General features: G+C 44.3%; 3 protein-coding genes across 4 annotated transcripts in view; 1 reads left to right on the top strand and 2 right to left on the bottom strand.

Moving 5' to 3' along the window:
- TRNP1 (TMF1 regulated nuclear protein 1) overlaps positions 1–1,261 on the top strand; it is an 8,025-nt gene extending 6,764 nt beyond the window's left edge. Inside the window, exon 2 of the mRNA XM_074218001.1 lies at positions 1–1,261. This exon is cut by the window's left edge and continues 4,075 nt beyond it. The gene's annotated coding sequence lies outside the window, so the exon portion shown is untranslated.
- Positions 1,262–15,358: 14,097 nt separating this feature from the next.
- On the bottom strand, positions 15,359–24,086 carry TENT5B (terminal nucleotidyltransferase 5B). The gene is made up of 2 exons (XM_074216708.1): positions 23,691–24,086; positions 15,359–16,799 (listed from the first exon to the last, which is right to left on the bottom strand). The coding sequence occupies exons 1-2, from the start codon at positions 24,084–24,086 to the stop codon at positions 15,765–15,767; spliced, it is 1,431 nt and encodes a 476-aa protein (XP_074072809.1). The 3' UTR covers positions 15,359–15,764.
- Positions 24,087–60,985: 36,899 nt separating this feature from the next.
- SLC9A1 (solute carrier family 9 member A1) lies at positions 60,986–133,105 on the bottom strand. 2 transcript variants are annotated; one of them, XM_074217999.1, is made up of 12 exons: positions 132,549–133,105; positions 75,360–75,820; positions 71,251–71,501; positions 68,922–69,139; positions 67,981–68,183; positions 66,341–66,430; positions 65,856–65,926; positions 65,592–65,765; positions 65,158–65,275; positions 64,800–64,901; positions 64,218–64,290; positions 60,986–63,323 (listed from the first exon to the last, which is right to left on the bottom strand). In XM_074217999.1, the coding sequence occupies exons 1-12, from the start codon at positions 132,892–132,894 to the stop codon at positions 63,004–63,006; spliced, it is 2,427 nt and encodes an 808-aa protein (XP_074074100.1). In that variant the 5' UTR covers positions 132,895–133,105; the 3' UTR covers positions 60,986–63,003. The 2 variants fall into 2 exon arrangements, with proteins under 2 accessions (XP_074074100.1, XP_074074101.1); XM_074218000.1 differs by lacking the exons at positions 60,986–63,323; positions 64,218–64,290 and adding an exon at positions 64,297–64,462.
- Positions 133,106–144,179: the final 11,074 nt, after the last annotated feature.

Here is a 144,179-nt window from a genome sequence, read left to right as displayed (position 1 = left end):
GCCCCCAGGGCGGCTGATTCAGGCTGAGTCAGGCTACTTGGCATCTTTAATCCTAGGATCTCTAAGCACTTTGCCCACATTTGGAAATGCCCCCAAGGGATTTGAACCCCAAGCCAGGGTCAGAAGCCAGGCTCATCAGACCTTGAGTGATCCCTCCCCATGTGTTGCAAGTGGGAGGAGGAGGCTGCTCTGTTCCTGAGCAATGCCCCCTCAAACTCTTTTCTCATTCTTAGGTCCTGGGTTATACCCCAGCACTGGCTGAGAGTCAAAACCAGAGGAAGAGGCAAGTGTGAGAGGGAGGACCTCAGGCTCTTGGCTGGCATAGCCAGGTCCCCCCATAGCATCACCATAAGAGGAGTAGTTTTAAGCAGTATCCCCTCCCCCAGCCCACAAGCCAGTAAGGGGAGGGGGGAGGGGAGACCCAACTTCCATCCTCGGAACATTCCATTCTGACTGTTCAGGGACAGATATAGTCAGCCTGGCATGTACAGAGTGGAAATGGGAGGAAATCTGGGCAAGGGACATCATCCCTCCCCATTGCTCCTAGAAGACATCCCCCTATATAAGGAGCAACTCTCTCCTTCATGGCCTCCTACGTGAGACCCCACCCCACCCCATACCCAATTCTAAGGAGGAAGGGGAGAGCTCAAGATGGGAACAATTCAGACCTAGAAATATGAGAACCCTGGATAACTTGTGATGACTCTCCCTGCCCCCCATCCAAGCCCTTTCCACCAGCAAGCTGAGCTGGGCCAAAAAAACACAGAAAATGAGGGGAGGGCTCCCAGAGGAGTCTGGGGTGGGGGGAGCAGAGGACTTATTCACCAACTGGATGGGCCAAATATGACTTCTCTTCCTCCTGTCTCTGCAGCCCTTGGCTAGGGAGATGCCAAGGATATGAGTGGGGTGTGGAGCTCACTGAATGTCAGCGATAATTAGGGGTTCATAGATGATTTTTTCTAGCCAGGGCTGGGCAGTGCCATCATCTCCTCAGTGCCATCATCTCCTCAGTCTGGGAATCATTCCTGCCATCTGGGCAGTGGCTGCCTCCCCAGAATGCCTTTGCCAGGAAGTCTTCCCTGAGTATCCCCACCCAACTGGGAGCATTCCTTTCCCTTGAATTCCAGTTCTGGTGGGCTCAGTGGCTGGGCTGCTAAAGGTGTCCCTTGATCTACAAAACAGTGGCAGTGTTCCTATTGAGTTACCTGTGAAATGAGTTTATTTTAATTTATTTAATTTAATTATTTAATTTATCTTAATTCTTTTTCCCTGTCTATTTTTTTTAATTTTACTGTTTATTGAGTCCTATTTACCCTTGACTTAAGTTGGAGCTCTACTCCCATGGGAAAGAAGTTGTTTGTGTGATGTAAGCTAGGGACTTATGGTTGTTTCCAGCTTCTGAAAAATGTATATGTCAAGGGCAATTATAAACTTTTTAGAATATATTAAAAAAAAATTTCCCCATCAGGTTATATGGTATGATAAGTGAACAAGACACACCCACCCCCACAATCCCCCCAAGTTCCTGCAGGAAAGTCTGCCTGCTTTCTCTACACAAGCCTTAGAAATCACCACTTAGTCAAGCCCAAGCTTCAGCAGGGAGACAAAACTCTCCTAAATCTAAGAGTTGTCGGGTATAAGTAAATGAGTAGGGTTTTAGGAAAGAAGGTGAGAGATATGTTCTCTCTAATGATTAGGTAAACTGACTTATCAGATAATGTACATGGAATCATTTCCCCAATTTGTCAATTCTATAAGGGCAAATATTAGCCAATGGGTGCCATCCTGTATATCATGGTGGTTAGTCTTTCTCAATTATTTCCTGGCATGGGGAAGGGGGTCCATTCTTTCTCTTGCAGTTTCATCAGCTGCCTCCCAAAATATGGGTTCTAAGAGTCCATTCAAGATCATTCAACAAGTTTTTCAGCACTCACTACATGTCATGATGCTAGGTCCTGGGAAAAAAAATAAGCCTCAACAAGTTCTGTCCATCATCAGTCAATTTTATTAAATGCTTGGGCAGCTAAGGTGGCACAGGGGATAGGACACCAGACCTGGAGTCAGAAAGACTCGCCTTCCTGAGTTTAAATCTAATCTCAAACATTTACTAGTTGTGTGACCCTGGACAAGTCACTGCTTGCCTCAGTTTCCTCATCTTCAAAATGAGCTGGAGAACAAAATGGGAAACCACTCCAAGTATTTCTGCCAAGAGACCCCCAGATAAATTGGGGGCAAATTCAATAAAAGACACCAGGATTAAGGGGGATTGGGATTAACTGGAATCTGAATGAAGTGAGGGGAAACCAGGAAGCAGAGGTGAAAAGGAGAGCTTTCTGAAAATGGTAGATCTGTCTCAAACTGGGAAAACCATTAGTATACAGAAGCCCTCTCTTTCCTCTAGTGCCCATTCAGGTTCTTCTCATGGGGAAGAAACCACTTAATCCTTGGGCAGATACTGACCAATCACCATGATAAGGCCAAGGGGTAGAGCAACATCTACACAAAAAACTTGACTCCTGACATTGTCTAGGATGCGACTTGGTAGATGACAGTCAATTATCAATTGCTCTTGTTTATATACTGAGATTTTGACATGTATAGCTATATATTGTTATTTTTTGTCCTTCATTCTCAAAGTGGATGTTGGCATCAGGGAGTGGTGTGTAGAGGTATATGGGAAAAGCATGAGAAGTCTGAGCTATGTATAAATGTGTATATAGGGTTGGATGCTTGTGTGAATGTTTGTGTATGAATGTGTAAGAGAGAACCATAATCATAGACTTTCAAAGTTAGGAGGAACCTCAAAGACTAACTAGTCCCAGAGTTTATGGTCTCTTTTTTTTTTCCAGTGTGTGTTTTGGATACCTTTGACAGTGAAGTCTTTGAAACTCTTCTAAAAATAAGATTTTCAAATAGTTGAAGGAAATGCTAAATTTCATTTAGAGGTTAATAAAAATAATGATGTAATTTTTTTCCATAGGAAAGAGACCACCTAAACTTTGGGCAGATGCTGACCCAACCACCATGGTAGGGGCAAAGGGTAGGAACAATATCTACGCAGAAAAGTTGACCCCTGACAGTTTGACCTGGACCATCCCCTTTGACAGGTGAAGAAACAGAGGCTCAGATTTGCCCAAGTCACAAGCTAATTATTAGCAAAGTTGAGAGAATTACCCAGGTCTATTGATTCCAAGATGAAGATTTTTGTTCTGCTCTACCTTCTCTTTAGAATGGGTATAAGAGAATGACTTTGTGTGCTGTTTGTGAATGGTGGGACTAACCTATGAATGAAGTTAATTAGACTCCCCATGTGTGACCTGGACAATGCCTTCACTGGACTGTCCTTTCCCTCCCCACTGATGCCCATTCCCATACACACCTAACTGAAGGACTGGGTTCTAGTCTGGGAAAGGGATGGCTCAGGCCTGTCCCTTCCTGGCTAGGTTAGTGGCAGTAGTTCTTACTCACCCCTGGGCTATGTGGAGAATGCGGGGTGCCAGCTTTGGCTCTGCCTGGCTGAAGGGGAGGGGGAGAAGGGAAGCACCACTAGGGAGGCTGGTTTGGGAGGAGAAACTCCTAAGAGTTTTGTAATTTCTCTAGCCTTAGTTCTGCTACTAACTAGTTGTGCAACTTTGGTCAAGAGCTTTCTCCCCTCAGCCTCTTTTTGTTTCTGTAAAAGGAGTTTGATCTCTAAGGAGGCCCCTCCCAGCCCTGACATTTTGTATTCTAAGGCCTCTCCCAGCCTTGATATTTTATGTTCTAAGGCCTCTGCCAGGGCCTACATTCTGGATTCTAAGACCCCTCCCAGCCCTCATAGGCTCTGTTCTAAGTCACTTCTCAGCAACATTCAATGTTCCCAGGTCTCTCCTTGCTCTGATAGTCTATGTTCTAAAATCTGTCAATGAGCCTGTTTTTAATAGGATTTTTTAAAATTAATTTTTAAAAATTAATTTAGTCTTCCTTTAAGACCCACCCACCCCCACTTCCACCTCATTGAGTATTTTTTAAAAATAGACCTTTATGCACAACTGTATCAGGAGAAACAGATTCTACCTTGGTCATGTCCAAATGTAGGTTGCTTTCTGAATCTTAAGCTAAGAGTCTCTCTATCTAAAACCGAATAATGTATGTTTCCTCTTCATTCTTTTAGACTAGTGGCTAACATTGTACTGCATTATATTGCATTTCATTACACTGCAGAATTCTAAAGCCTTTCACAATTGTTTTTCTCTATAATTTTTTTTAATCATTGTACAAATTGTTCTGCTTCCCTCACTCTGCAATCAGTTCATAGATCCTTTCTGAGTTTTTTCTAAAATTGTCCATTTTGGGCGGCTGGGTGGCACAGTGGCCCTGGAGTCAGGAGTACCTCAGACACTTAATAATTACCTAGCTGTGTGGCCTTGGGCAAGCCACTTAATCCCATTGACTTGCAAAAACTAAAAATTATAAAACTAAAAACTAAAAATTAAAAAAATAAAATTGTTCATTTCATCATTTCTTAGCATAGGATAATATTCTATTATATTCATGTATCACAATTTGATCCCTCACCCTCTTAATTTCCAATTTTTACTTTCCATGAGAAGAGCTTCTGTAAATACATTTGTACATAAAGATCCTTTTATTCTCTCTTTAGGGTAAAGGACTAACAGTGATGTAACTAGGTCAAAGGGTATGCAGAGTTTGGTAATTTTCTGGCATAGTTCTCAATTGTTTTATAAAATGATGGGGCCAAGTGTGACTGTTTTCCCACAGTCCTTCCAACATTTGTCATTTTCTTCTTCCATCATCTTTGCCAGTCTGATGGGGCTGAGTGGAGCTTCAGAATTATTTAATTTGTCTTTCTCTAATTATTAGTGATTTAGAGCATTTTTTTTCATATGGTTGTGGATACTTTGATGCCTTCCTTTGAAAAATGCCTGTTCACATTTTTTGACCATTTATCCATTAGGGAATGTCTCTTAGTCATTATTTTGAATCAGTTCCTTATATATCTTTTATAAGACTTTAGGCAGAGAAACTTATTTCAAATATTTCCCCCCTTACCTAAATAAGTATGAAATGTTTACTATGTGCTAAGGCTGGAATACATATATAAATAATTTTAATGTGTTTTTGAAACTCTTGAGTTCCAAATTCTCTCTCTTCCTCCCTGCTTCCCTCCCACCCCATTGCTAAGGCAAGTATGGGCTATATATAATAGTCATGCAGAAAATATTTTCATATTAGTCATATTATGAAAGAAAACATAGACCAAAAAGGAAAACTCTCAAGAACATAAAGAAAGTAAAAAAAAAAGTTTGCTTCAATCTGGATTCATCATCATTAGTTCTTTCTCTGGGGATGGATAGCATTTTTCATTGTAAAGTCCACCAGAGTTGCCCTGGACCATTGAGATATAGCTAAGGTTGGGGTAAAAGGAAGGACAAAAAGAGTTCCTACCCTCAAAAGTCTGACACTCTATTGGAGAGACTAGGTACAAATTAGATCCCTATAGACTAGATGAAAGGGAATCTGATGGATTGTAAAAGGTATAGAGAGGAATAAAAGTAAAACTGGGTTGTAGAATGGGTAGACAAAAATAAAAGCAAGAAATTGAAAAAGGGAGAGACAATGTTGAGACTTTAAATGTGAAATGGAGAATTTTATATTTGATCTCATGGTTATAGGGGCTACTAGAGATTATTAAATAGGGGTGAAGCAGGAAGGGTGATGTGATCAAACTTAGACTTTTAGAAAATCCCTTTAGCAGCTGGGTAGAGGATGGATTAGAATGAAAAGATTTGTGTCAAGGAGTCCAATTAGAAGGCTGATACAATAATACAAACAAAAATCAAAGAGGGCCAGAACTATATGTCTATTGGAAAGAATGAGACATGTTATTTATGACATGGTGTCATTTTTCGATTGTGTCTGACTCTTTATGGCCCTATTTGGAGTTTTCTTGGCAATGATACTAAAGTAGTTTGTCATTTCCTTCTCTAATTCATTTTACAGATGAGGAAACTGAGGCAAACAGGGTGAAGTGACTTGCTCAGGATCAAACAGCTAGTAAGTGAATGAAGCTGGATTTGAACTCAGATCCTTCTGATTCTAGGGCTGATTTTCTATTGTCTGTAACCCCTAGCTACCCCAAGAATGAGGCATGGAAGAGATGTTATGAAGGTAGAAATGATAAGATTTGGGAAGAGATTAGATATTGGGGAAGAAACTTTGAGGAGTAAAGGACAATAAGACTATGGGCCTGGGTATTAGAAATGGTAGTGCTGGGGTGGATAGGTGGCATAGTGGATAAAGCACTGGCTCTGGAGTCAGGAGTACCTGGGTTCAAATCTGGTCTCAGACACTTAATAATCTGTGTGGCCTTGGGCAAGCCACTTAACCCCATTTGCCTTGCGATTTGGGAAGAGATTAGATATTGGGGAAGAAACTTTGAGGAGTAAAGGACAATAAGACTATGGGCCTGGGTATTAGAAATGGTAGTGCTGGGGTGGATAGGTGGCATAGTGGATAAAGCACTGGCTCTGGAGTCAGGAGTACCTGGGTTCAAATCTGGTCTCAGACACTTAATAATCTGTGTGGCCTTGGGCAAGCCACTTAACCCCATTTGCCTTGCAAAAACCTAAAAAAAACAAAAAGAAAAGAAATGGTAATGCCCTAGTCTATAATAGGAGAGTTTGGAGAGAGGAGAGTTTAGGGGAATAAAATATTCCCAACTCTGACATTCTGTATTCTAAGGACCCTCCCAGCTCTGACCTTCTGTCTTCTAATGGGCCTCCCAGCTCTGACATACTGTGTTCTAGGGACCTTCCCAGCTCTGACGTGCTAAGGTTCATTCTGGTTTTGATATTAATGATCTTTCCTAGATGTCAGTCCTCAGCTTCCATCTAAGTGTACTGAACCAGCCTAGTTCAGCTACTGAACCCAACTTGGCTCGATTATAAAGACACCCAGATTCTCCTCCACCACCTTCCTCTTTGTCCCAGAAAGGCCACAACCAACTATCTTCAATCTTTCATTTTTCTTGTCTCTGGTCTACCAAGCTGGGAAGGTCTTCCTTGGGTGTAACCACAAATATTCCTTTTGTTTGTCCTAAGTATGTGAAGATAAAATCAGTCATTCTATTGATAAGAAAATTCCTTAGTGACCTTCCCGTGGAATCAGGAGGGGCTGGAGAGCAAGTTTTTCTTTTCTGTGTAGGGCCCTCAGGACCCTGGGGCTGCTGCTTCTGCTATCCTCTGCTCTCCCATATGAGCTACAGATAGCAACTATTTCTGCCCACCATTCCTAAGAGCTCCCTTCCCTTCACCCAGATAAAGTAGAGACTCTGAGGGCAGGGCTCTGTCCCTTTTGAAAATGGAACCTCCCTGAAGGCAGGAGCTATTTTCTCTTTCTGCCTTAAGACCCATGGATTTAGAGCCTGGAGACCTGCATTTTTACTCTGACTCTATTGTCTCCAGTGGGAGACCTTGAACTAGTCCCTTCCCTGCTCTAGGTCTGGGTTTCCCCCCTCTGTAAAATAAAAATTGTTAGACTAGATGATCCAACTTTGAATCCCATTTTAAACCATCTCTTCAAAACATTCAAGGTCTTTTCCCACAATGTGCCCAGAAATCATACAATAGACCATAAAGGAAAATGGGAAATAGCAAAGAAAACTTTCCAGATTAAATACCTGGAGTCAACTATAGATGAACAACAATACAAAGATAAACCACTTTATAGATCTAAGTCTCAGCAAGCTTTTTTCTCTTTTCCCAAAATAAATCTGTGAAGTTGGTAGTGTATCATTTTCTCCACTTTATAGTTCGCTAAAGCTCAGAAGTATAGGTCACTTGCCAAGGGTCACCCAGCTAAGGAGAGCACAGGCCACCTTGGATAGGTGAAGAGCTCAGGTCCCTTAGAGAAAAAGGAGATGAAGTACTTGGTTGAGAGGGATGAGGGTGGGGGCTGCCACTTTGGGGACTGGCACAGAGTTTCGAATTGACCCACCTCCAAATGGGTTCCTGTTCTTCTACTTTAATGTGTGTGTGAGGGAATGAGATGGGGATCCTCAGTTGGGGACTTCTGGAAGATCCTGACTGGGTTGAAATGGAGGTAAAGGTGCAAGATTTAGGGAGAGTAAGCCAAAACCTGTAAAGCTGAAGCACCATACAAATAAGGGCCAACTGGGAATGAGACTCTTTGATAGGGGCAGGGAGAGGCAGAGGCTGAGCTCTCTCCTCAGTTTAAGGCATCCAGGAGCTATGAAAATTAACTAGTGGTTGCCTGTCTCTTGTCCATGCTCTTGGAGTGTGGACCTCTGGAACTCTGATCCTGCTGTGCATAGCATCATCTCCATCTTCATTGTATTCTAAAGACCCAAGACCTCAATTCACAATTCATGTACTATCTCAGAGCTAGAAAGGGACTCAGAGATCATTTACTGCTCTCTTATATTGTATAGAAATTTGTTTCCATATAACTTCATTCATTTATCAGTACATTCAGTAAATATCTGTTAAATGTCTTCCATGCCTGGCAGATGCATCATCTTGGCTTTGGAGATACAAAGATTGAGCTGAAACTGCCCCGACTCTGCCTCTGAGGGGTTGTGGGTGTTTGTCCTTCCTGAGGAGAACCAGGAGGTAACTGAAAATGTTGTTTGTTCTGTTTTTGAAGAGGACCAATGACATCATGGGCTGACATCTTGACTCGTATGTAAACTGAAGTGAGGCAGTTGCACTAAGTCATCCACCCCACTTTCTCTCCCAGAGTCTTTGGAAGTTCAGTGACAGAACAAAATCAGGGATGACTGGTGATGGCCTGAGATGATCTTGGTGATTTCCATGTCTGACCAAGCTCTCAGCATTCCACAGAGTCTGCCTACTTCAACTGCTTTCATAGTCATTGGAACAAATTGTTTTCATCTACCCATTCTGCCAAGGGAAGTCTTCATATGATTGGGGTAGGCATTTCTCTAACCCACTGATGGGGTCTTTTGGTTTCCCTTAACCTGGTTTAGTCTATTTGCTAAGATGGTTTACCAGGGTGTGGCCATCTTGCACACCTAGCTTCTTGGGAATCAGGGCAAAGCCTCCTTCTTTTATTCCCCATTGTAATCAAGCAAAAAAGCCCCTTCAAAGATTTAAATATTAGGAAGCCACTTCCATGTAAGATAGACACTGAGATATACAGAGAGGCAGAAGCCAATATCTCAAAAGAGAGTGAGTGGGAGAGATCACTGCCATCTCTGCCTCTTTGGTCCATGATGGCACATTCACTGGAAGAAGAGAAGTGGGCATGATGGTGAACTCTCTATTAAGTCCTAAAGGTCCAGGAGGTATTTAACATACATGGATTCCATGGTCATAGATACAGGACCAACCACATGAATGAATGAAAAGCACTTATTTTGTGATATTAAAGATTAAAATAGAAGAGAGACCTGGGGAACCCTGGAACTGGAAGAGGATAAGGGTGTAGCTTGAATGCCCATCTAGCCTAGGTTCCAGGGACTTCTCTTGAGGGAGTTCTAGGCTCAGTTCATCCCCATTCATCTACCTCCAAACTCCCCTAGCACTCTGGGGAACTAAACAGCATGGCAGAAAGGCCTCTGTGGCCTGAAATCAGGACTCATTAGCCAAGCTGCTGATGCCAACAGTGACAGATCGACTTGGGCTCCGGGCCTGGGAGCCGAGTCAGAGTTGGGCTTCCTGTAAGGGCTGTTTTCTAAATATAGTGGCCAGTGAAGGATGCTGGAACTGCTCAGAGCAGAAAAAGACAGGACTAGAGGGGAGTTTGTTTTGTATATTGGGCATACTATGCCTTACAGATGGGCATGCTCCCATGCCCCCTCACCCCAGGGACACAGTTTTCTTCTTCTAAAGTTTTCATAAATCTTTTTGTGTCTACCACAGTACTTGATCCAGTAGTCAGTATTTAATATTGAATGAATGAATGAATGTCACATGTATATCTTCAAGGTCATATATGAATAAATGGAAACACTGTGTCAGTCACTGTGCTAAGCTCTAGGGTTTAAACATAGAAGAATAGTCCCTGCCTTCAAGAAGCTTATATTCTAATAGGAATAGGGGAATAGTATTTTTATTAATGTATTTTTATTAAATCACCTACCAAGTGCCTGAGCAGTGTCTAAGCCTCTAGCAAATTGTACTTCATTTGACTCTCACAACAACCCTGAGAAGGAGGTGCCACTATGTCTATTTGAGAATTGAAGCCATTCTTCTGGTTTTTCCCTTTTTGTTCTGATTCCTCTTTACAGCGTGACTAATATGGAACTATGTATAACATGACTGTGTGTAACCTATATCAGATTACTTGCTTTCCTAGGGTGGAGAAGGAGAAACCTTGATGAAAATGAATGTTGAAAATCAACTTTACATACAACTGGGAAAATAAATATTTATTATTGAGCAAACTGAGGTAGATAGAGGTGAAGTGACTTGTCCAGGCTAGTAAGTGTCAGAAGCTGGATTTGAACTCAGATCTTTCTGACTCCATCTAATGTGCTACATAGCTGCTTCTAAGACAGGAATATCTGCCTTTCCTTTTGGGGCAAACTCTCAATATTTTTTTTATAATACCACGATTTAGTTAGCAGTTAGGTGGTACAGTGGATAGAATGCTGAGTTTGGAGTGATGAATACTGAGTTCAAATCTCGCCTTCAACACTAGCTAGCTGTGTGATGCTGAGCAAGTCGTTTCAACTCAGTTTGCCTCAGTTTCCTCAACTGTGAAATAGAGATAATAATAATAACACCTTTCTCTCAGGGGCATTGTGAGGATCAAATGAGATATTGTAAAGTGTTTAGGAGAGTGCTTGCTATACAATAGGTACTTGATAAATACCTGATTTCTTCCTCCTAGGTCCCACATTCTATGGTCAAGCCTCCTTCAGGTCTGACCTTTGATTTTTTTTTTTAACAAGGCAATGGGGTTAAGTGACTTGCCCAAGTTCACACAACTGGGTAATAAGGCAGGATTTGAATTCAGGTCCTCCCGAATCCAGGGCCCGTGCTCTATCCACTGTGCCATCTAGCTGCCCCACCTTTGATGTTTTAAAGAATCCTTTTAGCTCTGACATTTAGCCAATTGGCACCAACTGGCAGGGCCAGTTCTATACTGTTAGAGACCTTGTCACCCATAGAAATAATGACTTTGATGTTATCTGTAGCTCAACACAGTTTTAACACAATTTGAGGCTACTGCCCTCATCCACTTATTTGTACATGGCACAGACACATACAAACAAACCCTTGTGTTCACACACTGGTCCTTGCACTCAAATGCCCTTCCCGGGCTGCATGATCACCCCACTCACAGAGGATTATGCTCCCCTGAGAAGAGGCATTCATTGACACACACACATACACCCACATGTAGATGTGTCTGGATATACACACAATCACACACACACAATTCATACTTATTATGTATGTATAAGATCTTTTACTAGGCTGTGGAATAAAAAGAAACAGTTCTTGCTTTCAAAGAAGGTATATCTATTAGAACATGGACAATGGAGAAGGAATGTTGTTTTCTTTGGGGGAGAGGGGGCTAGGCAATTGGGGTTATGTGAATTGCCCAGGATCACACAGCTAATAAGTGTTTCAGGCTGGATTTTAACTCAGATCCTCTTGACTCCAGGGCCTGTGTTCTATCCACTCAGCCATCCAGATGCTAGATGGGTAGTGCACCAGCCATGGAGTCAGTAGGACCTGAGTTCAAAATAGACCTCAGACACTTCCTATGTGACCTTGGGCAAGTCACTTAACCCTGATTGCCTTGCATCCGGGGCCATCTCCAGTCATCCTGATCCATGTCTGGCCACTGGACCCAGATGGCTCTGGAGGAGAAAGTGAGGCTGGTGACTTAGCCCAGTCCTCCACCCCACCCCCCACTCAAATCCAATTCACACACATGTCATGGCATCACCTCCCCTGATGTCGTGATCTTCAACAAACAAAATAAAACATCATTCTATTAGAAGCTATGCCAAGTAAACAATGCAAGGTCAAGGATAAAGGGTGATGAGGCAGAGAGAAGTAAAGCGCTCTAGGGAAATTTGAGGTTGGAGAGAGCATTCTGGGGCCATCAGGGAATCTTCATGGAGAAGGTGGCATTTCACTTGGCTCTTGAAGGATGGCTATGAGTTGCTTAGCCAGAAGAGGTGGAGTACAAGAGGACATTTCCTGAGTAAAAAGTCCAGGCAAAGTGTAGGCACTGCCAGTGTTGGGGACAGCCAGGGAGTAATAGCAGATGAGATGGGAGAGGCTGGTGATGACAGACTGGAGTACCTTAGTTTTTTGTCCTGTTGGTAGTTGGGAGCCAGTGAAGATTCTTGAGCAAAGAATTCAGAACTGCACTTCAGAAGGACTCACAAGGACCAATGGGAAAGGAAAGGACTTGAGACAGGGAGACTGGCTGGAAAGGAAATTCCAAGCTTTATCCCATCATTTATATTAAGAAGTCCCATTAATGAACTTGGTTCAGTTAGTTCTCTAAGCCATCTAAAGAAAGCAGGAAAGGAAGAAAGGTAGATTTTGTGAAGTTTCTTTTGGATTAGACCCGGGACAGGTAGAGTGCCAAGACTCCTGTGTCCTGACTCACCCTGCTCACTACTTTTTTTACATCAAACTCACCACTTCACAGGCCCCTAATGAAGGTGAATAAGGGCTTTGAGATCTCAGGATGAAAGGGACTTTGGTAAACAGCTGCAGGTATCATCATGGTGACAGGGTCAACAGTGCCTCAGGGTGATGACCTCTCCCTTCCAGAACCCTCAGAGGCCAGAGTTGCCACTCACCCGTCATTAAGCACCTTTGGATGGAGTGGATATTAGGTCTAAAGATACCCGAGTTCTGCTGACAGGGATGGAGGGATGTCCCATCCCAGAGATCGAGGGTTCCTTCCCATTCCTGGGCAGTGACCCAGAGTCAGGAATTGCCTAATCCCTATCCTTTACCCACGGTCCTATGTCAGCCCTGACGTAAGTAGGCCTAGTGCCAATGTCCAAGGGAGATAGCCTCCAAGAAAAGTTTGGATGCCCATTTCCCAGGAGGCAAAGGTCTCTTGTATTGACATTACCCTTCCACTCCACCCCCAACCCCTCCCAGGCAAAATTCAACTCAAGAGAACAGAATGAGAACAATGACAATCCCTAAGAAAAACTGGGTGACTGGCTCATTTCTACAAATGGGTTGGGGAGGGCAGTGCAGAAGCAAAATTGTTTATACAGGGAATTTGGGTTCAAAAGCTCACTGGGCTTTGTGACCTTTGAACTAATCTCTTAATCTTCTTCAACCTAGAAACTCCCAAGGCAGATTTAGACATCACTTATGGGGGGAACCTAATAGCTAGAGCCATCTAAAAGGTCCTCCCTGGGAAGGCGATCTGTTCCCTGGAGGTTCCAGGCCCAGCTGGTCACTTGTTTGGGTTATTATGAGTATGTGTGGTATTTAGCCAGAGGTTGAACTTAGATGATCATGAAGACTTCTTCTGTCTTGGGTCCAAGAAAGCCTATGGAGCCTCCATCATTAATTAGGCCAAGGCCTCTGGGGAATGCTCCTTAGACCAGAATTGGCCCCGTTTATATCAGGGATGGGATAACCTTGGCTAGATCCCCTTTGCATCCCCTCCGCTAGGAAATTCCTAGAGAATCTTTTTACTCCCCACCTGCCATGACCAGCTCTGGTTCAGTTCCACAATCCTTAAGCAGCTGGTTTAGCCTATACAATCCCCAGAATGTCCCTCCCCTGCCCCCCCCAGTTCCCCACCAAGGGGGCTGAGGGTAGGCCCCAGAAAGCTCTCCTCCCTGCTTCACCCCAAGACAGAACATACAGACTCAAAATAGAGAAAATAGAAACTTTATTTTATTTAATGAGAGGTTCTGGGGTTCAGTAGTCGTAGCCCTCCTGCAGCTGAGACCCACTGGGTCCCTTCCTCCATTCAGTCAGTTCTGTTTTACTCTCACCCAGCTTGGACTCAGGCTCTCTCCCTCAAAATCCCGTAGCACCTATGGGTGAGGAGCTGGGCTCCTGAGGGCAGGAAGAGGTATACCCAGAGTAACCAGCACCTTCCCACCCCCAGGGTGTAATTGGCCACTTACCTGGCCCCCACCCTCCTCTTTTCAGTGTGGTGAGTGCTTGAGTCTCTAAGAAATAAAAAGGGTCTTGATAGTCCCTCCCTCTATTTTAAGGAAAATCTCAGGCCTGGGAATCCTTGGAGAAAACAAATCTTGGGGGAGGGTAGGAGAGAAAGACCACTTTTAGGCCCAAGTCACCCATAAGAAAGTACCACCCCCTTATAATACACCCAGGCAACAACAAACTAATTCCTCATCGGAGGAGGAAGGTTTGGCTTCCCAGAGAGAAATCTTTAAATTATGTAACACTGGAGTACACAAGGAGAACTATGGAGGGATAAGGTGAGGCAAGCCTGGCTCTTTATCCTCAAGGACCCTCATGTCCCCCCCCACCCCACTTCTTCCTTGTCAAGAAGTAGAATCAAAAAAGGTTCAGACTTAGGAAGCCAGGTGGTCGCAGCCCCCCCCCAAGAAGGGGTAGTGCCAGGAGGGCAGGAGCACTACACAGAGACAGACTGTATCTCTCCAGCTGTCCTCCCGTTTGTTCTCAGGATATTCCACCCTCTGTGATCTTATTGGCGAAGGGATTGGAGGGCGTTGCTATTCCCTCCTTCAGCCCATTTTACAGATGAGGAATGGAGGCAAAGATGGTGAAGTGACTTGCCAAGTGTCACAGTTAGTGAGTGAACTTCGGTCCTCCTGACTCCAGATCTGGTGCTATGCCCTGCTCTTTCTCTTCCTTCGGTTGGGATCTCTATCCAGTGTCTTGAGGTCCGGTCTTTCTTGAAGGAAGCGTTTGAGGAGGAGGAAATCCAGGCCGCTTGTGCAGGGTAATCTTTGGCATTGGTCGAGGCCCAGAACTAAGCTTGCCCAGGCTGGGCTGACATCATGCCCTGAGTGTCCTCAGCTGCCATGCCTAAACAAGTTCAAGAAAACCAAGATGGCAAATCTCTTCACTGCATATCCAGATAGCCTCACTGTCCCCCCAAATGTCTTCAAGTTCCTTCCTTTCCAGGGCCAATCTTGGCCCAATTGACATACTCACAGGCAGGCCCTCATCAAGGCCATCCAACATAGTGACCCAGGGGAGGTCATACAGAAATTTCCCCATTTATCATTGTTCAAACATGGCCAGGTTCCTGCGTAGGAAATTTCTCTCCCTCTCCCCCCACCATAGTCACCCCCTTGTTCTGGCCACACACACACAATCTCACACACACATACCAGTTTCACGTCTGCTGCCCCCCACCCCCCCACCCCCCCTTATTTCTCAGATTTGGCTCTAAACAGTCTCTAGCTGTCTCCCCCCTTCAAAGCACATGTATGGGGGGAGATAACCTTTTCAGAGCCTGCAGGAAGCCTGGTGAGTAGGGGTCTTAAGCCAAAGCTGGAAGAATGGGGTCCTGACAAGACTGTTAAAACAACTGACCCCATGCTGTGAACTACCCTTCCTAAACCTGTGGCTCCCATTGTCTCTTCTAGGCTGGGCCTGATCAGCACCAACCCCTTAGACATCCCAGACCACATCCCCACCCTCAACTCAACAGCAAATAGGTAAGAATCTTATCAGCGCTAGAGCCCAATGCAGTTGGGGATATCCACTTTGCCCTGAGCTGGCTCAGGTCCCAGGGCGAGGATGGGGAACCCCACTCACTTCCCCATCCACCTCAGCTCAGCTACAAGGCAGCCAGGTTGGGTAGGAGGAGTGGCCACAGGCCAGCAGTGGCTGTATGGGGGTCACGTAGTAGTTGAGGGTAGGGGTGGCCCCATCACTGCCAGGGTAGGAAGTAGGTTGGTAGTGCCATGCCAAGGCAGTGCCACCCACAAGGCCCTGCCCAGCCAGTGCCCTCAAGGCCAATGTGGCAATGAGGTCCAGCGTCTGGCGTCGCTCATGGCCCATGAGGCAGACAGTACTTTCATTAACCACCCGGTGTAGGGTCACCAGGCAGGCATAGCAGGCCGGGCCAGTGCCCCCACCAAAGTGGGCCTGCAGGTATCGCTCCAGCTTGCATCTCTGCTCATCTAAGTCTGGGAAGTCGATGAAGAAGCGCGAGCACATGTAGCGCTGGAGGGCCTGGGTGTCTGTGCCAGGACAGGGCCGGAAGCCACGCACAAGGAGATGGCAGTATTTGAGCAGACCTCCGCCTCGGATCTCCTCAGGGTTATGGGTGGCGATCAGCCGGTGCCTCAGATGCTCCAGGGCCTCATTGAAGTCCCCATACAGACTCTCACCCATCACAGTAGGGTGGAAGGCCTGAGACATGGGGGTAGACGAACACTGACCATACAAAAGCATAGAGTCTAGGAGAATCTGGAAGGAGTCCACGCTGAACTCAAACTGGCGTCGCAGGCAGTCCACAAACTTAAGTTCCACGTTCTTGCCACTGTTGTTGGACAGGGAGATGAGGCTCCAGCGGTCCGTGTCTGTGCACACTTTGACCAGTTTTTGCACGTAGGCCTCCGTCAGGGTCTGGGGTGTGATCTTGGTCCGGTTCACGCCAGCTGGAAGGAGGTCCAGGAGGCAGGTCAGAACTGCATCTCGCACCAGCTGGAAGGCAGTCTCATCCTGGAGATCCACACGGAAGATGAGATCCACGTCCTTGTAGCCCAGGCCATTGTCTTGGTGGAGGACGTGGCTTGCAGCAGACCCGTTGAGGCGGACGCTGTGGACGGGGACCCTCAGCTGCTCCAGGCGGTCGCGGACCACCTAAAGAAAAGAAAAGGGAGTGAGACCAGATGAAAGAGGCCGGGGTGAAGGATCCCCAAGGCCTTTCCTGGTGAAGGATAGAGAATGATGGAGAGATGGGGGAAGAAGATGATATCTCAGGTACCAGCTATTTATGGGACATTAAACTTGGCAGAGGCAGAGGAAGGCTGGAGAATAAATGCAAATAATGTGGTATAGCAGACCTGGCTTGGGAAAGAGCCAAGAGATTGAAGTTCCTGTCCTAACTTTGTCACTGACTCACTTTGGACAAATCACTTCTGTCCTTTGAGATGCAGAAAGAGTAATAATCTCCCTTTTGTGATACTCTAGTGCCCATAAAAGCTACTAGACCAAACTTAGTGCCCTGGATACTGCTGGGAGGTGTCCAGGGGGATAAATTGGTATCTTGCCTCACAGCCATAGTACCTCAAGGTAATAATTTCTTTTTCTTCTCTTATTGCTAAAGCTAACATTTTTTTTCTTTTTTTGTTTTTAAGGCAATGGGTTTAAGTGACTTGCCGAAGGTCACACATCTAGGCAATTATTAAGCTAGACTGTTTAGAGCCAAGTCTGAAGCCGATTTGAACTCAGGGTTGGTGCTCTATTTACTGTGCTACTTAGCTGCCCCCAACCTGAAGGAAGACTGAGCAAAACACTGATGATTGAGGCTCAGTTTCCTTTTCTGAAAAATGGGGACAAGAATCCCTTTTCCACAAACCCTTTCAAGACCAGTTATCCTTAGCTATATCAAAGGCTTTCTTCACAAAACCTTGGAATGTAAGGAATGCAAATATACCCATTGTGCAGATGAAGGTAGGTGCCCAGGGTAATAGTCACTAAGTGGCAGGACTCAAAGTTCCTGGTTCCAAGTCTGGGATTCTTTGGCTTCTGGCATCATATCCTATCCAGTCTCTTTTACACTATTTTCAGTACATAGAAGAATCCAAGGCATTTCTGAGTCAGAAAGTCCTAGACCAGCCAGACGTCATTGAGTTGGTCTATCCCCAAGAGCATACCAGAGAAAGAAGTCCCCTACCTTTGGCTCTGAAGCACTCCATGGAGAAGAAACCCTCTGCCTCCTGGTACCATGTTTCTTTAAGAGAACTGTCAGAAAGTCTCAATTTGCTACTGCTTCTCCTAGTTCTGCTGAGGCTAAACAGAAGTCTTAGTCACCTTCCCTCATGACAGTTCCTCAGACACGACCCTGAGCCTTCTCTTCAGCAAGCTAGGCAGTCCAAGTTCTTTGGTTCAAACCCAATATACCTCACTATGTTCTACACTGATGACCTCTCCTAACAGTATAATTAAGAATATATTAAAAGGGGTTGTCTCCCTTTGGAAGACCTGCCTGGTCCTAGGGAGCATGATCCCCCAAATAATGCCTTTATTTGAATTGGGGGGAAAAAAGAATATATTAAAAGGGTTTTGCAAAACTCTGTATAGATGTGAGTTGTTATGAGAGTCAAGGTGCTCTGGAATCCATCTTCATTTTCCGAGTTAAAATTCGACCTCAGACACTTACTAGTTTGTGACCTTGGGCAAGTCACTTCACCCTGTCTGTCTCAGTTTCATCTATAAAATGAGCTGAAGAAAGAAATGGCAAACCACTTAAATGGGGTGATGAAAAGTTAGAGAGGGCTTTAAAAAAAATGACTGGACAACAAAGCACCTACTATGTACCAGAAACCAAGTTAAGCAAATATCAGATACTTCAAAAGTGTGTTTTACAAGCATAATGAATAACTGTATTCCCACTCTAGCAAGAAGCAGATCAGGATGAGAGATTCAGGAAGATCCAAGTTCAAATTCAGCCTTAGACACTTACTAGCTATGGGAACCTGGGCAAGACACTTCACCACTGTCTGCCTTAGTTTCCTCATTTGTAAGATACAGAAAATAATGGCATCAACCTCATAAGTGGAAGAGGATCAAATGAGAGAATATTTTGTACAGGGCTTTGCAAACTTCGGAGCATTATATCAATGCTACCAATTGGCATCTATCTTTAGGACAGAGATTAGAGATTCAGAGGTATATGAAATTCTCGTTACCAATGCAGGCTGGTACCTCCTCAGCAACTTAAGAGTCTTAGAAAGTTGCCAAGGGCCCTTGAGAAGTTAAGCATAGACCAGAGAGAAGAGGGAGAACCTAGACCTTGCCAGTGGTGTGGAAAGACTGGCTACTTCCTCGCTTATCACAGCACTGACTGATCATCAGTTGCTTAGAGGAATCTGGGACCACTGAGGTCTTCTCCCCTCTACATGGTCAAAACTTCCCAACAGGTGTTTCTCTGGGCAAAGCCCAGGCAAAAAGAGGTCTGGCCCCATGAGGAATTTGGTTAAGGAGTCTCTGGGTAAGAGTTTGGAGCAGCCTGAAAGAACTGAGCTGGTTAGGAGTGGTCCTTCAGTAGCAATAATGCTCAAAGGTGCTAATGCTTCCAAATTTGCAATTGTTTTGCAACTCTAGTTTAGTTGAAGTCAGCCCATCCTGAGTGGCTTCCCTTCTTAATTCTGAGCTGGTGGAGATAAAGTATATAAATTCCTAGGAGAGAGACATGAAGTAATCAAACAATAAGCTGGGTGGAGTCAGTCAAGGAAGACTTACGGGAAAGGGGAAGGGATAGAGGTCAGAGATGGGTTTGGAAAAAGGGTGAGACAGATAATCCTGGAGGAGGGGAAGACTCAGGACTACCTGAAGGGGGAAGCATGGAACCATGGATTTAGAACTGGTAGGAAATGTACTTAGAAGGTCGCCTAGCCCAACCTTGCCATTTTACAGATGGTTAAGTCATTTGTTCAGTCATATAGTTAGTAAGTGGCAGAGACAGGATTCGAGGTCTAGTGTTCTGATTCTGGGTGTCATTATCTTCCCTCCCTAAGCCACACATTGTTTCCCTAAAAAGTTGGGGTTGGATGAAGAATTGGAGCTTAATTGTTCTCCTATGGACAAGACCCCTCTTGCTAAGGAAGGAAACTTGCCCCACCTTACCCATTGGAGGTTTCCCCGACCCCTACCCCAGTCACCATCATGTTGACAGCACCCATTCAGAAGTCTACAAAACAAAGACCACATCCATCCTGAGGTCTCTAATTCTTTGGTATCATCACTAGTGATGTGTAGGGATAAAAATATATAAAGCACTTCATAATAGAGAAAAGAAGTTTAGGGGCAGCTAGGTGACAGGGTGAATAGAGCGCCCACCATGGAGTCAGGAGGGCCTGAGTTCAAATCTGGCCTCAGACACTTATTACCTAGCTGTGTGACCTTGGGCAAGTCACTTAACCCCTTGCCTTAAGTAAATAAAAAATTTTTAAAAAGTCTATTCATCTGAAAGGGAGATGACAATCCATGCATTGCAGGCTGTGGTCAGCTACTACATCTGAACTGTCAATGAAGACTAGGAAGCCATTTGAGCAAAGGCTTGTTCTCTTCCTTCTACAACTGAGGGGGTAAAGATAACAAGCCCAAGGTAATGCAGTGGATAGAGCACCTGCCCTGGAGTCAGGAGGACCTGAGTTCAAATTTGACCTCAGGCACATAATACTTCCATAGCTTTATGACCTTGGGCAAGTCACTTAACCTCACTGTCTTGAAAAAATAGACTCTTTCCAATAGACAGATCTACCTTCTTTAGATTGCTTCTGGGAAGCTGCTGCTGGTGGTGGTGGGGCAGTTCTCACACTATCCTTTTTCTTTTCATGGAAGACAACCAAAACCACCTATAGGCAAGCACCCAAACTGACTAGTCCCAGACATTGATGCCAATCTGTCTTCCCCCCCCCCCCCAGCATCTGGCTGGGTGAGGAGGTGGTTGTACTCTTGTTAAATCCTCCAGCGTCAGGGCTTGGGGCCCGCTGTGTCAGCTGGCCTAGAGCTGTTGTCTCCCAGGTGTGACACTGCAGATACTGACACACCCAAGGGTGCCTCTGAGGAGCTTAGCTCTGCCCCAGTTTGAGACTTTGCAGCCATGAGGGGGGGAACCCTATTTGCTTGATGACAGACAGGGTCTCTCTTTCCTCTGTAGGGAACTGAGGTGGCCCAGTTGGAGGAAGTGGGGTGATGAGATATGGTCTCCCCAGTGAGCACAAGCTATCTTGGCATTCATTGCTCCTACTGCACTACATTTGTAGAATACTTTTCTTGCTAAAAGCCTTCAAGGGACCTCAGAGATCTTTTAAGTCCACCCCTATTTGATCATGGACATCCCAAAAACACTCCCAAGTGATCACATCTTGTCTGTTGGAGGGGGAACCTACTGCCTCGATCCTAAGGGCCGGGCCCATTTCCCTTGGAGAGATCACCTAGCACGCAATAGATCTGAATCAAGGTTTGTTGATTGATTTTTTAAGGAGTGCTTTTATATGAGCTCAGATCTGTCTCTGTCTCACCACTTTAACCATTCATAACTTGTTTTGCCCCTTGGAATCAAACTGAGAATCTAATCCTTATTCCACATGAGGATCAGACTTCTGCCTATTGGAAAGGAGCTCTGGCATCCTTCTAAGACTTTTCTTCTCTAAACATCCTCAGTTCCTTCAGGCTATCCTTATATGGTATAGTCTCCAATCCCTTCATCATTCCCCAAGTTGCCATACTTGGTCACAACCTGCCTGGGTTTCATCTGAAGTTTGGATGTTGCTATCAGAGCTTACCTGTCAGATGTGACCAGTATAGCCCCATGCCCCTGAGAACTGGCAAGTAGGAAGATTAACCACCTAAGGTGATGGGCATGAATCCAGTTCCAAAGTCTGGGGTAGGTGAGTATCTTGAATACTCAGGGGTAAGGCAGGAGTACCTAGCTGAAGCTAAAGGCATCTGGTCTGACTCTGCAAGAGTCTGGGAAGAAGGAAAATAAAGGAAGGTCCCTCGAGCCTCTTTCATATGTAGCTGCTAAAGTTATACCCCAGCCCTCAAGGTCCCCTTTCTCTCCTTCATCCCCCAAGTAGTGACTGGCCTCTAAACTCATAGAGAAGTAGGGACTTTGGGAAGATAAAGTGAAAAAAAAATCATAGTAAAGAAAAACTACAGGAAAATATTCCAGAATTCTGATTACTGCAGTGACCAAGCAAAAAGACTTCAGAAGATGAAGGTGCAGCCTGTTTTTCAGAAGAGGTGGAGGACTACTGGGACAGAATTAGGCATACCTTTTCAGAATATGTCAACATGTTGATTAATTTTCCTTGATTCTCCAGATGTTACAAGGTGGGGTATAGGGGGAAGAAGGGGAAGAGTGACAGGATGTATAAAAAAAGAGAGGAAGGAACAGCAATAAAACATCTAAAAAAAGTAAAGGAAGGGAAAGTAAATTTTGAATTTAGAATCAGAAAGTCTAAGAAATGTAACCACATTTCTTAGCTCTGAGATCTTGGATAAGTCACTTCCCCTTGAATTTCTTGTTTTCCCACCTGTGAAGTCAAGAGGCTATAAAGATGTTAACTTTAAGAGTTGTCAGCTGTTAGGTCAAATGGTCATAGATCTTGGACAGCATTCTAAGATATTCTAGTTTGACTTCCCACAACCCCGGACAAATGAGGAAACTATGCCTCCCTTTCTATAGAAATGAAAAGAGAGCAGAGGACTCTCCCAAGGTCACACAGTGATTTGTGGCTGGAGCCAGGACTATTCTCTTGCAGCCTAAGGGTCTGATTTCCTGCCTCTCTGTAGCTATTTATATCCTCCTCTTGACCTGGATAGAACCTAGGGGTCTGGCTCTAGACATGAAATCTCCAGAATCCCAGGTATTGTGAGACAAGAAGGACTGGACTGAATCCTGGATGGAACGGGGGAGTGAGCGTAGGGACCCATTGGGGGACTCATCAGTCTGGCTCTGGGCTACCCTTCTGGCATCTATCCCCAAAGCAACAAGTTAGTGTCTCATGGTCTTGAGAAGGGGCACACCCTGGGCAACTGAAGCCAGGGAGTGGCCTGGCTCACCTGGCCAGATGGCTGTTCCCGGGGCAGCTCTAGCTCGGAGATGACAGGAGGAATCCAGGCTGGATTTTCCTGTTTCTTTAGGATGGGGATTTTCCCCTCAGCTCTAGAAGCCCAGGCTGAGACGCTGGGGTGGAAAGGGAATCATGGCTGCTATGGGCTGTCCCACTCTAACCAATCAAGGCCCTGAGACCAATCAGAAGCAGCCTCCTGCCAAGGCATGGGGTGGGGAAGTGAGGCAGAAGAGAAGGAAAGGAGAGAAAGGAATTGGCTAAGGCCCTGCAGGGGCCTTGGGGCAATCTCTGGGAGGCTGCAGGCTCGCCCATTCCCTCCCTCCCCCTTCCCCTTCCCACCCCCCATACCATGCTGCCGGCTGGGCGTGTGTGGCTCCTGGCTCCGGGCCAGCCCGGTTTCACCGGCTCAGCACATATCTCAGTCAGTGGATTCCAGCCCCCAGTCGGGTTAGCCAGACTGAGCAAAGGGCAGAGAAAGGACCTCCAGTTCAGGGTGGGGGTGGGAGGGAACTAGCCGTGAATTTCTGGTCTGGATGGGCGCTCACCCTGTTACGAGGGGCTGGGGTGGGGGGGAGCTTAGGCACACCCATCACTGACCTTCCCCACCTGCAGGTCTGTTTCTAGGACCCTGGTTGACTTTGAATAGCTTTTTCAGGGCCAGTTAGTTACCTTCCTACAAGCCACAGCAGCTCCAAAGGGCCAGGCCGGGCCAGGGAGCCCACACCCCATTTCTTCCCAGGTGTCCAAATACAGGGTGCAGACGTTGGGGGGGAGGGGCCCACTTTCCTCAGGGGCAAAACTAAGCTAAACTAGGTAAGTTTTAAGGGCGAACATTCCCCCCCCCCCCCAGGCTGGCCTAACTGGCCCCGCTCCGGGGTCCTTCCCGGCTGGGCACTGCGCCACGTTTCCTGACAGCTCGGTTCGGGGGGCCCGGGCCGGGACTCACCTGCACGATCTGGCGCGGCTGGACGGTCAGCGTGGGGAAGTTGCCCCGCCCGTGGATGGGCACCTCCTGGCCCAGCAGGGCGTCCAGCCTCTGCACCTGCGGCCAGCCCAGGCGGCTGAAGCGCCGTCGCGGGGCTCCGGGGGCGGGCTCCGCGCCCAGGCCGCCTCGCCTCGGGCCGGGGCCGGCCGGGGCCGGGGCCGGGCTCGCAGCCCCGCGCTCCGACGGCATCGCTGACCAGACGCCGGAGCCTCGACGGCGCGCGCGGGAGCGCAGGGCAGCGCAGGGCAGGGGAGGCTGGGGGCGGCGGCTCCGCGGGCTCCGGCCCCGACGTTCCCGGACTCGGCCGACGGGGAGGCCCGGACGGAAAGCCGGGCACGGGGCGCCGGGCCGGCTCATATAGGCCGCCCCCGGCCTGCCCATTGGTCCGCAGGGCTGTCGTTCACCCGTCCTCGCACCCCGCCCCCCGCCCTTCGGGCTGTCATTGGGCGGAGCGGCTTCGCCTGTGCGTCACTCACGGCTCGCCCGGGGCGGCCCGAGACTGGCGGCGGAGCCCCCCGGATCCCCAACTCTCTTTTGGGCCGGCCGAGGGAGTCCACGCTCGGATAGGTCGGGGCTGGGCAGCTCCAGGAGTTAAAGGGGCCGCCGGGGCCGCGGACGGGCGGAGGGACGGCCTCTGGGGGCCGGGCCGGCCGGGATCTGAGGACAGAGGGGCTGGCAGCACTTGGGGGGCTGGTCCAAGCCCCTGGGCTGACCGAGGAGGGAACCCAGCTGCCTCTTTAGCCTCCTGTTTTATTCCAAACCTTATTATCCTTTGATTCTGTCCCAAAGCACTTTATTTTATTTTGCTTTTTTTGTAAGGCAATAGGTTAGACTTGTCCAAGGCCGCACAGCTAGGTAATTATTAAGTGTCTGAGGTCGGATTTGAACTCAGGTCCTCCTACCTCCAAGGCCAGGGCTCTATCCACTGCACCACCTAGCTGCCCCCCAATGACTTGGTTTTTTAAAATTTTTTTGTAAGGCAATGGGGTGAATTAATTGCCTTGCCCAAGGTCACACAGCTAAGTAACTATTGTCTGAGGTGGGATTTGAACTCAAGTCCTCCTGATTTCAGGACTGGCTCTGCCTCTGGAGTCCCAGGACCTGGCTCTGCCCCCATCTCTGGGTGACCTTGGACCAGTCTGATCATCAGGTGAACCTCGCCTTCCTCCTCTGGGAATGAAGGAGCGAGGCTCTTGAAAGTCCTAAACCGCTCCGATGAGGTCTAAGAGGGGAAAGCGGTCCAGACAACGCGGAGAAGGAGCAGCAGTTAGAGGGGGCGGGGGTCTTCCCAGACTCCAGAGTCCTCCCCAGCGCCTGAGATCTGAGATGTGGGCGACTCGCCCCGTCTCCTCCCTCGAAATCTGTGGGCCAGCTGAAGAGTGTCATCCCCCTCCCCTTCCCCTCTTTTCCTTTCTCCTTCTCTTTCCTCTTCCCTCCCGATCCTGTCCTCTAAACCTTCGCCCCAGCGGGAGAGAAGGGAGGGAAGGGCTTGCTCAGAGTCAAGACTGAAGACCCTAGGTGTGGTGAAAGCACATTTTTGGATCAGCTGTAAATGAAAGTCATGTTTCCCAGGACCATAACCGCTGATAATCGTGAGCTGGCTGGCTTGGGAGCACCACCTCCGCATGCTCTAGTCCTGTCTGCCCTTCCTCCTTCCAGGTTTGAAGGCTTTCTCCTTAAAGGAGGGCAAAGTTCTCCGTTCCTTCTCCTTCCCCAGAGAGGCCCCGGGACCTTCCACGTGTGAAGCCATTTCTCCACTCGGGTTGCTGTCTCCCAAACACTGCCCACTCTCTCCTTTCACTCTCCCCGGCCATCAGACCTGTTCCTAGAGAAGCCTGGACCCTCCTTTGTCCTTGCCCCACTTTAACCACTCAAGCAGTTAAATTTCCCACAGCTTCACCTCCAATCTTTCTTCTTCCCCCTCAGAAGGTGGAAAGTTCTCCCTCGGGCTTGGTCTTTTGTCCAAAGATTTTCTTAACTAAATACTGCTCGGTGAAACCTGGAGCTGTTCTTTGTTTTTTACCTTTCAAATTCAATTGCATTTGATTACGACCTGGGTGGTGGAGCTAAGCAGAACCATCCTTCCTGTAAGGCGATCCTCTGATTGTTAGGTGTACTTGGACAAGTCAATGCTCTCTGTCCCTTATCCAGACTAAATGGCAGAACATTGAATATTCCATAGTTGTAGTGTCACTCCCAAAATGCCTAACAAATTGAAACCTCAGAAATCACTAAACAGGGGATGCACAAAGATGATTTTTTTAAATTAAAAAAAAATTTTCATGAACAACAATCAGTTTTCTCTCTCCCATTTCCCCCCAACATTGAAAGAGAAAACTGAAAAAAAAAGTAACAAACAATTTCATTGACAAGGGGGGAAATATGGAAAAGCCTCAGAGAGGTGGCAGGTGAGTTAAATCACCCAATTAGTATTTATTAAGCACCTACTGTGATACCTGGGTTAAGTATTTGAAATTCCCAGGGAGTCCATGAAGTAGAGGTAAAAAGAGAGTCCCTTGGGGGAACGGCATGTACAAAGGTATGGAGGTGAAAAAGGAAATATGTAAAAGAAAGGACAAGTCAGATAATTGGCTGGAACTCGTGTGAAGGAGGTGAGAAATGTAAAATTAGCCTGGAAAGATAGGCTTTCAACAGATTTATTATTTTTGTCATTTTTGGTAAATTTTTTAATTCATTTTTAAACAAATACAGAATGAGAAAAAAAAGAACATTTCCATGTATACAGCAGAACATAGAAAGGATTCACTATAAAACAATAAATTTCATTTCAAGAAAACATTTAATGAATACCATAAATTGTATTCAAAGTTATACAGCTTTTCTTTGCTTCCTTCTAGGTTTTCTTTTGTTCTCTGCTATTCTAGCTGGTGGAACTTTCTATACCAAATAGAGCAGTTTGTATTTTATCTTAGAGGCCATAGGGCGGTGGGTGGAGGTGATATGAAGGGTGGGCATTGCTGGTACTGGCTGAGGCTATTTCTGCACCCATTCATTTTGGAACCCTGACCACTAGTATGTGTCAGAGTGAGTAGTTTATGACTTTAGACTCACTCTACATTGAGAAGTGCCTTATTTACTGCTCCCCAGAGCCTATCCCCTGACTTAAACTCTAACACAAATGCTGCCTCCTCCATGAAGTTTTTCAAGATTCCTTTAGATCTCAAGCTTTTTGATTTAAGGCTTCTTTTACACTCTATTTTCATTTTCTTGAGGCAATTGGGGTTAAGTGACTTGCTCAGGGTGGCAGCTAATAAGTGTCTGAGGTCAAATTTGAATTCAAGTCAGGTCCTCCTGACTCCAGGGCCAATGCTCTATCCACTTCACCACCTAGTTGCCCCTGATTCATTTACATCTTAAAAATTATGGAAGACCCCAAAGAGCTTTTGTTTACTTAGGTTATTTATTTATATTTACCATAACAATTTAAAACTGATCAATTTAAAAATAATTATTAATTCATTTAAAAATAAACTCATTTCATATTAATTTAAATAATATTTTTATGAAAAAAATCTTTTCCAAAGCAAAAAACAATAGTGAAAAGACTAGAATTGTTTTCCTATTTTTATTAGAAGGTATTTGGATTCTCATATCTACTTCTACAGATAGGGCAGCTACGTGGTGTAGATAGATAGTATGTAGTAGATAGAATAACAGGCCTGGCGTCCGAAAGACTCTTCATGAGTTCAAAACTAGCCTCAGATGATTGCTAGCTGTATGACCCTGGGCAAGTTATTTAACCTGTTTGCCTCAGTTTCCTCATCTGTAAAATGAGGCAAAAATAAGAAACCACTCTGGTATTTTTGCCAAGAAAGCTCCAAAAGGAGTCACAGAGAATAGAAAATTATTAAACAACAAAATCTACTTCTGCGTTCAATTTGTTGCTATATGTAGTTTTGGTTGAAAAACATGAAGAAAAGGGGTGGCTAGGTGGTGCAGTGGATAGAGCACCGGCCCTGGAGTCAGGAGTACCTGAGTTCAGATCCGACCTCAGACACTTAATAATTAACTGGCTGTGTGGCCTTGGGCAAGCCACTTAACCCCATTTGCCTTGCAAAAACCTACAAAAAAAAAACCATGAAGAAAATTGTCCTTGTACGGATACCTACTTGGAAAGGGTGGGGGGGAATATTTTAATAAGTAAATATCTTAATATTATTATGACAAGGCTTTTCACTCCTTTGACTCCATGGAAGGATCTCTAGAATCCTCCACACACACAGACACACACATCCCCCCTGGAGCCTCACACTAGGTGCTATATAAATTGTTATGATCAGTAGTTTTCATTTGTATCTGACTCTTCAGGACATCTTTTGGAGTTTTCTTGGTAAGGATACTGGCCTGCTTTGCCATTTCCTTCTCATCTTAAAGATGAGGAAACTGATCCAATCAGAACACATTAGTACCTCTTGTTTTTAGTTATGAGCCAAGGGCATATAATTTCCTTTCACTAATTCTCAGTTTCCTCATATATAAAATGAGAGGCTAGACTAGATAACTTCTAAGCTTCCTTCTAATAAAGAGGTGGCACTGTGGATAGAGATAGGGACTTGGAGTTGAGTTCAAATCTAACTTCAGATCCTTGCTAGCTCTGAAACCTTGCCTGAGTTTCTTCACCTATAAGAAAGGGATAATAATAACGCCTACCTGTCAGGGTTGTTGTGAGGATCAAATGAGATGATATTTGTAAAGTGCTCAGCACCGTTTCTGTGTCACAGGAGGTGCTATATAAATGTTTATTCTAAGTCCACAGTTTGTTATTGTTCAGTAGTTTTCATTTGTATCTGACTCTTCAGGACATCTTTTGGGGTTTTCTTGATAAAGATACTGACCTGCTTTGTCATATCCTTCTCATCTTAAAGATGAGGAAACTGAGGCAAATGGTAAAGACTTGCTCAGGGTCACATAGCTAGCAAGTGTCTGAGGTTGGTTATGAACTCATGAAGATGAATCTTCCTGATTCTAAACCAAAGGATCTCTCTCTGCTGTACTACAAGCTGTCTACAATTTAGATTACAATTATTAAATTGATTATAACTTTTTTTTAAGGTTTTTTTGCAAGGCAAACGGGGTTAAGTGGCTTGCCCAAGGCCACACAGCTAGGAAATTATTAAGTGTCTGAGGTCGGATTTGAACTCAGGTACTCCTGACTCCAGGCCCGGTGCTCTATCCACTGTACCACCTAGCCACCCCGATTATAACGTCTAAATCTGCAATTCGACCCTTAGAATTTGTTCAGAAAATCATTAAGTATTTTTTTTTTCAGCTGGAATACATCATGGATTCTCAGATTTCGATTGGGGGTTCCCCATGTTTTTCTATCCCTTATGCCTTTACTTTCAGTTAACCTTTTACATATGTTCAATATGAAAGGAAATAAAATGCTGGTCTGATCATGTCACTGCTCTACTCAATAACTTCCAGTGGTTTCCTATTGCCTCCAGGATTATACAATTATAAATTTAATTGTAAGATCCTCTGTTTAGCTTTCAAAGCCCTTCCTGGGTTGGCCTCTTCCTGCCATTCCAATCTAATTACCCTTTATTCTCAACACTTATTCTGCGATCTAGGGACACTGGGCTCCTTGCAATTCCTCAAACAAGTCACTTTTCTCTTTGCAGTTCTCCTGGTTGTCTGCCATGTCTCCAATTTCCTTCTTTATCTGTATCTCCTGTTTTCCTCAACTTAAAGTCTCAACTAAAAATCCACTTACCGCAAGAAACCTTCCCCATCCTCCTTAATGTTGGTGCCTTACCTCAAGGATGACTTTCTTCTTACCCTGGCTGGGTCTTGTTGGTACATCATCATTTATATACATTGTTTACAAGGACTTTCATTGGAATGTGAGGTCCCTGATGAAAACCCTCTTTTTTGCCTCTCTTTGTAGACCTGGTGCTTAGTACGGTGCCCAGCTCATGGTAGATACTTAATAAATTTTTGTTGATTTGATTTCTAACAAAACTTTATTGGATACATAAAGACATTTTTGACATCAAAGAGTTGTCTTTGGTTGTTATTCAGTCATGTCCAATTTTTCATGACCCCATCTGGGGTTTTCTTGGCAAAGACACTGGAGTGGTTTGCCATTTCCTTCTCTAGTTTTCAATGGACAAATTAGGAAACTGAGGCAAATGGGGTGAAATGACTTGCCTAGGATTACACAGCTAATATTTGAAGCCAGATTTGAACTCATGAAGATGAGTCTTTCTGGCACTTTTATCTACTTCACCACCTAGCCATAAATTGTTGTTTTACTTACACACACACACACACACAAATCTTAGAATAATCAAATAAATGAGACTTTTTATGTCAAGTTCAGTTTTATCTTCTGTAGTGGTCTGTTTCCCAATTGTTTTTTGTTTTGGATTTGATTGAGAAGAGGGCTGAGAATCTTGATTCACAGAGAATCAAAGCCTCAGTGAGTAAAGATGGGATGTACTTCCTCAAGGGTATACTGAACATTGGAACTGTATTAAATGGAAATTGGTTGGGAGTTTCTCAATCTCATGAAGATCAGTTAAGATTTCATAGTCAGACTAAATGTGCTTGGTCTGTAGGAAAGAATTCATTTGTCTCATTCACCCTTTTCAGACCACCCTTTTCCCTCTCTCTCCCCCTCTCCCTCCAATTCCCATTCTCCTTCCACTCCTTCCTCCCTCCCTCCTTCTTTGCCTTCTCCTACTCCTCTCTCTCTCTCTCTCTCTCTCTCTCTCTCTCATGCACACACACATCATTCTGTCTTCAATCCAAAAATATTTTCACTAACAAGACAACTTTTAGAATATTTCACTAGGATGATATAGTGATTTACTAAATGTCCTCTACCCCCTTGACAAGTTTCTCAGATTTAGAGTTTTAGAGATTATCTAGTCTAACTGTCTAACTCCCTCATTATAAAGATCGAGATTTAAAGCCCAAAGAGTGGTAAATGATGATCTCAAGTTCATAGATATAGAGCTAGAGGGAAATTCAGGAGCCATCTAGTCTGATTTCCTCATTTTACAGACAAGAAAATTGAGGTACAGAGAAATGACTTGTCCAAGGTCATACCAGAGGAGGGATCTGAACCCATGTCTTCTGATTTCAGAGCCACCATTGTTCCTAATGTATCACATTGCCTCCTTTGTGCAGTGTGAATTAGAGAAGGGAGGGAAGAAGAGGAGGGAAGGAAGTCAGTTAAATCATATATTATTATGTGTAATACAACTGGAAGAAAGAGCCAGTCCCTGCCCTCAAGGGGTTTACAGTCTTTATTGGGCCAGCCTGCCTTTGGACTACACCTATAGACAAACAGTGACTGGGGAAGGGAACTGAGCAAGGGTAAAAAAAAAAAAATGTTGAGCACAATAATAGAGGAGTCCCTGGGTGGGCCGGCCACTTCCAGAGGCAGTGATAGTGCTAGAGGAGCTGATCAAATCTGTACCTAATTTCTATTGGCTAGCTGGTCCATTGGGCACAAAGCTGGCAGTGGCTTCGCCCCTCCCAGTCTGGTCTCTGGGGGTGGGGGTTGGTTTGCAGACTGAACTGGTAACAGGTGGATTCTAGGGTTTCATTTAGAATCCACTGACCAGGTTTGTTGTCCTCTGTGAATTTGGCCTATTCTATTTTGTGCTTCTTTGTAGTGGAAAGAGCCCTGGATGGAAGTCAGGAGACCTGAGTTCAGGTTCCAGCTCTTCTTCCCTGATAGCTGGGAGACATTGGGAAAGTCACTTGATGTCCCTGAGTGCTGTGTTTTTCATTTGTTTGTTCAAAATAGGAAGAATCTGTAATTATATATGTATAATAATTTGTATCTATGCAGGTTTGGGAGCTGTTTACCTAAACAAATCAGCAGATTAAGGCAGATTAGAACCTGTTTTAGTCCTAATCTGTAGGCTCTAGGAAGTGCCTGAGGCATTCTGACCCTGCTGTTTATTATCTGTAAGACCTTGGGTAAATCATTTAACCTCTCTGAGTCTCAGTTTCCTCAACTACAAAATGGTGTCTGGGGGTAGGGGACTAGATGGCCCCAGGTCCCTTCTAGCCCCACATCTCGATCTAATGATTTTCAAGGTCTTTCCATCACCAAAACTGTGATCTCATGACAGTGACATGTTGGTTTAGTGATCTGCCCAGGATAAGACACCTAATCCATAGTGGGATTTGAATCAGCTACTCTATCACAGTGCCTCTGGAATCTCAGAGGAATGATAAAATGTCAAATGGAGATAATGTTTGCCCTACCTATGTCAAATGAGGGGACCCTGTTCATAGCATAAACAACAAAGTGATAACGTTGACTATAATATTGCTACTGCTAGACTGGGGTCACGGACCCTATCTTACTGTCTGAGAACAGGACCCCTGCTCTAACAAGAAATTTAGAGAGGGTTTGTTGATTCTGTCTTAAAATAGAGGGAGATGAAAACTTTTTTCTTTTTTCCTTCCATCTAGGCAAGGAAGAGCAATTAGCAACCTCCTGGGTCTGAATCATCCTTGTGTTTATATTCTCATTTCCAAAGCTAATTGTTTTGTTGTTTGTCTGAATCTCAGGGGTCAGACCTAGGTGGAAATGGGGGGGGGGGTGGCAGTGAGGAGGGGAGGCTGAAAAGAGTGAGTCTAAAGTGGAATTATTAATGATCTTTAATTGCAGGAGACTTTTGATTTCCTAAATTAATCATTGAAGGGAAATAATGGCCCCAATTCTGGATAATCAAAACATATTGTAGCTTTGGGGATGTAATATTTTTTTGATATTGAATGAGTTTCTATGCCCAGTTCATTAAAGAGAGAGGGTTGCAGTGAAGAGTACTCAACTTGGAGTGGAAAGAATTGTGATTACTAGGTTAGTTACTACTCATTAGCTAGCTGAGTGACTTTGAGCGAGTCATTTCAATTTAGCTGCTATGTTTTGTGCTTAGTCCCAGGGATAAGGGGATCTATTGAGCAAACAATGGTGGAGAAATAAGATAAAAACAGGCTAAATTGGAGATAAACAAAAAAGAAGGTACTCGCATTAATGCAGGATCAGTTAGGACTTGGGGCCTGGAGTCAGAAAGACCTGAATTCAAATCCAGATGCAGATACTGACTAGATGTGTGAGCCTGGGCAAGTTTCCTCATCTGTAAAATAATTCAGAGAAGGAAAAGAAAAACCATTTCAATATCTCTGCCAAGAAAACTCCAAACGGGTCATGAACAGTCAGATGCAACTTAAATAACTGTACCATAACAAAGGAAAGGCTTCAGGTTAAAGGTGAGATTTTTTTTTTTTTTTAGGTTTTTGCAAGGCAAATAGGGTTAAGTAACTTGCCCAAGGCCACACAGCTAGGTGATTATTAAGTGTCTGAGACTGGGACTTGAACTCAGGTACTCCTGACTCCAGGGCTGGTGCTTTATCCACTGAGCCACCTAGCCTCCCCTGAAGGTGAGATTTTAACTGGAACTTGAAGGGAGTCAGGAAGGTCAGGAGGTAGAGATGAAGGAAAGAGTTCCAGGCATGGGGAACAGCAAGCAAAAATTCCTAGAAAGAAGAGTTAGGAGTTTGCAGTGGGAAGAAGGGGGCCATGGTAATTGGATTGCAGAGTATGAGGACACAGAGGGGAAGAGTTAACTTATAAGGAATAAGCCTGGAAGGTAGGCAGAAGCCAGTTTATAAAAGACTTTAAAAGCCCCAAATTGGAATTTATAGTTGACCTTGGAGGTAATGGGGAGCCATTGGAGTTTATTGGAGGAGGGTGGCGGGATGGCTTGGAGGGGGAGAAAAGGACTAGCAGCCATTGCAATAATTCAGGGGTGAGGCTTGATGGGATGAGGGTGTGGGCAGTGTCAGAGGAGAGAAGGGGGAATGTAGGAGAGAGGTTATGTAGGGAGAAATATAAACAGATCCAGAGGTTGGCTGGGGGTAGAGAAATCCTAGGGACAGCTGTGATTGTTTTAAGTGAGGAAATCACAGAGGCTTTCTGATTCAGGAGGGTAAGAAAAACTATAAATTTTGATTCACAGCTTATGCAAAGAGTTACAAGTTAATTCAGAGTTTAGCAAGGTAAAGAAAATGAGTGTTTTTTTTTTAAAAGAAGATAGTACATTTAAGCAAAGAAGAAATAGCCACAAGCTGGGTTGGTGAGAACATAAAAGACAGCTAAGTGTGGGGAAAAGGGTAGAGTAGAAGAAGAGAAATATAGTTGTAAATAAACAGGCTGATTAGCTAAATTCAGCAAAGGGATTAGACAGCTAGTGAAGAGGGTGTGAACCTGGGGAATGTGATGATGGTACCCTGCTCGATAATCACAGAATTAGAAAGAAGGGAGGGTTTGGGGGGAAGCTTATGAGTTTGTGTCCATGTTGAGTTTGAGAAGTCCACGAGATATCTCGATTGATATCTCAGTTTCCATATCTGTAAGATGAAGTTGGGCTAGATGCTGTCCACGGTGCCTTCCTGCTCCAGGACTAATTAGATGCAGCTGTATCAGACTAAAGAGGCAACCATCTTTTCAGTACTGGATTTGGACGCAGAAGCTTTTGGTTTCAGGACCCAATTCAGTTATGTGACCTTCAGCAAGGTGCCTTAATCTTCTTATCTGACAAATGGGGTCATATTCTAGCATACATTGCCAAAGCTAGTTCGTTGTTTGGGAGCTTCGGAAAGAATGGTGGGAGAGGAGAGGTATTAGGGTGCCTACCAAATTGACGGTCTACAGAGCCATTGTGTTGACCTCATTGTTGTATGCCTGTGAAATCTGGACTGTCCACCAGTACCAACCACTTCCATCTGAGTTGTCTTTGGAAGAGTCTGAATATCACCTGGCAGGTAAGGTACTGGACTCTGAGTCCTTTCTCAAGTTGAATGGCCAAGCACTCAGACTCTACTGCAGAGAGATTAGAGAGGCTGGCCTCGTCACTCAAATGCCAAATTCACATTTGCCTAAAAGACTATTTTATGAAGAACTCATACAAGGTAAGTTCTCACAAGGAGACCAGGTACAAGGACATTCTCAAGGTCTCTCTGAAGAACTGGTATTGATTGTGAGACATGGGAGACACTGGCACAGGACATCACATGGCATACCCTCATCAAAGATGGTTCTGTTTACAAAGCATGATTGCAGTAACGTAAAGGAAACATGAGACACACAAATTTAGGGATATCTCCCTCCCAAATGGTCATGTAGATCATTTGTGCTCAACCTGTGGTAGAGCCTTCTGAGCTCATATTGGTCTGATCACCCCAACGTGGTGATGTCATTTGGTCTCTTTGAGAATGCAGGACAAACAACCACAACCTTCTCAGGGCTGAGAAGCTCACATGAGTTTATGATTTTAAGATTTGGGACCTTAAGTAGGAAGGCATCTTAAATATCATCCTATTCAACTTCCTTGTCCTAAGTGTTCTTCACTCATCTTCTCTAAAAAGTATTCTGATTGGGGCAGCCAGGGGGAGCAGTGGATAAAATCCCAGCCCTGGAGTCAGGAGGACCTGAGTGCAGATCCAACCTCAGACACTTAATAATTGCCTAGCTGTGTGGCCTTGGGCAAGCCACTTAACCTTATTGTCTTAAATTTTAAAAAAATTAAAAAAATTAAAGTCCCCTGATTTTCATCATCTGAATTAGAGTCCCAATTAGTGCTGGCAACATGACTTTGGGCAAGTTACAGAAGCTTTCTTTCTTGAACCTCAATGGCCATACCTGTAAAATGGAATTAATAATCTTTCCCCTTACCTACTTCAAAGGGCTATTGTAAGGAAATCATTTTATTGAGTGCTTGTGGACATGGGAGCTAGGATACAATTCACCAAACATATATTGTGCCAAATTCTATGCCAGGCTAGATGTTAGAGAGATAAAATCAAGATCAGAAAAGTCTCTGCCCTCAAGGAGCTTACGTCCAATTGGAGGAAAACAAGTACACACACACACATACAAATAAGGAATATCCTGGGCAAACACAAGGAGGTGGGAAATGAAACACTGACTAATGGAATCAGCTAGATGGTTTTTTTGAAGGTAGATATCATACTTGGAGTTAGGAAGACTCCAACCCAAATCCTGCCTTGGACACTTACTACCTCTGTAATTGGGGGCAAATAATGTAACCAATTTGTGCCTCAGTTTCCACATCTGTAAAATGAGAAAATTGTGACATTCAGTGAACTTCATGCTCCCTTCCAGTTCTAAATCCATAATCCTGTGAAGTAGGTCAGCTTGGTTGGAACATAGAGTAAATAATGCAGCAATGGGAGTTTCTCTGTTCTTGTCAATAAGTCTTCCTCTTTTCCTTCTTTCCTTTCCTCTTTTCTCTTTCTTTTCCTCTTCCTTCCTTTTTCTTTTTTCTCTTTTCACTCTTTGTTTTCTTTTTCCTCCCTTCCTCCTTTCCTTTCTTCCTTTTTTCTTTTTCTTTTTTCTCTTTCTTTTTCTTTTTTGTTCATTTATTTGTTCATTTGTTTGTTTGTTCCTTCCTTTTTTTACTTTCCCATATTTCAACTCTGACTTTCCTTAGGGAAATCTTCTAGGAGGAGTTATGGAGAAACTTGGGAGAGTGTGAGGAGAGATTTTGAAGAGGGGGAACAGAGAGAAGGGAACAACCATTTTTTTTTTAGTTTTTTTTGCAAGGCAATGGGGTTAAGTGGCTTGCCCAAGGCCACACGGCTAGGTAATTACTAAGTGTCTGAGATCAAATTTGAACCCAGGTACTCCTGACTCCAGGGCCGGTGCTTTATCCACTGCGCCACCTAGCTGCCCTAGGGAACAACCATTTATTAAACACCTACTATGTACCATAAATAATGCCAAGTGCTTTACAAATAAGATCTTATTTCATTCCTTCCCATTGTGACTGAGGGTTATGAACTAGTACCTTCAGAGCTGGGGACTTGGATTCTGTAGGTGATGACTTGAGAGCATCTTCTAGCAGCCAGGAAATAGAGGAGAGTAACTCAACTCCCTAGCTTGGACCAGGGAGGGAAAGATCAAGTTTGGGAAGTGGATTCTAATTGGGCAAGCTGTACATTCTGTCCTCATCTCCACCTGGTAAGTTCCTTCTTCCCTCTTTTGTTTTCAGGGTTCAGTTGGGGAACAAGATCTTTCACTCTACATTTTCCAGGAGTGGTTTCCCTAGATTGCTCTCCTGTCCTTTTACAATTGTGAACAATACAAGGAAAGTATATCAAAGGAAGGGATAGCTCCATTTTTCTTTTTATATCCCCAGCACCTAAGACAATGTATTATTTTATATAGTAGGTGCTTAGTAAATGTAGAGTAGAATGGAATTCTCTGTTCTTAATGTATCTTGGGTCTACCTCAATCTGTTCTCTGAAAGCTATACTCACATTCCAGATATACTTGGATACTGACTTTGGGTCAGTGCCCATTCAAAACTAAAGCCCATGAGCCCCCATAAGATATTCCACTTGAATGAATTAGACAGATGACATCTTATCTGATTTCAAAGAGAAAGCATTGGATGAAATAGAATGATGATGGAGCATGACCAGTCTGGAAAAATCAGTCCCCTGATCTCCTTTGGACTGGGGCACTACCTGTAGAGTTTGCATGTCCTTTGGTCTCTTCCAATGGGCCAGAAGATCTTCTGACCCCTTGTTAAAGGTCTGAGTGATCTAGGGCTTTTTGTTGAACCTTTCATGTCTGAAGGGTGGGAGGTAGGAAGGGAAGGGTTGTGGTTAAGATGTGGCAATTGAGTCAGGAAAAGCTGCTCCCTCCAGTTGGCTATAAGAGTTATGGAAAAGTTCTGCCTCAAGCAAAATAAGCAGAGCCAAGAAAATAACATGTGCAATAACTCCATGTAAATGGAAAGAACAACCACACACCAAAAATCAAAAGTGAAATAAAATTATAAAGACCAAGTATGACTTAAATGAAGATATATGAGAAGACAGCCTCTATCCACTCCTTTGTGGAGATGGGAGATACAAAGGTGTTATACACTGCACATGTTTTTAGACTTTTTCGAAGTATTGATCAATTGTGCTGATTTCTTTTCCCCCCTCTAAAAAAAATACTACTCATCAATTGGGATTGCATTCTGGGAAGGGGAAAGGGAAGGATATTTTTGAGGTAACTGCAGTGATAAAAGAAATTTTCAGGGTCAATTAGGAGGTACAGTGGTTAGAGTGCCAAACCTGGAGTCAGAAAGATTCCTTTTCAAAAGCTGAAATCTGGCCTCAGGCACTTATTGATTGGGTGACTCCCTGGCAAATCATGTAACCCTGTTTGCCTCAGTTTCCTCATCTGTAAAATTATCTGGAGAAGGAAATGACAAACCACTCCACTATCCTTGTCAAGTAAAATCCAAATGGGGTCACAAAGAGTCAGACAAAAACTGAACAACAAGAAGCAGATCATTATTAATAATTTAAAAAAAAGTAATGCCTTCCTGTCTGTTGGTCCTTGCCTGGCTTGGGATCTATTTCTTCCTTATTCCCATAGCAAGAAGAATAGAGGAGAGGATTTCTTTGCCCACCCCTCCATACCCTTTAACAGCTTCTCACCGTAAAGACCTGGAAATGAGACTGTGTGCTTATCTAAGTGAACCTGAGTCCCTCGCCATCAAGGCCCTCTTTCCTCTTTGTATTTTATGTTTCTTTAAATCTAAGTCATGAACAGTCATCCTGAGAAATGGAAGTTTCCAGTCCTAGCAGGAACCTTCTTGAATTTGAGAGGTTGGAAGATTCTCGAATCTGTGCCAATTGCCCAGTGGGAGGCGTCTCTTATGCCACTTGGCAGGAGAGGCTGCTGGGTTCCCAAAAAGGGAATTATACATTTCAAGTTTAAAATCAGTCCCTCAAACCCCTATGTGGAATAGAGGATAGTGTTGGGGGTCATCCATGAAGAGCTGAAAGGTCCTTGTTTGGGTTTTGCTTAGCTCAAGGCTCCATAAGGATATGGCATACCAGAAGCTGTCTAACTCCAGAAACAAAACCAGAAGCGCCAGCTGCTTCCTCATGAAGTGCCAAAAATTCTGCCTTCAGGTAAAATCTGTACCAGCCATTCCCTTACATAGTGATGGTAGAGGAGAGAAAGGGCTGGGTCTCCCTCTCCCTTTCTTATAGGATCAGTTACCCCACCTCCATTTAAGCAAAGGAAAAAATGTCTCTTTTAGGGTTGAATTCCTCTTTTTCACTCTCAAGCCTCATACCCCAGAACTTGGAGCACATTAAATAGGCATGACCTCAGATACTTACTAGCTGTGTGACCCTGGCCAACTCACTTAACACTATTTGTCTTAATTTTTTTACCTATAAAATGAGCTGGAGGAGGAAATGGCAATATCTTTGACAAGAAAACTCCAAAAGGATTCAGGAAGACTTGACCAATAACAAAAACGTTTCAAAAGAGCTTAGAAATACATTTAAACATTTAATGAAACAATCTCTCAATTATTATAGTCTTTGAGATGGGGATGGGATCAGTCTTTGAGTCCCCTTACTTTCTTTTTTTTCTTTTTTCTTTTTTAGATTTTTCAAGGCAATGGGGTTAAGTGGTTTGCCCAAGACCACACAGCTAGGTAATTATTAAGTGTCTGAGGTTGGATTTGAACCCAGGTACTTCTGACTCCAAGGCCGGTGCTCTATCCACTGTGCCACCTAGCCGCCCCTCCCCTTACTCTTTCTTGCCTCTTGCATCACCTTCTTCATGGTCATGGGAAGGAATTGGTCAGAAAAGCAAATGGAGAATATATAGTGGTTTCCACAGTTCAGTTCCCAGGAGGAAAAAGGGCAATGGCATCACATAAGCAATAAGCATGGCACTTACTGGTCATGCCTGGCCTGGGATTTTTGCTGTCAGTCATTTCTGATTGCCATGGCATCCTCACCCTTCCCAGCCCAGTGTCCTCCACTCTTATATGCTCCTCAAGGAATAAAGACCTGCCATTGCTCTACTCCCTAAATGACTGACCAAGATGAAGTCCAGCTCCCTATGACTATGATAACTGGCCAACAGGACTCACAGCTCTCACGATGACCTGTGCTCTCTAACTTTCTGTCCTTCTACCTTTCTGTGACGCATCTCTGAGAGGAAAGACGGGTTATAGCAAGGAATAATAACAAAGAATTAGATGAAACAGCAAATGTTTTTGGCACTGATCCTTGGAGAGCCACCTCCCATGCCTCCAAGGGAGACTATGAGTCAATTCCTCATTCTATCCCCATTGTCACTTTAGTACATCAGGAGAAAAAACACAGTCAGTTTAATCACGTACTGCTGCTGTTGGAAGGGATACTGCCTCATCAGCTCCCCTTCTCTTTTTGGTCCAAGAGGGAAGAAAGTATTGTTCACCTTAGGTGCCTCTGAGGGTGAGGATCCAGAAACCTTTGGAATCCAGGCAGGATCCTAGAGTTTATATGTGTATGCTATCATATATATGAATATGCTATCATATATATAATATCATATCTTATTTGATCTTTTAAAAAATTTAAATATTTTTCAATCAACAATAATTCACCTCCTCCCTTGCCTCTTATTGAAAAAGAAAGAAAAAACCTGTGACAAATATGCATAGTCAAGCAAAACAAATCCCACATTGGTCACATTCAAAAATATTTGTTTGAGTCTACACCCTGAGCTATTACTCCTCTCTCAAGAGGTGACCAATATGTTTCATCATGAGTCCTCAGGAACTGTGATTGGTCATAATCTTTGTCAGAGTTCTTAAATCTTTCAAAGTTGTTTATCTTTACAAAATTACTATTGTTGTATAAATTGTTCTCCTGGTTTGGCTCATTTTGCTTTGTATCAGTTCATGTAAGTCTTCCCAAGTTTCTTTGAAACCATCCCCCTCATCATTTCTTATAATGTAATAATATCTCATCGCCTTCCCATCTCAACATTTGGTGTTTTATCCAGTCATTGATCCATGCCTGCCATCCATCTGCACCATGTCTAACTTAACCAGCTTCGAAAAGGTCTTCACAAGCTGTTATTTCTGGCATTTTCTCTCTTTTCTCCCCTCCTCCTCCAATATGCTATGGAGCTCACACCTACATTTCATTTCTTCTGCTACAGACTTCTGAGAGCTTTTCCTTTCAAACCACTAGAGGGCAAGAGCCTGGAGTCCAGAAACTCTCCTAATGAGCAAGAGTCCCATCAAAAGGTTTCTCCCATAACATTTTTTTGTTCTCTTGTTATTGTTGAGTTCTTTCAGTCATGTCCAACTCTTCTTGATCCCATTTGGGGTTTTCTTGGCCAAGATACCCTCTCCAGCTCATTTTGCAAATAAGGAACTGAGGCAAACAGGGTTAAATGACTTGCCCAGGGTCACACAGCTTCTACGTGTCTAAGGTTGGATTCACACTCAAGTCTTCCTGAAACCAGGCCCAGAACTCTAATTACTGTGTCACCTAACAGTCCAAAAGGGTTAAGAACCTTCAAGAATGAATTCTGAAGACATTTGTTCAATCATTTTTTGTAATCCTGTTTGGGAATTTCTTGGCAAAGATACTGGGGTGGTGTACCATTTCCATCTCCAGATCATTTTACACAAACTGAAGCAAACAGGGTGAAGTGACTTGTCCAGGGTCACACAGCAAGTAAGTGTCTTAGGCTAGATTTTTTTTAAATGTCTTTTTTTTTTTTTTTTTTTTTTTTTTAGTTTTTGCCAGGCAATGGGGTTAAGTGGCTTGCCCAAAGCCACACAGCTAGGTAATCATTAAGTGTCTGAGGCTGGATTTGAACTCAGGTCCTCCTGACTCCAGGGCCGGTGCTCTATCCACTGTACCACCTAGCCACCCCCCTGAGGCTAGATTTAAACTCAGGAAGAACCACTTAGCTGCCCCCAAAATAGCCCTCTCACATAGGAGGGTCCTTAAAATACAAAAGGCATCTAGGTGGTTCAGTGGCTAGAACACCAAGCCTGGACTTGGTAAGATTCCTCTCTCTGAGTTCAAATTCTGATCTGACACTTCCTGGCTGTGTGACTTTGGACAACTCACTTCTCCCTGTTTGCCTCAGTTTCCTCATCTATAAAAAAATTTGAAGAAGGAAATGGCAAACCTCTCAGTATCTCTACCAAGAAAACCCCAAACGGGGTCCCAAAGAGTGGGACATGAGTAAACAACAGTTGCTTTTTCACCCCGGGGAGGTGGGGGCCACATTACTACTGTTGCATGCATTGCCCATCCTTTTGTTCAGCAGGAGCCAAAGGGTTAAGGCCCTAGGCTTTGTGTTGGTCAGAAGACAGAAATAAATGTCCAGCCCCTACCCTAGAGAAGTGTTATGAGATTGGAGAGGCAGAGATCGCTTCTAGTCTAAGACATCAGGAAAGACTTCCTAGAAATCATGGGTCCTGGTGTGGCCTGTTTGGGTAGAAATTCAAGAAGGGACAGCAATAGACAACATCAGGCAGAGAGAAATAGTGAGCAAAAAAAATCAATCCCGTTTAGCTGAAGCAAAAACTAGAAATCAACAGTGAAGGTTATCTGGGGACAGAGTGGGGAGACCCTCCAAAGGTAGACCCAAGAAGTTGGGACTGCATTTTGTGGCTGGTAGGGAGCCGATCCTTGAGCTGTGGAAGATCTTTGCTGTGGAATGGACAGACTCCCATGGAGAGAGATATAAATTCAGGAGACCAGTTGGGAGACTTGCAATAATCCAAGTAAGAGGGGATGAGGGCTTGAACCAGGGTTTGTAGGGAGAGGAAGGTATCCAAAGAGGGACAGATCCTCATATTCCTGGCCTATATTTCCCCCTCAACATTCAACTCTATGAAAGCTTAGTTTCTTTGGACTAGAAGGTCATGGGAGCCATGCCCTTGCTAGCAAATTGTCCTGCTTTGGAGGCCTCATGCTACTTTCCATCCCAAGCCACCTGTCTTGCAGGTGTTCTAACTTGGGCAAGCCCTAGTGGGAGACCATGGGTGATTGCCTGGAGCAGCCCTGTCTGAGAGCCCAGCCCAGGAGCTCGCCCTCCTGCCCTGGCTTCATTCCTGTCACCTCCCCAGGCAGATGCTTCCACAAGGCCCTGCCCACTCTCTGCCACCACAGCAGTTCCCACGGGAGGAGCCAGCTTCCTTAAGAATGGGCCCTAGGGCAGGGAGGGCAGATAGACATAAGGATAGATAAAAACTCTCCAGGTCAATGACCTTTTTTGGGGAAGAAGTCAGTCTGGAATATGAAGACTTTTCACCTATTCTCCACCCTTGGGCAAGGATGGCCCTGCCAGTGTAGACTCTGTCCTCAATGACCTTGAGCAATAGACTCATTCCTGATCCTTGCTTCCCTTGTTCATCCCACTCATTTTTGTCCATCACTTTCTATTTGCCTGGCCTTGTGGGAGAGAGGGAGAGAGAGAGAGAGAGAGAGAGAGAGAGAGAGAGAGAGAGACAGACAGACAGACAGACAGACAGACAAGGGCTATTATGACTTGCCCAGGATCACATAACTAGTAAGTGTTTGAGGCAAGATTAGAACTCAGGTCTTCCTAATTTCAGGTTTACACCAGATGTCAGAACTGGGAGGGCTCATAAGAGATAATTTCATCAAAACCCACTTATTTTACAGATCTTAAAACCAAGACTTGCTTACGGTCACACATCAGCTTGTGATAAATCCAGGATTAGAAACCTCCATCTGGCTTGTAGTCCTGTCCCACTGATATGGAATGTGAACAAGCCCTCATCCTGGGAGTAGGTCCAGGGCATCCCTGGGATGGTCCTGTTCCCTCTAGGCCCCTTTAATTGGGTAGGGCCCGCTGTGGATGCTTTCCATTCACACTGGATCTACCTTTGTGTCCCCCATTGGTTTATAAGCTCCCTGAAGGCAGGACCAGACCTAGGGTAGATGCTTTGTACATGTTTCTTACCTGGTCATATTGGGTGGTAGGGAAGCAGCAGAACAGACAGAGGTAGGTAATAGAAACAGGAATATCTAAGTTCCAATCCTTTCACTGACACTAGATGTGACTGTGACCAAGTCACCTACCCCCTCTGACCCTCTTTATTATCACTTGTAAAATGAGGATAATAATAACAGAGCCATCTCTCGGGGGTATTTAGGAGGTTCAAATGAGAAAATACACTGAATTGCTTTGCAATCTTTAGCTAGAAAAAAGAAAAGGGAGCTATTTTTAGTTCTTTGTCCTCTGCCTCTGGAACTCAGGAAGTCCTGGGATTTTTGGCTCCAAGGGAAAATGAAGAGAGAGAGAGATCATCCCCAAGGGATGGGGGTTGGGGAGAGGTTAGACTCTATAGAATCTATAAGCTCCTCCCCCCAATCCAATTTGCCCTTTATAATTATTTCATAAGTTCTAAAGAGGAGCTCTCAATAGAAGGATAGCCTTTCTTATAACCATTGTCTGTTGTAGGGAGGTAGGTAGGAGAGACAGATGTGAGGGAAGGAAGTAGGATGCAAGTCAAATGTGATTCTTTGACTCAGTTGGGTTTGGAGGAAGGATACCCATGGGGGGGGGCTGGGCTATCTAGACCCTCATTTGATAACCCTTGTGACCAAGGGTAGGCCCATCTGAATCAGAAAGGGTTTCAGACTGCCTCTGATCATGCGACATACCCAAATCATGAATCCCATCTGAACCCTAGTGCTGGAGAACTCACTACTTCCCTCTTTGGAAAAAAGGACATCATGTTTCTTTTGAGTCATGACTCTCATGTTGGATCCTCGTTGCTGGAGGATCACGCTATCAGGGTTTGGGAGCACATTCAAGGGGTTGTGGCTACAGCTCAGTGTGCCAGCCAAGATTAGGACCCAGTCTGGAGTTGCGGGTGTTTGTCAGTGACCAAGATTAGGGTTCAATCTCTAGATTAGACTTTAGTTTATGGCCACAGCAGGGACAGTTTAAGGTCAGTGGCCAGGATTTAGGATTTATTCTGTGACTGGGGGGAGGGCTCATTCTGAGAGAAGCCATACGAGGATCTAATGACCCCTTCTATCATACCCTAACTTGGGTCTCAGCCCCAGGTCCCCAGACCTAGCCAGTCTCTGAGCCTTGTCAGTACCAAGGACTATGGTTGGGTTGGAAAACTGGGTGTGAGGGATGGATGAACTGAGTCTCAACTTCTGAATTGATGCTAGAGATTCCAACATCTGTGAACTTCACCCCAGCCAGAAGATGAATTGCCTTTACTCTGCTCCATTCATCATATGGAGTATTTCCCATGTATTGCCAGAAATTCTCATTGCCCATGCGCCCCAAGGGGAAGTTAGGGCAGGATTGCCTAGGGCAACTATCATGGCCTGTCTTCCTAGTATTATGGTCCTGATGATTAGCTAGCTAAAAGAATGGCTATTTGTTTTTATTGAAGCAGTTCTAGTAGCCAGCAGGGCTGGTCTGGGTGCTGGCCTTCCCAGCCTGTCATTACGGCTCTATCCAGGTAAGTGTTGAAGGACCTACTGTCTACACCCATCTCATCTGTCCTTCACAGGGGAGGGAGGGGGCCTTGCCGCTTCAGCTCCATCATTATGCCAGCTGATGCTGATGTGATGGTAATTAGAATGCTACAACTACTAATAAAGGCCTTGGTCCCACCTAATGACAGGAGGCAGGCCACCTAGATCTGCCTTTGGCCAGGAGCTAAAAAGACTCAAGAATTTCTCTGCATTGAGGTTCAAAGTCCCCTTCAGAGGGTAGTTTGAAATCTGGCAAGAAAAAAATGTTTAACTGGGACATTAAAATACTATTGGTGGAGTTGTGAACTGATCTAACCATTCTGGAGCAATTTGGAACTATGCCCAAAGGGTTATAAAACTGTGAATAACCTTTGATTCTGGAACACCTCTACTAGATCTGTATCCCCAAGAGAACATAAAAAAGGGGAAAGGACCCACATAGACAAAATTATTTATAGCAACTCTTTGTGGTGACAAAGAATTAGAAATTGAGGGAATATCCTTGAATTGGGGAACAGCTGAACAAGTTGTGGTATATGAATATAATGTAATATTATTGTTTTATAAGAAATTATGAGCAGGCAGAAAAACATGGAAAGGTTTATGTTGATGATACTCATACTGAATGAAATGAGCAAAACCAGAAAAAACATTGTGAAAATTAACAGCAACATTGTGTGATGATCAGCTATGATAAAGTAGGCTCTTATCAGCAATGCAGGGATCCAAGTCAGTTCCAAAAGACTTGTGATGGAAAATACTATCCAAATCAGAGAAAGAGCTCTGGGGTCTGAATTTAGATCAAAGCATATTATTTTCACCTTTTTTTAAAATTTGTTTTATGTTTTTTCTTTCTAAGGGATTTTGTTTTGTTCTGATTCTTCTTTCACAACAAAACTAATATGAAAATATGTTTAACATGATTATGCATGTAATAACCTTGCTGTCTTGGGAAAGAGGAGAGGGAAGGGAGGAAGGAAGAAAATTTTATAAAAATGAATGTTGAGGGTCAGCTAGCTAGGTGGTACAGTGGATAGAGCATGGGCCCTGGAGTTGGGAGGACTTCAAATTCGACCTCAGACCCTAATAATTACCTAGCTGTGTGACCTTGGGCAAGTCACCCAACTCCACGGCCTTGCCAAAAAAAATGAATGCTGAAATTATCTTGACATGTAATTGAAAAAAAAATAATGGTTTTTTTAGTCATTCAAAAAAGAAAATTGTCTTTACATGTGATTGGGGAAAAAATAAAATATTATTAAAGAAAAAAAAGAGAAGTGTTAAAGCTGTCTGCACTTTGAACTATGAGTAGCTACCCTATTGGGTATATGTCTAAGGAGTTTAAAGGTGGAAACCTCAAAAGGCAGGAGTACAAAGGCAGAAACTGAGGTCCCCAGAAGTCAAACCAGTCACAGTGGTATTACTTGGGTTTGAAAACAACTATCTTGGGGGTGGCTAGGTGGTGCAGTAGATAAGCACTGGCCCTGGAGTCAGGAGGACCTAAGTTCACATCTGACTTCAGACCTTTAATAATTACCTAGCTGTGTGACCTTGGTCAAGTCACTTAACCCCATTGCCTAGTAAAAACACCCCAAACTCCCCTGCCCTCCCAAAGAAAATAGCTACTTCAATAATCTTGCCAGCTTTTTTTCCAGAAGGATATTACATATAGTATGAAATCAATAATTGTTGAACAGTGATTGAATTCACTGAGATAGATGCTGCATCCCCATTCCCATAAAACTAAGTGAGTATCTAGTGACTAGGGGATGACTGTGAAACCATGGTGCATGAATGTAATGGAATAGTTTGGGGGCAGTTAGAAATGATGATTAGGAAGAATTCAGAGGAAACATGGGGCAGTGGGTAGGGAGTGCTATAGTGAAATGAACAGAAGCAAGGGAACAATCTATACACTAATAACAGCTTTGTAATGGAAAGATTGCTAAAAGGAAATGTCTGAGTAATTAAAGACAAACATGATGATCCGCAAGTGCAGAAGATGAAATCTACCTCCTTCTTTCTGGGTTGTTTTTTTTTTTTTAAGGTTTTTTCAAGGCAAATGGGATTAAGAAGCTCACCCAAGGCCACACAGGTAAGTAATTATTGTCTGAGGCTGGATTTGAACTCAGGTCCTCCTGACTCCAGGGCTGGTTCTCTATCCACTGCGCCACCTAGCTGCCCCTGCCTCCTTCTTTCTGGCAGAGAGGTGGGGAACTGCTAGAGCAGAGTGTTGTATACATGAACCTAGCACCATAACTGATTAACATTAGAATTTTGACCAGTTCTATTTTTGACCAGGGCTAGTTGATTCCTTCTTGGGCAAGCAATAGAGACATGCATATTGGTGCCAGGCTTAATGCAGTTACTCCCCTGGCATAGTGCATGGTTGCTCAACACTGAAGCTCAAGTGATTCCCCAGCCTCAGACTCCCTGGTAATAGGAACGATAGGCACAGGCTAATCGAGCAGACCGATGTTTTATGCAAAGTCCCTTCTAGCCTTAACATTTTCCGTTATAGGACCCCTTCCACCTCCAAAATTCTGTGTTTCAAGTAGTCACTCCAAGCCCTGGTATTGTTTTAAGGTCCCTCCCAGCTCTGACATTCTGTTTTCTTCGAACCTTCCCAGCTCTGATACTCTGTTTTAAGTAGTCCCAGCTCTTATAGTTTATCTATTTGACCCTTTACCTGTCCAGTCATAATTCAGATGGTACAGAAGGCTGGATCCCTAGCTACTCTTGGTTAATACCAGTGTGAGTCAAATCATTATTCTTAGTACCATCAAACAGCATTTACTGGGCAGCGTAAAGAGTATTGAGTCTGAAGTCAGTAAAATCTGAGCTCAAATCTAACCTCAGACACTTCCTAACAATCTGACTCTGAGCAAATCACTTCATCCTGTTTGCCTCAGTTTCTTCATCTGTAAAATGAGCTGGTGAAGGAAATGGCAAACTTCTAATATTTTTGCCAAGAAAACTCTAAATGGGGTCACAAAGAGCTGGCCCTGACAGAACAACAGCAACAAGGCTCATCCCACTCCAAAATAATAATTAAACATAGCTGACACATACAACGCCCCCTAGCCCAAGGCTTATAAAGAGCTTTAGGTACATTATCTCCCTCATCTTTCACAGTGCCTTTCAAATAGTGTTGTTTTTGTTGCTGAGGTCATTTTAGTCATGAACTAATAACTGTTGAACAAATGAATTTGCTCTCATAACAATCCCATGAGATAGATACTATAGATATTATCACCCCCATTTTACAGATGAGGAAACAGAAGGTTCAGGTAGATCAAATGATTTGCCTAGGTCACAAGTGGTTCAGAAGTTGGTATCAGAGTCACTCAATCAAGAAGCATTTATTTAGCACTTGCTACAGGCCAGATGGTAGGGCTAGAAGTTAAAAAAAGTGAAATAGTCCTTGATCTCAGGTTTACGTTTTAATGGGAGAGGTGGGGTTATATCAGCTTTTGGGAAGAAGTGGTCAGGGAAGGGAACCTTAGCCAGGGTTGGCACAGGGATGGTAGGGAGACTTTGGGAACAAACCACCATGACCCTTCAAGGTCATGTTAAGTCCATTTTTATGAACTGATTCTGAGTGAAATGAGCAGAACCAGGAGAACATTATACACACAGTAATAGAACCACTGTGTGATGATCAACCATGATTGATTTAATTTTTCTCATGGATTCAATGATCCAAGACAATTCAAAAGACTCATGATGAAAAATGCTATCCACACCCAGAGAAAGAGTTCATGTAGATTGAATGTAAATCTAAGTATATTATTTTCACTTTCTTATTTTTTTCCAAAATTTTCTTTTGTTCTGCTTCTTCCGCAACATGACTAATGTGGGAATACATTTTACACAATTGCACATGAATCACCTCTATCAGATTGCTTAGGGAAGGAAGAAAGGAGAAAAATTTGGAACTCAAAATCTTATAAAAATTAATATTGAAAATTGTCTTTGCATATAATTGGGAAAAATAAAATACCATCCAAAAAACAAATGTGTTTTACAATAGGAGAAAGGGTTGTACAGGAATCTCTGTAAAATTTACATTTTTTTCTTAAGTGTACCATATTTTTGATGTGTAACTTTCAAAGCTGTCCTGCTTGTCTGGGGAGCCTCTGAATCATTTTGACTCTAAGTCCAACCCTTTCTCCACACCAAACCACCCTTGTTCCCAATTGAAAACAAGGAAATACCATTAAACAGCTTAATACCTTTCTTTGTATCTTCAGTACTTAGCTTAATGATTGATACATGTTGCTGATCAGTCACATTCACTCTCTGTGACCCATTTTGGGTTTTCTTGGCAAAGATATTGGAGTGATTTGCCTTTTCCTTCTCTAGATCATTTTACATATGAGAAAACTGAGGCAAATAGGGTGAAGTGACTTACTCAGGGTCACACAGCTAATAAGTGTCTAAGGCTGAATTTGGACTTAGGTCTTTCTGACTCTAGGCCTAGCTCTCTGTCCACTCCACCATCTAGCAAGAGCTTAAAAAAAGCATGTTGATTGTTTTTTAATAAGATGCCCATTATGGGGCAGCTAGGTGGCACAGTGGATAGAGCACCGGCCCTAGAGTCAGGAGGACCTGAGTTCAAATCCGGCCTTGGACACTTAATAATTACCTAGCTGTGTGGCCTTGGGCAAGCCACATTAACCCCATTGCCTTGCAAAAAAAAAAATAAGATGCCCATTACGAAGTATCTGACTGGGGCTGGGACTTTTACCTCCCTCCAATGACAGGAAATTCATCATCTCACAAGACAGACTAGTCTACTGTTTAATAAGTCTGAAGAGTCTCCTATTAAATGAAAGTCTTCTTTCCTGTTACTTCTAATCCCTGGAGCCAAACAAAATGAATTTATCAAATGCTTGTTGATTCATTTCTTCTCCAAGAATAGCCTTCAGATATTTGAAGACAGAGATCCAGGGGCCCCTAAACCCTCTCCTTTCCATGTGAAACATTTCCATTTCTCTTGAGCAATATTCTATGAAGTTGCTAGTAGTGTACTGTCAAGACTGACCTGAGTTCAAATCCTCTTTCATACACTTACTAGCTGTGTGACCCTGGGAAATCACTTAACCTGTATCAGTTGCAGTTTTCTTATCTGTACATATTAACAACACTCACCTCATAGGAATGCTGGAAGGATTAAATGATTTAATATTTGACTATATTAGAATATTCCATGTTCTAAGGCCCCTCCCAGCTCTGATATCCAGTGCTCTAAGACCAGCTCTGACATTCTGTGCTTTAAGGGCCTTCCTAGTTTTATATTTTGTATAGCATTTTGCAAAACTTGAAGCACTATGTTTATGTTAGCTCTATTTTTGGTCTCGTCCCTAATCCCTTCACTATCCTCCAGATGGAGACTCTAACCCTTGTCAAAACCTTTCCTGAAATGTGGCCGCCAGGACTGGACAATGCTTTGATGTGAAATATAAATGGGGGGTGCAGACAATAAGAACCAGGGGAATTCAGTACTTAGATGAGACGATGAGACGAGGGGCTTGAGAATCACTTCCTAGAGGAAGCAGGACTGGGGCTGAGCCTGGAAGAAAAGTTTAAAACCATAGTCATATTATACAGTCATGATTCAAACAATCACTTTAACCTTTTCCATTATGTGGAAATGGGGATTGGGAATAGGAAGACTTGTATTAGAATCTCATCTCTGACTCTTTCTGGTGAGCGAGACACTTCATCCCTCTGGGTCTCAGTTTTCTTCACAGTAAAAATAAGAGAATGGGACTTGATGACCTCTGAGGTCCCTCTGGATCTGTGATCCTCTGACTATCTCCGAGGCTCAGTTATTCCCTCTGTGCAACGAGGGATCTGGATTAGATGACTGCCCAGCTCCCGTCTAGCTCTGCATCCAGGATCCTAGAATAACTACCAACATTTTTATTATCATTATTGGCATTGGACATGTGATCTCATTGATATAGGCAACTCCCAGGTGAAGCAATTCCTTTGATCAAGACAGATTGACACAGAAACTTCCGATCTTTGACCCAGAGTCCTGGGAGTCTGTGATTTGCCCAGGGTCACACAGTCCTGTGTCAGAGGCAAGCCACAAAACCAAGTTCTTCCAGTCTCTGAGGCTGGCGCTCTAGCCACTGGGCCACAGTGCTTCTCTTCAAATAACTAACATTGACTTACAGTTTTAAAGATTGTAAAGTGTCTTACACACACACACACACACACACACACACACACACACACACACACACAGTCTCAATTAAATCTCTGGGAAATAGGTAATTCATAGGTATGATTATCCAAATTCTGAGGTTTAGAGAACAGCTTAAGGGTCACGTCACTAGTAAGCATATGAGATAGGATTCAATCTCAGGTTTTTCTGATTCCAAGTCCTTATGTTACTCCCCTCACACTTAGCCTGTTCACCTTTATGCTCTTTCTACCTCCACACCTTACAAGGAATGATGAAGTTTGCTTCCCTTCTTTGGAACTAATCAGGACTAATATATATATATGTATATACATATACATATATATATATAGTTTTTCTAAGAAAATGGGGTTAGGTGATTTGCCCAAGATCACATAGCTAGGTAATTATTAAGTGTCTGAGGTTGGATTTGAACTCAGGTCCTCCTGACTCCAGGGCCCATGCTCTATCCACTGAGCCACTTAACTGCCCCAGGACTAATTTATCTTAAGAGTTGAGTAGAGGGCTTATAACTGGGAATCAAAGAATCTTTCATCTGGAAGGGAGTTGAGAGAGTCATTCATTAATATCATTATTTTGCAAATGAAGAAACTGAGACAGTGATTTTAAGGAATTTTTCACATGTGTATGCCATCATATATAAAAAACCCCACATTTTATAGAGATCACAGGACTTTTCCAACCTCCCTGAGAGTCATTCAGAAACAAAATTTGAAACCAGAACATCCTATTCACTGAATCTCCCTTCCTCCCCCCTCCCCATTTTGCTCCCATTTCCTCACTGAACTGATCCTCTCCATACTAGGGACTCAGTGAGAAGATGAGAATTCTTGTAAAGCAAGACACCCATTGGTGGAGATGGGAGGCTTGGCTACAGCTTAGGGATGGGGGATTCTTTTCCCCAAGGAAATGGATGACTCAGGGAGAGGAATGAGTTCAATAAGGGGACTGGAAACTCAGTGAAGATTTTTTCTGACCCTCGAAACTCAATCACCTCACTAAGCTTCTCCATCTCACTGGTCACCTATTTCCTCAGGGAGCCATTTATTAAGTCACTAAGCTCTAATCTGACTTTCTCATTCTTTTATGAATCCTCCAACTCTTCCCAAGCTCCTGGGTCATATAAGGAACCAATGTCCCTTAATGGGTGCTCATCCAAAGGTCATAGGATTATAGTAATTACAAAATCACAATGATTCATACCCAAGTTCTTGGTTCCAAATCCAGTGTTGTTTGTAAAATACTCTGCTGCCCCTTCACTGGATTGCCATACTTTTCTTTTTTTCTTTTTAATTATTTTTATTTAAGGCAATGGGGTTAAGTGACTTGCCCAAGGTCACACAGCTAGACCATTATTATGTGTCTGAGGTGGGATTTGAACTCAGGTCCTCCTGGCTTCCGGGTTGGTACTCTATCCACTGTATCGCCTAGCTGCCCCCATACTTTTCTTGATGTTGACTTCTTTAAGCTATATTAGACTCTGTGTGAGTCCACTTTGGGGTTTTCTTGGCAATGATATAGGAGTAGTTTGCCATTTCCTTCTCTAACACATTTTGCAGAAGGGGAAACTGAGGTAAACAGAGTTAGATTACTTGCCAAGAGTCACCCAACAAGTGTTTGAGATCATATTTGAACTCCCAAAGATAGTCTTCTTGACTCCAGGGCTGATGCTCTCTCTCCATTGACTCACTTAACTGCCCTTACCCCATTTCCTTCTATTGGTTTTCACTTGGTCCAAAGCATATTTATACTTCCCTGAATCTCTCTCTACATCCTGAATTATCAGGACCCTACTAAGTCAGCTCTCATCCCCTGCACTGAGCATTTTTGAATGAGCAAATGAGATAACATTTTATTAAGCTCTGATCAATTCTGGGCAGCTAGGCAGTGCAGTGGATAGAGCACCAGCCCTGGAGTCAGGAGTACCTGAGTTCAAATCCGGCCTCAGTCACTTAATAATTACCTAGCTATGTGGCCTTGGGTAAGTCACTTAAACCCACTTGCTTTGCAAAAATAAAAACAAAAACAAAAAAAAGAAAAATCTAGTCAGTCCTTGCTCACTCTTTGAAGTGATAACCCATAAAAGAAAGTCCTGCTACAGATCAGATTGCAAGGCCTCAAAGTCCCAAGCGGTCACTGGGTAGATGGCAAGGACCTGAAGTTAGATCATGATGGTAGATCAGATGGGAATGCCAGGGGTTCTGAGAGCACAGAGGTAGAGCAAATGGGAAGTCTCCATCGCTTTCCTGAACCTTCATTTTCCTGGATGGAATCGAGCTGGTGATTCCTATCTCATTCAAGTTGTGTGAGCAGTCAAGCTAACAGGATTTCAATGATAATGAAACTTCCCAATTCAGAACTACCTATAATTTACAATCTTGTCTTAGAGAACAGCTTTCTAGAATACCTAGAGACGGGCTCATTGGCTCACCTAGGTTCAGCCAGCATACTTCAGAATCAGGACTTGAACCTGGGTCTTTGTGACCCTGAGATCAGCTTTATCCTCACTCTGCCAGGCTGCCTATCATATTTACTGAGCCTATTTCCCCACTAAGTCCTTATTTTCTCTAAACTCCTTGAGGATTTTATGTTTGAATAGCCCCAGCTGGAGGTATCCTGGAGTAGTGGTTAGAGCTCAGTTCAGACTCATGATGGAAAGGGTTCAAATCCTGCCTCTGACACATACAGCCTGGATGACCTTCTCTGGGACCCCAGACACCCCTCAAATATTGTAAATTGTAGAGCAACTGAAGATTTGAGGGAGTTTCCTCATATACACCTAGCTTCCTATTGTTGTCTGACTTTGTGATTCCATTTGGGATTTTCTTGGCAAGGATATTGGAGTGGTTTCCCATTTCCTTCTCCAGCTCTCTTTTTTTTTACAGATGAGGAAACCGAGGCAAACAGGGTGAAGTGATTTGTTTGAGGTCATACAACTAGAAAGTGACTGAGGCTGGATTTGAACTCAGGAAGATGAGTCTTTTTGACTCCAGACCTGGTACCCTGTGCATAATGGTGCCCCTAGCTGCTCTGCCATCTTCCTATCAATCCTACCATCAGTGAGGTTACCGGTCTCAACCAAACTGCCCCTCCATAATGCCAGTGCCCAACAGTTATTTAATGGAGACCACACACACTCTCTTGGAGCTCCTGTCCTCTATTCCCCACAAAAGGGCAGCAGCCATTCACAGACTGATCTCAATACTGATTGGCACAGAACTTTGAACCGCCTCTGGTTTTTTGGTCTGGGTTACCCCAGTTGACCCTTCACTCCTGGAGGCTCTCGCCAGAATGGTGCCAAGCTTAGGACACTAGAGAGGTGTAGCCCTATTGTTCCCAAGTGATCTGCCAGCCTCACTCTCCCCAGTAGCATGAACAACAGACATGCGCCACCAATCTTAGCGACAGAAATTTTTTTTAAAAGAAAAAATGGAAGAGAAAAAAAAATCAGCAGATCCATCCCCCCCCCCCATCTCCTCTGCTTTGCTCCCACACACTTTATTGAATTCCTTTTTTTTTTTTGGCAAAGCAATGAGGTTAAGTGACTTGCCCAAGGTCATATTACTAAGTAATTATGAAGTGTCTGAGGTCAAATTTGAACTCAGGTCCTCCTCTCTAGGTTGATGCTCCTCCACTATGCCTAACTGCCCCCTCACTGAACTTTTACAAATTTCACCCCTCTCCCATGAGTGATCCTGTCTTCTCCCTGAGACCCCCATCTTCTACTTGAGTCCTAATCCCTATAAACTTCCGTCTTCTCCTTCAGACTTGATTCAACCCCCATTCCCACAGAAGGCCCCACTGCCTCACTGGGTGTCTCTCCTCTGAATGAAAACAGCAGCATCCACCCCGCCCCCCCCAATCTGCTGTCTTCTCACTGAGCTCTGACTGAGCTCCCATCTTTTTTCTATTTTATTTTATTTTTTAAGGATTTTTTGCAAGGCGATGGGGTTAAGTGGCTTGCCCAAGGCCACACAGCTAGGTCATTATTAAGTGTCTGAGACCGGATTTGAACCCAGGTACTCCTGACTCCAGGGCCGGTGCTTTATCCACTGCGCCACTTAGCCGCCCCCCATCTTTTTCTTATCCCCAATTCCCCTCAATGAGCTCAGCTCCTCTTATTAAGCCTTCATTTTCCTCACCTGAATCCTATTCACGATGGAGCCCCCCCATCCCTTTATTGAAGTTTCACTGTGTGACTGAGCCCTCATTTCTGAACTGAGCAACCCGGGCAATAAGGAAACAAGTCCTCATTACTCTCCAATTCTAACCCCTTCCCAGGTCCCATCTACGTAGGATCCCAGATTAATAGGATTGGAGTGGGAAAGGAGTTTAGCAAGAATCAATATTCTGACCCTCCCCCACCCACCCTGCTTTTTTGTTTTCCAAAGGAGAAGACTAAGACCTTGAGAAAGTGATTGCCCCAAATCAAAATGAACCAGGAGGAAATTATCAGTTCCAAACTGTATGCTAGAAACTGGGTGATGCAAAAGGCAAAGTCTAAAAAAGCCTTAGTAATAAGGGGCTTTATTTCATTTTTCCTTTTATATGGGGTGGAGGTAGGAGGGAAAGAAAGGAGATGGGGCGGCTAGGTGGCGCAGTGGAGAAAGCACCAGCCCTGCAGTCAGGAGTACCTGAGTTCAAATTCGATCTCAGACACTTGATAATGACCTAGCTGTGTGGCCTTGGGCAAACCACTTAACCCCATCTGCCTTGCAAAAACCTAAAAACAAAACAAAAAAAAAAAGAAAGGAGATGCTAATCGAAAAACAAAAATGAAATAAAAAAAAATCTCTTTTCTCAAGAACCTTACCAGGACAGACAATGATGTCACAAATGTCACAGAATCCCAAAGAGGGAAGGGACCTTCACACAGTCCCTGCTCCCCCCCATCCCAGGCCTTTACTCCTTCCCTATCATCTCCCCCTCATTGAACCCCGCCCCCCATTTCCTAAATTCCCATTCCTCTCAATTACTGTCATGTCCCAGTGAACTCTCAACACTCCCTGAATCCCCATCCAGATACAGATGCCCGAGCTCATGCTCCAACCCCCATCTTCCCCATGGGCTCTCACAGAAGATCCAAAGGCCCAGAATCCCTGGACTTAGAGAAGGGAGGGACAATAGAGTTTATTTTATAAATGGGGAAACTGAGGCCCATGGAGGGAAGAGTGACCTGCCCAGGATCACATGGGAGGCACATGTTGGTGTTGAGTTGTTTTCAGTCAAATCTGACTCTACAACCCCTTTGGGGTTTTCTTGGCAAAGATAGTGGAATGGTTTGCCATTGCCATCTCCAGATCATTTTACAGATGAGAAAATTGAGGCAGAGAGGGTGAAGTGCCCCGCCAGGGGACACACAGCTAGTAAATCTTTGATCTGGATTTGAACTCAGATCCTCCTGACTCAGCACTCTGTGGCGCTGTGCCGCTGGGTTGTCTCTGAGTAATAAGTAGCAGGGCCCAGACTGAACCCAGTTTTTTGTTGTTTCTTACTCCAGGCGCTCTATCCCCTCTGCGTCAGGTCCCTGTGTCCTCAATAAGCTTCTGACCCCATTTTCCTTAATGAGCCTCCATTTTGCTTCCTGAGATTCTTAGGTTCTCCTGGAGTCCCTCTTCCCCTCCTAGAGTCAGTTTGTATTCTTCCTACTGAGTCCCTGGATGAGCCTACCTCCACTGAGGCTCTGCTGCCATCCTGGATCACCAGGGTCCTTGCTCATGGAGTGCCCATCTCCTCAATCCATTATTTTCCCGAGTTCCCATACACTTATCGATGCCCTATAACCAGTGAATCCTTACTCTTAGTCATCCTTTCTTCCCCTCATCCTGTACCCTTGTCACCATGCCAGTGGACCCACCTTCCACCTCTGGGTCTCGTTCCTCTAAGGGGGTCCCTTTTCTCCTCACTGATGTTCTATTCCCTCACTAAGTCTCCATGTCACTCCCAGAGCCTGGTCCTTCTTCAGAATGACTGATGGGGCATCTGTGGGTAGATGGAGAGCAGAGTCAATGAGGATGAGGAGGCTGAATAAAGCAATGGGTCTCAAGGAGAGGATGAGGGCAGCATAGAGAAGGGATACCCTGTACTGGCTGTCCATCCCTCACACAACCATCACAGAGAGACTAGGAGGTTCAAATCCTGCCTTAGACGTTTACTTTCTCTTTGTCCCTATTTTCTCCACTTACATTGTCAAATGAGATGAAGAGTATAAAGCATTTTGGGACTCTTGAGGCACTATATACACGTCAGTAATTCTTATGGACAGGGGTGGGGAAGCTGTTCCTTGGGATCTTACCTGGGAAGGTCTAGACAAGTGATTGCAGGTTAGTACCACTGAGTCCAATTGGACAAGGATCCCTTGCCAGTCAGTTGGCTTGGGAGATTCAGTAAATATTTGTAAATTTGAACTGAATCCTTGGTGTTGTTGGGGCCTAGCCCCCCAAAGGGTAGCCTAGCTTGGTAGGGCCCATTGTGTCCATGAGCACACTCCAGGACCATCAGGCCAAACTGGACTGCCATAGTATTTCCTAACATCATAGGGAGTCACCCTGGGAGAATCAAGCCTTGGCTCTCTTGAAGGGTACCTCACTCACACCCCCTTCCCAATCCTTCCCCTTACTTGCTTCCCAGGGAGAACTCTGGAGAATAGGCGCGGTCCGGTGAAGCATGACCCTACCATGATGTGAAGATGCTCCTGAGCTGTATTTTGGAGGAAGCTGGGGACGGGATGAAGCGGAGCTGGAGAAGTACCTTCTAGTCACAGGGACCATTTACGCAAAAACATGGAGATGAGAGACAGAATGTTGTGTTCTAGGCTAGCCAGACTCGAATGGAAAATGAATGGATTGGGGCGGCTAGGCGGCACAGTGGGTAGAACACTGGTCCTGGAGTCAGGAGGACCTGGGTTCAAATCCGACCTCAGACACTTAATAATAATTACCTAGCTGTGTGGCCTTGGGCAAGTCACTTAACCCCACTGCCTTAAATAAATAAAATTTAAAAAAAATTAAAAAACCCATTGCCTTAAATAAATAAAAATTATTTAAAAAAGAAAGTGAATGGATGGGAGCCAGATTGGAGGCTTTAAAGGTCAGATTGAAAAATTTCTATCTCCTTCCTCTCTCCTGGAAGCAATAGGGAACCAACCATTGAAGATGCTTGAATGTGCAATGTGTGTGACAGATTTGGTAAACCAATTAGAAATCGATAGTCTGGATGCAGTGATGAGAGACTGAAATAGAAACAATCTTAGCTTTGGAGATTCAAGGGGCTCTGGGTTCAGATGCTGCCTCTTATGTGACTTTTGTCTCTGAGATCCCTTAGAAATTCTATTTTGTCATTTGTAAAATGATGAGATTGCTGGGTAGCTCGGTGGATAGAGCATCAGCCTTGAAGTTGGGAAGACCTGGGTTCAAATCCAACCTTACCTACTAGTTGTGTAACCCAGGGCAAGTCCCTTAACCCCAACTGCCTCCAAAAAAAGAAAAAGAGAGTGAACTAAATGTTCTCTGGGGTCCCTTTGAGCACTTTAGCAGAGTGCCTCAAAAACAATAGCACTTTGTTATTTAGGCATTTCAGTTATGTCTGATTGAGACCCTGTTTTCTTGGCAAAGATGTGGGAGTATTTCCTTCTCCAATTTCTTTTACAGATGAGGAAACTGAGGCAAAGTGGGTGAAGTGACTTACCCAAGGTCACACAGCTAGGAAGTATCTGAGGCCAGACAAGGGATTCATGGAAATAAGTGTTCCTGACTCCAAGTCCCATGTTCTTTCCATTGCATCAACTACTAAGGTCTTAATAAATGCTTATTGATGAACCAGCTTACAATAAATGAACCTATGACCAAATGCCAACAGCCAGGGGCAAGCCTACTCATGGCAGTCTGGCCCATCCAGGCAGCTCCAGGAGGTGGCTGCCAGGTGGAGAATAATTAATCTTTCTTAGCTCTCTTCCTCCGATGATCTCAAAGTACTTAGCAGAGTTTCTATGCCCCTGGGAACCAACGTTAATCCTTGCTACGTACATGCCCGGTCTGGACAGTCCTCGTCTTGGCAGTCGTGTTACACTTCGTGTGAGTCTGAATCTCTTCTCCTTAACACCCCACCCCCCATCTTTGCTGGGTCATGTAAACCCAATTAATGTGGGAAATTCCCTCAGCAAATAACCCTGGAGTGGGAAAGGATGGAACTCTCCAGTTTCTGCTTTATGTTGGTCTCTTTGGATTGTGGTTATCTCCTTCTGGGTTTCTTACCCCCACCCCATAATCCACAAGCCTATCTGCTTGGGGAGGAGGAAAGAGGGATGCTATCTTGGGATTGCCGGGGTACCTGAAGAGCAGTGCCCCAACAGTCAGGTTGCCAGCCTCATGATTTCCCAGGAGCTGCAGCTTTGTTAGTAAGTCAACAAGATGAGGTAGGAAGTCTACAATGAGGTAGGCATTAAGTCCAGGGAATATAAAGAAGGGGGGGGGGACAGAAATCCATCTTTTAATGGGAAAGAGAATATGTAAATAGCTATGTAAATACATTTATAGAGTAAATGGGATGTAGTCTCAGATCATGGGATAAGGGAAGGGGGGTGACTGGGAAAGGCGTCCTACAGAAGGTGGGATTTGAGACAAGCCTTGAAGCCAGGAGTTGGAGCTACTGGAAAGGCTGGTGCTGGGAAATAGTTATGAAGGATAGAAAAGCAAGAAGGTTGGCATAGCTGGATCCTCTGAATACATGGAGGGAGGGGGCAATGAAGCCTAATGAGAAGCAGAAGGGGTCCTGTTGTGAAGGACTTTAAAAGTCAAAGAAAGGCTGCGGCTAGGTGGCGCAGTGAATAGAGCACTGGCCTTGGAGTCAGGAGGACCTGAGTTCAAATCTGACCTCAGACAATAGTTACCTAGCTGTGTGGCCTTGGGCAAGCCACTTAACCCCATTGCCTTGCAAAAAGCTAAAAAAAAAAGGTCAAAGAAAGGATTTTATTTGATCCTGGAGTTAAGAGGAAATCAGCGACGTGTGAGTGACTACGCATGAGTGACCTGGGAGTCAGGGAAGTGCCTTGGTAGGGGAGCAGAGGATAGGCGGCAGTGGGGAAGACACAAGACAGGGAGGCTGCTCAAGCAGGTGTCCAGGCATGAGGAGATGAGTCTGCACCAGAGCTTTGGCAGAGAGGAGGAGTGGAGAAGAGATGTCAGGGAGAAAGGGCAGAAAGTGAGGAAGAGGGGAGGCTGTGGGATGAAAGCAATGAATTTGTTCTGGACAGGTTGAGCTTGCATTTCCTCCCGCACATTCATGCAGAGATGAGCAAGAAGTAGTGATAAGGTGGGGAGTCAAGACAGAAGTTAGGACTGGATGAATACATCTAAAAATCACCAGCACAGAAAACATTTCACATGAAATGGGCTTATGATGCTCAGGCCTGTCTCTCTGGATCAATTCATGTGCCCTCTCAAACTTACCCATTATCTAGTTAGCAGGGTGGAGAAGGGGTCAGTGCTCAGCACTTTGGGGTCCAGACTGGGTCCTCCTCACACATTCTGGACCATAATGGCCAGTGCTTTTCTAGTCTCATTAGATCGGTTTATCTGATGATCCTGGACAGGGAGGGATGAGCACCCCAACCCTAGAACTGTCTTTTCCCACCCCCCCCCACCAGGGTTCATGGAAGCTCCTTGACCCCAAGACACAACTTTGTGTAGTGGAGAGAAAACTGGACCTGGAGCCAGTAAAATCTGAGTTCAAATGCAAGCTCAAGCCCTGGTGGTGTGACCCTGGACCAGTCACTCAACCTGTCTGCCACCATTTCCTAGCACCTGCCTACAGGATGGCGAGGATCAAAGGCTGGCAAAGTGCTTTGCAAACCTTGAAGCTCTATATGAATGCTGGTTATTATTATTTACAGTCGCCTCACTTTAGGTAGTCATCAAAAGAAGGCCCAGGCCTCGTTACCCGTCGTCCAGGGAAAGCCGGGAAGCCCGAGGGGGAGGACAAGGGACAGCTCCCTCTCTCCTGGGGCTTAGAGACTCGGGGGAACTTGAGGCTCCACTGCCCCCTGGTGGACATGGTGTCATACTACAGCCCACCCTTCTTGGGGGCCAGCAGTACTGGGTGGGCCTACGTGCTCCCCCAAGTAGTCACACTTCCTATTTTGACCTCATTCTCCAGGAATAACTCCAACATATTAAAAAGTTACATTGATTTTATTAGAATATGAAAAAATTTGTTTCATTTTATACACGGGGGGGGGTTGGGAGATGGGGGGTGGTGACCACAGCCTCATGCCCAGCCAGCCTCCTCTTTATTAGCTGTTATTGCCAAGGACAGCGTGCTCACCCAGGCAAGGGGTGGTGGTGGCGAGGGGCAGCCAGGCCCAAGGGGGTGGGGGGTAGAGGGGAAGACAAAATATTGCACAATCAGGGTGGGGGGAGGTGGTGTGTATTGTGAGGGACAGAAGGGGGGGCTTCACAACATCCCTTCCTTGGGGCTAGTGAGCAACCCCCTACTGCCTGCTCACCTCCAGGATTACAGACGCCAAGACAGAAAGCAGGGACCAGGATGGGTAGTGGCTATGGGCCACTATGGGAGTGTGTGGGTGGACCCTACATGAGAGGAGTTTGTCTCCAGGCCATATACTCCCAACCCTCCCTTGTGGAGGTGCCAGGTGACCCCAGGGATACACTGACATGTACTGGGGGGAAAGGAATCCCTAAGAAAAACATTAAAAGCAGGGGGACGCCAAGACTGAAGAAGAGGCACAGACAGAAAGATCTGAGGGAAGGAGGTCTCCTAGGGAATCGGCTTGGGTGCCACTGGCTTAGTCTGAGAGATCCTGAGGTGGGGGAATGGGGAGGAGGCCCAGGAAACAATTGGGGGTTCGGCATTTCCTTTTATAAAGCAGCCCGCAGTGGGGGGTGGGGGGGCCCATGGCCGAGAACTATGGATTCTGGGGAGAGCGATGAAGCCTTTGAGAAGCTTCAGTCCAGGCCAGGTTTCCCAGCAATATCTCCAGGTACTGGACTAGGGCTCCCCTCTTGGCCCCAGAGGCCTTCTGGGATTGTCACCCCCTCCCCCTCTCGGGGCCCCCTCCAGCTTCCCCCTCCAATCTTGTTTCAGCTCATGAGGCAGTTCCAAGTGGTAGGGAAGGCAAGGAGAGCGTCCTTTCTCCTCTGGCCTCGAGGGTGGGCACACTGAGAGGGGCCAGGGGCAGGCAGGAGTGATGCTGCATTGCTTCTAGATGCCTCAGCCCAGCCAGAGCAGGATCAAGGAGGCTGGCTGGGCAGGAGCACCTGCCAGGGGGGCTTCTTTGGTTACAGACACTGATAGGATTGGAGGGAGTAGGCAGGGAGAAAGGCCTTGCCAGCTGAGCCAACAACAGAGGGTCACAGAGAATCTCAAGCCCCGGCCCTGGCCAGGAGCCCAGGTCTGGAAAACCAGCTTTGGAGGAAGAACAGGGAAGGGGGGAGGTTACTGATGCCAACCATTTGTCTGGCCATAGCCTCACCAACCTCAGGAGGGGAAGGGCACAGCAGGAGGAGGAAGGAGTAAAGCTTTTCAGTGGCATCCACTGTGCCTTCTTCTGAGGGCTGGTACTGGGAGGATGGACGGGCACTGCCCGGCAGGTGTGGAAAGCCGTGCTGGAGCCCAGCTGCCATGCTGTAAGGAAGGGGAGAGGCTCCCATTGGTCCCCAGTGGCCCCTGGCCCTGATGTTACTGGCCCTTGGGAATGAAGGGCTCGCCCTCGCCTGGCTCGGGATGAGGCCCAGGATCACTGAGGCAGCGCAGCATGCGTTGGGCGCTTGGGCTCTCCCCCGGCTCAGGGGTGAAGACGTCGTCTGTGCCTGGGGATGAAGGCTCCTTGGGGTGCATCACAAGGCCAGGGTCATCTTCTTCCTCCTCCCGCACCAAGTCTTTGCTCTTCACTTCTTCATTTACCAGATCCACAGACTCGGGGGACTGGGGCGAGGCAGGGTCAATGGTGATGATGGGGAGGTTTTCTGAATCAGGCTTTGGCTCATAGGCTAGGGGATCTATGAATCAATGGGAAGGATTGAGGGTGGTGGTAGAGGAGACAGGCAACAGCCAACTGGCCCTCTCAAAACAAAGCCTTGCTATGCCCAGCAAGAGCTCCCCCCCCATGTCCACATAGCCTCTTCTCTTAGTGCATCTGCACCCAAGGGTCAGAAAGCCTGGCTCCCCAATCCCAAGGAATGGCCTTAGGAAGGCCCGGACTCTCCTCTCTTCTCTTCTCTTCTCCTCTCTTCTCTCTCTCTCTCTCTCTCTCTCTCTCTCTCTCTCTGGTGCATGGATGGATCTCAGTTTCTACCAGGGCAGGACCCTGGGTGGCTGATGGCACAGCCCTAGACACTTCAGGGTTTGGGTTCCAGTGGAGGCAGCAATAATGCAATTGATTCCTAGCCCTCCCTTATCCAGCTGGCTGTTTCTGGACCTCCTCCCTCATGCTGGGGGACCCCTCTCAGAGGTTGGGATGTGGACTTAGGAGGTCCTAGGATGGGAGCCCCCCCTAACCATTCCAGGGTACCAGGGGAACAATGGAGTCAAGATGGTGACCCAGGAAAAGTCCCTAGAGCTTAGAAGGCAGCCCGGGCCCCAGACAGGGTCTGTCTGTCTCTGTCTCTTCCCCCTCAACATAGGCTCTTCCTTTTTGCCAGCTGGTAGTGGAAGGAAACCATCTGCCTGTTTCCTTGCCCATTCCCAAACCATAAGAATCTGAAAGAGGCAGCATGTGCCAGTCGTGGGGGGTGGGCAGGGCATTGCTGCCTTTGTTCCCAAGGCCCTGAGGAGATGCCAAGCCCCTCACTGAGCTGGTCAGTTAGGGACCCTGGCAGCTCCTTGGCTAGAGAAAGGCCCCCTGTCCTGTAGCCTGCCCCTGTCCCATCCAGTCCCCTGCCCCACCCCCATACCTGAGCCAATCCGAGCTCGGGACATGGTAGGAGAGTCCAGTTTGTGTGCTGGCACCGTCAGGTAGTTACTTATCTGGGGAATGGGGAATAAAAAGACACACTATGCTTGGAAGGGGGCATCAAGGAGTTTGGGCCATAGAATCAGTTTTGCGCTGAGCCCTAGGACACCTGATTCTAGTTCTGTCTTTGTCTTTCAGTTCTTTTATGGCCCTGGGATCTTCATTCTTTTCCTGATCCTCATTTTCCTGTGCAAAGAAAGGGTTGAACTTCATGGCCTCTAAGAGTCTTTTTTCACCACTGACATTATTGGGAATGGAGGAGTGGGGGAGGTGGTGGAGATTGAAACCCAGTCCCTGAAATCCCACTCCCACCCCTGCTCCCACAGAGGGAAAAGCTGGAGCCCAGGGAATGCAGAAGCAGAGTCAGGAGGGCGGTTGGGGTGGGGGCTGGCTTTGCTGAGAACAGGAGGATGGTGGGAGGATGGAGGGGGAGCTGCAGTGGAGGAAAGGTCTGCAGTTCTGAGGGAGGACCCAGGCCACATTTTGCCCCACTCAGGATGGCTCTCCAGACCTTCCCTAGTACCTTTTGTTCCAGTTGCCGGACCTTCTGTCTCCTCAGCAGCATCTGGTTCCAGGCTTCCTCAAAAGGGTCAGCCACCAATGTGTGTCTATTGTAGGATTTCAACTGCCGGGGAACAGGAAGAGGCAAAGAGAGAAATGTCATTATTGGGGGACACAGAGACAGAAAGGAAGAGGAGAGGGAAGATTCAACAGAGGAAAGAGGGAGGTTGAGGGAAATTTCAATTATTGGGGTGGGAGAACACACAAAAAGAATAAGGAGAGATTCCAAAAGGAAAGGGGGGGGGCATTGAGGGAAGCTGGAGTGCACTTTCTAGCTTCTAAGGGGGAGATGGGGAAGAATATGACAGGGCCACACTTACCCGCTGGCGGGTCTTCTGTAGATTATTGCGCAGAATTTTTCTAATCTCCTCTTCCTTGTCCTTGGACAGTGCTGGCAGAACTCGTTCTGAAGATGGCAGGCTCTTGGGATGAATGTTTCTGGGGATAGCCAGATAGCCAAGGGCAGTCAGACTCTAATTTTTGTGCAAAGCTCTCTGTCCTTGGGGGAGTCTGGGCTGGTTTGGAGATGGAGGGGATGAAGCACAGCTCTTACCCCCATGATTGAGGAGCTCAGAAGAAATGCCGCCCCACCTCCCCCTGCCCAGTGCTCTAACATGAGCCAAGCAGTAAGCTCGCATAAGTTCCAGAACTCTGCCTTTAAGCCAGTCTCCCAGAACCAATCAGCATCCAGAGCAGGGCTAGGCCAGGTGGAATCCCTTGGCCCAGAAGGTCTACCCTGGGGGCCCCCACTCACTGCATGGAGACAGTGGAGACAGCCTGAGGGATTTTGCCCATGCCCCCACTCTCCACGAGCTCGATGGCCTGCTTCATCTCCATCTTATGGTAGAAGGCAATGAGCTGGGGTTCGTTGGAGCGCTCCCCAGCGATCAGACACTTCTTGATGTATTTCTTATTGAACCGATTAAGTCTGGGGGGTAAAGAGCAGACCCTCTGTAGGCACTGGAGGCCCTGCCTCCCTGGTCATCCAAAACTCCAGGCCTCCTCACCCGCTGCTTACTTGTCCTTCCAGTGGTGGTGGCCATAGTGACCACAGATGTCCTCAATGCCCGTCAGAAGATGATCCAGGAACTAAAATTGAATCAAGGGTGTCTGAAAGACTGTCCCCACCAGCTCAGTGTGAATGGGCTTGCAGAGCAGTTCCAGGAATGGACAAGAGGTGGCAGCAGAACTCAGCCCAGCCCAACCCAGAGCACAAGTCCCAGGCCTGTCCTGGAGGGGTGGCTTTCATCTCTCCAGCTGCTGCCCAGCCAGAAACCTGGAAGGTTCTTCTTGGCTCTTCTGGCTCCAACCCCTAATGGGCCCTCACAGGTTTAGCTAGCCCAACCAGCACCTGGGAGACAATTCCATAAGGTCCTGCCAGCTGGTTATCTGGCTTCCATCCTCAGACTCCCAGGACAGAAGGGCTCTCCTGCCCACTTGGGGCCTTCCTTCTCTTCCTTACCCTAGGCCCTCTGCTGTGCCTAGACATGCCCCTACCCCTACCTGGGTGTGGATCTCCTCATTGATGGAGCGCTTGCTCTCCTGCTTCTTTTTCACGGCCAACAGATCCACCAAAGGTCGGATAGTCATGCCCTGGAAGTCAGAGAGGACAGAGGATCACTTCAGGGAGCAGTCTTCCAAGAAGCCCACTCCCTGCAGAAGGACCAAACCTACTCCACATGGTGGCTCCTAGGAGTCCAAATTTCTCTGCAGAAAACTGTTATGGTCACACCTTGCACTCAGGGCCCTACTATGGCCCCCTCAATGGCTAATCTTAGGTGAGAGAGATTGTGAGTTTTCCCTTATCACTTAGGAATATACAAACAATTTCTGTTCTTTCTTTTACCCTAGAAGGCTGGAAGGATGGAGGAATTTAAACAAATTCAAACATTTACATAAGTATTTGCACTTTAGTACAGGCTAGGGGAGTCAAGGGACCGTGTTCAAATTTGGGCTCTGTCACCATTTGGCTGTGTGGGCAAACCTTTCCCTTCCTGGCTTATATTTCCTTATCTGCAAAGTAGGGATTAACACTATCTCCCCACCCAAATATAAGGGGATAAGGGCAAGAATTCATTGCAATTCCAAAGTGAACTGCTAAGTGCATGAGTTCCTCCCAGAGGGTCATTGTTTGTGAATGAAGAAAACACTTTCCAAGATGGAGGAAGGAAGACCACCACAAAATCACTTCCTTCAGGGGTACCATGAAGTGGCATCAAGTCTTATCTGGAGCCGAGCAGATTCAAGGAACTTCATAGTATTTTGGGGAGCATTAGTGACTGATAATAATTTTCTTAATTATCCCATTCCCTTATCGTGGGCCAAAAGTTTTGGAGTCAAAGGTCTCCAAACAGGTTCCTTCCTGCCTCTGAAGGCCTCTTCCTTTCTCAGCCTCACTCCTCTCTACTCCACTCGCTATCTCCGGCAAAATCCAGGTCTTCCTGTACCTATACCTTTGCTCAGACTACTCCCTTCACTTTGACCCACTGAAATCTGGTCCATCCTTCAAGACCGTACCAAAGTGTCACCTCCTCCAAGTGCTCCTCAATCCCTCCTCTGACCTCAGCTTGCCCCCCAGCTCTACTATAAACTCTGGCCTAACTACAGGCCTCTGGGTGTTTGTGTCAGTGTCTACACCAAAGGAATCCAGTCCCAGTCCCAGCCATGCAGAATTTGTAAGTCTTGAAGCCTCACAGCCAGCCTGGCAGGTAGTGTTCTTTTTCCATGACTGTCCCTGTTTCACAGAAGGTGGTGCAGAGGCTCAAGGAGAAGGGATTTGCTCAATACACAAAGCAAGTGAACAAGTGAGAGTCTTCCAATGCTTGGGGCTGGGGATCTTTCCACTGGGTCACTAATCTCCACTGCTCTGTTCCTAGAGATCCCAAAGCCTTTGGTCTTATGAAAACCAAAGAAGGGAGAAAGGATAGAGATTATTCTCCCTGGGTCTCAGATGGAGACACCTGAGCTGCCTGTAGTCACCTAGTGGATGTGAGGACAGTCCAGAGCAGAGATCTGGAAACTGGCCTTCTTGTGGACCACACAAAGCTGGGCCTCTTAGGACCATCTGAAGCAGGAGAAAGGCTTGAAGAAGGGCCTGTCCCTTCCATTCCACCCCCCCCCCCAAGAACCCTGGTCCCAGCAACCTGCACAAAGACAGTGAAGAAGATGACAGTGATGATGGCTGTGAGGAACAGCTCCCTCATAGGGAAGTGTCTGACATCCAGGAGGTAGCCCAAGGAGAAGGCAATGGCCCCCCGAAGGCCGCCATAGGCAATGATGAACTGGTCCTTGGGGGTCAGCTTCACGATTCGGAATTTATTAATGAACCACGTGAGGCCCAGCACACCTGAGGGAGGGGAAGAAAGGAAAAGAGAAGCAGCAACATGAGGACTGACCAGGCACTCCTTCCACCTGTACACTGATTTTCACTCTTCCCTCAAGTATAAACTTCTCCCTATGGAACCCTCCATGACCAAAATTTCTATTCAAATCACTCCCTCATAGGTTTCCTTAGTACCTGTCATGCAAAATGCTGAGAATCACAAAATAGAAGAGCTGGAGGGGTCCTCAAATGTCAAGAGCTGGGGTGGTGGTGGCTTAGAACATGTAATGTCAAAACTCGGAAGGCTCTGAGATATCATTTGTTTTAAGCCCCTCTTTTACAAATGGAGAAACTAAGGTTGAAGACTCCTGGAAGTGGGGGCCAGGGCTTTAGAACTCAGTTCTCCTAATTCTCAGTTTAGGGCTTTCCTGTGCTATGATACTTTATTTGGTTTATAATTTAAATGTTTATTTCAATGTGTATGTGTCCTCTCCTCCCCGAGACTGTAAACTCTAGGGGCATGACCGTGCCCCTAGCTTGTGATTCTTATATGTCCTCCCAACATAGAACCCGAACCTAGGGTCTTGCTAAGCTCACTGCAGACCTCAGGGACCACTCAGGGACTCTCCTTCCCCACGGCTGAGCCCGGGAAAAGTCACCAGTCTCCTGGATTCTAGCCTTGGGCACCAAAAGTTTTCTCACAATCAATCTACGCCAGCTTTCATTGGAGACAGGGCCCCATGCTCCAGCCCTCTTGCTCACCCAGCACACGGGCAATGAGGCAGAAGAGCAGAGTGCTGATGACAAAGGTCCAGTTCCAGTGGTGGGAGCCGGCCACGGTGGAAACACCCAGGAAGATGAAGATGAGAGTCTCGCTGATGCTGCTCCACATCTTTAGGAAGTATTTGATGGTGGTGTGGGACTTGTGAGAGATGTTGGCCTCCACATAGGGACGCATCATCACCCCTGAGGCGATGAGCCTGTGGGGATAGAGGGCTGGAGGGAGCATCATGGGACTCACAGCTAAGGTCCCCAGGGGAAGAAAGGGAGAAGAATGGAAGGGGTGGCTGGGAGTCAGGCCTCATCCTCCTTCCTATTTCCCAGTTGCCACAAGAGCTGGATCACTGTCCCCGTCCTTCCTACTTTCTTCCCGATTTTGCTCAAATTCAATCTAATGCAACAAGTACTTGTCCCAAGCCACAGATTGTCTTAGGGATATGATAAAAAGCTGTTCCTGCCCTTGAAAAGTTTACATTCTGTAAATGGAGACTAACAGCACCTACCTCCCAGGATCATTTGAGATTAAAATGAAAGTCTCCTAGGAGGAAGAGAGGCACTCTAGGTTCTCCTTTCTGGATGACCCCTCTCTGGCTCAAGAGCCCTGCCCATCACATTGGAGTTTTCTTTCATCCCCTCTGGGTAGTTCTGAGGTTTCCCCAGGAGAAGCACCTCCCTGAGACCATCTGTTCCCCTAAGTCAGGCCTTGGGCTGGTAGACATTTCCCCCATTGGCTTTCTAAAGTGACTAGCAAAAACTCTGCCTCAAATCAATGCCATCCAAGTCTTTTCCAGTTTCTTCCTTCTTTCTCTCAGCCACCCAAGTTGACAAGCTTGGAGTTGGCCAGGATTCCCATTCCTTCAATTCATCTATGTGTTATCACTCTACCGCCGCTCTCATAGGATATCTACTTTTCTTGTACCTCATCCCTTATCTCTATTCCTATAGCCACCAAGGGGTAATATCTGGAACACAGATTTGTATTGGACAGACCTTTAGGGATCATCAAGGCTGACCTCTTTATCTTACTGATCTGAAAATTAAGACACTGAAGAAAGGACTTACCCAAGGTCACACAGATTAGTAAATTAGAATCAGGCTCTAAACCCAGACCTTCCAACTCAACATTTTCATGCTCAAGCTCTCCTTGCCTCTCAAACCTCAGGCCATGTCCCATGCCCCCAATTAAAAACCCTCCAATGGCTTCAGGCTAAAATATAATTTCTTAGTTCTAGTCCTGTTTGTAGGACTGCCCTTCACGTTTGCCATTGCAGATCAATTGGTCAGCCCCATGACTCTATCTCTCGATCTTGGGGGTTCCCCTTGCTCACCTTCGTCTCACAGTTCCCTTGGCTGACTTCAAGGCAGGTGTCCCATTCTCTACAAGGACCTTTCTCATCCCTCTGCTTGCTAGGACACTCTTCCTCATCCAGAATCACATGGTATATACTTTATATTGACTGATAGTGTAGAATATTGGATTGGGAGTTGGGAAGCTCTGAATTCAAATTCTGCCTCACCACAGCTGGGCAGCCTCAGCTTCCTGACCTGCATACTATTTCTTGGGGCAGTTGTGAGGATCAAATGAGATACAAACCGCTTTACAAATCTTAAAACCTAGAAATGCTAAGTACTATTACTTATCATTGTCATTACAATGTAGACACATGCTGTATTCCACCTCTCTCTCAAGGTTAGGAACCACTTCGTCCTTGTCTTCTTAGTTGTCAGGTTGGGATCACTAGAGGCAACTATTAAGTGCTTGCTGAATGGAACTGATCAAACTTTATCTATAGCACCAACTAAAACATGATTTCTGTTCAAATTCCAAGACAATCTCCTCATTCAAAGGCTTCCTCAACACTGTCCAAATCATTCAGCAGGAGATGTGAAATCAAAGGTTCTGCCACTTACCGCCTCCTCCTGGGGTCTCAGTTTCTTGATCTGTAAAATGAGGAGCCTATGCTCACTCTGCCTCCTGGATATCTGCTCACACTATGCCCCTCACTGACCAAGTCCCCCTTCTTTCTGCATACCCTTAAAGGTCAGGGGAAGCAGAGGACTTGAGGGTTACCTTCCAAGGTAGCCATCCCCACTTGAAGTGTGGGTGACCCCGAACCCCTCGACAGGGGGGAACAAGCTGCACTGTGGCATGAAAACTCATCTCCTATTTACCTGTGGCCACTAGGGAGTGTAGCTAGAAGCTGGGGTCACACGTTCTCACTTGGCCACATCAGGTGCACAATAAGTACTCGGGGAGTGGATAGCCTCCCCCCAAAGCAGGTGAGAGGGAGCCCCAGGCCCAGGGACTCACGCCATGATGCCAGACAGATGAAAGAGTTCAGCCGACAGGTAAGCCATGTAGCTGTAGAGGAAGACGAAGAGCGGCTCGATGACCCGGATGTGTGAGGTGAAGCGGGAGGTGAAGGCCGCGATGATGCCGTAGACCACCCCCACAAACACCCCCCCCAGCGAGACCACGAAGAAACTCAGGAAACCCAGGACAATATCGGCGAGGGTCACTTTGTCCATGGCAGCAAATTCTTCAAAGAGATGGTACAGCACCTGAGGAGGCCGGGGGGGAAAGCTCAGCCAAGAGGTGCCTGCTCTGCTGGGAAGGGGGTTAGCCTGGGCCAGAGAGTGAGCAGGGGGCTGGTCTTCTCTCTGCCACTAACTAGTTTTATCACCTGGGACAAATCCCTTTCTCTCTCTGTAAAATATGGGAGCTGAATTTAAGGTTTTATTTCTCCCTCTGATATTCTGGGTTCTAAGACTCCTTCAGGTGCTAACAATTGCATTTTCTTAGGTTGCTTCCAGCTCCCACATTCTATAGATTTAAGCCTAGGATTCTGTGATCATCTAGAGGAACCACCTTATTCATTTTAACATTCTATGCTCCAGGGATCCTTCTAGCTCTGCCATTCTGAGATTCTCTTTCCAGATCTCTAGAGTAGGATTCTGGCCCTAGTAAGAGAAAGGAATAAATATTTATATAGCATCTATTATATGCTAGCACTGTGCTAAGCACTTTACAATTATTATCTCATTTGATCCTTGCAACAACCCGGGAGGGTGGGGTGTAGATGCTGTTACTATCCCTGTTTTACAGATGAGGAAATTGAGGCACACCAATGTCAAGTGACTTGCCCAGAGTCCCTCAACTAGAAAGAGTCAGAGGTCAAATTTGAACTCAGGTCTTCCTGACTCCAGGTTCAGCACTCTACCCAAGAGCCACCAGCTGAAAGGATCTGCATCAATCCACAGTGGCAATAAGAGAGCCATCACTTGCCAGCTGTTCAGCATTTCACAATTCTAAAGCAGGGGTTACAGAATCTAAGGGCCTGAAGCAGAGCCCCCCAGTGACTACTTGCATGACCTTAGCTATGTAATTTCTTCCCTTTTGAGTTCAAGGTTCCTCATCTATAAAATGACCATACTAGACAGTCTCTATCTCAGTCTCTTCACAGGTAAGTCCTATCATCCTCAGGACCTGCCATGATCCAAAGGGATTTCTCACACCTTCTTTTACTCGGCCCTCAGAACATGATCCTGGGAGCTCTATGGGCAAGGAGAGGTGAGCACAATATGAGACCTGGGAGAACATTTTGCCTAATCTAATGCCTCCTTCCACCCCCAATGATAACCCATATTCACTTGTGCCTGTTCTCCTTTAAAAATATATTTACAAATATTAAAAGCATAGGTGTTCAACTTTTTAGCTCTTCTGGGCTGCATCACCCAAAAAAAAACTTGTCAAGGGCTACATATAGAATTTAATATTTGTTTATGACTACAATGTAACTCATTACCAAGGACTACAATAAAATGTAATAACGTAATAAAGTATGGGCTTTGAGGGTCACATCTGGCAGACTGTGGGTTGGAACATCGGATTTAAAGGAAATTAATAAAAGGTCCACAAACTGAGTTTGTCCCTTGTGGCAATATTTTAAAAAAAAGAATACCTGTAAGATGACCTACAAATCCCCTGACTTTTGAATTAACTGTATTCTTTCATGTCTTTCCCCTGTAATTTGGTTAGGGTCAGGTTGCTTAGAATGGGGATCCACCTCCTCTTACTATTTTTGCAGGGCAATCATTATGAGAGTGAACTTCTGGGGTCCATGGATGCGGCTGCTGATTTCAGCCTCATGGAGGGCTGGAGCATTAGAGTACAGGATTTGGACTAAGGGGTCTCCGAGACTTCTCCCAGCTCTCCCATGTGGACCTGGCAGCCCTCTGCTTCTCAGCACCCTTAGGCCCAATTTTAGGGAGCCCAATCGCTAGACCACATAGGCTCAAACAAAACAGATATCTAAGAGAAGGGGCAAGAGTTATGTCAGTATTTCACTTATAGTTTAACTTCACTTTTTTAGGTGAGGAAAATGAGACCCAGAGAAGGAAAAATGACCTTAAGGACACCATAACATCAACTGTCTGGGGGTCTCTATTGCAACCCAGATACAGTGCTGATGACACCCATCTGACACATGAGGACAATGAAGCTTAGTGAGGTCATATGATAAATCAGGGTGGAGCAGGAATGAGAAGCCAGATCTCTCAACTCAGTCCAATATGGGGAATTTAGCAGGGTGGGGTTTTTTTTTTTCCCATACTGGGCTGGGCTCTGCCTAGAAGCTACACTCTCTCAGCCAAATAAATTCTGCTGTGGGTGCTCCTCCCTACCCCCCGGGGCTGAGGGCTCCCCATCTTTCTCACTCTTTCTATGCAACCCTCTCATTTGTTCTGTGGGTGTAGATTCTTTTTCTATGTCCCCAGGCTAAGCTATGCTTGAACCTGAGGCTTCCATGATCCAGGCTTGCTTAGAGACTTGAGGGGTCTCTGGCCCTCATCTGTCTGCAGGGGCTCTTTCCTAGAGCAGCCTGGAAGCCTCTCCAGAGCACTGAGCAAGAGGAAGGGAAGGCTGTGGCCACATACTACTACTATCCTCCCTAGTGCTCGGCTCCCATCCTAGAGAGGAACTTGTAGGATTCCGGCTGTGGATTAGAGAGCATCTGACTGAGCCATACCTAAAGCGCTCTCTCTCTCTCTCTCTCTCTCTCTCTCTCTCTCTCTCTCTCTCTCTCTCTCTCTCTCTCTCATCAATATTACTTACAAGACACTGAACAGTTTCCATTTGAATACATTTAAAGACACAGAACTCACTGCCTCAAAAAGCTGCCCATTCCACCCTTGAACTGCTCTAAGCATTAAGTATCCTAAGCAAAAACTGAATCTCTGGATGACTTTCCCTTATGAATCCTCACTCTATCACTGAGTGTCCTGCAGTAGTACATGTGATCTTACATGACGGCCTTTCAAATAAATGAAAATAGTGACATTTTCAAGAAGTATTTTCTGTCTCTCTCTCTTTCTGCACTGAATAATCCAGATTTCTTCACCTAGTGTGCTTAAGACATATTTCCATTGCAGTTGCTCACTTCTGGAGCTCACATCAGTTTTGGGGTGTTTTCCTCCTAGAAAGTAGCACCTGTCCAGAGCCATGGTGGTCATACCAGGGAAGAAGAAGACAGACAAAACCGTCATCCTGTCATTGCCTTTATCCCAAGCCTGTTCTTCAGGAATGACTGGACTAGGCCAAGTCCTTTTGGGGATTGGGATCTCACCATCCCTGACAGCTTTGAGTCCTCTGCAAGAACTGAAACACTAGCAGCCCTCCTCAGGACACAGGAGGGGGCATGTCCCCATACATCAATCAGCTCTCAAATCCCAGATCATCTTTTCCTCCCTTAGCCATGCCTCTTCTCTCCTGATCTAGTGTAAGGGCCTGCTAACCAGACTCTGGCCTCCAGACTCTATCAGTCACTCCATTGTTCACAACCTGGTGTAAGCTCTTGACTCTTATTCTCTTGGGCAGCAAAGCCTCCTGTCTGCAAGGATCCATGGGCCTCACTCTCACATGAATGGAGTGCTCTGGCCAAATTGGATCATTCTCCATTGGTACTTCTCACCCCCCCCCCCCCAAACTAGCAGTTGTCTTTCTGTTGACTTCCTTCAAGACCCAATGTGGCTCCTCCTTCTTCCAGGAAACAGTCCCTAATTCCCCCAACCCCAAAGAAAGTTCTCTTCTAAGCACATTATTCCCTCCTGCCCACAGGTATCAATTTCTTTTAGGTCTGTCTTTCTCCAAGGCCATACAGCTAGGTAATTATTAAGTGTCTGAGGCCAGATTTGAACTCAGGTACCCCTGACTCCAGGGCTGGTGCTTTATCCACTGCACCACCTAGCCGCTCCTTTTCCCATTAGATGTAAAAGTCCTTGAGGTCTGAAACCTCACATCTTTTTGTACCTCCAATATCAAGAACAAGGCCTTGCCTTATGTACATTTGTTCAATTGTGTGTCTGAATCTGAATTGGCTCTGAAGGGCTCTCCCCGCCTCCCCCCCTTGTCCCTGCACTTACAACGGTGACAGCATCATTGAGCAGGGACTCCCCAAACACAAGGATGTGTAGCAGTTCATTGATGTGGATCTCCTCAAACACAGCCAGCACTGCAACTGGGTCCACAGCTGAGATAATGCTGCCAAACAGGAGATTGTCCAGGAGGCCGATCTCATTGATCTGGGGACCCCCGACCAAGCACACAGCATACATGAGCCCCCCAAGGAAGAAGGCATTCCACAGTGTGCCCACCACCGCAAATATCAGGATGGTGCCCAGGTTCTCTGTGAATGGGCGCAGGGGCAGGAAGTAGCCAGCATCCAAAATGATGGGAGGCAGGAGGAATAGAAAAAAGATGTCTGACTCCAGGACTGGTGGGCTCTCCCCAACGCCTTTAATCAGACCCCCCACCAGCAGCCCCACCACAATCAGCAAGCAGCTTTCAGGGACGATGCTGGAGATATTGGGGATCACGTGGAAACCTGCAGGAGAATAACAATAGGAGGTCACAAGACAGGAAATGAGGGTTTAAAGGTCCCAAAATGAGATAGCAGGAGGGAGAGGAGGGAGTCAAAGGACCTAAATTAAGATCATCTGCTCTTCTGTCTACTACCAGGGTGACCTTGGGAAAGTACTTTTTCTAGGCCTCAGTTTCCTATCTACTAAGGGAGAGGACTGTTTCCTCTGAGGTGGTTTTTAATGCTAAATCTGATGACTCTATTCCCATATGACTCATTCAAGGTCACAGCTAAATAGGAGGAGGCGTTGGATGGAAAAAACAGTTTCACCTTCACTTCTCTCTGGAGACAGCATGGAAGAAAATAGAAATGGATTCCAAGCTCACCAGGTGTGTAACACTGGGCCAAGGCAGTGGAGAACTGCAACCTGGATGAGACACTTCTTCCCATACAGAAGGGGACACAGATATAGTCAGAATAACTGAGGCTCAGAGAGGCTCACAGACTTGGCTACAATTTCAGGTCAAGCACAGATATGTGATGATGGTATCATAGAATCACAGACTTAGGATTCTCAAAGGACATTAAGCCCTCCCCCCCCACCCCCCACCAGTTTACAGGTGAGGAAACTGAGGTTGCCCAGAGTTTAAAAGCTATTAAGCATCTGAAGCAGTCTCTGAAGTCAGGTCTTAAACCATTATGAACTGGTACATTCAGTCCAAAGTCTATCAGATGGGAGAAAAAACTCATGACACAGGGAGCCTCCCCAGAGTCAAATTCAGATGAAGTGCCCTAAAGGCCTCCTAGGGAAACTGGAAATTGCTCAGGTTGAGAGAACAAAAGGGTGCATGGAGGAGAAGAATTAAGTCTGGCCTGTCTCCTGAAGAGATGCAGGCGGCCCAGCATGGCCTGTCACTGTCACTGGTTCGGGTCAGTTTAGCTGATGAGTCATTTTCCACTGAGGAGGCCAAGACAGCATCCCCTTCTTACAGTCAAAGGTCACAGGAGCAGCCCACTTTCCTCTGAAACCCCACCCCTAGGTCTTCTGCTCAGTCTCCACAGGCACAGAATTCCTCAGCCAAGGATCGGGGTCCTTCCAGTCCAGACAGCCATTCTCCTGCCTCCTAAACAGCCCAGCAGGAAAGCCTCCACTGTCTCTTTGGCATTGTGTTTGTGTTGGTTTCATCAACTGGGAAGTCACTCTAAGTGTCCAGACCAAATTTCTCTGGCTATGAAGTAGAATCCTTCCAGTCCCTCACTTCTCTTTGTGGGAAGCACAGGTGGTGGTGGTGTTAGCTCAGTAAGAGCTGAAGAAACATCGGCTCTTTCCATGAAGTATGACAGGTTCACAGACAGAGAACTCAAAGGGACCTTCCAGGTCATTCAGTCCAACCCCTCATCATATAGCTGAGGAAGCCAGGGCCTGGGGAAGTGTGACTTAGCCAAGGTAAGCTATAATCAGAGTTCCAATCCAGGTCCACCAAAGCAAACATGTTTTTGTACCACACTGTACCACAATGAGTCTCTGTCCTAGCCATGGAGGAGCACTGCCTATCCTATCCTCTGTGCCACTGAAAAGAGGATTTAAAAAAAAAAAAGGTTCCATCTCTACAAAATATCACCTTGGCTTCCAAAATACATCTCTCCTCCTTTTCCCTCCCAGAGAGCCATCCCCTACAAGGAAAAAAACCAGTTCGGCAAAGCTAATCTGATATGAAATGCAACGTTTTGTAGCCCCTGTCCCACACTTATTTTTTTTTTCTTTTTGCAAGGCAATGGGGTTAAATGACTTGCCCAAGGTCACACAGCTAGGTAATTACTAAGTGTGAGGATAGATTTGAACTAAGGTCTTCCTGACTCCAGGGCCAGTGCTCTATTCACTGTGTCATCTAGCTGCCCCTTGTCTCACACACTCCTGAAAAAGAATAGAAGGAAATACTTTCTCATCTTTCTTTGGGAGTCAAGTCTGAAAAGCATAATTTCAGAGCATTTAATTTTGATTCTTTTAATCAGAGAATTTATAGCTGAAATGGACCTGAAAGTTAAATCCCTCCTGCTTCATTTTACAGAAGAGTAAGTTGAGGCCCAGGGAGGGAAAATGAATTGGCTAAAGTTAACCCACCCAGGATTTGGACTCGTAGCTTCTGCCCCCTGTTCCTAGCCTCTTTCTACATGCCTCTGCATACATTTTCCCATTTATTACCTCTTTTCATTCACACACATATACACACACACACACACACACCCTCTCTCATTCATTCCAGTCCAGATATTTATTTGCTAAGCCCCAGTTACCACAGGCCCGCCCTGGGGCTGTAGGGAAAACAGCTTTCAGTCTACCACTGGGATAAGACATGATAACCAAGGAAAGCTAGACCAGGCAGGTTAAGTTGGCCTCAGGAACCAAGGCAAGAGCAACAGTTGGGGGGGGGGGGTTACACCCTTTCAGAATTGGCAAGGACTCCAGAGGCACTCAGTTCAACCAGCACCCCAACTCCCCTTGGCCACATCCCCAGAGCCTCTGCTTTTATCATAGTGACCCATCCCAGGAACTTCTCAAGAGTCCTGTGGAACAGGACAGAGGCAGGCAGAGGAGGTGGCACCTGCCTCGTTGTGCTAAGGTGTGAAGCACTTAGCTCTGGGGTACCTGGCCCGCTGGACTCAAAGCCAGGTCTCCTCTGACTCTCACCAGGCTTCTTCCCACTAATCCACACTTCCCTTCAGACTCACCACATTGAGATCCAGCACAAACCAAACATGGGTTATATTTATAAAGTACTTGATGGTTTGATTCCTGCTACCTCAAGCAAACCTCACCCCAGGAGGGGCTGTTGTTCTAGAAGAGAGACCTGGCCTACAGAGTCAAGTCCCTTGCCTGGGGGTTCAAGCCTTCCAAACACTGCACTGAACAGAGGATTGAAAGAAAAAAAGGTTCCACCTCTACAAAATATCACCTTGGCTTCCAAAATACATCTCTCCTCCTTCTCCCTCCCAGAGAGCCATCCCCTACAACAAAGAAACTTTTGACTGTAAGGGACAGGGATACTGCTCTTGGCTTCCTCAGAGCAACACCCCCCCCCCCCCACAACCCTTCATTCATTTGTGGAGTCTGCTTGCTGATGGACTGAAGACATTCTTGCTCTCAGCCTCCAAATCACTTTTGTTTCCTGCTGCTCTAAGGCCATTGACTTGTCAAGACTTAGGGAAACTAGGTGGTTCAGTGGATAGAGCACTAGCCTTGGAGTTAGGAGAACCTGAGTTCAAATCCAGCCTCTGGCCCTTAGGCAAGTTAACCCTGACTGCTTGGCACCCAAGACCGTCGTGATTCCTACCTGGCCACTGGACCCAGATGGCTCTGGAGGAGAAAATGAGGCTGGTGACTCATCACAGCCACCCCTTACTCAAATCCAATTCATGTGCTTGTCATGGCATCACTTCCCTGATGTCATGGTCTTCTTCAAGAATGAAGGACAATCATCACTAGACCTCAGATGTGAAAGCTATGAGGAAGTAATTCACAGGACTAGAAAATTCTAGATAGAAGGAACCACAGAGCTGAACTGGCTGTACCTGAAAAGTATGCCTTGTTCTGCACCACTCTCCAGAGAAGTGGAGTTTGAGGCCTCATCATCAGGTTCTTTAACATCCTGAATTATGAGCCTCCCTTTCCGGTTCTTTCTCTCTGGGTCTCTACTTCCATCTCTGCTTCTGATTCACATATAACTAGCCCCTCTCACTCCTGCCACTATTCAGTTATTCCCCCCAGACCAGATCCCGTGCTTGGTTTCCATCTTGTTCAATCTTTTCTGGCCTTGCCTCAGGCTTATGTCTTATGTCTTGAATACTTTACCTTCACAGCCCTCCCTAACTGAAGCCTTCTCTTTTTTCCTGACCTCTGCCATCCAGAACACAAGTCCCTTAAAGCAAAGACTGATTTTCTCTAGATAGTTCCAGAATCAACTGAGTGCATTGAATGTAGTCAGAACTGAATCTATGCTTTTTGCAGTGAATGTGATTCTGTTCTTAGTCAAAAAAGATTTGGTGCTGGAGAGCATCTTACAAACTGTCTAAATCACTTGTATTTTTCATAGAGGAAGCTGAGGACTTAGGTGACTTGCCCAAGGGCACATAGCTCTTTCCTGGAAAAACTAGCCCCCACACTCCTCCTCCTATTTCAAAGCCAGCGTTCCTCCTCTCAATACCCCACATCTTTGAGCCAGACAGTATCTGTGCTGCTCAGGATCCTTCCTGTCACTGACAACAGCACTAGGGACCAGGTCTCAGAAGCAGCCTCTCCTGGAAATGGAGGCATCCTGAGAGCCCAGCTTCTACAGATCCTGTCCTTAAACACTCCTAATCTTTTGGCCTCTATGAACTCCAACTTTTTTGGAAAGCTAAGAGAGTAGTTCATCTTTGGTACAGCAGGAAAAGCATTGGTTATACAGTCAGAAGACCTATATTTGAATCCTGGTAGTAATCATTAACTCACTTTGTGCACATGGGAAATCATTCACCCTCTCTTGGGGACTCAGTTTTCCCATCCATCAATGAGGTGCCTTCTTAAGGGCCTAATTTTTTTAAGGTTTTTTTTTTTTTACAAGGCAATGGGGTTAAGTGGCTTGCCCAAGGCCACACGGCTAGGTAATTATTAAGTGTCTGAGGCCGGATTTGAACCCAGGTACTCCTGACTCCAGGGCTGGTGCTCTATCCACTGTGCCACCTAGCCGCCCCAGAAAGGGCCTAATATTTTGCCAGTTAAAAGCCTCTCCCTTGGGGTAGTTAGGTAGTACTTCATTGCCTTGCAAAAACCTAAAAAAAAAAAAGTATTAAAATAATTGCAATGAAAAATTTTGGGGTGGCTAGGTGGCACAGTGGATAGAGCACTGGCCCTGGAGTCAGGAGTACCTGGGTTCAAATCGGGCCTCAGACACTTAATAATTACCTAGCCGTGTGGCCTTGGGCAAGCCACTTAACCCAATTTGCCTTGCAAAAACCTAAAAAAAAAACCCCCAAACAAACAAACAAACAAAAAAAAAGCAAAAAAGTCTTTCCTTCTCCCTGAGGGGTCCCTGAAAGGGTGAACAGAAGTCTTGGCCAGGTCTGTCTACACTAAGTGTCTTCCCTGGCCTTAGGGATTCAGCCAAGAACCTGCCTCTTTGATATCCCATGCTAGATCATTTAGGATGCTCTACCCTCTGCCCAGACATGGGGCCAAGCTAAGGAGACCAGGCATAGAGAGTAATGTTGTGGCAGCTGCAGAGGGGAAGGGGGAGTTGGAGGAAAAGCCAAGGTCAAATTTAGCACTGCTTGGGGCGGGGGACAGCTAGGTGGTACAGTGGGAAGAAGGACTCAGGAGGAACTGAGTTCTTAACCAGCCCCAGTAACTTAATAATGACCTAGCTGTGTGACCTTGGGCAAGTCACTTTACCCCACTGCCTTGCAAAAATCCAAAAAAAAAAAAAAGAAAAAAGATTAGCACTGTTGGGTACAGGCGAAACATTCCCGTTTCAAAGGCTACCAAAGGTTTGGCCTCTGGCCCTGTAACAGTAGGATGTTTTCCCTCCTGTTCTGCCTGAAGGTGTGATAATGAAAAAAATGAACTGACCAGGATGAGCAGATTTCACCAAAATACTATCTCTCCGGAACCTAGCCCCCGCAGCTGCTCCCACTCAGCAAGGAGGGTTTATTTACATCTCCTTCTTGTCTCCATCTGCTGAGACAAGCAAGACGCTCTAGCACGGGCCTCCCTCACGTCACCGCCTCTGTTGCTAAGGGGACCAGACACTGCTCGGTTACTGTTTTCCATCCCTCCTCCCTGATACAGGCACGGGGGGTGGTACACAGGACTGTGGCCCAGGCAGAACAGAATACCATCCTGGCCCCAAGGTCTACTGAGTAGGATGCTCCCCACCCCCATCCCCACTCCACTGGCTCTGGGACTTGTCTCAGCTGGGTTGCAGGGACTCCTGCACAGCCCCAACACTCCTTTCTTCAACTACCTCCCTGAATGCCCCAGCAATCAGGCAGCTGTCTGGAGAAATGTGGGTGAAAGGCAGAGGGGTATCTGGCTGGAGGGTGGGGGTGGTTATAAGGGGAGAGCCCCTAGGGAAGCTAAGGCTATGCTGGGTCAAACTGAACTAGGGATTCTCTCACCTTCGGCCACTTTGTATTTTCTCTGATGCTGCCTTTTATTAGATGCTTCCTCCTCTGGGAAGTCCTCTCAGATCACCCAGGTGGGAAGTAATCCCTCCCTCCCTCCTGGAACTTTCTGTGGCATGAATCACACTCTGCTATGTGATACAGATGGATATGCCCAAGGCTAATCTCCAGGAAGTGATAACTAAGCACTTAGTTCTGCAGGGTCAGAGCCAGGCACTGGGGGAGATAAAGAATCTGGATAAGACACTATCCCATAGGCAGGGCATGTTACATGTGAAAAACCAGGAAACCCTTTGTCAGGTACAGGATCTAACACAGAATCCCACATTTATAGTTGTCAGGCACTTCAAGAGGGCCAGCCCTTTCACTGGACAGAGAAGGAAACTGAGGCCCAGAGAGATTCTCAGCTTAGTCCCAAATCTGTTAGAAACAGCTGAGCCAGTATTTGAATCCAGGCCATCTGACTTGGATTCAGAACTCTTTCCATTTGTACCATGCTCACTCCACCCAGGGCTCTCTATGTACAAAGTAAGCACTCCAATATTTATTGAATGAGTAACCTCTCATTGCCTTTCCCCCCTCATTCAACAGTTGCTACTGATAAGAAGCTGGCAATGAAACAGTTCTATGCCAGGGAACATGCCCTGCCCCAAAGTTGTGGACCAGGTCAGCCTGGTGCCTATAGTGACTCTTGGCTAGACCAGCTCTCGAACAGGTTAACAAGGCTGGGATTATGGTTCTTTCCCATGGGTCAATGGGTCTTGTATACAGAGAGCAATCGCCTCTTTGGACAGACAGCTGGTCTGAACAAGCAACCCTTATTCTCTGACTGGTGGGAACTCTGTTTCTTTGGGCTTGGAACATCTCTACTCTCATCTTCATGGCAGGGAGGGAGCCCCTCTTTCCAAAATGTCAACTTGATGAGAAGCCACAGGTGCTCCAGGAACAAAGGAGATCATAAGGAAACTGGCTTGGCAGTCAGATGCAGTGGGAAAGCACAACAGCTTTGAAATCTTTAGATTCTTGTTGTCCTTTAGTCATTTCAATTATGTCTGACTCTTGGTGAGCCCATCTGGGTTTTTTTGGGCAAAAATTCCTTCTCCAGTTCATTTTACAAAGTTGGAAACCGAGGCAAACAGGGTGAAGTGACTTCCCCAGTTAGTAAGTGTCTGAGGTCAAATCTGAACCCAGATCTCCTATTTCCTGGCCTGGGGGTTCTGTGCACTTTGCCATCCCCCTAGCTCTCCATGAATTTTTAAGGACCAGAATTTAAATTGAGGTTTTGTGACTTAAGAGGTAGTCTGGTATCATGGAGAGGGAAGTTCATTAAGTCCCAACTCTGACAAATACTGATCCCATGCCCTTGGATGTAAGCTACTGACCTTTACTGGAAGGAGTTTCTTGCAGCCTGAACTCTAAGGAAAAGCTAAGGTGGGCATGTTGGGGCTGGAATTATTGGCCCAGGAGACAGCAGGAAGGACCAACTGAAGTGCAGAAGAACTAGATGAAACAAGCCCTGCTGGAAACCCCAGATGCTGACCGGGAAAAGGCGAGGGGTTGTCTTGTCCAACCTCCCGGGGGAAACAACAGAGAGGCCAAGACAAGCCAGAGCAATGATGCCCTGGCTCCTCTAGGAGCTCCCATGTGAACACGCACAGATGTGCACCCATAATCCATATGAAATGAATGGCCAGTGGGGAGGGGAGGGAGGATGTGCACCACTTGAAAAGGCTTTCTGTAAGGAGGTGGTGCTGAAGCTGAGACTTGACTTGCCAAGGATGCCAGCAGGAAGAGGGAGGGGTCAGCAGTACCAAGGGAAGGAGGACTAGTGAGTGGGCTACTCTGACTGGATCTCAGAGCAGAAGGAAGAGGAATGTAGAAGACTGGAAGCGTAGGGAAGGCAGGCTGAAAACAAAGGAATCTAGAGTAGAGCCACTGGAGTTTGGTGAACAGATGAGATGAGGTCATCAGAGCTGGTGGCTGTGGAAGGAGGACTGGAGAGAACTGATTTGACAGATAAAGAAACAGATGCAAAGGAGCGGATCTGGAAAGGGAACATGGTTTTTCTGGTCCCCAAACCCAATTCTCTTTCCTCTGCCCCAGAGCTGTACCAAGAGCCAGACTAGCTTTATACATTCACTGCAGGAGCTAGATATGCCTTCTGCATTTCAATGAATCAAAGTGAGATGGCTGGTGAATTCAGAGAAAGGAGGAGCACAGCTCTGCCCCCCCCCCCCCCCATGGATGATGAGCCATGCTGGAATCACCTGGCCTGACACAAGCAAAGACAGGAAAGGCTATCCATTAAGGCTCTCTGAAGATAAAGTGATTGTGCTTTGTGACATTCTAATTTTCATGTTAATTAATTCATGTTAAGGGAGGTTTGATGTTTTTCTGCTTTTCTTGGTAAGACTTTTTCCAAAGTTCCATCTTGACCTGGTAGGAACAGTCCCAACTAAAGCCAGGAGACTTGGGAGGGCTAGGAGCAATCCCAGGGTCTTGGCAGAACAACAGCAAAGAGACAGCAAGGACCCTAAGCCAAAAGAGTGGGCTCCTCCTAACTCAGCCCTCACAAATCACCCTACCACTGATGAGGGGGTGAAGGTGTAAGAAGGTGGATGACTCAGAATAAGTCAACCTTTGGATCTGGAGAATACCTACAAACTGGTGGGTTCCCAGCATATAGGATCAGAGGATTTAGACCTAAAAGGGACTTCAGAGATCATCCAATCTACCCCCCATGCTCTAGCTTACAGATGAGACAAAGAAACGAGATGACCTGGGGCAGTCATGCAGGTAGCTAGGAAGGAGCCAGGTTGAGAAGGTTCCCAACTCCAAATCAGGGCTCATGAAATCATATCACAGAAGGAAAAACCTGTGAGATGACAGTGGGTGAAGAAAAGAGGGGGAGCAGGGAGGGAATATGGAAGAAAGGGGAGAGCAAGGGAAGGGGGAAGGGGGAGGAAGGATTTTATACAACAAGCCAAGAGATAAGGTGAAAATTTTTTGCTCTGATGGCCAACAAGCAAGGCAGGTTTGTTAGCACTGCCCTTCTCTTTCTCTCTCTCCTTCAACTGGAGCCTTTATGGCTAATTTTACCAGTTAAGAGGCTGGGTCTAATGGAAAAGGGTGCCACTCCACATGGGTCTTTGAATAGAGATGACTGTTATCTGGAAAGAAGAGATAAACAGAAGAAAATACCCTAGGACCAGATGCCTAGGAGGCCCTGGGGACAAAGGACAAAGCCCACCAGCCAACTAGATTCATGGGGCTTACCCAAAAGGCTGAGATGCAAGTAAAGAAGTCATTTTTGGAGGACCTAGACAAAAATCTCCACTCATCTTCTATATGATGGTCATCTTCATCTGTGGACTGGCTATTTAATTATATGACTTTTTAGCTTTCTTCCCTAGGATATATGTTTTATACTTTTCCTCCATGCCTTTGCTTACATCTTTTTTCACCTGCAGAAATCTAATCCTTCCTTCTCTGATCTGCCCAGCTCAAAATGACCACTCTTCATCTGAATTCAAAGTACAGTACATTGTTTCTGTCTTTTTTAAGAACATACATTCTAATTTGTATTCCATTTATTTGTATAAGTGTTGAATTTCTCCAGTAGCCTATAAACACATACATATTCCATACATATTCTCATTCTCATTCTCTCTCTCTCTCCCCCCTCCCTGCCCCATCATCTCTTCTCCCTTCCCTGCCCCCCCATACTTACAATCTGGTCTATGATATTTCTGATGTTTATTAACTGAGCCATCCTTGACAAGTTGATTAACTGAGACTAGAAAATGGGAATAGGCACATCCTCACTTCCTAATTTACAGGTTGTGTGGAAGGGGTTAGTAGGAGATAGGGTTAAAAAATGTCTGCTGGGGCAATTAACTATCAGAATAAGAACTTGTAAGCCAGAGGGAATAGTTACGGTTTCATATTTTCTTTAATAACTTTTCTGCAGCAAGTTAAATAATTCTTTTCCCTCCTTCAAATGTTTTTGAGATGCCTGCCTAGTATCAGTTCACATCCACCTTAGGCTTCAGTCTAGCATTACCAACTCAGTTCAATAGTCTTTCTGTTCTTCACTCACTGTCCTCCTTCCCAAATCTCTCCCTGCCCCTCACATTTACAAATCTCAAGAACAGCCCCTCCTATTTGAATCCCTATTCTGCCACTCATGAGCTATCTGAGTCTCAGTTTCTTCATCTGTAAAATGGGAGAGTTGGACCTCTTAAATATAATTACTATGACTTAATAATACCTAGTAGCAGACCCTCCCCCAACCTTTACCACCAGGACCCCCCAAATTGCCACAAGGCAAAAGGCCTCAATCTGTGCCTTTCAGCTCTTGAAGGGTTAATGCTAAGTATGACTCATATTGGGAACAGGCTTCAGCAGGAAAGTAAACAGCTTATGTGTGTTAATGAGAGAGAATGCCTGCAGAGGGATAGCCTTAAAAGCAGTGACCCTGGGTGGGGGGGAGAGAGTAACAAGAACCAAGGTGGCAGATACTGTATCACCACCCTCCCCCTGTCCCCCAAATCCCCCGATGGGCAAGAGTTGGGAAGTCAGTTTGGGCAAGAGTTGGGAAGTCAGTTTGGGATGGGAGGGGAGGAACAGGGAAAGCTGGTTGACAGGGGAGGTAGCAAAGACCACTTGAAGCTCTAGACCTTTAGACCTTGTCCTAATGAACAGAACAAGTCCAGAGAACACCCTTGAACCAAGCACCTCTCTGCCCAGGCCTTTAGTTGATCTATCATAGAATCCTAGAACTCTGTCAAGGTCATCAAGGACATTCAATAAAGTGCTTGGAGATCTTCCAGTAGAAGGAAAGATGGATTTGGACTCTTGGATGAAGGGGGAAGGGACCTGGTTGCTTTTTTGCCACACCCTTGCTCCTGCCCTAGGCAATGTTTCATTAGAATAATATCTTAGAAAAGTAACAGGGGAAGATGCCCAGCCCTGTCTTGGAATAATTTCTTAGGAGGTCCCCAATCCCCACGCCTTCTGTGACAAGAGTCAGGGGAAAAGGGGAAAGGGGTCCAGAGCTCAGAAGCCACACCTTGCCTTATCTAACCCAGCCCATAAACTGGCCAAGCTAAGCATTTCTTCCTTCAGACAGGTAGGTGGGGGGAGGGGAGGGAGATCAGAGAGACTGCCAAGGTAGTTATGAAGAATCAAAAGAACCTGGAGACAACCTGGGAAAATTTGCACAAAAAAGCCCCCCAAAGAGGGGGCTGGGTCATGGGCAAGGAAGCTGAGTGAGAGAGAGAGAGAGAGAGAGAGAGAGTGTAATTTCATTGTTCTCAATCATTTTGAGTAGTTTAGTAACAGAAAAACATGTTCAGTCTAATTTATTTTGTTCTTGATCATGATCATGTTTGTTACCTCTGTGGGGGAAGAAAGCAGTGGGAGGACTGGGGAGGAGGAATGATGGAGAAGAGAGACCCCACAGTTACCAGAACAATGAGCCTTCAGGATTCTGGGGAGCTGAGTGTCTCAGTCAAAAGTACTCTTCGGAAAGGAGGGGGAAGGAGAGTATTTCAGAGAAGTGTATGATGGGAAGAGAGCAAGCCCACCCCTCCAAGATCTCAACCCAGCAGGATGGAGGGTGAGGAGCCTGCCACTTCCCATGCAGTCACACAAGCATTCTGGCCTCCAATTTTTACTCATAAAATGGAGAAGCTCCCTAACAAGCTTTCTCTGGTAAAGATTCTGTGTGATGACATATTAAACAATGCTCTTCAATATCTCATCTAAGTTGGAAAGCACTTCACAAATGTGATTTATCCAATCCAACACCAATTCACAATCAAGGAGGAGAGGAAGCAAGGCGTGATGACAAGGGCATTAGATTTGGAGATAGAAGGCTTGGGTCCAAATCCTAACTCTCCTGCTTACAATCATTCACTTGGGCAAAGCACTGCATGTCCTCCCCCCACACCCTTAGCTTCCTTTTATAAAATGACAGGGAGGGGGAGAAGTGCCTTGTCTGGATACAAATTAATTTATTGGGGGGGGGGGGACCATGAAATACATTCTCAAAAATTCAATATTATTTTATTTTCATTCCAAATTCTCTGCCCCATCTCCACCTATTGAGACGACAAGAAAACAAACCATTATAGTCATGCAAATTCCTCATGTGCAAAAAGGTAAAGAAAAAAAAGAAAAGATGCTCCAATGGACAGACTGAGTCCTTCAACCCCCACCTTGGCACCATATTTCATCATGAGTTTTCTAGAACATAAAATCAGATCCCTAAATATTTGAAAGTTCTTTGACTTTACCACATTGCTGTCATCACAGAAATGGTTCTCCTGATTCTACTCACTTTCCTCTGCATCATTCACACAAATCTTCCTAGTTTACTCTGAAACCATCACTTGCACCATTGCAGGCAGCAAAGTGGCATCCCATCATCTTTCCACTTGCTCTGCCCTTCCCCAGGTGAGGGGCATCCATCTCCATTCTTTCCAGGTCTTTGCCACCACTTGAAGAGCCTCTTTCTAAATTCAACACAATTCAACAAGCAGATTTAGTACCTGCTCTTCTCCCCACAAAGCCCACTGGGCCTGGCATGGTGGGCATGAAGCCAAAACTCCAAACTACCCCCATATGTAGGAGCTTACATTCTTCTGGGGTAGATACAAAAGGTACACAATCTAGGTAATATATCATTTTAGGACAGGGGAGCACTACTCAGTAGGAAAAAGGGGAGCACCTCTTGTAAAAGATGACCTTGGAGGTTGAATGTTCAATGCTGAAGAGGGCTAGGTATTCCAAGAGATAAAGAGGAGGTAGTAGAGCAGGAGAAGCCACCAGGAAAAAGGCATGGTGGGGAGGAAATGGAAGGCTGTGAATAGAGAACCAAGGACCCCAGTTGGGGCAACTCCAAGATCTCACAAGATTAAAATGTTATCCCACTATGGGTCTAAGAATATGCCAAAGTGGCAGTGGGGTTGAGAGACAAGTCTTGATCTCAGGGAGCTTATGCCAACCTAACAGTGAGAAGACTGGAGTCCCAGGGCCTGGGATCAAGTTCTGACTCTAACATGGGTGACAGCTTGAGGCAAGTCACTGAATTTCTCACAAGAAAGGTCTCTCCCAGCTCTAGATCTATAACCTGGCCATGTGTCCTTGATGCTGTAAAGGATTATTATTATTGTTGCCGTTGTTATGGAGCTCAACCAGCCCAGCTCCACATCACCCCTGAGGCTGAATACATAGTTCCCAGCCCAGAGCTGGTGCTTAGAATGCAAGCCTACAGAAAAACAATAAAAAACCTGCATGGACAGTAGAAATAGAGGCCAGAATGGCAGACACTAGCAATCAGAGCTTCAGGAAGGGTTGAGAGGAGAGAAAACTGGGCATGGTAGTCTGAGAAGGCTTCTGTGAGGAGGGGGAGAAACTCTGGGAGGGCCTGGCACTCAGAGGGCCTTGCCTCCTAAATGTGGTTTGAATGGCAACAGAGGAGGGACTTAGAATGAGCATGGGGACAGCCTTGCAGGTAGGCCTGCTAAGCCAAGGGCAAAGTGGAGACAGAAGCCCAGGGCTTCGATGGGGCCATGGAGAGGCAGCAAGCCTGCAGGGAAAATCACCAATGTCGCCAAGCTGCCAGCAACTTCCAGGAACATGGGTCTGTCTGATGTAGGGCTCTTAGCCTCTTTGTAACCCAGGATCACAAAATAAACCTCTTCCACCCAAATCCAAACTATCAAGATATAAAACAGAAAGATCAGTTCATGGACCCCAGGTTACTGGAACTGGAATCCTCTCAACCACACACCAGGCCAGAGATTACTTGGTTCCCTCTGGGGGGTGGATCTCCCAGGCTCCAGGGACTGCCTCTTTCACTTCCTTCCATCTACCTCTTCTTCTTCAGCAGGATCTCCTCTGGACTCTGCACTTCTTTTACCCTAACTCCCCCAGGGCTCTCCCCAGTTACCATTCTGTATTATCTTCCCTCATTAGAATTTAAGCTCCTAGAGGGCAAGACTATCTCGTGTTTGGCACGTTAGTAAGGGTTATCTTTTGGAACCAAGTTGGGCAAACTTATTCACTCTTCCATATAAGTCTTTCAAATAAAGATTAGCCTGCAATGGGTGGAGTACACTGAGAAAAAAGGATCCAAGTTTATTATGAAGTATCAAACTCTTTGTGTCACAGTTCACTCTTAGAATTGGCATGAGTTTACTGGATAGCTACTTCTGGAGCCTTAGTTCCTTACTCAAAGAAAACTGTCAAACTGAGACCTGTGAAAGACCCTAGCTTAAAAAGTCAGGGTTTCCAACTGCATCTGGAGCCATCTCCAGTCCTGCTCCATATCTGGTCACTGGACCCAGATGGTTCCAGAGGAGACAGTGAGGCTGGTGACTTTGCATATCACCTCCTCCCTTAAATTAAATTCACTTGCAAGGTAGCCCTCCCTGATGTCAAGGTTCTCTTCAAGAATGAAGGACAATTGGGGCGGCTAGGTGGCATAGTGGATAAAGCACCAGCCCTGGAGTCAGGAGTACCTGGGTTCAAATCCGGTCTCAGACACTTAATAATTACCTAGCTGTGTGGCCTCGGGCAAGCCACTTAACCCCATTGCCTTGCAAAAAAAAAAAAAAAAAAAGAATGAAGGACAAACAACCTTCAAATAAATACTTGGAAATAGTGATCATCCACCCCTGAGTCTACTCTTGCCCAAGCTAAACACCTCCACTCATACCTCCAGGGCATTCTGTTTGCTCACATTCATAACAGGGAAGGTAGTACAAGTATAGTTAGTTTTTAATAATTAATTTTATAGTTCAATGTCAGAGCCTAGATTTGAACCCAGGTCCGACTTTTAATTATCTATTAAAGAATGAGGGAAGAATGAAAAAAAAGAAAATTGACTAAGTAAGATTAGAGGGTCTTGAATGCCAGGATTCATAATAATAAAATGTCTAGGCTAAAAGAAAGCCTACAACTCCTACACTTTGTATACCCCTCAACTTGCAAATAAAGAAATCAAGCAAGGTCCAGAGAGGGGCAGGGACTCCTTTAAGGCCATAAGGCTCAGAGAAAGAATCAGGAGATGAACTTACCTCTCTCTTTTTGACCTTGAAATGGAACCACAGGTTCTCAGGAGCTTGGAGGGACCCCTTCCAGATGACAATCTAACCACTATCTGAGCAGGTTGAGCATGATAACCAAGAAGCCACTGCTGAAGGAAAGCCAGCCCATTAGATTGTTAGATAGACTTAACTGTCAGTGATTTTTTTTAATAGGAGCTAAAATCTGGCTCCCTACAAATTCCACCTAGTTCTGCTCACTGGAGGCAAGCTGAAGGAGTCACACTAGTTTGGGAAGAGGAAAGACATAGAAGCCAAGGACAAGAGAGAGAATTGGTAATAGTTCTCCCTAACCTGATAATGTATCAAAGATACCTAACAATCAAATTTAAATATGTAACAAGAGCCATTTCCCAATAGACAAACAATTAAAGGACAATAGACAAGGAAGAAATCCAAGCTATTAATTGTCATATTTTAAAAAATGGTCCAAAGGGGCAGCCAGATGGTGAAATGGATAGAGCACAAGCCCTGGAGTAGACCTGAGTTCAAATTCAGAAAATCACTTTTTTTTTAAATTTAGGTTTTTGTTTTTTTGGGGTTTTTTTGGCAAGGCAATGGGGTTAAGTGGCTTGCCCAAGGCCACACAGCTAGGTAATTATTAAGTGTCTGAGACTGGATTTGAACTCAGGTACTCCTGACTCCAGGGCCAGTGCTCTATCCACTGTGTACCTAGCCACCCTTCAGCAAATCACTTAACCCTGACTGTTTTGCAGGGGGGAAAAAAATGGTCCAAAGCACTTGTAACTAGGAAATCTCAAAAAAACTATGATGTTCTACCTCAAACCTATCAGATTGGCAAGAGGACAGGAAAGAAAAATGGCAACTGTTGGAGGAGTTGCCAGAAAACAGACAATGCATTGTTGGTGAAGCTATGGAATGAATGGTCCATTATGAAATTACCATTATGAAAAACAATTTGAAACTATACTGGACATATGAACTGATCTGGCCTATACCCCAAAAAAATCAAAGCAAGGAAAATGATTTATTATATGCACATTATTTATAACAGATATTTCCATTGTAGCAAAGGAGATTATCCATTAATTAGAAAATGGCTGAATTATGGTATATGAATATAATGGGATATTATTGTGCTGTAAGAAATGACAAAAGGGCCAATTTTTTTTAAATTATTATTTTAAGTGACTTGCCCAAGATCACACAGCTAGGTAATTAATAAGTATCTGAGGTTGGATTTGAACTCCTGACTCCAGGGCCAGTGGTTTATCTACTGTACCACCTAGCTGCCTCAAAAGGGACAATTTTAGAGAAATCTGACTTGAACTGAAACAGAATGGAATGAGAAGAATTCACAGAATAACTTATAAGAATTCTTTCCATTACAGTGACCAACTACCATTTCAGGGGCTCAAAGATGATGATGATATTTGCTACCTCCTGGCTCAGGGTTTGTAACAGGACATTTTTTGGACATGACCAAAGCAAGAATTTACTTTGCTTGACTGTACATACTGGTTACCAAGAATGTCCCCCCCCCCCAAAAAAAAAAGGAAGGGAGAAAAATATTTGTTAATGGGGGAAAATACATGATGGTTTCAAGGTTTTTTATTTTATTTCTTAATTGGGGAATGAGGAGAAAAACAATGAGGAAGAGGAGGCTAGTAACAGTAGTTCTTTTTCCTAGCATTTCCTTCAATTATGAAGTTTGAAAAAGAAAAAAATCTTCTTCTGAGAAGGCAACACAAGCCTCCCTGCCAGAGAGGTCCAGGACACAAAAACAGTAAAGAACCTCTACCCTAAATGGTTTACTTCTAGGAAAAAGAAGGCTGGGTGGAAGGGAACCCGGAAATAGGCGCAGGAAAGCATTAGATAGTTGTTCTTTGGACTAAGGGCTGGACCCAGGAGGGCTCCCACACCTCCTATCATCAAGGAGGAGTGCCTAACCCAGGGTCTTGGACTAAACTGGCAGGCTTTCTCCCCAGGCCTTTCCTCCTTGCTACACAGGGAGAGATCAGAGGATCCTGACTTGCCCAAGGCCTTAAGGCAAGGAGTAGAGCTGGGAACTGAACCCAGGTTCTCTGCAATGGGAGCTTCTTGTGGACAGGGACACATGGTGTCTGGTGTAGTGGCGTTTAATCAATGCTAGCTGGATTGATTCCTCTTCCCACTATACCACATGAGGCAGTCCTCTTCCTGTTCCTTATCCAGAGGTCTTCCATTGCAGGCTGAAGATAAGGGGTAATAATATGGACACAAATTTAAAGCTGGGAATGACCTTCTAGGTCAGTAAAGCCTAACCTGCCTATTTGACAGATGAAAGTGAACCTCAGAGAGGTAAGGGACTTGGCTAAGATCACCCAGTTCAGGAAGTGGTGGAATTAAGATTCATAAGCTCAGGTTTAACTTCAAACTTGGCACTTTTTCTCCAATAAAATACTCAGAGAAAGTGGTCAGACCTGTTCTATTTGCCAAAGTTTCTGCCTGCAAAGGATAATCATGGTTACCTGATCATGGTTACCTGAGAAAGAGTGAGGAGCTGGCTGGGAGGGGGATGTCAGAGTTCTTTCCATGCCTAATCTCTCCTAGACTTGATTCTGCACCACCAAAGGTTTCCTGGACATCCTGAACTGAACGACTCAGGAGGTCCTTCAAACTCAAGTCCAAGACAGATCTCATTATCTCTCTCCCTAAACCCAAGTCTTCTGAACCTCCCTATTCCCATCCAGGTTATCACTGGTCTTCAAACCTCAGGGTCATCCTTGACTCCTTCCTCTCACTTCATGAATACAATTAGCTGCCAAATCTTGTCTCAGCTCACAAGAGACCCTAGTCAGGGTCCACATTATCTCTCACCTGGACTTTTTCAATAGCCACCTAATTTTGACCTCCCTGATTCAGGTCTCTCCCCTCTCTAATACCCAACCGCTAAAGGGATTTTTCTAAAACAGAGGTCTGATCATGTCCTATCCTTCCTTCCAATTCAAAAGTCAGTGCTTTCCTATTATCTCCAGGACTCTCTATATAGTATTTCCAGGGCTTCCCTAACTGGCCTCTTCCAACCTTCCTGAACTTCTCCCTCCTCTCACTACTGCACACATCCCACCTACCATCTCTCTGGCTGACCCATCCACCTGCCACACTCTTGAACCACATCTGTGCCTCTTGGGGGTCCCTCACTTCCTTCAAGCCTCAAGTTCTGGCATCAGGTAGCTAGTGCCTTCTCTCCCCATACTATCTTGCTTCATCTGCACATATTTTAGACTATATTTAGAGATGGATATGACTACCTCACTAGAACATCAACTCCTTGAGGGCAGGGTTGGCTTTACTTTGGGCTTTTTATCTCCACTGATTAGCACAGTTCCTGGAATATAGCAGACACTTAATAAATACTTGCTGATAAATTGACTTACTAAGCGGTCTCTGGGGGATAGTGTTTCTGGGGGAAGGAAGTCCTAATAAAGGAGAGTGGATTGAGTCTACACTTTTCCTCAATCTGTGGCCAAGTGGTCAAGGAAGGAAGGAAGGCCAAAAGGGTATGGGACTTCAGAGGCCCCAGGCTTCCTCTTCTCCACACCCTGGACAAACCTATCCCTGGCCTCCAGACTGGAAGGCGTGGAGAGCAGGAAGTCTGATTAGCACACAGGAGAGCCTGAGCATGCTCAGCAGGGCCGCCCTTTAGAAGGACACTGCAGAGGGGAGCCCCAGGGAGCCAGCCAGCTGCAATCCCCAGCTCTGGGGATGGGTTGGGATGGCAAGAAGCAGAATTTGGTGAGGCAGATAAGGCCTCCAGCTGGGGAGAAAGGGGACAGTCTCTGTGAGAGGCAATGTGGGGGGCCGAGCAGGAGAGGGCAGAGGCATGATAGGGCCAAGACCTGGACCCTTTGTTCCTTTCTGTAGGGACAAGAGCAGGACAACCCACAGCTTCTCTGCTCAAGGACCAGGATGGTGACAGAGACAATTATTACCAGCCAGGCTGGAACACGGATCCATTGCTAGGGCTAATCTTTATGGGATTCTATCCCATGGCCTCTCCCCCCACCCCACCCCAATAATGAATTTGGAGGGGTGGAGCAGGCAGGGTATCCTGGATGACAGCAGTGTACCTTGATCTTCCCGGTGACAGGGAGAAAGGGAATACTTAGCAAAGAAAGTCTTGGTCACCTGTGCTTCTGGAATTGCAACTAAACTGTGGATGGATTCAAGTCTCTCTCTTATAACAGGCTAAGAATCCTAGAACCTGGCTTCCAGTTCCCTGAGGTCGCTAACCAATTGTACAGTCTTGTGAAGGCTATCTCCCTTCCTGAGCCTCAGCATCTTCACTTGCAAATGAAGGGAATGGACTAGCTTTTATTCAGTAAACATTTAGTCAGCACCTATTATTTAGCAGACACAGTGTAATTCTGGGTCTACCAGGCTCTGGTCATGCTCTGACCTAATGTCCAGCAAAGAAGATCAGAATGACAAGATCTAGAAGGCTGCAGAGTCTGGCTGAGAGTAGGCAGGGGCTCTCTGGCTTCCCTGGGACTGGCCAGCCCAATGTTCAGGAAGGAGATAAGAGAGCCTTTGTGGATCAGAACTTCCGGCTTGGACTGGCAAGTCTGTTGTCTGCAGTGGGAGCCAGCACATGGCACAGCTGGTGGGGTGTACATGCTCCCCTTGGGGTGGGAAGTGAGGCCAGACATGAAAGGAGGAGAGACCTGAATGGGAGGACTGTGGATCAGCCTGCCTTCAATATACACAGGACTTAGTATTTCACAAGGTCTACTGGCTTCTTACATCTCTATCACACTTGGAACATTGTCCTCACTAGGCCAGGGGTATTGTCTTCGTTTGACAGATGCGAAAGTCTCTCAGGCCCAGGGAGGACCGAGGTCTCCCAGTCAGTAAACATCTGGAGTGGGGATTAGCCCAATTTTGCTTCAACTTGTGAGTCTTCCAGTGAGGAAGATGGTAAAGTAGCCCACTAACCTTCCAAACTCAATGCTCTAGCCTGTGCTGGTCACTGCCCCTGAGCCAGGAACCTGGTAATCTCAGCCACTCCTATCTCAGCTCAGGGTTGGAGCCGGCCTTGCCCCACTGCCCTAGGTCAACTCACCACTCCCTGGGCTCCCTCCATTATCAGAATGAGATATTTTGTTTTGTTTTTAAATCATGAGCAATTTTGAAAGGGACTGGGGGTTCCAGGGAGTTTCTCCATTGTGCCTGGTACTGCTTAAATGACTAAACAATGCAAGGCAGGTTTGTGCTTCTGGAGAAGGGGCTGAGGTGTGCCCAGGAAGCTGTGAAGTCAGTCCGCAAAGGAATCTGTCACAGCCCCAGTCTGAGCCCAACACCCAGAAATCCCTGGAAAGGATCGAGGATCAAGATGGGGAAACTGATGCAGAAAAGCACCTTACACAGGTGGCAATGTATCAGGGATGCTATTTAAACCAAGGTCATCTGAATTTGTTGGGAGTCCTAGGTTCATTCGAGGTTTCCTGCCAACAGACCTGGGCCTGGGGATAACTACTATTCATCAAGCTGCTGCTCAAGCCAGTGTCACAGGACACCTGACCCTCTAACCAAAGCCTGGGAATTCCTGCTGGGCCTCAGTCTCCATTGTTTGTAAAAGGAGACCAGACTAAACAGATGCTCTCTCCAAGGCCCCTTCCACCCCAAACAGCTCAGGAGGCTGACACCAAGGAGTGACTTCCTGTGTCTGAGGGAGGCAAGGGGGAGGGGGCTGGGAGGCAGCCAAGACAGAACAGAGCCCCCATTGAGGGCTCCTTCCCAAATAGCACAGTAACCAGAGAGATTTACAGGAGATGGGACCATGGTAGAAAGGTATTTTTCTGATTATTAACAGCCAACTATCTACCCATGATTGAAAATACAAGTTTCATGGAATGTTAAGAGTTGGAAGGGATCTCCGAGATCTAAGCCAACTCCATTATACACTGGAGGAAAGTAAGGCCCACAGAAGGAACCTGGACAAGGTCACCCAGTTAACTAATAGCACGGCCAGGATTTGAACCCAGGCAGTCCTATGTTCTGGCTACTGAGCCATGCTTCCTAGAGGGCAATTGCAGGAGAAGGGTTCCCTGTCAAACAGATCTGAAGCAAGCTGGAGAGGCAGGCTGGGCTCCAAGGCCCAGAGCTGGGAAGCCACGAACTCCTAAATGGTCTCCTCCTAGGCTGTTGTGGTCAGACCACTTTACTGAGGGAAGCCGGCAGTCTCACTCTCTGTGGAGCCTGAAGGGGCTCAGTAAAAATGTTTGGTTAAGCTAGGAAAATTTAGGAACTCTAATGAATGCAATGACCAACCACAACTCCAGAAGAGCGGTGATGATATACACTGCCTCCCTCCTGGCAGAGAACGGATGGTCTTAGAGCACAGGCCAAGGACAGCGCAGGAACCCGTTTTGCTTTACTATTAGTGTTTCAAACAGGTTTTGCTTTTCTTTCTTTCAAGGGGACAAGAGAGGGAGGGAGAGAGAGGGAGAATGTAGAACTGAAAATAAAGCTATCTGTTTATAGGATGAGAAGGCTAGCTCAGCAAACTCTGGACCCCAGAGCCCTGAGGCTGGCCAGGCTCCTTGCTAAGGACAGGGGGCTGGAAGCTGGACCCCAGATCTCAGTTACCAGTGGGGCTGACCCAGGATAAGCATCAGATGAGTGCAGTGCCAACTGGGGCTCCTGCTTCCTTGGGCCTGAGGCCAAGGGCCTTACCTAAATCAAACGTTTGCCACTTGACCTGGGAAGGCGGGGGGGGGGTGTTCTGAGAGGGCAAAAGGTCTGGTTTCTCAAGATCCTGAGGGATGAAGGGAGGGGTGGCAGAAGAAGAGTAGTTCCACTTATACCATACATTATGGCTCAGAAAGCCAGGTGATCCCAGGAATTGGGAGCTGGAAGGGATTATGAAGGTCTGGAAAGGGAATGTGAGTGACCAAAGTCCCCTAGACATGAAGTGATGAAGTCGACATTCTGGGAGGAACCTCACTAACCATCTCTGGATAAGGAGGATCTGGAGCCCATCACTCCCAAGCAGCCCATTCTACCTACTGATGTCTCCGTCTCAGAAAAGTTTTCCTTACATTAGATCTAAATGTGTTTCTTCACAGTTTCTTAATTACAAGGCCAATCATCTAGCCCTGAACTTCATGAGGAACGAGTCAAGGAGAAGTGCTTCTTGGGGGTTTCCTGCCAGCAACCATAGGCCAGAGTGCCTCTGGATCAAAGGCACAGAAAGCCAAGACCCAGGAATGCTCCTTGCCCATTCCCTTTCCAGACCTTCATAATTGGAGTCCAAATTCACTGGGTAATTCTGGACAAATCACTGGGCCTCAGTTTCCTCCTCTGTAAAATGAAGGGGAGATAAAACTAGAAGCTCTAGAAGACTTGAGTCTCTTTAAGCTCTGACATTCTGTAATTCTTCTCAGCTTCTATGGGAGCTCTGATATGAGAAGCTCTGTTCTTTCCAATAATCAGAGGTCTATTCAGACACTTGTTGCAGGGATAACTGGTGCTGTCTTCCTGTCTCCAAACACAGGTCTTGCTCTCTGTCCTCGAGAGCCTCCCTGCTGTAGCTGCCTCAACTCCTGAAGCTCTATGAGCAACTCCATTTATCATTCCAATGAGGAGGGGAATCAGCAGCAACTCTACAAACTTCACTTCCCCTAACCTATCATCTTCCAGGTTCCAATCAGATCTGTTTCTCAGGAAGCAAAAGTAATCCCAAGGGAAAGAAATTAGTGTCTTGGCTAGAAAAGATGGGAGGGACTGGGTGGAGAGAGAATCATTTATGTGTGATGGAGAGTGGGCAGTGTGATAGCCTCGCTACATTGCACAACATGTAGATGGCTGCCAAAAGACACACACACACACACACACACACACACACACACACACATGCATGAACACAGACACACACAAGAAGTGAGCTGAGATATGAATCCAGGGTTCTAATCCCAGTTTGGACCCTGGAGTAGTACACTATGAAAGAAAGAACATAGATTTTAAGTCAAAGAACCTAGGTTTAGCCCTCTGCGCTGCTACTAACTAGCTCTGAACTCAGGCGAATTACTTCCATATAGACATCTACTTATTTGAAAAACAGGGAGCCCAAGGCTGATTATCTCTCAGCATTCTTCTGACTCTATGATGCCACTAAGTGGGTTCACATCCCACTTCACACTTCCTATCAGTGTAATTGTACCAATAATGGGTCAAGTGTTGGATTTAAAATTCAACCTCAGTCACTTACTGGGACCCTTAACCTCAATAAAATGAGAATAGTATTAACATCAGTCTTACAAGATTGGTTTAGGATCAATCAGATGAGATCATTATAAAGTTTGCAAAAGAACCTCACATTTGAGCTCTAATTTATCCTCACAACCACTTTGTGAGGGAGGTGCTGTTCTCCCCATTTGACAAATGACAAAACTGAGGCTCTGATAAGTGATTAAGAGTTCACATTTCTATAGTACTTTGAAGCTTGCAAAGAATGACTTCCTGTGAGCTATTATTCATTTCTCAGAGCCTCAATTTCTTCATCTATTAAAAAAAAATTGAGACAAATAGAACTTAAGCAAAGTAAAAGAAGCAAAACCAGGAAAAATATATGCACAATGATTCCAATATACATTCATACAAAATAACTACATTGATGCAAATGGGAAAAAACAGCAATAGACTAGAAACTGAATGCTGTGGAATCCTGATGACCATGCTTAGATCCCAGAGCCCAGCCTCCTTCTCTGCAGATATAAGTAAATATGGTCATGGAACACTATGTTGATGCAAGATCTTTGGGATCTGCTAGTTAGTGGTACTGAACTGCTTTCTTTGCCTCTATTTCTATTCTTTCTTATAAAAGATGCTTCTCTAGGAGAGGGAGGGAGACAATAAGAAATGCTAGTAACAAACAAAAGCCATCAATCAAAAACAAAAAAGTGAGGATGCTAATACATCTACCGTACAAGGCTGGGAAGCAAGTTTGGGAAACTACATGAATCTGAATTATTAATAACTAACTCTGGGGCCTTGGATAAAGTAATCTCTTCTCTCTAGGCCTCAGTTCTCCTGCTTGTAAAAAAGAAGGGGCTGGACAAGATTGCAAAGGGTCCCTTTCTGAGGATTCTCCATCTAACTTCTTCCATTGCCGAGAAATCCCTCAGGCCACCAGCACAAGGGCTCATATGACAATATCCAAGTCTTCCTCCCACACCACCCACATGACACATCTGATGACTGTTGGCTCTGAGTGGCACCAAACTAGTGGAGGAAAGAGCCCTCCCTTCCCCCAGGTCTTGGAACTGGCTCCATCTTCTGCTTTCTCTTCTGCTCCGGCTACACTTCCCTGTGATCCTGGGTCTCAGTCTTCTGGTCTTGCAGAATGCAAGCCAGGCTGCGTGGACTCTCCTTCTTGCTCTCTGGCTCTCCCCCAGACCCAGATCATGAACGATGGTCTCTTCTCCAGCTCAGATGCTTCAGAACCACCTTAGGTGAGCTCTCTGCTGGAAAGAGTTAGTCATCATTTCATCCATCCCTCTCCAAACTGATCAAGCAAAGTCTCTAAAACATTCCCTCTCTCTCCTCAGAAGGAAATGGAATTAGAAATGTTAACTTCAGCAATAAGAAAAGAAAAAGAAATTAGAATTGGGAAGAAAGAAACAAAACTCTCACTCTTTGCAGATAACATAATGATGTACTAAAAAATCACCTAAAAAACTACTACAAACAATTAGCATTAGCAACTTTAGCAAAGTCATAGGATATAAAATTAGCCTTCATAAATCCTCAGCATTTCTATAAATTACTAGCAAGATACAGCAGCAAGAGCTAGAAAGAAAAATCCCTTTTAAAATATCTTTAGACAATATAAAATACTTGGGAGTCTACCTGCCAAGGCAGACTCAGAAACTATGAAAACAACTATGAAAACACTTTCCACACAAATAAAATCAGATTTAAATAACTGGGTAAATATCAACTGTTCATGGATAGGCCGAGCTAACTTAATAAAAATGACAATTCTACCTAAATTAAATGACTTATTTTCGTGCCTTACCAATCAAACTTCCAAAAAATTACTTTAATGAGCTAGAAGAAATTGTAACTAAATTCATATGGAGAAACAAAAACAATCAAGAATATCAACAGATTTAATGAAAAAAAAAGTGCAAAAGAAGGTGGCTTAGTCTTACCAGATCTAAATTTATATTATAAAGCATCAGTCATCAAAACTGTCTGGTATTGGTTAAGAAACAGAGGTGGATCAGTGGTATAGAATAGGTGCAAAAGACATAGTAGGAAATGATTATAATAATCTGCTGTTTGATAAACCCAAAGAGCCCAGCTTCTGGGATAAGAACTCTCTCTTGGAGAAAAACTGCTGGGAAAATTAGAGGCTAGTATGGCAGAAACTTGGATTAGACCAACATCTCACACCTATACCAAGATAAGTGTAAAATGGATTTAGACATAAAAGACAATATTATAAGCAAACTAGAAGATCAAGGAGTAGCTTACCTGTCAGATCTATGGAAAAGGAAGCAGTTTATGACCAAGGAAGAGATGGAGAACAACATTATAAACAAACTGGATAATTTTGATTACATTAAAGTAAAAAGCTTTTGCATAAACAACCGACATCAAAATAAGTGTAGTAAATTGGGAAACAATTTTTACAACTAGTGTTTCTAACAAAAGGACTCATTTATGGGGCAGCTAGGTGGCACAGTGGATAGAGTACCAGCCCTGGATTCAGGAGGACCTGAGTTCAAGTCTGACCTCAGATACTTAATAATTACCTAGCTGTGTGACCTTAGGCAAGTCACTTAACCCTATTTGCCTTGTGAAAAAAACAAACCAAAAAGGGGAAGGACCCATTTCTAAAATATATAGAGAACTGAATCAAATTTATAAAAAACAAGCTATTCCCCAACTGATAAATGGTCAAAGGATATGCAAAAGGCTATTTGAAGATGAGAAAATCAAAGCTATCTATAGTCATATGAAAAATTGCTCTAAATCATTATTCATTAGAGAAATGTAAATTAAAGCATCTCTAAGGTACCACCTCACACCTTTCAGATTGGCCAATATGACCAGAAAGGACAATGATCAATGTTGGAAAGGATGAGGGAAATCTGGGACACTGATGCATTGTTGGTGGAGCTGTGAACTCATCCAACCTTCCTGGAGATCAATTTGGAATTACGCCTAAAGGGCAATAAAAATGTGCAGACCCTTTGATCCAGCAATATCACTACTGGGTCTATACCCTGAAGAGATTACGAAAAAGGGTAAAAAATATCACTTGTACAAAAATATTCATAGCAGCTCTGTTTGTGGTGGCAAAGAATTGTAAATCGAGTGAATGTCCATCAGTTGGGGAGTAGGTGAACAAATTGTGGTACATGTATGTGATGGAACACTATTGTTCTATTAGAAACCAAGAAGGATGGAAATTCAGAGAAGACTGGAACAACTTGCATGAACTGATGTTAAGCAAGATGAGAAGAACCAGAAGAATATTGTACACCATAACAGCAACATGGGGTGGATGATCAAACTTAATGGACATGCCCATTCTATCAGTGCAATAATCAGGGACAATTTTAGAAGACTGCTATCTGTTCAGAGAAAGAATTGTGTAGTTTAAACAAAAACCAAAGACAATTACCTTCAATTAAAAAAAAAGTTGTCTTATATACTACATAATTTTGCTATCTCTAATATTTTATTTTTTCCTCAAGGATATGTCTTTTCTCTCAACACATTCAATTTTATCAGTGCATAGCATGGAAACAATGTAAAGATTATCAGATTGCCTTCTGTGGGGGGTGGGGGGAGGGGAGTATAAAATTTAAAACCTTACCAAAAAGTGATAGGTAGAAACAACTGTTGTATATAATTGGAAAACAAATAACATACACACACACACACACACACACACACAACACACACACACAAAGAAAGGAATGGAACACTGTTGAGTAAGGACCCCCCCCAAGGGGTAAAGGTAGTTCAACCATATACTTGAAGTGCCACAGAAACCACAGGTAAATGTCTTACTAAAAACCAGCAAGGTCAGGATTCAGGCTCTTTCTTCATTAGTACATGCTTATGGTCACTTAACAAAGTTGGTAACAGAACCAAGACCTACACCCCAGATACCAGATTCCCACCCAAGGTTCCTCTTCACTGCCCCAAGATGCCACCAATGCTCCTACAGTAGAGACTCCCAAAGGAAGACATTAGTGCCATTCCAGTCAGACAGAGGTCACCTTGGAGCCCTCTTCTACTGGCCTACGTTCATTTCATTAATCCTAAACCCTGGGAAACATGGAGGCAAAAGTCTAAGGGAGGGCAGAGGTTCAGTTCTCCCTGTGGAACCTATGCCCGACTAAAGACTCCCTCAGCAGCCAGTGCCCAATCTTTACTCTCTCTTGATAGTGGGTTATGACAGCTGTGACTCTTAAAACATTTGTCCTTTCAACAGGTCTCAGTTCTCCCTTTGCCATTTCTCCCTAGGGCTCACAGTTTTGCCCCTGTGGCCAAGCAGGACAGGAGCTCAATCACAGAACTTCAGAATTGGAGGGACTTCCACTAAGTCCAACTTATAGCTCAAAATATTCACTGAATCTGTTTGTCAAGTGCTTTCAAGATATTCTGAGTAGCCATGGGATCACTGAGGAGGAGCTAGGAGGGATAAACTATCAAGCTGAGCACTTGAACATCTATCTCTTATAATCTCTGGGAACAAGATGTTATAGAGTAGAAGACAGCAAGATGAGATGGATTCAGAATGGTGGAAGGGCCAGGCCCAAAGAGTTGCTAGTTGTTAAGGGTTCCACAGCATCAGGGCAGGTGGTCTTCAGGGGAATACTCTAAGGACCTGTGGGGTGCTTGGGGCTATTGAACATTTTTATCAATAACTAAGATAAAGGCATAGATGAAACTTATCAGATTTGCATTTGGATACATGGTTAGGAGGGATGGATTCAGCAGATAACAGGATCTCAACAGGCTAAGTAAAGTACTGGGCCAGTAAGAGGAAATTAAAAAGGGATACAAGGGGCAGCTAGGTGGCATAGTGGATAAAGCACCTGTCCTGGAGTCAGGAGTACTTCGGTTCAAATCTGGTCTCAAACATTTAATAATTGCCTAGCTGTGTGGCCTTGGGCAAGCCACTTAACCCGTTTGCGCCTTACGAAAACCTTAAAAAAAAAGGATACAGACAAACTTCCCTTTGGAAGCAAAAAAAAAAACAAAAACCCAGCTTCACAAATTTAAGGTGGAAGGAAGCATGGACAAAGAAAGTTCTGAAGAAAATCCTAGAGTATTGGGGGCTGCAAGTTCAACAAGTCAGCTCACAATCTCTTTGCCTGTTTCTACTACATACATGACTTTGGCATAGGAAGGTACTGGCCTCCCTTACATTGGAAGTAAGATGTCTCAGAGGCTTCTGAAAGTAATGGTTTAAGAAGGACATCAATGAACTGGAAAACATCCAGAGGAAGGCAACCTAGATTTGGAGGGACCCTAAGTCCATGTTGGAGGAAGAGTAATGGAAGAAAGAATGCAGGAGGCTCTGGGGACAGGAGAGCTGAAGTCAAATGTCTGAAGGGCTGTCCCACTGGCAGAGGAATTAGATTTGGGCACCTGTTACAAAACCAGGAACAACAGGGAGAAGTAGAGAAGAGGTTACTTTAGGATTGACTTTCCTATTCATAGAAGCCACTTCAGACTGGAATGGGCTGCACAAAGCGGGAATGAATTTCCCAAACAGGAGCTAGAGAGAGGACTCCTTGTGGATATTATAGAGTGGGGAAATAGATCACTAAGGTGACTTCAAAAATCTCAAATTTTGTGATTCTGGAACCCTCAGGAGTAAGTGAGAAGATTCTGCTGACTTTAGAGTCAGTTCAACCTTTTGACACCCAATAGCTGTATGTTGTTAGGCAGATCACAGTATCAGTGGTTAGACCCCAACCTCTTCCTGGGTTAAAAGGGAAGGGTAAGACTACAGGGTCTCTAAGATGTCTTCCTTAAGATCTATGATCTCACAGAACCTCACTGGACACTTGTACTCTCCTATCTTCAAGTGGATGCTGGACAACCAGTGGTTGGAGACCTTAAAGAGGAGACCTCTTTTTGGAGCTTAAGTCCCTTCTAATTCTCAATTTCTATGACTGTGACTTTATGTTATTAGGAAATTGAGGCCAGAAGGGGAAATGACTTAAAAGTGATGATTAGGGAGCAGTTCAAGTCTTGAACCCAGGGCCTTTGTTTATAGATCCAGGATCCTTTCCCATAATAAATCTGGAGTTCACAGGCTGGATCCTCCTCTCTGTGAAAATATTTCAGGAGGACTGTCTAATTTATTTAGTTATGCATACCACAAAGTTCCTAGATCAATGGCCTGCAATCAGGGGCCTCTCTGGAAGCAGCAGGATAGCTACAAAGCCCTAGCCTAAAGGTCCTGAGGAACCTACAAAAGAGGTAAGGGTGCAGTCTAGCTTGGGAACTGTAGCAAGATGGAAAAGCAGGATGCTATCCCAGCACTGGGCAGTCAATTGGCAGAGCAGAATTTGACTTCTAACTACTGCCCTGAACTGGCTGTGGGGCTTTGAGCAAGTGACAATCACTCTTGGGACTCAAGTTCTTTCTGTGTAAACAAGGCTAAAGAATCACCCAGGAAGAAGGGGTAGAGACAAGAGAATAGAGTAAGAGACAACAAAGTCACAAGAGCCCTCCTCCAATACAGAAGTCCATATCAGCACCTGATTGCCAGAGTTAAAGGGCACATTCCCCCTTTCAGTAAATAAGCAATAATCTGCTCAGAAATATACAATGTAAAAAGGATTGGCCTAGTTGTTTCTTGTGAAATATCTCGTGTCCAAATCAAGTCAGAATCCCCTCTGCTACAAGCTGGCAGCCTCAAAGACCATCGAGGGGAAATCCATCCACTGCTGGGACTAACAGTCCCACTCCACATTTGAACAGCTCTTTAATTGTTGAGGTTTGGGAGATGGTTTTCTGACTTTATGAGATTTCCACCCACTGCTCCTAGTTGTGCCCTGGGGCTCTGCAGAACAAGTTTGAGGTCTTTTCCACAAGGCAGCCTTCAAATATTCAAAGACAATGATCATATCTCCAAGTCTTTCTAGAGGGAAATATCTTCCTTTTCTCTGACCCACAGTTCCCCTCTGGCCCCCCCCTCACCCCGTTGTTCTCCCCTGGCCACTCTCTAGCTCATTGATGCAGGTTCTCAATGTAGTGCCCAGAATTGAAGATAACATTCCAAGTGTATTGGAGGGTCAGCTAACTTTTAGCTCTAAGATCTGATTCAATGCAGACAGACATGGATCTAGCTGAAGAGCACAAAAGGAAGCATCTTGGAGCACAGCCTAGGTCCTGTCATGGATAGACACCTTCTGGAGCTGGAAGAACTAAAGACCCCCAGGACTGCCAGCACAGGCCTCATTATTGCTCAAGAACCACAGACTATCCGTGGGCATCCATGGGCAGAGTCAAGCATTGTGGCAAAAAACAAAAGAGGAAGGGTGCTAGATCCTGATTATTCAGAGACAGTGTTCTCCCTTTCCCTTCTGACACTTTATACTCTCAGGAGGCAGGGATACAAAAGACTGCAATGCCCAAGTAACTCAGAAACCTCACTTTGCCTTAAAGCCCCCATCTGCCCACCTTCTCTGCCAGAATCCAGGAAACATCTGCCAAGGTTCCCCCTTCTTCTCTCAAATCTGACCACCCATTAAACCAATGAGAAATTAGTTTCTGCTTGTGAAGGATGGCTGCTGGCTACTCAGTCTCCTAGTTTGTCTTAAGGAGGTAGCACAGTATGGTGGAAAGAAGGCTATGAAGCCAGGATGTCTGGCTTTGAGTCTTCACTCTTTCTCTTATTCAATGGTATGGCCTTGGGAAAGTCCTATCAGTTCTAAGCCTCAGTTTGCTCATTTGAAAAATATTTCAACTTCTTTAAAAGATATGAATTCTCAAAGCAGAAATTCTCACCCACTAGTGAAGATCACTAATAGGTGAAGTCGACTTTCATGAATAGGTGTGCATCTTTCTTATCTATGCCCATCCCACTCCCACCAAAAATTCCTTTGGTGACCAAGCCCTTGTTTGCTGGTCTCCTAATTGACAAATAGTCTCTTGGCAATCCCTGCCAGAATTTTGTCTGTGGACACAGCCTCAAGAAGGCAGGGTCACTTTCAAATTAGGACAAAGCAGAGTCATCAATAGATAATTTTTTTTTAAAAAGGATCATATGGATATTGTGGAAAGAGAACCAAATCTGGAAACACTGAGACACAGATTCTAGTCCTGGATCCAAAATTTAAGCCCCTTCACATCTCTGGGACTCAGTTTCCTCCTCTGTAAAATGAGGATAACAGTTTACTACTTAATATCTCATATGGATGAATGCATTAGGAATGCCCTTTACAAACAGGAAAAGACTATGTACAAAGTAAGCAATTGTGCACCTCCTCTCCCCAGAACATTGCAGATGGAGAGGGGATCACCATGAACAACAGAAATATGATCAAAATAGAAACACAGGGGTAACACAAGCTGCCAGGAGGGCACTGCATCAGCTCAGAACTGCCTGGTGGCAGGCTCCTCCATGCCCAGAAGCCAGGTGCCAAGCTGGCACACCCTATCCCTCATGAGTCCTGGCATCTGGGTAGTATCTTTCCTCCAACATAATAAAGAAGATTGCCTCAAGATACTTATGGAAGAAGGCACTGTGAGGTAGGTACCCATCTACTAAAAAAAAACAAAAGCTTGATGTAATTTGAGTAAAGAGTCCACCCAGTGATAGCTGTGCTCAGTCAGGGAGATGGCGCCTCTTTGAGCTGGCAGGAAGCCTCCCCCAGTGAGGAACCCAAATTCCTTCAGGGTTTGGTCCCCAGGACACTGGAGCTATCCTATGTGTACGCACACACCAGACAGTAAAGGATGCTGTAAAAACTCAGCATCTGAATTCAACATTTTTTTCCAAAAGTAGTTAAAAGCTCCAGAAATTCAGAGGCTGAAAAGGTCTGTTATCTTTCACTCAATTCTGGGGTCACCTGACTGGAAGGAGGGGAACGGGGGGAGCAGGCAGTGACCTGACACCTCCCTTGGAAGGTCCATCCTAGAAATCCCCTGAACTTCCTTCTGGGGAGGGGCTCATAGACATCCCAGTAGGGCAACAAGAAATTTGTAAAAGTTCCAGTATATGGTTGAACAAGAGAATCAACATCCCTGCCACCAACTGAACTGCTGCATCCAAGAGGCTGTGCAGTGTGGGGTCAGACAGTGAACCCATCATGTCCAGGCTGGGCAATGGAGATATAAAAAGGGGCCAGAACCAGGTCTTATCCTCAAGCAGTTCACAGTTAAAGGAGCAAAAGGAAAGGGCACTGTCTCACCTCCAAGGTGCAAGTTCAGGCTCCGATACTCCCCAGGTGACCCTGGGCAAGACTTTTTTCCTCTGAGCCTCAGTTTCTATGTCTGTATAATGGGTGACTGGTTGTCTTCTCTCCATCCCACCATTTATTTAGAAGACCATAAGTGTCATGAGCTGTAAACGTTTCCAATAAGATCGAGGGTGAAACAAGGATGCTCAATATCACCTCTATTATTCAATATTATATTAGAAATGTTAGCTTTGGGGGGCAGCTAGGTGGCACAGTGGAGAGAGCACAGGCCCTGAACTCAGGAGGATCTGAGTTCAAATTTGACTTCAAATAATTATCTAGCTGCCTGACCTCTTGAGCAAGTCACTTAACCCCATTGCCTTGCAAAAACAAAAAACAACAAAACAAAAGAAACATTAGCTTTAGCAATAAGAGAAGAAAAAGAAATTGAAGGAATTTGAATAGGCAATGAAGAAATAAAACTCTCTGCAGATGATTTTTGATAGAATCCTAGAAAATCAACTTTAAAACTACTTGAAACATTTAGGAGCTTTAGCAAAGTTGCAGGATATAAAATAAATCATTAGAATTTCTATATATTGCTCAGCAGCAAGAGACAGAAAGAGGGGCGGCTAGGTGGCGTAGTGGATAAAGCACTGGCCTTGTAGTCAGGAGTACCTGGGTTCAAATCCGGTCTCAGACACTTAATAATTGCCTAGCTGTGTGGCCTTGGGCAAGCCACTTAACCCCATTTGCCTTGGAAAAACCTAAAAAAAAAAAAAAAAAAAAGCAAGAGACAGAAAGAGAAATTCCATTTAAAGTAACTTTAGATAACAAAATAATTGGAAGTCTACCTGCTAAGACAAATTCAGAAACTATAGAAAAACACTTTTCAAATAAATAAGATCTAAATAATTATGTAAATGTTGATTGCTCATGTATAGGCTGAGCTAATATAATAAAAATGACAATTCTACCTAAATTAAATTACTTAGTGTCATTTCAATCAAACTACAAAAAAATTACTTTATTGAGCTAGAAAAAATAGTGGAGAAACAAAAAGTCAAGAACATCAAGGGAAGGGGCAGCTAATTGGTGCATTGGTGCAATGGATGGAGCACTAGCCCTAGAATCAGGAGGAGCCAAGTTCAAATTTAGCCTTAGACACTTGATAGTTACTAGTTGTAGCACCTTGGGAAAGTCACTTAACTCCACTGTCTTGCAAAAAGCAAGAATACCAAGGGAATTAATGAAAAAAGATGCAAAGGAAGGAGTCCTAACCATACCAAATCTAAAATTATAAAGCATTAGTCACTGAAACTGATACTGGCTAAGAAACAGAATAGTGGATCAGTGGAATAGATCAGGAACATAAGAAACAGCAGTAACTGACTGTTTGTAATCTACTATTTGATAAACTCAAAGATTCCAGCTTCTGGGTTAAGAACTCACTCTGATAAAAATTAGGAAAACTGGAAGACAGAAAGGCAGAAACTAGACTTAGACAAACAGCTCTCACCCTTAAACCAAGGTTGAAATAGGTGAAGGCTTTAGACATAAAAAGTGATATCATAAGCCAATTAAGAAAACAAGGAATGGTTTATCTGTCAGTTCTATGAAAATGGGAGCAGTTCATGATGAAAGAAGAGACAGAGAACATTATAAAATGCAAAATAGATAGTTTTGGTTACATATATTGAAAAGTTTTTGCACAAATAAAATCAATACAACCAAGATTAAAAGGAATGTTGTAAGTTAGGAAACAATTTTTACAGCTAGTATTTCTGATATAGGACTCATTTCTAAAATCTATAGAATACAAATCATTCTCCAATTAATAAATAATCAAAGGATTTCCTTGGATGAGGAAATTAAAGCTATCTATAGTTATATGGAAAAAAATACTTTAAATCATTATTTTTTTTTTTTTAGGTTTTTGCAAGGCAAACGGGGTTAAGTGGCTTGCCCAAGGCCACACAGCTAGGTAATTATTAAGTGTCTGAGACCGGATTTGAACCCAGGTACTCCTGACTCCAGGCCTGTGCTTTATCCACTATGCCACCTAGCTGCCCCTTAAATCATTATTGATTAAAGAAATGCAAATTAAAACAACTCTGAGGTATCACCTCACATCTATCAGACTGGCCAAAATGATAAAAAAAGAAATGTTGGAGGGGATGTGGGAAAACTGGGACACTAATTCATTGTTGATGGAATTGTGAACTAATCCCACCTTTCTGGAAAAGCAATTTGGAACTATGCCAAAAGGGCAATAAAAGTGTTCATACCCTCTGATCCAGCAATACCACTACTGGGTCTGTATCCCAAAGAGATCCCCCCCCCCAAAAGTAAAAACCCCACATGTCCAAACACATTTATAGTAACTCTTTTCATAGTGGTAAAGAATTGGAAATTGAGGGGAAGCTCATCAATTGGAGAGTGACTGAACAAATTGAGGTATATGAAAGTGATGGAATACTATTGTTCTAAAAGAAATCATGAGGGATGGGAGCTCAGAAAAGCCTGGAAAGACCTGCACAAACTGATGCTGAATGAAGTAAGCAGAACCAGGAGAACATTACAGACACTAACAGCAACACTGTGCGGTGATAAATTATGATGGATTTGCTCATCTCAGCAGTACAATCAAAGACTTGTGATGAAAAATACCATCCACAACCAAAGAAGGAACTGTGGAATCTGAATGCAGACCACAGCTTTCAATTTTTTTAAAGTTGGCTTATGTATCATGTTTTTTCCTATTGTTTTTCCTCCATTTTGATTTGATTCTTCTCTCACAACATAACTAAACATGGATCTATGTTTAACATGATCATACATGTATGGTCTATGTTGAATTGTTTTCTGTCGGGGGAGGGGAATTATGAAACTCAAGACCTTACCAAAAAAAAATGACTGGTAAAAACTATCTATGCATGAAGTTAGGAAAATAAACAAATAAAACACCAAATAAATAAGTGTAAGCTATAAAGATCTCAACTTTTTTTTTAGAAAGATTTCATTTATTTTGAGTTTTACAATTTTCCCCCCACTCTTGCTTCCCTCCCCCACCCCCCACAGAAGGCATTCTGTTAGTCTTTACATTGGTTCCATGTTATACATTGATCTTAGTTGAATGAGATGACAGAGAAATCATATCCTTAAGAAAGAAAAATAAAGTATGAGATAGTAAAATTACATAAGTTTTTTTTTCTAATTTGAAGGTAATAGTCTTTCGTCTTTGTTCAAAGTCCATAATTCTTTATCTGGATACAGATGGTATTCTCCACTGCAGATAGCCCAAAATTGTCCCTTAAAGATCTCAACTTTGCTACTAAGTTCTCAAGATGAGAGAAACCTTAAATAAGTTAAGGAAATGGACCAATGCACAAAGAACACTAGAAATGTGAAGATGAGGGAAGGGGACATCTAATCCAAGCTCTAATACTACCTAGTGATGAAGCCCAGAGTCAAGCACTTCTCTTGGACTCAGGTTCTTCCTCTGAATAAGACTGGACTAGACTTTTAAGGATTTCCCCCAGCTCTAACATCCTATGTTCTAAGGACCCCCCAGCTCTGACATCCTGTGTTCTAAGAGTCCTCCCAGCTCTGACATTCTATGTTCTAAGGACCCTCCCAATTTTGACAATCTGTGGTTCAATAGGAATGAAGTTGCCATGACCATTGCTTTCTATGGGACAAAGCGGACCATGAGCTGTAGGTCGACAGAAAAAAAAAGCCCTTTCAAATATGGTGGAATCGGTCAGAATCACAGAAGATTTGAAGGCTACTACACCAAAAGAGAGGAACACCCTACCCAGGATGAGTATAAGCCTTCAGCAGAAAAAAATGAGTATTTAATGAAATAGAAGACTTTTAAGTATGCCCGATAAAAAGACCAGAGATGAAAAGAAAATCTGACTTTCAAATACAAAACTCAAGAGAAACATAAAAAAGCAAACATGACAGCAAAATCCTAAGGGACTCAATAATAAGGTAAGCTATTTATCATTCTATATGGAGCACTGATACATATATCTTCTAAGAACTTTAATTATAATGAAGGCAGAAAGATTCTATCTAGAAAGAGGAGAAGGGATTGAGTTGATTTTATTGGGATGATATAAAAAAGTGAATAGATAAGAGAGATGTCTCCGGAAAGAGGAAGAATGTGGACATTTTCTCACCTAAAAAAAGGCATGAAAGGAAGTGAATTTACAATGGAAGGGAAAGTGGTGATGGTGGGGTGCAATGATTGGTCCAAAGACTGAAAACACTTATGTACACAGCCTTCATTGGTATTAGAAAGGGACCTGACACAACAAAGAAGAAGGTGAGGGGGTGGCTAGGTGGAGTAGTTGGATGAAGTACAGGCCCTGGAGTCAGAACCCAAGTACCTGGGTTCAAATCCGATCTTAGACACTTAATAATTACCTAGCTGTGTGGCCTTGGGCAAGCTACTTAACCCCATTTGCCTTGCAAAAACCTAAAAAAAAAATATTAAAAAAAAGGTGAGATAGGATATTAAAGACAGAAGTGGGGAGGGAAGGGGAGAGGGCATGGTGTAATAAAGGGGATAATGAACAAAAGGCAGTGATCAGAAGCAAAACAGACTTTAGAGGGACAAGAGAAAAGAGAAGGAAAAACAAGAAAATAGGAGGGAGGGAAATGTACTGTTAGTACTCAAACTGTGACTATGAAAGGAATGAACAGATGAACTCATCCATAAAACAGAGGCAGAGAGCAGAATGAATTAGAAACTAGAATCCAGCAATGTGCTGTTTTTAAGGGACATACTAGAAACACAGAGAGAGAGAGAGAGAGACAGAGTTAAATAAGGGTCTGAAGCAGAATCTATTATGTTCAGATGATGTAAAAAAAAGAAGCAAGGGTAACAATCATGATCTCAGACAAAACAAAAGCAAAAATAGACCTAATTAAAAGAAATAAGCAAGGAAATTACACTGTGCTAAAAGGGGCAACAGACAATGAAGCAATATCAATACTATTTATGCATCAAATGGCATAGCATCCAAATTCCTAAAGGAAAAGTTAAATGAATTAAAGGATGAAATAGTAAAACTATACTCATAAATGTTCTCTTTTCAGAGCTACATAAATTTAATCATGAAATAAATAAGTTTAAGGCAATGAATAGAAGCTTAGAAAAGTTAGATATGATAGACCTCTGGAAAAAATGCAATGGGAATAGAAAGGAACATCTTTTCTCAGTTCTACATAGCATCTTCACAAAAAGTAACTATGTATTAGGGCATTAAACCTCACGACCAATGCAAAAGAGCAGAAATATAAAATGTACACGTTTCAGACAATAATACAATAAAATTATATTTAATAAAGAATTGTAGATGCATTGATTAAAAGTTAATTGGTTAACCCCACTGCCTTAAATAAAAATAAAAATTTTAAGTTTAATTGAGGGGCGGCTAGGTGACACAGTGAATAGAGCACTGGCCCTGGAGTCAGGAGTATCTAAGTTCAAATCCAGCCTCAGACACTTAACAATTACTTAGCTGTGTGGTCTTGGGCAAGCCACTTTAACCCCATTTACCTTGCAAAAAAAAAAACCCTAAAAAAAATTTAATTGAAAATTAAATTAATCCTAAAGACTGAGTGGGTCAAAGAATAAATCAAAGAAACAATGATTTCATTAAAGAGAATGACAACAATGAGATAACATTCTAAAGTTTGTGGGATACAGTCAAACCAATACTTAGGGGAAAATTTAAATCTTCAAATGTATAGATCAATAAAGAACAGAAACAGATCATTAACTAGGCATACAACTAAAAAAGGAGAGAAAGAACAAATTAAAAATCTCTAAAAACAAAAACAAAAAAACTTGAAAATCAACGAAGATTAATAAAATTGAAGATTAAAAAACCCCAAACATTGAACAAATAAAACTAGGAGTTCACTTTATATTTTAAAAACACACAGTAAAATAGATAAACCATTAGATTAAAAAGAAAAACAAATTTTCAGTAATAAAAATGAAAAGGCTAAATGCACTATCAATGAATATAAAATTAAAGCAAACATTAGGAGTTATTTTGCCCAAGTATATGCCAGTAAAACTGACAACCTAAGTGAAACAGATAAATATTTACAAAAATATAAACCCCCTACATTAACAGAAGATAAATTAGAATACTTAACTCTTTCTTAGAAAAATATTGAACATCATGAGCCACCAATAAGCTTCCTTAAGAAAAAAATTTCTGGGATTTGATGGATTTCCAAGTGAATTCTACCAAAAATTTAAAGAACAATTAATTTCACTTATAAACTTTTTTAAAAAATAGGTAAAAAAAGGAATTCTACCAAAATTCTTTTTATGACATTAATATAATTTTGATACCTAAACTCAGGGAGAGAAAAACAGAAAGAGAAAACTATAGATCAATTTTCTTAATAAATATAGAAGCAAAAATTTTAAATAAAACACTAAAAAGAAGATTATATCAATATATCACAAAGATTATATATTATGACCAGGCAGGATTTATACCAGGTTTATACCAGGGTTGGTTCAATATTAGGAATATCAGCATAATCAACCACAAAAGTAGCAAAAACAAAAATCATATGATTATATCAAAAGATTAAGAAAAAGCCTCTAACAAAATAGGACACCTATTTCTATTAAAAATACTAGAAAGCATAGGTAGCTATGGAGCCTTTCTTAAAATAATAAGTAGAATCAAGAGGAACACTGTCTATAAATCAAGAGGAAGCAATACAAGTAAGAGAATAAATTTGAAGCTTCCCTAATAAGATCAGGAGTGAAGCAAGGATGTCCATTATCACCACTATCATTCAAAATTGTAGTACAAATGTTAGCTATAGTAATAAGACCAGAAAAAGGAACTGAAGTAATGAAAACAATCAACAAGGAAACAAAACTATCACTCTTTACAGATGAAAGGATGGTATACCTAGAGAACTCCACTTGCTATTTTGTCATTTCAGTAGCATCCAACTAACTCTGTGATCCCATTTAATAAAAATGTTTGTCCTTCATTTTTAAAGAAGATCACAACATCAAGGAGATGAAACCATGACAAGCATGTGAATTGGATTTGAGTGAGGGGAAGTTGTGTTAAGTCACTAACCTCACTTTCTCCTCCACAAGTCATCAGGGTCCAGTGGCCAGATATGGGTCAGGAGGACTAGGGATGACCCTGGATGTGAGGCAGTCAGGAAGAAGTGACTTGTCTAAGGTTACACAACTAATAAGTACCAAGTGTCCAAGGTCAGATTGGAAAGCTCGTCCTCCAGACTCCAAGACCAGTGTGCTATCCACTGCACCACCTAGCTGATTCCATTTAGGGTTTTGTTTTGTTTTTGACAAAGATACTGGAGTGGTTTGCTATTTCCTTCTCTTGCTCATTTTACAGATAAGGAAACAGAGGTAAATAAGGTCAAGTGATTTGCCCAGAGTCACATAACCAGTTAGTAACTGAGGACAGATTTGAATTCAGGAAGATGAATCTTCTAGATTTCAAGTCCAGTGTTCTATCTACCGTGCCACCTAGCATACCTAGAGAATCAATTAAAAAACTAGTTGAAACAATCAATTTCAGCAAAGTTGTGTAATATAAAATAAGCTCACACAAATCATCAGAATTTAGAATCACTGCAGACAATATAAAATACTTGCAAGTCTACCTGCAAAGACAAACCAGGGAATTACATGAACACAATTACAAAACACTTTTCACACAAATAAAGACATACCTAAAGAATTGAAGAAATATTAATTGCTCATGGGTAGGTCTAGCCAATACAATAAAAATGACAATTCCACCTAAGTTAATTTTCTTATTCATTGTCATATCAATCACATCAAAGAATTATTTTATAGAGGTAGAAAAAAATTAAATTTATTTGGAAGAACAAAAGGCCAAGAATATCAAGGGAATCACTGAAAAAAAAACTGTTAAGGATAGTTGTATAATCTACAACATTACTCACTGTCAAGGAGAGGGGGAAGGAAGGGAGAGGGAAAAAATGTGAAACTCAAAATCTTACCAAAAATAAATGTTGACAACTATCTTTAACATGTAATTGGAAAATTTTTTTAAAAAGTTACACAGTCATGGATATATTAAAAAGCAATATGAAGGAAGGAGGCCTAGCAACCAGATCTAACTATATTACAAAGTGATAATCATTAGAACAATCTGGACCTGACTTAGAAATGGAGTAGAGGATCAGTGGAAGAGATCTGGTACACAATACATAGTAACAAACGATGATAGTAATCTAGATCCAAACTTTTGGAGTAAAAACTCAACATTTGAAGAAAAAATTGCTGGAAAAACCCCTAGTAAGCAGTTTGGCAAAAACAAGGCACAGACCAACATCTCACATCATCCACAGAACACACACACACACACACACACACACACACACACACACACACACACACACACAACATACACATATTTTATATTTTAAAGGCTCTAGGCCTGGAGTCAGAAAGATTTGAGTTCAAATCCAGCCTCAGACACTTACTGAGTGACCCTGGACAAACCACATAATTTTGTTTTGCCTCAGTTTCTTCAATTGTAAAATGAGGATAAAAATAGCCCTGCTGTGAGGCTCAAATGAGAGCTCTGACATGCCTAGTGACTGGTCCATAGAAGGTACTATATAAATGCTCATTCCGGTCAGTAAGGCACAGAGGGTTTTCCTAGGGGCATCCACTCCCATTCCCATTTCACATACTGGGAATGATTTCAAACTAAAGCTGTATACCCTAACTGTAAGGAGATTCCAAGCTAAAATTCCCCCCCCCCTTCTTGGCCTTCCCAACTAGACACAAATCTGTATGGAGACCTAAGCATCAAGTTTTAATGGGCTCCTTATTTCATGGTCACCTGCAGACTTAACCACCTGAGAATAGCCTGACCCCTCTGGGGCACCAGGTTGATCCTGCCTGGTCCCAAACCTATAGAAATATTGGGAGCAGTACTCCTGCTTGGAGCAAAAAGGGAAAGGAAGGGGGGGGCAATTGATCAGGGGAGTCCGACAAAAATGTGGTAAAGGGATGTAACAATGTCAGTAAGTCATAAGAAAGGACAATGATGAAGGAGTCTGAGAAACTTGTCAAGATTTCTATGAACTAATGGGAACTAATCAAAATCTGGAAAACCATTTACAGGACAGTCACAATGTTGAATGGGGTAAACAACCCTGGGGGATCAGAACTTTGATCAATACTGAGACCAGGGAAGGGGGACTCCTGCCTCAAAGCAGAGGAGGTGAGTTGCAAAGTAAGGAATGAGGAACTGGGGCACAGTGTGTTGAGTTGGTTTAAATGACTGTACTTATTTATTCAAGGGAAGGAGTAACTGGGGAGGAACCATGATGTAAGAAAAGAAAAGAGCATCAATAAAACATTTAAAAAAAGAAGAAAAAAACGTTGAATGCCATTAGGGCCTTTTTTCAGTAGCTCTCTGGGGAAGCTCCAGTTCCTTGTTTTGACTGGCAGAGGCAGAGGACAGGCCAAACAAGGATCTGCATTCTCAAGCCCAGCCCACTGAGCAAAGAGAGGTGGCCACTGCCCATTGCACATCAGCAAAGTCTGACTTAGGGCTACAAGAATTGGGAGAACAGCAGGGCAAGAGAGGCACTGGGCCCCAAAGAGCCATCATTTGAGCAATCCCATCTTTTTGGAGAGAGGTCAAACTTCAGGATTGATCCTGAGACAGCACCTTGGGAGTTACCTGGTCTGAACCCCTGGTATGACAGAAAATGAGGACCCAAGGATAAGACTTCACAAAGAATTAGTGGCACAGACAAGAGTATAACCCATTGCTCCTTTCCTAAGTCTCTTATCCCTAGTTGATGTTGCCTCATGGATAGAATGGAAGAACTGGTAGCTCTGGAGCCAAGGACTTGGGTTCAGATTCTGACTCTGACAAATTCTACATCCATGATCTTGGGTGAATTGCTTAATCTCCGGGGGGGAGGTACCAGACGGCTCTCGAGGGACCTTTCAGCACCAAATCTATGACCCCATGATCAGTCTGTTCATTTAACTGCTGTCCAATAACCACTTCTTAGCTGTTTCAAGTATCAGAGTCTTATCTCCCCACAGAGGATGTGAGATTACAGGCACGATGTATCTCCTGCCTTTTCCATATCCTACACAGTATTTAAGACCTGATGCTGGGCTCACAAGGAAGCAGCAGAGACTAGCAAATAGCATGGTGGTTTAGAGGTACGAAAACTTCGGCTCAACCCCTGAAAACGTATTAATTGTGTGACCTTGAACAAACAGCAGCCTCCCCATACCTGGCTTTGCTCATTGGTAAAATGAAGAGAACACCACCTGCAGTGCTACTTCATACACTGTGCAGGATTTTTTTTTTCAGTTTTTTGCAAGGCAATGGGGTTAAGTGACTTGCCCAAGGCCACATAGCTAGGTAATTATTAAGTGTCTGAGGCCAGATCTGAACTCAGGTACTCCTGAGCCAGTGCTCTATCCACTGTGCCACCAAGCCACCCCCTACTGTGCAGGATTTTAAAGCACTAAATAACATCAGTCAGGATGAGGACTCTATCCACTTTCATTGATAAAAAAAGAAGGGAATTTTTTTTTTTAGGTTTTTGCAAGGCAAATGGGGTTAAGTGACTTGCCCAAGGCCACACAGCTAGGTAATTATTAAGTGTCTGAGATCAGATTTGAACCCAGGCACTCCTGACTCCAGGGCCGGTGCTTTATCCACTGCATCACCTAGCCACCCCAAGAAGGGAATTTTTAAGAAACTTCTGTTCTCCCTCAGGTCAGAGAAGGGACCCACCCTTCTGAGAAACTTTGTGCAGAGCAGACTCCCAAGTTAAGGACCTTCTGGGGGTTCTCTCTTACGACCTGGTGTTCAAGGTCCTCCACTACCTGGTACCACTTACATCTCTTCCTCACGCCTATGATTTTGCAGAACCCTCTGCTCCAGTTAGAACATTTATACAGCTATGTGCCACTTTCTTCACAAGATCTCTCTAAGATAATCATGCAAGTATACCTGCCTCCATATTACAGATGGGGATGATACTTCCCTCCAAGAAAACACAAGCCATTCCATCTCAAAATACTTGAAATATCCTCAGGGATTTACTAAGGGCCTTCTATTGAGCAAAGTGCTAGGAATATGAAAAAGTCAAAAGACAGTCCCAGTCTTCAAGGAGATGCTGGTTTAATGGGAGAAGTAACATCCAAACAACTTTGTACAGATAAACAATAAAGAATCAATAAGAAATAATCCCCAAGGGAAAGAGCTAGAATTGAAAGGGGTTGGGAAACGCTTGCTGTAGAAGGGGGAATTTGAGGGCAGCTAGGTGGCGCAGTGGATAGAGCACCACCCCTAGAGTCAGCAGTACCTGAGTTCAAATTTGTCCTCAAACAATAATTACCTAGCTGTGTGATCTTGGGCAAGTCACTTAACCCCATTGCCTTAAATAAATTTAAAAAGGGGTGGGGACTCAAGCTGGAACTTGAAGGAAGTTGGGGAAGGCAGGAGGGGGAAGTGTTCCAAGTCCAAGGGACAGTTCAGAGATGGCAGGACCTCATTTAAGAGACAATAAGGAATCAATGTCACCCTCTCCTCTGGACCTCTCCTTCTTTCAAGTCAAAAAGGCTGATATGCTCAAAGATTTTTTTCATGACAACATAATATATAATTGAAAAAACTGGAAACAACCAAAATGTTCACCAGCAAGGGGAATGGCTAAACAGGCTATATGACACACTCATACAACAAAATACTATAAAGCAATGAAGGGGAACAAGTATGATGAAAGCAAATGTGGAAAGACCTTTTATGAAATAATACAATACACACACACACAAAAAAAAAACAACAGCAGAAGAATGGAGCACATGCTGACTACAATCCTACAATCATGAGGAGGAAAAAAGGGGAAAGAGAATGAATGGGCCAAGGATCTTAGAGAGAGGTGTGATAGTTGATGTTTCAGAAAGAACTGAAATAGCAAATTAGTCTGAATAAATATCCAATATTAAGTTGTTTTTTTTTTTTTAATATAACATTCAATTTAAAAAATGTCTCCAATGCTCAGCTTCAGATCCATCTCTTCTGGGAAGTCTCACCAGGTCAAGCTTGAATGAATTCTGTCCCTCCTCTGTCCCTTTTCTAGTTTATGTTCTTCTGCCTTCAACTGACTCAAGGGAACCAGAAGGGATTTCAGAGGTCTAATCGACTTATGGTCTCTTGGAGGGCAAGAAATTAGATCTTCTGTTCCTTCCCACCCTTATCGGCCAGCATAGGGAACAGCACACAGTAGGTCTTCAACAAACACTGACTGGTTCAACTGAGGAGTCCTCCTGCCTCTGGTCTTGAATTGATGCTGAATGCCCAGTCTCCCTAAGCCCACACCCCCACACTCAGGAGGCCAGGGATAGACTGTGGTCTCCAGCCATTATCACCAAGGATGTCCCAGACAGACAGACCACCAGGCAAGCTACTTACTTTCACCCTCATATCTGCATAGTCCCCAAAGAATGGGCAGGGAAAAGGAAAGGTGGCACTGAGGGGGAAAAAAGTGGAAGGTGCTGTTTAACTCCTAAATCTTGGGCCAGGGCTGATTATAGCTTCTTCCTTTGACCCTGCTGAAGGAAGCAATTTCTTGGGAAATATACTGCTGCTATAATTTGGGAAACAAGCCTGCTCAATTCCAGCAAGCAAGGAAGTATTAAAATAACTCTGGCCCCAAGCTGGCCCAATGGACCCTAGAAACTGGCTCTGCCTGAAAAACCCAGACCACGACCTGCTGGACAAGATCTAATTGGATCAGAGCAGACAAATACTGGGGGCAAGTTCACAGTTCCAATCGAGTGGTTGAGCTCAGTTAAAATTAGATCTTTAATATTAAAAATACCTCACTATAATCTTGGACTATCTTTAAGTATTTTTGATGTTTATCAGCATGTAAAGAGATGATCTGACCCGGCATAGCCCGAATAGACAGCCTTGGTTAGACAGGCCTGACTCAGAGGTTGGGGGGAGGACAAGAAGGGGAGATGACTCAGTACTAACCCAGCTCCAGAATGCCGATCAGCAGCCCCTCCACTGCACCCAGTTTCAGGCTGGGCTGGGAGGGGCAAGAGGGAAAGCCACCCCTGGGAGACCAAGGGTCCTTGGTTTCAAGTCTTCTCTGCCTGCAGTTGATTTCCTCTGAAATGGAGCCGGCTCTAGGCTGGCAGCTTTGGGCCTTACACTTTTGAAGGGCAAATTGACGACACAGAAAACTAGCTCCATTTCTGCCAGAAGTCAAGAAAGCTTTGAAATATAAAGGCCTTTTTAAAAAAGGAAGAAAGAAAACTTCCCAGCTCCAAACTTGAACACAAAATTGTGAAAAGTCACAGCTGGAAGTGACTTTTTAACACAGATGTTACATCCCAAAGTGTCAGAACTAAAAGAGAAACCTCAGAAGAGAATGCCAGACCTGGGAAAGGTCTTTGAAGGTAGGTTGTCACAGATGAAACTGGTTTTTGAGATAATCTAGTTCAACCCTTTCATTTTGCAGATAAGGAAATTGAGGGCCTAAGGTCATATTACAAGGTCAAGGCATAGGGCCAGATCCTTCTCAACACAAGAGATCCTTGGCATTAGCCAGAGGTCATTGTTTTCAATTTTTAGTCTCAACCTGAGGGACCCAGGCCCAAGAGAGCTTCAGCCAATATTTCCCTTTTCCCTCCCTCCTCTCTTTATTATAGGTTCTTTTTATGAACTATATCATGAAGGAGGAAGGAAGAGACAGAATGAAATAATTAAGCACTGTAGCCAGACTTGAGGGAGCCCTCAAGTTCAGGGTTAGCCTTTTACCCACAGGTTCCTTCTATGACTACCCCATCCACTGGAGAACTTACATCACTCACCCCCTTCCTCCTACCCCTTCCCACCCCCTTTTCACTAAGGAAGTGGCATTTCTACTAAAACCCAACCTAGGCCTACCCAGCACAGGACTCTAGTCGCCACAAATGTTGGGTGATAGCTGTCCAAACAGCTCCTCCCCACCCTAGAATCCCAATATTAGAAACCACATTCTCAAAGATTTAAGTAGACAGCTAAAAACTCCTACCTTCTAAAACCAACGACATCACCTAGAAAGTCTCAAGGAACTTTCTTCCTAGCCCTCAGAGGAAGGTATAATTTTTCTGGTCCAGATAATTCACTTGGGCCAGCTGCTCCTAATCTCAGGGAATCCTAGTGGTTCTCTAGCCCAGGGATTAAAAAAAAAAAAAAAAAAAAAGGCAACCCAAAACTCTTCCCTTTCTAAGGGCCTGTTGTGTAAAAGTGTGCTCTGCCAGTAGTAACTTTTCAAACCCTGAACACTCAGCTGTTCCTAGGCCAAAGGGATATCCTTGGAGGAGGGCCCAGGAAAAAAAAATTGCCTAGGATTTTGATTTTAGTGCTATAGTCTTCTTGATTTCCAATTTATCAGTTTTTCCTCTAATTTTCATCATTTTCTCTTTTGTGCTTATTTTCAGGTGTTCTGTTTTTAAAAAAAAATGCATGAATACTCTTTTTCTATTTTGCTCTAATGTGTGTTTTTAGGAGCATAATTTCTCCTTTGAGGATTATTTTCACAGTATTTCAGAAATGCTGGTAAGTTGTCATTATTATCTTTCACATGGTTATCATTTATGGTTTTGGGGGGGGATACATTTGTTGAGTAAGATTTCATTATCAAGTCTCTTTTTGAGTTTGTCTTTTGCCAGTGCTCCAAGTACTGTTTACTATTTATATTGTTTTGTGGTCTAGAAAGGATGTGTTTAATACATTTATTTGCAATTTCTCTAGGCTCTAACATGTGGTCTATTTTTGTAAATATGCCATGTGGTGCTTTGAGAAATATGCATATTCTTTAATAATCTCATTCAGAAGATGCCATGAATCTTTTTGGCCTAAATTTTCCTACAGTTCAGTTTATTTTTCTTTACCTGCTTGTTAAATATATTAAGCTCATAGAGAGGGACACTGAAAGTCTTTTATTATTGTGTTCTTTTGCAATTAAATTAGTTTTCCTTTATGAATTTAGATGCTATATCATTTGGTACATATATGTTTAACATCATTTTCTACAGTTTCATTAAGTTATGAATGTCAGATTTGTGGTTTTTTAAAGTTGGCATTTTTGGTACTTAATTATTTTTATACCCTGTCCTCTTAGGTCCAAACTTTGACTCAAGAGTTCTGAGAAAGGGCATTGGCAGGGAGCCAGATGGGGAAGGGGGAGTCACCATTACAGAACAGGGACCCACTGCTGGGAGCATAGCTCTGCTGTCCTAGGAACAGGGTCCAGGCCTGAAATTGGTCCTGGGCTCTCCTAGGTCAGCCCACTTGGAACTCATCTGGCCATGCTCAGCCAGTCCAAGTCTTCCTGATCTGATAGAGTGGAAAGGGCATCAGACTTGGAGTCAAAAGACCAGGACTTATGTCTGAGTTCTTTCACTTGTCAGCTGTTTGACCCTGGGCAAATTGCTTCATCTCAATGAGGGAGGTTGAACAAAACCATCTCTAAGATCCCTTGCAACCCAGATGTCAATGTTCTAAGGTACCTCTCAGTTTTAATATTTTTTACCTCAATATTCAATATTTTTTACCCCTTCTAGTTCTATAATTCTACATTCTCAGGTCTCATCCAGGTTTACCAAGTCTACATTTTAGCACTGTTTTTTCTAAGAGCTATAAATGATCTGCCATCCTACCCACCTATAATTCCCCACAGCTGGTGCTGTGAGGAGCCAACAGGCTACCACCAATCAAGCAAGTATTTAATGACCACCTCCGTGCAGTCTTGCACAAATCCCCCATTGGATTTCCAAGAGAAAAATGATATCTCCACCTTCCACTCATAAAGCCCTTAATAGTTTACAAAGGACTTTTCCATGTCATTAGATCTTTGTGAGGTAGGCGAAGCAACCATTATTCCCACTTTACAGATAAGAAAATTGAGGTTCAACAATAACTTTGCCAAAGGTCACTTAGCCAGTCGTGTATAATACAAACAACATACAATTTATTAGGAGAGGAAGGACATAAAGCAGAGGAAAGGTTAAACAGAGTGAAAGAAATGTGAGAATAAAAGAGCACAGAGAGCACTAGATTCAGAATCAGATTCTAGTGTGAATCCTAAATCTATTCTGTACTTAATTTACAACAGTAGGCCAATCACTAAAATTCTCTGGGTTCAATCTGTATGGAAGGTAGGGGGATGGTGGAGTGTGGAAAGAACTATGGATTTGGGAGCCAGAAGGATCTGGGTACAAATCCTACCTTGGAAACTTATTAGCTGAGTGCTCTAGGCAAGTCATTATGGTTTTTTGCACCTCCATTTCCTCATCTATAAAATGAGGAGGAATTAGATGAAGTCCCTCCTAACTGCTCTAAATTTTTGATCTGATCTCATGAGGTAATAACTGATTAACCACCAAGCAACCAACACATATTGAGAGGAAGAGAGAGACAAGAGATTGATGAGAGAGACTGCGGCTGGAAGACAGGGAGAAGGAGGAAGAAGAGAGTCAGAGACCCTCTGTGGTTTGCAGTGCTCAGGGTGGGCTTCCTGAAAGATGAAAACTTGGGACTAAGTCTTAGAAGATTTGGATAAGACAGAAAAGGGGGGGGGGCGGTTTCCTGGCTTCATTGCCAAGCTTTTAAGTTACTTCCTCAACTATCCCTGTCTCCCCTAACAACTAAGATCTTCATCTTTCTATTTTTGTTTTTAATCAGACTACACCCTTTCTCAATATGCCCTGCCAAGCCCCAAACCCTTCCACTGCCTTACTGAGAAGTCAATGTTCTTCCAACAGGGAGAGGCAACAATGTAAGGGTGCAAAAAAAAAAGTCTGTTTCCAGGCCTTCAGAGGGGACCTCTGCTTGCCCATGGTCTGCATGACTTGAGGCAAAGCAGGGACAGCAGCTAGTCCTCAATTTTGTGATGATGATCATTGTCCTTTGTGATCGAAGAAGACCATGACATCAAGTGGATGATGATGTGACATGTACATTATGTTGATAAAAGTGTGGAGAGTGTCATGCAAAGACCTCACTGACTCTTCCAGAATCTTCTTAATCCAGTGGCCTGATAAGATGGGAAACAAGCCTTCTGGTGTTGGTCTCAACTGGCCTTTTAGATGAGGGTCTTTCTTATATTATTGAGACTGGGCTTAGTGACTGACTTAGTGACATTCAAAGTTCCACATAGCTGCACCCTTTTAGTTTTTATCAGTAGGTACATCCAATGTATGGAATTACAGTTCCACTTGTGCTGAGCAACATATAGTCAATGTGTTAAAAATTTTCCCAACCAGTTTCAAAACAATCTATTTTATTCAACTTTTCCCAGGCAGGTCATGGAAATAATGCTGCCAGATCACTAGGATCACTAGTTGACATTATTTACTTTGAAAAAATTAGTGTTCAAAGCAGGTCATTGTACCTGGATACTCCAGCTAGGAATAATGGAATAGAACTCCAGTTCTATTTTGTTAATTTTCGGACTGAAACCATGATTAAAAGGGACAGCCAGGGGCATTGGTAGTGTGTTGTTAGAGGTGAACTTCTTGGACTGGTTCAAGATGAACCAGAGCAAAAGCATTTAACCAAGAATGTTTTCAATAATCAAGAACCAAAGTCCAAGGTTTGAAGAAGACCAGATACCATTGCAGTGCCAACCATAAACCATGCCAACTAGTGATCTGCTGGCATAATTCCTCAGGAGTTATGGGGAACCAAAGACTTTGGGTTCCAGATGGAGTATGGCTGCAGCCCTGAGAGGAAAAGCCTGCACAGACCTTGATTAGATCATTAAGAGCCTGGATATACGTTGTGGTCACAGTCCAGGGTTGAGGCCTGAGAAGAAAGGCTGTGCTGACAATTAGATGATGGAGAATAAGGTTTGGGTAGACCCCAGAAGTTCTTGTCACAGTCTGGCTATGGTGCCTCACTAATATGGGAGGGAAGCCACATTCAAAAGGCCAAGGACTCCACAGCATCCAGACATCATCGGAAGTACTATTTCCTATCAAATCAGGCCATGGGTTGCATGCAGGGCAGTGGGGTTGGGGTGGCTTGCATGTCACATGGCTGGGTGATTGTTGGGTGTATGGGGCTGGATATGGGCTCAGATGCTCCTGGCTCCAGGGCTGGTGCTCCGTCCAATGCACCACCTGGCCATACCTACAATTATTACTATTATTTTTTTAATTTTAATTTTTTTCTCTCCCCTTTATCGCTCAAGCGAGTCTATATTTTTTTGGGGGAGGGGGTATTTTGTTTACTCTTAAACAAGAATATTTTGTTAATATATAAAAAAACATTATTTGTAAAAAAAATATGTGCATACCCTTTGACCCAGCATACCACTCCTCAGTCTATACCCTGAAGAGATGATGAAAAAGGGTAAAAACATCACTTGTACAAAAATATTCATAGCAGCCCTGTTTGTGGTGGCAAAGAATTGGAAATCAAGTAAATGTCCTTCAATTGGGGAATGGCTTAGCAAACTGTGGTATATGTATATCATGGAACACTATTGTTCTATTAGAAACCAGGAGGGATGGGAATTCAGGGAAGCCTGGAGGGATTTGCATGAACTGATGCTGAGTGAGATGAGCAGAACCAGAAAAACACTGTACACCCAAACAGCAACATGGGGGCAATGATCAACCTTGATGGGCTGGCTCATTCCATCAGTGCAACAATCGGGAACAATTTGGGGCTGTCTGCAATGGAGAATACCATCTGTATCCAGAGAAAGAACTGCGGAGTATGAACAAAGACCAAGGACTATTACCTTAAATTTAGGGAAAAAAAAAAAAACCCTGATATCTTATTGTCAGATCTTGCTATCTCTTATACTTTATGTTTCTTCCTTAAGGATATTATTTCTCTCTCATCACACTCAATTTGGATCAATGTTTCCCATGGAAACAATGTAAAGACTGACAAACTGCCTTCTGTGGGGTGGAGGGGTGGGGGGGAGGGAAGATCAGGGGAAAAATTATAAAACTCAAAATAAATAAAATCTTTAATAAATAAAAAAAAATCAGTCCATGGGGTGATCATGATTCTGGAAAACTATGTCTTTGCACAACATTCCCCTCACTACAAAAAACACAATGTACAAGTCATACCATCATACATATGACATACAACATGGTTCTCTTTGATTACAAAGGATGATGCCCATTACCACCACTACCACCACAAGAAAGGTGACATCTGTAAGTTTAGAGGACCCACCCCAGGTGTTCACATGGACGATTTGTACCCAACCTATGAGAGTATTCTGAGCTCATATTGGTCTGATCAGCCATACTAGGACACGCTGTCATTTGTATCAAACAAAGTGATGTCATTTCAGTCTTCTTAGATAATGAAGGACAAGAACCAACCAACCACTACCACTACCTCTATTTCTGATTGTTATACATAGGCAATATGCAAATGCACTTCAAAAAAAGTATAGTAGACCTCAAGGTATAATAGAAGCTCTTGAGCATTGATCAGAGGATAAGTAGAATGGCTTTATTATCTATTAGGCTTCAAATGGACAGTGTCTGGATGTTCTCACAGATCCTGGATGATAAAACCAAGCAGTTATTACATGGTACTAGGAGGAAAAGTGACTTGTGAATTGGGAGACTGGGGTTCTGTTCTGGTCTTGTCACTACTCCATCCAACAAAGGATGGTGACTGATTGTTCCAACAGACTACTTTTAAGGGACCTTCTCAAAATCTGTTCTAAAGTTCCTTCTAAAGTAGGGTTGGCCAGCTCTATTCTAACTCATCCCTTCCCAAGCCAACATGCCCTGTTCCAAGGTCCTTCCCCAGACCTGAAATTATCAACATTAAAGCCCCTTCCCACTAACATGTCCTGTTCTAAGGTCTTTTCCAGTCCAGATATTTTGTGTTCTAAGGCCCCTTCCTACTCTTGCCCTTCTTTGCCTTGAGATCGGTTTTACCTTGAACATCTCTTCAAAAGACCCCACCAGCTCTGTGGATGATTATACTTTTAGTAGAGTCTTCCAATTCATTCACACGGCCAACCACCTTCACTGAATCTAATGCCTCCAACTCTTCCACTGCTCATAGGACTAGTTAATATATCAATTCTGGACTTCTAGGAACTTATTTTAAACAGCCAGCAAGATCCCCAAGCAACTGCATTTTTGAAGCTCAATAAACTACTTATCCAAGTCCACTGACTTTAAAAGAATTTTGGAGACCAATGAGTCCAACCTCATCTTTCTATAGAAGTGAAAACCGAGGGAAAATGAGGGAAAGTGCTCTACCCATGGAACATGGAACCTATTACCTCCACCAAAGGACATGGCAGACACGCCTGTCTCTAGAGACAGCTCTGTGGTACAGTGGACAAAATCAGGAAGAACTTTTCAAATTCAGCCTCCCTCAGATAACTTCTAGCTATGTGACCCTGGGCTGGTCGCTTTACCTCCACTGTAAAATGGAGATAATAATAGCTTCTCCCTGCCAGGGTTGTAGTGAGAACTAAATGGGGTGACATTTGTCATACACAATGACTGGCATGAAGAAGGGACATAATAAACGTTTATTTCCTCCTTTTCCTTCCTTCTCAGATAGAGAAACAAGGGTGACAAAAGGGAGAGAACTTTTCCAGTTCCACATTTGGGAGCCTTTTTTTCCTCCATCCAGCAAGCTCTCTAAAGAGGAGCTTAGACTGGATGATGTCTACAGTCCCTTCTAGAAGGGGTGTCTTAAGTGTGCACTAGCACTTCTGGGGTCTGAGGCCCTTCCCAGTTTTGACACCCTTATGTTCTGGGATCCCTTTCACATCTAATATTGTAGGATTCTAACCAGCTCCACCTACAATACCCCCCCCCCAAGGTGTGGTTTGCTGATTTAAAGCTTTGGGATAAAAAGAAGCATCACACACAGCACTTTCTATTCTTAAAGGAAGGGGGCCTTGCCAGGGAAACAGCTGCCTTAGTTGACAGAATCAGGGCTCAGGGCAGAGCTCCTGCCTACGATAGGGTGGCAAGAGAAAAAGGCAAGGCTCCAAAATAGCCCACTCATTCTCTTGGGTATCTGCTTTACAGTCAGGGGAGCCAGCCTGAGCAGCCCCAGGGGTACCCCACATCACCTCTAGCTCATTAACTCCCCAGACAGCTGGCCTGAAAGGAGCTTCACAGAGAAGGAAAAAGTCTGTAAGCTGCATCTCCAAACCAGTGCCTCAAGATTCCCTGGCATGAGAAATTTAAAATCTTTGGATCCTGGTGTTGTTCACTTCAACTGTCATAGGTTAGAGGCGACCATTTGTGAATACAGTGTGTGTGTTTAATATGGATAGGTAATGGAGAGCTGTCTCCAATCCCAGAGTCTCAGGATGATACCTTAAATCTACTGGCTACCCACGAGTTCTGTTCTGGTCTCTGCTCTGACCCAGTGTGCCCTGGGCACCTCACTTCTTTCTAGAGCTGTCTCCTCTGTAGAATTCAGAGGTTGGGAACTCTGGAGTCCTTTTCCACCCCTAACCCATTCACTTCAATGATGCTGGCCCCAGAGGACCTTTTTATTGTGGCCAGTAATATATTACAAGCCTGTGAGGAGTGTAGACTGGTCTGCTAGGAAAGCAACCTAAGCCTAGGTGTAGTCTGTCACACTGTTAGGGCAAATTTGCTCCAGAGAAGACAGTGAGGCATGATGGCAGGCATCAGGAATCTGAAAAGTTGTCTGCAAGAACCAGCAGGCAGATCTATAAGGAAGGGTTAAAACAGGAGAGTGGTTAAAGTAGTAAGTAGCAAGACAAACTTCCTACAATTAGAACAATGTCCAAGCAGAAGGGTCACTTTAGGAGTTAGTAGGTGGTCCTTCCTGGGAAGGACCTACCAGCCAAGAGCTGGCTGACCATTCAGCTAGGATACTGTGAAGGGCATTTCTATACAGGTAAGGGTATGATGACCTAGGGGCAGTTGGGTGATGCAGTGGATAGACGAAGGAAATGAGCATCTTTGCCAAGAAAACCCAAAATGGGGTCATGAAGAGTCAGATACAGCTGACACATCATAAGAGGACTTTCCAACTCTTGAGATTTGGTGATATTAGCAACTCAGCCTGAGGGAGATCCTGCAGACTGGCCAAGAGTTAAAGGTAGACTTGGGTCCTGGATTGTTCCACCTGCAGGAGTGGAAGTGAGTGCTGAGCCCTGCCTCACAGGAGAGGCCCTGCCCAGATGGACCAGTGGGAGGAGGGGGTAATTTTTTACTTCTATGTATTTAGATGCTGCTGAGCTCTCTTTTCATGAACTCAAAAAGGGGAAGACCTCTTGGAAGCTCTGCTTTCCTTCAAGCACCACATCTTCAAGGCTTTTCCCGAGCCCCTTAATTGCTAATACTCTCTTCCTCCTTAAATTATAATGCGAATGTACGCTACTGACAGGTAACTGATTTTCATTTCATCTTCCTTTTGGTATCTGTGGCAACTAGTAGATGCCATGCTCCTTTGTGTGGGTCCAGACTTGTGATTCCATTGACACAGGGAACTGCTGTGAGCAAATGACAAACTGTTCTGCAACTTAGTATTAAAGAGAGATGCTGAGAAGAGTAAAGGACTTGCCCAGGGTCACTCAGCGGTGCTGGCTCAGTAGCAGGACTTGAAGCCAGGACTTCCTGACTCTGAGACTGTCTCTAATCCAACTTCATCATCCTCACACCATCATCCCAGGCACTTAATGATTGATGGATCAAACTGATTTAAAAGACAACTGGCACAGCCTTCATCTTGAAAACCATCCCCATTTTACAGAAGGTGAGCCTGGGGCAGAGAGAAGTTCCATCCTGCCAAGGTCACAGGATCGTTGGGAGCAGGAGATGAGGCTCCCTCCCTTCCTGCTGCTTCAGGAAGTTCAGCTGCAGTGGGGGCACTAGAAGGGTAAGCCAGAACCAGAACCCTGGGCAAGATGACTTTTGCCCACCCTGCCTGGGTGCCTGTCATATCCCTGTCCTAAATAAGCTATATAAAGCTACATAGTGAACCAGAGAAGACTGTACCAACAAAAAACATAATGTCTTGACATCACTCCGGTATGTCCTTGGGAAGGTTTTAGAAAGGTTCTCTATCAAGCCCCTGTAACACCCAAGTCACCAAAACTCCCACAGCTGGCTCAGGGCCAAACCAGCTTAAAAGACTTCCCTGACGCAAAACCAGTCAGGTTACTGGGACTGCTGGGCATCACAGGGTCCGGACAGGCTGGTCCATCAATCACTCATGTGACAATGGACCAGTCCACCTGGGCCTCTCCAGGGAAGCGTCACTTTTCAGCCATGAATCCTCCCCAGCCATCCTTCCCCTTGCCCTCCCCACCCCAGTCAATACAATCACTTCTCCAAACAGGAGGATGTCCCATGCAGAAGGATCTTCACCCATTCCTCCAGCTCCCAGGCCAGGACCATGGTCAGGCACAGACTGAGTTTTAAGAAAAAGCTAAATACCCATTTGGGACACATCTGGTAAGCAGCCAAGATCACACAGGCTCCTCCCCAAGCCCAGATCTAGCTCAGAGATTCCCAAGGTCTACCCAGGCCCATAAGCTGAACAGAGGAGCATTACAGACATCCACAGCAACTCCAGGTGATTGCCAACCCCAACAGGACGCAAAGGTGACTGCTTTGGCAGTGAATCATGGACACGGGCACCTCTGAACTCCCAAAGTCCCTCAAGGTCCCCAAAACAAACTCAGTCCTGGCTCACCTAAACGTCAAGTCCGCCTGGGTCTCAAGCAAGTTACAGAGCCCACCCAAAACGCAAGGGGTCCGCAGCAAAAACAAAACGAAAGACCACATGCCTCACCACCAAATAAGGGCACGGCCATTCGGACCCGGGGAAAAGTGCCCCCTTTGCCAGCCTTGACACACACATTGGTCTCTCGGGTCTGCCCGTTCAAGGAGTGCCCCGGGCTCCTCAGCAACGGCGCAGACCCCGGAGGAGGTGGCCCTGCGGGGGGCTCCGGCAGTTGGGTCTCCGGGCCCCCCAGCCAGGGGCAGGGCGGCCCACCTACCCAGCTTCATGAGGCAGGCCAGCAGGATCCAGAGGGCCACCTCGAAGGGCGTCCGCACGTGGCCGTAGTCGATGTCCAGGACCGGGAAGGGCTTGCGCGGCTTGCCGTGGAGGCCCTTGGTATGGTTGGGGGTGACGCGGTCGTCCGGCCGGACCTCCGGGGGCGCCGACGTGACGTCGCCGTCGCCGGGGCCCAGGTACAAGCCCAGGGTGGCCACCTTGGATGTCACCGCGTCCTGGAGCCCGTGGCTCCGCAGCACCGGCAGCAGCCCCAGCAGGGCGGCCGCCGCGAACACGGAGGGGAACACCCGCAGCGGGGCCGCGCCGCACCAGCCGGGCCCCGGCATGTCCTCCGGCCGCTCTCGGGGGTCCCCGCCTCAGCAAGGGGGCGCCGGAGCCCGGGAAGCGGGCGAGCGGAGGCCGGCTCAGCGCGGACAGCGCATGGGGGGGGCGAGATAGGGCGGCAGCCGGGCTAGGGGGGCTTCCATGGGGGGCCGGCGGCGGGAGGAAGGCCGCGGCGGCGCGCCCCCGGCTCGGCTCCCGGAGCTCCGCTTCCTGCTCCGGCGGCGCGCACTGAGCCCCGCGGCCGCCCGGCGCCGCCTCTTATACGGGGCAGCGAGCGGCCGGCGCGGCGGCCCAGAGCGGCGCCGCCGGAGCCCGCCGCCCACAGCGCCCCCCGCGGCGCCCCGGGGAGCTGCGGCGCCCGCGCGCGCGCGCCCCCTCTTGGCGGTTCCATTGTTAAGGCCGGACCCAGGGCGGGCCGCGGGGCCGGGCTGCGAGCCCCAGGCTGCCCCGGACTGCCCCGTGCCTCCGTTTCCCCAGGGAGACTCCGTGGGGATTGGATGGAGCATTGGGGGGGAACCCCTTTAAGGGTCAAGAGCAGCTAACATTACTGTCAGGCAGCACGCATTTATTAAGCACTCACAGTATACCGACACTTTACTAAACATTGTAAGAATTCCAAAACAAAAAAAACCAGTCCCTGCCCTCCAGGAAACTGCATTCTAATGGGGGAGACAAACAAGAAAGTTAGAGATGCATTTGCTACACACATGAAATAAAGGTAGAGGTGAGGAGAGGAGATAGAGTATCACAGACATGGGGAACAATCGATGAATACGAAGCCCGGGCCTAGGGAGTAATAGGTAAGGAAGGAGAAGCGGGTGAACCATTATGACCGGGAATATAGGAAGGTCTGAGGCTTTAAATGCCAAACAGAAGACTTCATATTTTCTCCTGGAGGTCCTAGGGAAGCACAATATGTCAGACCTGGGACTGTTTAAGAAAAATCTTGGCAGCTGAATTGGAGTGGGGAAAGACATGCTAATTAGGAGACTTTCTCAATAGTCCAGGGGTGGAGCAATCCAGGCTGAATAGGTGTAGCTGAAAGGATGGGAAAGAACGATCTGGAGAAGATGGACTAGAGTGATTAAAAAAAGAAAGACAAAAACAGTTCCTTACCCCCAAAGAGCTCACATTCTCACAATGGAGACCTATTAAAAAAACCATATAAGATACATGCAATGTGAATGGGAGTCCATTCCAAAGTAGTAAGAGGCAGGGGGAGTGAAGGGAGAGAGCAGAATAGGGAAAGTAGGAGACAGAAGGGAGACTGGGGAGTGGATAATGGGGGGGAGGGGGATTGGGACCCCCACAGCTAAGGAAGGAGACAGAGGAGATGCAATCTTGAACCTCTTTCAGAAATTGAGATTTGAGTTTCCTTAACTCTTGTGGACAGTCAGAATAGAGATAACCTAGACAGTAGGAGAAAAATTCAAAAGAGAAAAGTTAGGGATAGAACAAAGACAAGATCATGAATTCTGATTTTGGACATGTTGAGTTTGAGAAACCTGAGAGGAAATCTAATTCCAGATGTCCAAATTATATTTGATGACACAGGGATTGAGGCTCAGTAAAAAAAAAGGGATGGATAAATACAACTTGGAATCATCTGCATAAGAGTGAAGGAGTTGGACAGTCAGTAAATCAACATCTATTAAGCACCTGATATATACCAGACATTTCACTGAATGCTAGAGATACAAATTAGAAAAAGAAAGATGCTCCCTGTCCTAGAAAGGCTTACAATTTAATGGGGAAAGACATCATCCAAAAGGGGACAGAAAGTGGAACAATTGGGGAGAGATAGTTTATCTGGTGAGAAATGTAGAATTGTTGGGTCTTTGAACCCCTCTTTAAAATGGAGAATTTGGGAGTTCTTTGCTCCAGCCTCTAGTCCTCCAAAACCAAGTGGTAGTGATGAGGAAGGGATAAGCACCAAAGCTGATATAATCTCTAAGGTAGGATGATGAGTTTCCTGGTATTGAGGTTGCCTAGGACTATGATCAAGGTAGAATCAAGTCCAAGGATGGCAGCTAATAGGAAATGCAGAATCCCTCAATGATGATCTAAAAGCAACTAGAGACCATCAGATTTGATCCTTTCATTTTACAGAATAGGAGACTGAATGCCAAAGAAGGGTAGTGATTTATTTACAGTTATCTACCTAATAAATGTCAAAGATAGAATTCAAACTCAAGTCTTTTGACTCCAAATCTATTGTGCCCCAAATTATAAAATCTATGAAGCATCCATGGGTGGGAGATGTCAGTAGCTGATGAGGGGACCCATATTTAGGACCCAAAGAAGGAAATACTAGAGCACGGTGGTCCCAGGAAAGAATTTTCCTAAAGTTGGAATAGGGGAACAACAGAAAAAATTACTATTCTTTCTGACTCCAGATCATCTTGACTGACACCCTAAGTTGATTTCTTTCCTGTTTTGATCCCTCTCTCCCCCCCCCATTCTTTGGGTACCAGCCAGGGAAGGAACCAAACCCCAACCTATGTGGCAGTTCCAGCCCTGAGGCACTAGGACCAGGAAATGCCAGGCCCGGAGATGCTGAACAGCCCAGAGAAGGTTATAACAACAGTTCTATGAAAGGAAAGCCAGGAGGCACCACCAGGGTTAGTTAAGCTTGGCAAAAACATATATGTGCTCACTATAAATAGTCAAGGGGGGAAGGTCTATAATAGGAATAACCATGCCATGAGGCAGCAGAAGGAACACTGGACTTGGAGTCCCTAATACCTGGATTCAAATCCTGACTTTGCTACTTACTAGCTGAATGAACCAAGGCAAATCATGCAACTTAAGTTTCCTAAGCTACCTAGGGTACAGTGAGTGAATAAAGCACTATACTTGGGGTCAGGAGAACTGAGTTTTAACTCTGCCTTAAACACTCGCCAAGATACTTACTCTCTATCAGTCTCAGTTTCCCCATCTATCACTAGATGACCTCTAATGTCTTTTCCAGATGTACAAATAAATCAACATTTCCTTTCTCTGGTCCATTTTCCCCACTGAAAATGAGGATGATACTTGTAACACATGCCTCAAGTCAACAATTATTGGTTAATTGCCTTCTTTATGCCAGTTCTCAAATCCTGCCTCAGACACTTGTTAGCTGTGTGACCCTGGGTAAGTCTAGTGACCTCTGTTTGCCTTAATCCACTGGAGAAGGAAATGACAAACCACTCTTTAAGATCTTTGCAAAGAAAATCTGGAATGGTATCACCATCAGATGACTGGAAGGACTTAACAACCAAAAATTTGCCAGGCAATGGACCAAGTTCTAAGAATACAAATACAAGTAGAAACATAGTTCCTGCCCTCAAGGAAATTTTATTCTAATGGGGAAAGACAAGCATAAAATGGAGCCAAAAAGGGAAGGAAAATTATTCTCCACCCTGCTAGGACTGGGTGGGGTTTGAAGTGAGCCTGTGGTTGGCATGGATAGTTTCTCAAATGTAAATTCTGGTAAGCATTCATCCAGGTGATTTTCCAGGGGAAGAAGGCAGCTTAAAGCAAGGTAGTAAAAAAGAAAATAAGGAGTTGTGGACTGATTCAACCATTCCACAGAGCAATTTGGAATTATACCCAAAGAACTATAAAAACCTTATCTATCCTTTGAACTAGCAGTGCCATTACTAGATCTGTATTTCAAAAGAGATAAAAAAAAAAAACTAAAGGGAAAACTAAAACCTATAGGAACAAAGATATTTATGGCAGGTATTTTATGGTGGCAAGGAATTGGAAGTTGAGGGGATGGCCATCAGATAGGAATTGACTGAACAAGTTGCTATATATGATTGTGATGTAATATTATTATACTTTTAGAAATGATGAGCAGGATACTCTCAGAAAAACCTGGAAAGACTTATATGAGCAGATATGATGTGAAATGGACTGTATACAAAGTGATAGCAATATTATAGGATGATCAGCTGTGAAGGATATCTTTTCTCATCAATACAATGACCCAAGAAAACTTTGAAGAGTTTTTGTTGAAGAATGCTATCCATCCCCCCAAACTGATAATGTCTGAATACAGACTGAAATATACTTTTTAAACTATATTTTTCTTGAAGTTTCTTTTTTTGGCAGGGGGTGGATTTGTCTTCTTTCATAACATGATTTTATGGAAATATTTTACATGATTACACAAGCATAACCTATATCAAATTGTTTGCTTTCTCAATGAGGTGGAGTGAGGCTGGAGGAAGGGAGAGAATTTGGAACTCAATGTTTTAAAAACAAATGTTAAAAGTTGTTTTTATGTGTAACTAGAGGAAAAATAAAATAATATATAATTTTTAAAAGGGGAAAGAAAAAAAAGAAGGAACTAAACAAGTATTTTGCACTTCTATATTGTCTCATTTCATCCTCATAGCAACCCCATGAGGTAGGTGCTACTATGATCCTCATTTTACAATTGGAGAAACCGAGGAGGTGATTGACTTAGGGTCACACAGTTTAAGTGTCAGAAGTAGAATTTGAACTCAGATCTTCTGAGTTAAGACCCAGTGCTAAGTGTACCACTTAGTTGCCAGGGAGTCAGCTGCTAATTTTATAGGGAGGAAGTCCTTTTTAAACCATAAAGAGATCTTCAAGGAGGGACTTGAAGGGATCTGTCAGGAATATTAGAGTGGGGATTCCTGTTTAGGGAAATGTTGGACTAGAAAAGATGGCCCGCCCTCCCTGAGAGTCTGTGAGTCTGTGTCATGGTAAAGGGAGTTTCTATACCTGTAAGTGGCTAATAACAGCTAAAATTTTAAGGTTTGCAAAGCACTTTACATGCAGTTTCTCAGACAGGCACTATTAGTGTCCCTATTTCACAGATGGAGATTAGAAAGATTATCTGAGATGGATTTGAATTCAGGTCCTTCTTACTCTACATCTAGCCCTCTATCCATTGCGGGGGGGGGGGGGCAGTGTTTAAATTGCTCTTATCTGGTCTCCTATCTCTCATAGCTAAGAAGGAAGGAAGGAAGGAAGAGAGGGAAGGAGGAGAGAAGGGAGGAAGGGAGGAAGGAAAGAAGGTATAAAGGTGTCTTCAAAGAGTTTACATCATTCTAATAGAGGGTAAGAGGGACACAAGAGGATGATTGGGCTCCATTCATAGGGCAGCTGCTTAATATACCTTTCATTTGATTACTGAGCTGAGAGCTGGAGATGGCAAGGGAGGAAGAAAGAATACCACACTCCACACAGTGGCAGAGAAAATGGCTAGATGGGATTTAAAGTTGGATCTGAGGGTCGGCTAGGTGGCGTAGTGGATAAAGCACAGGGCTTGGAGTCAGGAGTACCTGGGTTCACATCTGGTCTCAGACACTTAATAATTACCTAGTTGTAATATGGCCTTGGGCAAGCCACTTAACCCCATTTGCCTTGCAAAAACATAAAAACAAAAATTGGATCTGCTGGGGGGGGTAGATTAATAATAACTGACTAGGTGAGCCCACATTTAATCATTTAGAGATCAAGACAGCTCAGTCATGGGGTAGAAGTTCCAAAGCTGAGTGGATTGATTGTCCTAAATCCAGGTGGAAAGAATATTAGGGGGCAGTATCTGGACAGGCAGCCAGATGACTCAGATGGACAGTTGGATGAAGCATATCTGACAAAAATGAAGGGGGTAAAGGAGAATTCCAAACAAAATAACCTAAGAAAATTTTCACACAGTTTTCTGTGTGACCAGGGAAGACTTCATGGAAGAGTGCATACCTTTCAAAATCAACCAGTAGAGTAACATGGGATATCTCCAAGGAGCAAGAGAGTCCCTTATCAATGGATTTTACTTTCCTGAAATGACCTTCCTCCACTTCTCTCCATTTACCTAAATCTTAATCATCCTTCAAGGTCCTGCTCAAGTGCCTTTTACTTTCTTTTTTTTTCTTTCCTTCTTTTTAAAGACTGTACCTTCCTGGGCTAACAGTACAGTGATCACTTACAGTCCCAATGCCATCACAAATAAACATAGTTGCTCAGTTTTTTTTATCTCAGCTGATTGTTCTAGGTAACCCAGTGGCTTCAACACATTGATTCCAAACAGTTCAGGATCCTTTGGCTGAAGTTTAGAACTCCTGAGCCCTAGAGATCCACCATCCTCAGTCTTCCCAGAAGCAAGGATTAGATAGAGGTGGCCATCAACCAGCTCAAATGTCACTTAAGAAAAGCCATTCCAATCCATCCCAGCCCCATTTATTCTTTACCTTCAACGAAGTGTAGCAGCTCTAATTTAACTAACCTGTTATTTGATGGTATCAATATAGTGGGAAGACTCAAAACCACAAGAATAATATAACCAGAATTATAACCCAAGACAGCATAGAAGGCACCGATATCTTTTATGCTCCTTTAGCAGCAACTTATCTTAGCATCCAGTTAACAAGAATCACTAGTATAAGTGACAAACTACCAGATGGCCACTTTCACCCTCCTTTCCCTACCTCCCAGTATTGCAGTCATAGTCATATCCTAAATTGACTCTTTCTTGGTCCAGTTTTGCCTTTTGGACAACCTATTCAGCATAAGCCTTAAAGTTTCCCATAACTATGATGTCCTAGGATCTTGGTCTTCACCTCATTCCCCTTGCCAGACATTCACTCTGCTGTAGTCTTGCCCTTTCTCTCAACTGAATTTATCTTAACATGTTGAGCTGGTGGCAAATGTTGTTTATCTTGCCCTAGGCACCAAAATTCCTAATGAGAGCTCTAGAAAGAGTTCCATATTCAGAATTAGAGGACATAGGCACAAATTTCAACTCCATTTTTACCTGTTTAACCTTGGTTGAAACATTTTACCTTCATTTTCCTAATCATTAAAATGAAGCGGTTGAACTAGATGATTTTTGAGGTCTCATCCACCTCTGAATCCTATGATTCTACCTTATCTTACTGTATAATACCTCAACAAAGTAGAAAAATCATTGAACTTCATTTCAGGAGACCCAGATTCAAGCCCCAGCTTTGTGAAACTTATAGTTGTATGTCTTTGAACCCCTACCCAAATCCCATGTTCTTCATGCATAAAATGGAGGGAGGGACACAACTGGGGGCAAGAATACTAATACTTCCTAGAACTGTTGAGAAGAAAGCTCTGACTGGGTAAGAATTAATAATAATAGCTACCATTTATTTTATATGTTAAAATTTATAAGGCACTTTATATATGTTTTCTCATTTAATTCTAACAACTCTGAGAGGAAGTTGCTATTGTTACCTCCATTTTCTATATGAGGAAACTAAGGCTCAGAGAATTTATATGACTTACCCAGGATCATTTGTCTAAAAGCAGGAGGTCAGTAAACTAAAAATCAAGAGCCAAATCCACCTGCTGCCTCCTTTTGTATAACCCAGAAAAATATAGTTTTTATGTTTTTAAATACAACTTTATTTTAAAAATGTAAAAATCTGGGAAACCAGATCCTAAAACATTGAAATTCAGATCTTCCTGACTCCAAGCCCAACACCCTAGACACTATACCATCTAACTACCTTTTCAAGAACCGCATCAAAGCTGGCTACTGAAAAGGGAACTGAGAAAAAAGTGGAAGCAATGTCAATGCCCATCAACAGGGAATGACTAAACAAGTTGTGGTCCATGAATGTAATAGAAAATTACTGAACTGTAAGAAGCAATGAATGTGATGAATGCAGAGAAGCATGGGAAGACTTATGTGAATTTGTCCAAAGTGAAATAAAGCAATCCAAGAAAACAATATATACAAGGACTACAACGAAATGAATGGCACAAAATTATAATGACAAAGTTTAACCTCAAAGAGTGAACATTAGAAAGTATTCCATCACCCTGCCCTGTACCATCTTTGCATAGGTGGAGAATTATGAATGTTGAGCATTGCCTATAATACGAGATTATTTTGATACGTTGGTAGTTTTGTTGAACTGTTTTTCCCTCTTTTTAAAAATTGTTTTTATACGATGGCTCTTTGGGAAAAAGGGAAGAGATACTCTGAGAAATGTAGGTGACAAAAATTATTAATTTTTTTTTAGGTTTTTTGCAAGGCAAATGGGGTTAAGTGGCTTGCCCAAGGCCACACAGCTAGATAATTATTAAGTGTCTGAGATCGGATTTGAACCCAGGTACTCCTGACTCCAAGGCTGGTGCTTTATCCACTACACCAACTAGCTGCCCCAATTATTAATTTTTTAATAGAAGTTTAATAGAAGTTAAGGTTGCTTGTCTTTAGGGACAGCTAGGTGGTGCAGTGGATAGAGCATCACCCCTGGAGTCAGGAGTACCTGAGTTCAAATCTGACCTCAGACACTTAATAATTACCTAGCTGTGTGGCCTTGGGCAAGCCACTTAACCCCATTTGCCTTGGAAAAAACCTAAAAAACAAAAACAAAAAATAAATAATGTACAAAAGTTGATTGTCTCTCCAATTATACTGTAAATCCCTTGAGGGTAGTAGTCAAATCTAATTCATTCAATCATTTATTGTGCATTGGGTACATGCTGTGAAGGGTAAAGATCAATGGCAGATTCCCTGCATTTCTGAAGCATATAGGACAACAGGGTAGGGAATAGAGGACTGACCTTAGAATCAGGAGGATGGGAGTTTGAATTCTACCTCAGATATACAACACTTACAACTTTGTGACCTTAGTCAAGTTAATTAACCCTGATTGCCATCTCCACTCAATCTTAATTCACATTTGGTCACTGGATCCAGATGACTCTGGAGGAGAAAGTGAGGCTGGTGACTTAGCACAGCATCCCCTAACTAAAATTCAATTCACGTGCTTATCATGGCATCATCTTCCAGAATGAAGGACAAGCATCATCATCAGAACAAAGGGGTATATAAGGTATGTAATTTGGGAACAACCATAAGAGATTCATAAACCAATTACCTTGGAGGATTTCTAGAGAAGAGCAATTCTCTCTAATTAGAGGAACCTGAGTAGGCTTCATGGAGGAAGTTGCATTTGAGTTAGGTTTAGAGAGGCAATGTGAAATAGTAGATTTGCACAGAATTTGTAATCCTAGGACCTGGGTTTGAATCTCATGTCTGCAGACAAAGATGTAATCTCAAAGTTTTCTAATTAAATGGAACAGTAAATTTTGAGAAAGCAATATAATTAGTTCATATTTTCTCTAAGAATTATACTTATCAAATGGAAATTCAGACTTTGAATATGTTATAATAATATGCTCAAAACTGGATTAAAGATTTTACATGTAACATTGTATTGGTATTGTAAAGAATTGAAATTATTTTTCCATTTGAGAGTATCTACCTAAAAATTTTAAAAGATAAGGGTTAATTTTACAAGTGAATTACTTTTGAATTTTAAAAAGATTCTTTTTTATCAGATTCAGGGTTAAGGTAAGGATAAAAACAGCAAGTGATATATTAAAAACTGAAATTTTCTGAAGTTTCAGTTTTGGAAAGTCAAATCTAAGAGATTGCAATAAATTGTATAAAGTTTTGTAAACTAGCAGAATTATCTCGGAATGAACCAGAGAGAATGTCCGAGAGCAGTTATCCAGGGACCAACTGACTACATGAGACATCTGGAACTCAAAATGTGCTGATTAAATGGTCAATGGGAGTGGGTTACTAGGATACAAAGAGATGTGATCTTAGTTTATATTGATGATTGTATTATTTTACACTTTTGTTGCATAGTGTTTATGTTTGCGTTTTCTTGGTTACTTTGGTAACATGCAAATCTCCCTTCTCAAAATTAGTCTATTGTGAACCCTCTTAGTTTGCTCAGTAACCTGACTCATAAAATTCTGAAAATGAAAATAAGGAAAAAGCTCATAGTTTATAGGTAAGTGATTCTTGGGAGACTAGGTTATCTACTCCTCCATAAATCAAAAGGGGGAGATGAGGAAATTGAGTGAATTGAGGTGATTCAGCTCTGGAACTAACTTAGTTCCCTTTCTAATCACATAATTAATTGGGAGCCATTGAGGGGTTGTAAGCAGGGAATGTTGTGATTAGAGCTATATTGCTCTGGTACGTCATGTGGGATATTTTGGAATTTAGAAGGGCTATTACTACAGTCAAAAGGTAGATAATAAGTTTTGAATTAAGCTGCTAGCAGGGACAGTAGAGAAAATAGAGGAGTTAGATGCAAAAGATATCATGATGAAAAAATTAGCAGGCTTTGGCAACAGATTGAATGTGATAGATGAAAGAGAGAGAGAGAGAGAGAGAGAGAGAGAGAAGCAAGCCAAAAATGTCTCCCAAATTTTGTGTCCAGTGACTGAGAGAATGGTGATATCAAAAGAAATGAAAAAGTTGGAAAAACTGGAAGAGCTTGAGTTTATCTTTGGATATGTTGGTTATGGGATGCCAGGACAATGAAATAGAGATGTCCAGACAACAAAACATTCTGGAGCTCAGGAGAAAGTGTAGAGCCAGAGATATAGTTCCAAAGTTCATTCACATAGAGACAACAGTTGAGACTGTGGACCAATGAGATTGCCAGGGAAAGAGTGCAGAAAGAAATGGTCTGATGTAGATTCCTAAAGAATGCATTTTTTTTTAGGTTTGTGTAAGGCAAATGGGGTTAAGTGGCTTGCCCAAGGCCACACAGCTAGGTAATTATTAAGTGTCTGAGATCGGCTTTGAAACCAGGTACTCCTGACTCCAGGGCCAATGCTCTATCCACTGCACCACCTAGCCACCCCTAGAATGCCTTTATTTCTCAAAGAGGAGGGAAAAGGAAGATTCAAAGAGAATAGAAGACAATGAGTAGAATAGTGTGATAAAAGAAAAAGTTATCAGATGGATGGGGTGATTAATAATTAATAATAATTAATAATGTCAAATGCTGCAAAAAGCTTGGGAGGGAGGATGAACCCTGAAAAAAATTGATTGGATTTGGTGATTAGGGGGTCATGAGTGATTTTAGAGAGAACAGTTTTAGTGTAAGTAGGAAGAAGGAGAGAAGACAAACTGTAAAAGATTAACAAGGGGAATAAGGAAATAAAGTGAGTATTAAAAATTGGAAAGAACAGAAGGAAAGAAAGGCAGAAATTTGGATACAGACACAGAGAAACAGATTCAAAGACAGAGACAGATATACACAAAAAAGAGACAGCAGCTCAAGGAAATATTGTTTTTTCCCCCTTTTTGTAATTTATTTATTTATTTAGTATTTGAGTTTCAAATTCTTTCCTTTCTCCCTACCAACCCCTCACTGAAAAAGCAAGCAATTTGATATACCCTTGGTCATGTTGTAAAAGAAATTATAGTGTTCCCCCCCCCAAAAAAAAATCTCAAGAAAATAAAGTTAAGAAAAAAAGT

Source organism: Macrotis lagotis, chromosome 1, assembly GCF_037893015.1.
Source record: "Macrotis lagotis isolate mMagLag1 chromosome 1, bilby.v1.9.chrom.fasta, whole genome shotgun sequence".
Lineage (NCBI taxonomy): Eukaryota > Metazoa > Chordata > Mammalia > Peramelemorphia > Peramelidae > Macrotis > Macrotis lagotis.
This window is presented reverse-complemented; position numbering and strand designations above follow the sequence as displayed.

Excerpts from the sequence above, each read along its gene's own strand:
- SLC9A1 (XM_074217999.1), bottom strand. The coding sequence starts at position 132,894 with ATGCCGGGGCCCGGCTGGTGCGGCGCGGCCCCGCTGCGGGTGTTCCCC. Across the intron at positions 71,502-75,359 it reads TCAATGATGCTGTCACCGTT|GTGCTGTACCATCTCTTTGA; the intron begins GTAAGTGCAGGG and ends CGGCCTCCTCAG. Across the intron at positions 64,291-64,799 it reads TCCGGCAACTGGAACAAAAG|ATAAGTAACTACCTGACGGT; the intron begins GTACTAGGGAAG and ends CCCATTCCCCAG.
- TENT5B (XM_074216708.1), bottom strand. The coding sequence starts at position 24,086 with ATGAGCCGGCCCGGCGCCCCGTGCCCGGCTTTCCGTCCGGGCCTCCCC. Across the intron at positions 16,800-23,690 it reads AGCCGCGCCAGATCGTGCAG|GTGGTCCGCGACCGCCTGGA; the intron begins GTGAGTCCCGGC and ends TCTTTTCTTTAG.